Source organism: Corvus cornix, chromosome 4 (genome assembly GCF_000738735.6).
Source record: "Corvus cornix cornix isolate S_Up_H32 chromosome 4, ASM73873v5, whole genome shotgun sequence".
Taxonomy (NCBI): domain Eukaryota; kingdom Metazoa; phylum Chordata; class Aves; order Passeriformes; family Corvidae; genus Corvus; species Corvus cornix.
The window spans coordinates 27,009,861-27,149,427 of NC_046334.1; the positions used below are offsets into that span (position 1 = coordinate 27,009,861).

Genomic DNA, 139,567 nt, shown 5'->3' on the forward strand with positions numbered 1-139,567 from the left:
GATCATGGCTTCTTTTGACAATGGTGGCCACTGCCCTGAGACATCTAGTCCTGCCCACCATTTTCATTGCACCAGCCCTGAAGTCTGCAGGAGGCAGGGAGCAGAATCAGGGAAGTGATATTGCTCTGTGTGTAGGTGTGTGTGTATGTAATCAGCTCCCCAGAGTATGGCTTGGTAAAGAGAGATGAAGGGAAGCAGGAGGACATACTCAGGGGAAAAGGAAGTCTATGACAGTCAGGTAGCAAGACTTGTCAAACTATTTCCTAAGTTAGAAAGTGGCTCCTCAGCTCCACCTGTAGTTAGATGAGGAGAAAAGGATGTATAACAGCTCCCAGGCTGGGCTCTGGCTCACAACCATCCTCCCTGGAGGCAACATATGATAAACATCTTAAAAGAAAGAGGTGGTGTGAACACCATCCCACAGTGGCAAGAAATAATTCCCATTGCTCTGAGTTGTGGCTCTGCATGGGCTGGATTGATCCATCAGACACATTACCATCAGCACAACCATAATCCCCTCTAGTATGTACCAGCCTTAGTGACTACAAATCCCCAGCAGTTCCCGTGGGCAGCTGCGTCATGCACCCCTTGCTGCTCCATGGCATGAAAGAGAGAGTAACCTGAAAAGCAATGACTCGCACAACCACCTGGTGTTCTTGGAAAATGCAAGCTTTGAAACACAAATTGGCTGAGAAACAAACATCCTACAAGGACGTCCAAGAATTGGCATGCTCCTACATGACGTGCTCAGGAAAATGTAACAGTGCGTTATCCCGCTCCACACAGCCCAAAATTCATCCCTAAAAATAAAACATATACTACTCAAATAAAACAAGCTCTGAAATCAGTTTTGCTGGTATAACCTCTAAAACAGTCATCTTCTAACCTCCTGTGTCCATCAGGATCACTTCCTAATGATCAACAGAGCAATGCAGTCAGGTGTGTGTCATGTAGACCTGGCCAAGAGAACTCTGAAACAGGCCTGGTGAAGCTCCATCCACTGTTGTGCCTGCTGCTTGTTCTCCACAAATGTGGCACACCCAAGAAATCACATTTGCACTTATTTCCTAATGAGAGCCATCCTGCAAGCAAACCAGAGCACAATAGAGTATTTACTGTATTCCCTTCTCCTTAAAATAATTTCTCCCTTTGCCCTAAAATCATCAGCAGTCTTCCTCTTATTCTTTGCTTGGTAAAGCCAGTATTTACTGCTCAGAACATGCTCTTGCTAAAAGCCACCCTATACTTCATCACCAGGGAAAAGCATTCCAGTGGAGAGCCCATCATTCACTGCTTTCTAAGGTTCCTCTGTCTTTTGTGAGAAGTCTCTATGGCATGGGAATCCTCTGTAATGGATCGATATACTTCTGTTCTTTTGGCTGATGGATGTGGTGCTGATCACCAGTTCCCCTGCAGCAACTGTCTCCAAAAACTACTAATTTTGGAAGCATGGTGTGCTGGGAGAAAGTAAGGGGTTAATTTTTCTTGAGAACAGCCCAGTAGAAGATAAGGGCCTGTCATAGTTTACTGTCTGCTAATTCACCTCAAATCCATAGGAAGCCCAATTAACAGCCAGCAAAGACTAGCATGAGTAGGGAGTATGCAGAGGGTTTCCAAGCCATGCTACAGAGACAAACAGAGATGCCTAGAGATAAATACAGAGCTGGTCTGAAAATACAAGGCTTTTGCAGTACCTGAGTGAGCAGGTCAAAGCACACTCCATCTGTGCTCCATCTTCTGCAGAGAAGCTTCAAAACAGTGCTACAAGGTCTTAAACCCTCTCCATCTGCTGCCCGCAATGGCTGCCTGGACTGCAACGAATGTGCTGCCACTTCCAGCACCCAGCAGTGATTGATGCTGTGTTAAGAGGACACCAGTGGTTCCGGTCTATTTACATTTCCAAGGAGCTTGGCTGGGTTTTGTGCTGGCGTTTTCTTTTGGTATACCAGCTGTGGGAGACCAAAGGGTACAAAAATTACTGCGATGCTCAAGCGAGGAAATGCTACTGTTGAGAAAACATCCTATTTATGCCACATTTTAAAAGGAGCCCATCTTTAAGAGTTTTAAAGAGCTGCCACTGGCAACAAATGAGGCTGCTAATTTGGCCTGGCAAGCAGCGTTTGCTAAACACCATTTCAGGTTTTAATTCATCACATGTAGATTTGGAATTGGAATTCTACTAGATAAACCATCATCAGTGTGTTTTTGCAATTCCAGCTCCCTTTCTTTTCACATCAAGCCTCCCTCTCTCCCTCTGTCTTCCACAGCTGTCAGCTGTCACCAGCCAGGAAGGCAGATGAGCCAGTCACAGCCCTCAGATCTGATCCAATCTCCTGTGAAACAGATGCCCAGGCCCCAGGTCCTCTTTGCTCACCAGCCCCTTGTTTATCCACAGAAAGTGCACTTGCTGCCTGCCCCCTGCAAAGTGGGCAAGAATAATTGACTTCCTGCGAAGCAGACTAGGCATAAAATGCTTCGCACATCCGCTCCCACTGAGAATTGAGGTCCAAGAGCCTGCTTGTGCCACTCAGATTAGACAACCACTGTATCCTCCCTTTCACCCAAGCTGCCACCAAGCAGCTCCCACAGGAAGCTCTCCTATTTCCTCTCAGTTTCACCGCTGTGAGGTTGCCCAGAGAAGAATGCTACTGATGCTAGCTTGACTCCAGCTGAGTCAAAGTCCTGGCAATTTGTGGGGAAAACCTTGAGGAGTTCACTCATGTCTCCAGCACAGAGCTCTTCTTCAGGATTGAGTGAGCCCTGCCAAGAGCTACGTGAATAAAATTCTACTTTCTCCCCACACAGCCACTACAACCACAGCTTGGGGAAGGGCTGCAATGGCGCCAGCACTAAAAGTTCCTTGTTGAAAGAGTTCTGGTACCAAAGAGAGAACTCTGAGGAAACACGGCCCTGTTTGGGCTGTCCTCCTACGCAGCCATCTTGCTACTCTGATTGACCCAGTAGCTTTCCCTGATCTGCCCACAAGCAAAAAAAAAAAAACTCCTTAGCACCTACAAAACAGACATAGTGATGTCCTCTGGCTAGGAGCTAGATAAAGGATTCCTGATTTGTTCACACAAAAAGGGTCATCCAACATGCCATGCTGTCAGCACCCTGCCTCCCACAGCAGCAGGAGTACATCTGCGTATACAGAGCCTGCAGTGGGACAAGCACAGACCCACCTTTTCCCTGGCATGCCTTGCCAGATACCTTAGAGCTAGCCCAGGACAGAATTTATACATTTAAAGCAGGCAGTTATATTTACCTTGCACCAGGCTCCTGTCTTCTTATATAGAAGAAACCAAATGTTTAACAGGAAAAAAAATGGAACCAGCAATCTCTTTTGTTTCATGTTGTATTTTTTATGTCTATTTATTTACTATTTTTCATGGCTTGCTACCGTAGAGCACAGGAGATGAACATCACAGTGGAGCAACTTCCAAACTCAGATCCCAGCTTTTTATGCAATTGGGCTTTTGAGAATTAAGTGCAGACCAAGGAATGCAGGGTGCCTGTGCCAAGGGACCTGAGCTAGAGGCCAGTCAAGAGCAGGAGGAGGGCAGGTTTCCCACCCTGCCTTTGCTGATTGGGGCAGGTGGGCTGCTATTCCCAGGGAAAAGAGTTGTCTAGATACAAGAGAAGGAATCATGTTTTGAAAACTGCTTTCTGAATGAGTCAGCAGAGCCGTCTCCCAAGGCACTGGAGCCTGCCAGAGGGAAGAACAGATAGTGAATGATCGACCTCAACAGCAGAAGGGAAAAAAACAACAAAACTATCTTGAAGTACGTCACCAGCCTTGGGAAGCCTTTTTCTGAGTAGAATACTTCTTGACTTTTCTATTTCTCAGGAAATTTGCCAGCTTGCCTTGCTTCTGTTTTGTCAAAGCCTGTATGTGACAGCAAGGTCTGGAGGAGAAAACAGAGCAGGCTAACACATTATCACTGCAGGCCTGGCCTAAAGGTGCTTTTCCCTTCCAGGTAGGGAAAGCTGCAGCCACTACAACCCTCTTCATCAGGACACACTGAAATCTCTCTCCTTTCAGAGACATCCCCTTCCACTTTCTCTCTTCCCTCCTCTATTTCACAGGTATCAGACACCTTTTCTTGCAGAGGTGACCTCACTAGTATACACCTAATGCAATACTGAGCAGCTTGAATTTAACCTTCAAGCCTGCTGCTTCTATTTCAGACCTGAAGAAGGACCAAAAACGTGTCCTTTATCGAGTGATACCTATTGCTTTAAGAAGGGTGTGCTCTTTCTTTGCTTGTGTTTTTTCCAGTCAAGGTAACTGACGTAGATAAAATGACTTTCAAGGGACACAGTAAATGCTTCAGCTCTTCAAGTTAAGAACACTTTCGGAAGAGATGCTTGAGCCAAAACAGACTCTCCTCTGTGCTATTCCTTCACCCTGGCTATGCAGATTTATGCCCCTCAAAAGGTTGGCATTTCTCATCTCTGCCGTGGCACAGGGCTACAAGGGCAAACCTCTCAATCTTGGTTACATTTTGGCCTGTCAATCTCCTGATGGTTTTAAACCCGTGGCTGTGCCAGGCACAAATCCATGGGTGAAAGTCAGTTTGCTGGTGCAGAAGACAATGTGCTTGCTCAGGTCAGGGATATGCACAACAGATGATCCAAACCTGATCCAATCCCCTGGCTGTCATGATGACAGATGTGAAATGGTCCTCGGGATGAGCTACAATTTTCTCTGTCAGTGTGGGGAGAGGGCAGGGATCTCCTGTAACACAAATAAACAAGGAACACTGATACTCCATGCATCTGCCAGCACCGGCTTGAAGTGGGCAGCAACCAGGACAAACTGCATCTCCATCACTATACCTACTCTACCACATGGCAAACTGTGAGCTCTGGATAAGCCTAAAATCTAAAAATCATAATCCCTGCAACATCTGAAACCACAGACACAATCAGAGATTTTTGTATCAATCTTCCCTACAACCTCTACTCCCAGACCAAACTCAGCTAATTACTAGCCTCTCTCTTTCCCCAAAAAGGCTAGCTACTTCTTTGTCCCTGCAAGTCAGCATCCTTATCCCTCTAATTGCTTGACTGATTAGCATAATTAAGTTGAACTCACAGTAATTGCTCCTGACCTGCCTCTACTTGGAAGAAGCATCTTCCATGCCTGACCTGGGAATGGACTTGTGTGCTGGCAAGCATGTCTGGCCCCTCCCTGATGTATCTGTCAGTGTGGTAAAAGATAGGAGCTCTTCCTACAGACCATGCTCCAGTGACTTCCTAAGGCAGGATGTTCGGCTGCTTTTTGTAGGCCCTGTGCCATAAATAAATGTACGTCACTAAGAAACAGCTTGATAGTAAAATGGTCAGAACGGCAGTGTACGAAAATTGGTGTCTGGCTGCACTTGGATAGGATCAGCTCCATCAGATGAAGCACAATTAATGCTAATTAGTTGCCGCTGCAGCCAGCTTTCCTACCTCTGATGTTCTGTGGGAGCAGGGATTACCATTGAGCTAACAGGACCATCTAAAGCCAGTTGTGGCTTGCTCCCAGAAACAAGTTTTACACCCAGTTCTTTATAGTCCAGTGCCTCTTTCTGTGATCTTTTTAAAACTAAGCAGAAATACTGTGATCCCTTATTCTGATCTGCATAGCACAAGGCCAGGTAATTTTGGCCATCAATTTCTGCACTGACTTTATTAATTTTATGATTGCTTTGGAAAGCCAGCCAGTACCACATTATTTCCTGCAAATGACTATTTTTTCATACAGATCAGTTACTGAGGTGTCAGATACTCTGCAGTATCACACTCTGACTCTAATCTGTACTCAGACTGCCTTGCTTTGGTATGGAAAAACAGCTGAAGGTGTACTTTCTCCACAATTCCCACTTCCCTGGGCTCAATGCACCTGCAGCAATCAGAAGCCACAGAAACAATAGATATAATACTAATATCCAAATTCCATTATAACAGAAGCCTCCTCTCTGCTTTTTCCAAGTTAGTATGCAACGGAAGTTGAGAAACAACATCATTAAAACCCACAGCTAATGCATCCTGCGGGCCACAGAGGAAGGCTCAGAGTACACTGGTATATCTCTGAGGGTTTTTTGCCGTTTTTGTTTTTTTCTAGTTTCTCCTTCCTGGGATAACCTTTCACCCCAGGCTTTGTGCTCTTTGAGTGTTTATCAGCAAAGCACATCCAGATGCCCTTCAAGGGAGAAATGACTCATACCTGACTCACAATCGCTCAAGCAAAGCTGCAACCTTTAGTTCATTTCCTGGGAGAAGCATCTGTTAGATTCATCTTGGAAGATTAAGCATTTCTCACTGTCATTTTACAGATGGAGGCATTTGTGACTGGCTGGGGAAGGGTCAACTGATTCTCTGCAATGGATGGAAAACAAACTTCTTTGGGCAGTTGAAGCAACGCACCAAGGACTGTGAAGGTGCTCTTTAGCAAGTGCTGTCAGTCCCTTCCTGGTACCTCTCGCCTTGCAGAAAGACCTCCAGTTTCAATGTACACCTTCAAAAAGAATTACCTTTCCCACGACGAGTGTGCAACTGTGTGGAGCCGGCAGCCAGCACACTCCCTGCCCCCATTATCCCCTGCTGTCGTTGTCTCTCTCACTGGCTGATTCTCTGACACTCAGGAAACGCAAATTGCCCTCAGCCTGTGCCCCCGACTGCAGTCCCAGCTCCTAAGCTGCCTACATATCTTAGTTTCCCATTAGGCTAAGTCTTCATATACAAGATTTGCTTCACATAAATTTAGAATTCTAAAAGATATATATGTATGTTTCCCTACCCTTTTTTTTTTTTTTTTTAGAAACAAAGACCTAACAATGTCACTGGCCCATCCTTTGGATGCACAAGTCTTAGGATCAGAAGAAAATCACCTGTTCCTCCCCATGTGGACTTGATCACATGGATGTTTACACACAGACATCCCAATAAGCCCTGCCATAGTATATGGTATTGCATTCCTCCTTATGCTTCCAAATAGTATGGAAATGCCAATAATAATATGTAGCCCTTGGTGTGCACATTCCTCTGCTTACCACCGTCTCCCTTCTTGGCTGAATAATCACAGATAATTCACTTGTCTGGATATGACTCACAGCTACTTTATTTCACACAAAGCAATTTCTAATTGCATGTTGTATGTCTGTGTTATGAAATCCAGAGCTAACTGTTATTACAAAATTAGTGCAGAAAAACTGAAGGGGAAGGAAAACCTCAGTGAGAAACTGAGTAACAACCCACAAAGGGGCAGGCCAGAACCATGTCAGTTTTCCCCTCTCTAGTACGGGAAGTTTTTCCAGACAGAGCCAAGCATTTCCTAGTCGCTCACACAGTAACTTACAGGCAGTGAGACAACTGGGGTCCTTCTTTTACCCTCAGATGGGCTGAAAGCCAATGCAATAGAGATACAAGGCTCTGCTTGTCCTTATATCTGTACTCAATAAGCCTTACAGCAACACCAACACAGCCATGCAGGACAGCTGTGAGATACCAAAGAGGCAGGTCCTGTCCTTTGCCTGGTGTCCCAGTTGTTACGGCACCTTCAGGAAAGTTTTATGCATCTCTGAAAGGACACACAGTCAGACAGAACACACTGTGGCTGGAAAAAACACAGCTGATGGACAGCCCTGGCAATTTTTCACATTTCTGGGTAGGGGCAAGTCAGGAACATGCGGATTTTCAATTTTGCCCAGCCCCTAGCTCCATCTGCTTGAGAAACTTCCTCCAGAGCACTGCCATTGCCAAGAGCTTCAGCCAAAGTTGGGTGAAGCCTGGTAGTAAAGAGACAAGGGATAATCCATCACAGGGGCTAAAGTTTACCCCCACTTCTAATGCCATGTCTACAATTTTATATAAAACAGAGTCAGGGAGAAAGATGAACTCCAGAGTCCCAGTCACCAAACACCCCAACCATTCTTACACTACAGGTGTGATTTTAGCCCATACCAACTGCATCTTTCCCAATGACATGGCTCAAAGGACAGTGACCACTCCCAGCACCCACATGGGCAAGGTCACTTCAGGCTCTGGGACCCTCTATGCTCCTCTGACACTGATCCAACAGGCTGTACTTCCTCACAGTTTTACAAACCACATGCTCTCAATTTTGTGCCATGAAAACATTTCTTTTGGACATTGAATCACATCCTTTTAATTACTTCAAACACTTTGAACTAGAAAAACATTCTCAGAAAATGAATACAGGCATGTCTTGCTATCCACTGAGGATTATTCTCTTTTCTAAATATCTACAGTGAGATGTGGGCAGAATGACGAGCTCAGGGCAAATCATCAACCATCCATCTGCATCCATGGGGACTGGGAAGGATCCAAACTCTGTGTGAAGAAGAGAGCTGCTAGATGCCATAAGAAAGCGCCCACAGGCAATCAAAGACCACGAAAGAGAGAAGTAATGCCAAACAAGACTCACCAAGCATGCAGGGGAGGCAAATTCTTAACAGCAAGGGGTGCTTAAACACCTGGACAGACTACCCCAGCACAAGTGTTCACCATCACTAGCAACATTTATACAAAGATGAGACAGACATCTTCTGACAAGGAAATCACAGCTCCACCAGAAGCTTTCAGGCACAAAGCAGAAGCCATTGGGAGGGAATCCCTGATCTGTACTATGCAGGTGGCCAGTCTTGAAGAGTTAATAGTCCTTTCTGGCTTCAGAGCCAGAGGAAATATTGTGATTTAATCAAGCACAGAAAACCCACATGGGCAAAAGCTCAGCTCTGGAACACTGCCAAGACTCTGCAGTTGGCTGCAAATAAAGTGCCCAGTCCTTCCCTTTCACCACTGAAAATCAGGCAAGCCAGTCCCAGGACTCCAGAATAACACAGGTGCTCAGGATTACCAGGATTTGACCTAAAACCAACAAATGAAAAGAATAGGATGGCTATGAGGTAGCCATCCTACATCCTACATGTACACAAGGAAAACAAAACATGAGCACAGGGCTCAGTGATCATTCATGCCCACAAGGTGACAGGCATGGTGGAAAACAAGGCATCATCTTTCCTCAAGTACCTCTTTGCCTAGCTCCGTGATTCCCTCTGGTTTCATTCATGTAAAACGCAAGGATATGAATGAGAAACCCTGTGAAGCAGAGAGGAGGAGGGGAAAAGGAGGAGAAAGGATTTCATGCTTCCAAGGCAACTGTCACCATGGCAACTATTTAATTAATGAGCTGGTGATGAACCCTAGCAATATGGTTCTAGTGAAGTCATGCTGTAGTAATTACCAGAGTTTCATTCATGCTGGCCTGGCAGGAGCTGCGCAGGCAGCCCCGAGAAGCCTACGAGCTCTGACAGACGGGAGCAAGCAGCCCGCTGAATCAATGGAAGGCGAGCGCGTGCCTGGGAGCGTGCTCCAGGGCTGCTCCGAGCCAGCTCCCCGGGCACTCGAGCACGGAGACCACATGCCATCCAATCCATCTTACAGTCCCTCACTGCCAAAGGGCAGCCCGGCTGGCCTCGTGCCGCCGACACAGGCGGCATTCACAAGCAGTCTGCAGAGCAAGCAGTCTGCACAGCTACTCCCCCTACTATGCCTTCAGCCTCCAAAAGATGATACCGAAAATAAACAAATAAGCTGGTGATTTGCTTTCTCTGGCTGGAGGATTTCTGTTTTCACCCAGAAGACAGCAGCATAACAGCTGCATGGGTATCCCAAGTGAAAAAAAGAGCTCCTGATAAACACAGTGGGGTTTTGACAGGCATATATGTACCAGGGACTCTTAAGAAGATGAGGAATATTTCATACAGAGGGAGGATTAATAAAATACCACAGGTGAGATACTTAAAGCAAAAGATACTACTAAATGTGAGCATGAGGTCAGCTAATTCACCTGTTCTCATGAGACAAGAAGATGTTCCATGATGCTGCAAGTGCTGAAACACATCTCACCACTACCCTGTGGTGTTACCTGCTCGACAAAGATACTCAGGCTTTGTGGGACATGGATATGGTTGACACTGATCATAAAGAGAGGACATCTTACAGTCATATTTGACTGAAAGATGAGGAAGTGTAACTTGTGCTGCAGGACATACCCTATTTTAGCACTTGCTATCAACAAGCCCACTTTGTCTACTTTAGAAAACACAAATTATTCTGTCAAATATTTTCACGGCAACTGAGAGAAATCACAAGGATATGCATCCCAGTCACCTAGATTTCAGCCTTCAGGATTAGCTTTGCACCCTGGAACTGCCACTACATTAAGAATAACCATACATAGTAAAGAAATATACAATTTATGAGTACACAGCAATTATCTGTTGGCTGATACAAAATGGTTGGGACAGTGTGCTCTCCAATGAAGGGGACCCAGTGCTGACTGCCTGGACAGTCAACTCAGCCAGATGAAGAAGGGTTAGTTTTTGCCACTCCTTGGTGTGGGATAAGTCTTTGTCTTGTTAAGATGCATCTTCTAACTGCCTGCTGCTTTTTCTCATGGTTTTCCCAACTCTTCACATCAGTATATGCCCATCTGAACCAGGAAAAGCCAACATAGTTTTTTGCCCAAAGAGCAAAACTCTGCTGTTTCCCTGTGCTTTGGCAGCCATGGAAATTGGTACCAGTGAGTCCCCAGTTTGCATTATTATAGAGAATATCCATTTAAAAAGCCACCTAGAAACACCAGTGCTCACAAGGTAGTTCATGTTGTCTTTCCACCATAAGAACCCGAGCTTCCATTGCTGTAACATCTGTAACTCACGTCTCTGTTCTGAGTCTGAGGACTGGATATGAGAGGGCTTTAGCAGCCCATGTCAGAACCAAAGTGCTCATCTCTCCACAGTCTCTAGGAGGGAATTCAGACCACTAGCTCAGGGATAGAGCACAGTATTGGAGATACCTCGATCTGAACAAATTAATCATAACAATTCATGTAGGCAGGCATTGAAATGCTTAGGTGGAAATGAAGTGCCTAAATCCACACTTAGCACACAAGATCTCTAGCCAGCATCCTTCTCATCCCACTGACATTTAACTTACCTGCCAACACTCAGCCTCACTGGACCACTCCTGCCAAATCTGAGCATGGTCTGTTCAAGACCAGATCTACACCTGAAAACAAGGTGTTCTTCTAGATGATGTCCTGAAAGGTGTGGGCAGAGAAGAGCACTAAAAGTGTCTCTAGCATGGTGCCTCTCTCCTGTTAATACTGCACATTGATGGTGCTTATACAAGAGTCTGGTTGCAACATTGCTCAAATCCCATAAAACATAAATTCAGTTTCTTTAAAACTTAATTTTGGGGCTCTAAATGAAAAAATCTCAGTCCCTCTGATCTTAATCCGGCACCACTGACTCAGTCTTTATTTCTCTGGTGAAAAAAAGAAAATCAGAAGAAACCTTTCATCTAGCTTCCAGGCTCATTCTTTATGACATTTGAAAATGAGGCAATGTGGAGGGCTGGGGACAACAGCCTCAAAAATTTCTCTTGAAGAAAGTAATTCTTTTCTTTTTAAAGAAAATTCTCTCATCCATGCCAATACTAAAACACCCATGGTAAAGCACTGTTTTGAAGCAAAAGCCACCAGGACCCCTCAAAATATACGGGGTCTGCAATGGAGGTCTGCCGTTTTCTTCCCTAAAAGCCCTTCTATTTTTACCCATCTTGGCAAGCTTGAAAGTACCTGCCAGATGGACAGAGAGAACTGACATCCGGAAAAGACACTCCACCAGCTGCTGTTAGCAGGGGTTGGGAAGCGTGGGGGCTGGTTAATAAGAAACCACTTACTTCCTCACGGCTGCTAGCTGCCCGCTGCCTTCCCAGGGCTTAATGGAATTTGGAGAGAGTATTTCAAGTCAGACCATCTGTCAGCACACATATATATCAGCTCAGGCCCAGCACCTTGCCCGCACGTCAAGCACGAGCTTTGTTTCCTCACAGCAATCTTTGCTGGCGCACTCTCCCTCATCCCTCTGACTCTGGCAGGGATTCCCACAGGGCAGGGCTTGACCACGGGTGGTACTTGCTGCTGAGAGCTGCTGAGCTGAGACCACGCCAGCTCAGGCAGAGGGCTCCTGGCATGGCTGCGAGGCAAGGGGCAGCTGTGCCCAGCAGAGAGGTGAGAGGAGGGAACGAGATTTGGCTCCACGCAGAAGCTGTGAGCCCTCAGAGCACAGGCAGTCCTGGGTGGAAAGGCCCTGGGGACAACAGCCGGATACAAAGCTGAGGGAGCTGGCAGAGCACAAAACAGAGCAAGCTGTGCCCTGGCCTACGCTAGATGAGTGGCCACGGGAACAAACAACTCAGTATTTCCTCTTCTGGGCCACGTTAATTCAGAGATCTGCCTTGTACTAATAAGATACGTAAGTGACAAACATTAAAGCTTCTCCGTATCTATGATCCTATTTATAATTGGAATAATCTTCAGTAACTGCTGAAATCAAGGGAGCTGCCTACAATTTAAGGGCTGGTGCTAGGGTCAGAATGCACCTAATGCAGTAGCAGTTACAGAGTCCACTGCTCCTTGTCAGCTGCAAATTCACCCAGGAGTGTAATTTTTATTAAATTAATTTTTAGTAAAGCATCAGATCATAGAGCCTTAATCTGTCCTTTTGTTTTCCTTTTTTTTTTTTTTCCCATTTCAATCCCATTAAGTTAGAAAAAAGTTTGAGACATTCCAAGGGTAAGAGACAATTAACAACAAATTATTTTAGCTAATTTCCCATTTCCCAGGTGATTCCGCCTCTCTGAAGGTGTATTTGAGTTCGGAATTTAGTCAGACTAAACCTCTGAGTTGCTGCAAGTCAATAAATCACCACTGCCGACCTCTTGAGAGTAAGAGTGTCAGAAGCAGGGGCATCAATATCAGGCACCTTGGATGGCCCAGTAATTTAACAAAGCTGATGATCATGCTTCAAAATTCTTTTCTCAGTACACTGGGCCCAAAAAAACCTCAAAGCCATTCTTTGTCTATCACCAGATCCTGCCTTGAAAATCAACAGATTTTAAATTCCTTTAATCTGAGAGAGGTCAGGGTTCCATTAAAAATCACGCACTGGCACTGATTTGAAGCATTAGTTTTGGTAACCTTACTACGCTGACAAAAGGGGATATGTGGGGTTAAAACTCATTATTTCCTTGTGGTTTGTTTCACTCACATATTTGTGTCTTTCCTGCTGTAGCAGCATTACCTTCAAAACACCTTGCTGCACCCATGTGCTTTCAGAAACCCATTGCCCATATACCCCTCTTTCATGCCCAGTAAGATACTCTGGAGGCTAAAAGTAAAGGGCTCCTGACCCACAAGATGGCAAGGGATGTCTGGGATGGCAAAAGCTGCCCTGAACAGTAAGTTGCTGCCTGCCTGTTAGGGGAATCGTAGTAATGTGGGTGATCACCACCACCAAGCGAATGATAGGTAGAAGGTAGAACGAGAAGAATGAAACGGGAGAAGGCAAACCCAGCACCCCAGTGAGCTGTAGGGACGCTCCCAAATAGGGATGGCAGTGCAAGCCTCCCTTGATGCCACAAGCATAAGGGGAGGAACTGCATGATGCAGGCAGAAATAACTCTAGGGGAGGTCAGGGCTTCTTCTGTGACAGCATTTTTGTATCTCAGAAGAAAAGTTCAATAAATAGCTGGTTTTCTACTGGGACAAAAATCACATTTTAAGGTGGATCAGCTGCAAACAGGCCCTGTTGCTGAACAACACTGGCTGAGAAACAAAACTGGGTTTCCAGTTCCTTCCATACAGCACCGGCTACTGTTCAAAATTGGTTTGTTTTTACATTCTGCCTGTGCTTCTCAGCTGTCAGCACCACACACACTCCTGTCCTCTCAGTTCTATTGCCAACACACAAGTCAAAGAGAATCTTCCACTGCAGTGTCAGTCTGGGAATGATGAAGCCAGAGCAGTAGGTAGTCACTAGGAATAGGGCATAACTATTGAAAGTTGCCGGTTCATAAAATTTTCACTCATTTTGGTGTGAAATTTGCCATAAGGGCATAATCTCAAGTGTTCTGAAACAATAATCTACAATACTGCAATTCTTGAAGACTTCTTAATGAAGAGAAACACTTAAAATTAGTACTTGGCTACTAGAGGAATTGGCCAGTTCATCAGGGTTTTATTACTGTTAACATATTATCTTTCCCACATAAAGTTTAATTAATGCAATAAGAGAAGAAAGAGTGGCACAAGCAGAAGCAAATCCAGAAATCTCAAAAGGGAAGTAAGCCCCACTAGTCATCCCAGATTTGTCCTGGACTGGGACTGCTGATAGAAGGTAATGCCATGAGACAGTCAAATACCTTAAGATAAATTTAACCTGTTTCTAAAACAGTTGAAATCTCACAAGCAATGTTCCTTACTTTGAGAGTTTATATTTAAAAACAGCCCAGTAGAAAGACAGTGAAGAAGATATTGAGACATTATATATCAACCCTGGAAGATATGTTCATTTCACCTTAGGGTGTTTTCCATTCCTAAACTTCTGGAATTCGAAGTAGAAGGATGTTCAACATAAAGTCTTGGGGTTTTTTAGCAGTTGTTAATTTATTTATGGTGGAATTGTTTGCATTAGTCTGCCCTTTTTTTCCTGTCAGTTTGGCAATTTTGGAATATGCTGTTGAGTATTTAAAGGACTATTACATCTATATGCATTCAATACACTTAATTTCATCACAGAATACACAAGAGTTTTTAAAATCCTGCTTCTAACTGTGCAGCAAGCAACACTTCCTAAGTTTCCAGAAAAAACTTCATACCTCAAAATGATCTCTTGGTCTCTCAACACTTGAAGCCATCAAGGAATCACTCAATATACCTTACCCTTCCTTTGAAAGAAAAGGTCTCTGGCAGGTCCAATTTCTTCATATTGAGTATGTGCATCTCCCAGTTTGTCAGGAAATATAGGTGATCAAAAAAGACCACTGCTTAAAACCACTGCTCAAATTGATTTTGTCATTGCCTTTGTAGGAAGGTGTGACCTTTTGTATTTGCATAGACTTAGAAGAGAGAAATAAGGAGCAAAACAAAACCATATAAGCACAGAGATATTCAAGGATAGTGTGTGGAATGGAACTGTCACGGATGGAACAGCTCTGGACAGTCATGTTGGTTCCTTCCTTATGGGAGTTTTTTTGGGCAGAGTGCAGCCTGCACTGAGCAGCACCCCCAGGTGAGGGGCTAAGAGCAGATCTGGTGCCCAGCTCCTACAGGCTTCTGCCCACGATGGATCAAGCTCTCAAGGTGTCCCAAGCAAAGTCAGTGCATTAATCCATGAGAGCAAATGAATTGTATGCTTTGGTTCAAATAGAGCTGAGTCTCCTTTACCTACCCCTGAACAGGATTTACACAAAAATTAATTCTTTCTTATGCCAAACTCATAATTCAGTTAAATTACTTGCTGCATTAAATTGCTGAATACAGTGATTTATCGATTCAGTCTTAATTGTGAGCTTATTTTCATCCTTGTCTTGTTCTTCTTTAATTAGTTTCATGAAACTGCAGTAAATTAGCCTAATAATGTGCTTGACAAGCATATACTTGCTCACTTTTTTTCTTTTAGCATAATCCATAAAGAGTATCTGGGGCTGGTCTATCCCTTCAAGTCATATGAACATCCAATTCTGCCTAATATTTAAAGCCCAAATTAACAAAAGAATTGTAGGAGCTAAACCCCACGTTAATAGAACTCACTCTCATTCATTTATTTCATTATTTATCTGAATGCATCGAAGGCTATTGCAGTGCGGAAGTGCAAAGCCTTCCCTCACTGTAGAGCCAGCGAACCTGGAATGAAGAAATTAGTGCTGCCTCATTGCACAGAGAACCTCTGCTTGTATGTTAGTTGTGTTGGCATTGGCTGGTCCCCAGCCATCCTACAGGCCATCACACACAAAGTAACACCAAGGGCTACTGCGTGATCGCCACGGTCACGGGCTGCTCTGGCAGTGAGTGCGAGTTCGGCGGGGAAACAGTCCCAGCACTCATGCCAGAACTATGTCTGAATTTTATAGATAGGCTCACTATCAGAACAAACCAAATGGTCAGTCTGCAAGGTCTCTAATTCCCAATATATAAGAGGCCACCCTTTTTTGTCTATGCTGGACTTTCTGCAGCAAATCAGAGCAAATTCCGCTAAGCAGGGTCCATGACTAGCTTGTCTTCTTTCCACTTCAACACCCATCACCCAAAGGTTCCACTACCTCTTTCCAGATATCTGGAAAGAATTTCTTTGGTTCCACTACCTCTTTCCAGATATCTTACTGCACTGCACAAGTACTACACGCCGCATCCCTGAATTCCAAAGACTGTGGACATTCAAAGGAAGCTTGGAACACCAAAACCCGGAAAACGTCCTGTGCCCCCTTCCACTTCCACCTGAAAAACACACCACCTACTCTGCAGGAAGGGGAGAGTGCAAACATGTCTGTGCAGACATGCAAGCCAGCTCCCAGTGCACAGCATCAGAAAGGAATGTTCAGTGAAGAGTGGGGCTCATAACCATCCTTTATTCTTTGACTGTGTTAGCCACCTCTGATATAGGTTGTTTTCCGTGTCCAGAACAACCAACCTAAATACATTTAAAAAAAAAAAAAAAGAGGGGAGAACAAGGTTCTTAAGGAGTTTCTTTAACGAAAGAGAAATCTATCAAGCTCTGCCAGAAGAGCTGTATTTAAGTTGTAGTTTAAGGAAGGAGGGTGTTTATTAGCTTTTGTTCCAATATTTTGTTCTCTAGTGCCTGAAGGAACCTTATGTCAGATGCCCCTTCCAGAGACAAAAACAGAGGGCCAATGTTCCTTCCCTGCTTTTGCTGTTAGTGTAACTCCACTGGCATGTGCTCCCTAGGTAAATCCCTGTAAGATCTGTCTCTTCCTCCATCCAAAATGAGTCCTTAGCCTCACTCTGTCTGTCTGACTGCCAAGCTGAATAACAATTATTAGCAGAATGATCCCCAAATGAGCACTGAACAGGAAACAGGGCTGATTAACTAAGGGAGAACTCTCCAAACATCATTTGGAGTCTTTTTGCTCTCTTAGAGCTCTGCCTGGCACTGGGACCATCCCCAAGACAGTCACACCACCCTGGTGTAGGCAGGATCTCTGTTTAGCAGAAGGGAGTCAGACAATGGGAAGCTGATCCCCAACACAGCACAAAATGAGAGACACATTTTTAGTAGTCTGAAATTCCCAGGTGGACCTGAACACCCTGGGAACCATCACATGGAGCAGCACACACCCCTTAGGAAAATGCCACAGAGGGAAGTCTCATGATCCAGACCACTGCAGTCCTCTCAGGCCTTCCAATCTCTTTCTGTACTGCCCTCACAAAGCACTGTGGCCATTTTCCTTCTTTCAAAAACTGTAGTTCTCATCTACATCATATTACCTTGTGATGAGAGAACTTCCAAGGTCCCTGGGCAGTAACCACAACCGGCCCTGGGAACTGGACACAAAGGCTCAGCCAGTCAGGAGTTTTGCCTTCCGGGCAAAATTATGCAATGACAATTTAACTGTTTATTGCCATAAGCAAATGGTCATCTCTAGCAACAGAATGATCATGGCAAATAGCACTTCCAATTTGTGAGCATTCCCCACAAATGAAGCAGTTATCACTCCTAGCTGGGATCATTACACAGCCTTGTTCCCTTCTGCATTGTTTGCTCAGTAATATTGCTGTGTGTCTTCATTAACTAGCAGTGATTAGGAAAGAAACAACCATAATTCATATTCCAAAAGTCATCCTCCCATGTACCCATTCACTCACCATTCCTAATTAAGTTCATGAAAGATTAATTCCTTAATGGTTATGATTTGTAATGTTAATTAATTAGCTGCTTTTCCATTAAACATTCAAAGGTTTCCAGCATTACATAGATTCCTTAATTAGCCCACGGCGAATGTGAAAAAAAAAATAATTGAGTAACTTCTCTTTGTCCCTTAGGCAATTTATCAGCTGCTTGGTCTTCCAGTCCATCTCCTTTCCCACTCCACACAGAACCCCTTTCCTTCACTGCTGCAAGTGCAAATGTACCTGCTCAGCTCATTCATCTTTCTCAGAGGATAACACAGCCAAGGAACAGGCACAGCTGACTGACCTCACTCTTAGCCTGGGGAGAAAGTACTTTGATATGAACTTTGCCTCTTGTCAAGTTCCCGAAGGTGTGCAGACCTGCAACTGAAAAGCTGCCTAGGATTGTGCTATGCCAGGATGCGGCTTGGGATGAGCATCCCCAGGATTGTTGAGTTCTGCCTGATGCCAGAAGTGCAACCGGTATTTACATTGCAATTCCAGTTAACCTGGCAGGAGCTCCCTGCAAATTCAGCTTCATCACAGTTTCCAAGGCAATTTCTTTGGCTCCTGGTTGTGATAGGTTTTGAGGGATGCCCACAGGGGGTTTGCAAGCTCAGCCTGTCTTCTCTGCCCTGATGGGAGTGACTGGAATCCCCCACAAAGATTGCTCTGAGAGGCACAGACAAGAGGCCTTTCTTCCCCAAACCATTCGGGAAGTATAGCAGAATGTGGGACTTCTCTCCAGCCCTTCTTAGTTTGTTCCATGTGGCTTTGCAGCCTCTGGTCACCACCTGCTCAGACTCAGAATTGGGAGCAAACCAACAAAAGTCAGAGTTGGGTTGTTAGGATATATCCATGGCCCTTTTCCAAAGCCACTTTCAAATGTACCCCTAAACCATGTTCCACTAACACCACCATTCCCAAAACCTCTCTAGCACAGGGCTCTGGGAGAATGCCCACAACCCTGAGCATCCCAACACGGCAGGCCTGACCCAAAGTAAAATGGCTTTTTAAGAGGTCAGAGCATTATAGCTAAGGAATGGTGTAATCTAGCCTTGGCTTCAGCTCTGCACTTCTCCACACACCTACTCACAGAAGAAAAGGCTTCCCACATGCTGGATGCACCCAGGTAGGCTGCTCCACAGGCCAGGTCGCTCCCTGCCTCTCCTGCTGGCAGTGTAACCACAGTCCTCAGCAGCAACCTCAGCATTAATCACCAGTTTGCTTCCAGAGTCTGGTAGATAAACCTGATAATGTGCAAGGAACTAATGGGAATCACAGTTAAAACAGGAAGCATCCCATCATAGACCAACACCACAGGGCGAGCAGCTTGCACAGTTTCCACTTAGCAGCAGGAAAAGCTCCATGCTAAAGTAATAGCAAATACATGAGTAAGAGGCCACAGCTTCCTTGTCCTTTGCACTAGAAAACTCTGCCATTAGCAATTGTAGCTCATTCCCAAGCTCCCCAGTGGTATTATCCTGTCATTAGTTACTGCACTACACTTGGTTTCTACAACAAACTCATCTCATAGCTCCAAGACCTCCACTTGAAGCCCAGAGCAAAATCAGATCTGCTGCAAAGGGTCCCCTCTGTGTGATAAACCAAAAGGGTAACTCACCAGTAGGTTTTTCTACTGTGGTCATTATCATGGGGTCAGCACCTGCAAGCAAAAGGGTGGAATTTGCAGGATCCCATAGCAATGCCAATGTGCCTACAGGGTACTGGGCCTCAATGTGGCATATACATCAGAACCACAATGTAGAGGGAGCAGAGCTCCCTCATTTAGGCAACCTGGCCAGCAAATATTGCAGAGGGAAAAACACAGCAGTAGTCTTGTATTCCTCAGAACGCAGCCTAGAAAATTTTTCCTAATTACTATCCCATACATTCATCTCTGATCAGAAACAGCAGTGAAAGCCAAAATTAATGAGAAAAAAACAGTATTGCAAATCGCACACCTCCTTTCTGCTGGAGCTCAGTGAAGTGTAACCCAGTTTCAGGAAACTGTCATCTCCATGCAGGTGCTTTTATTACAGCAGTACGTGCTGTTTAAATATGATGTGTTTGGATCATTTCTAGTACAGCCAGCTTACACTGAAGCAAATGTCCCTTAGGACAGCCACATCAGTCTGATGAGATTCTTGGTGGCTAGAGGAGCTGACAGGTAGGAAATTCTCCTGCAAACATCATATGCAACTGCCAGGAACTCTCCACATCATCTGGTGACAGGGACACAATAGGATTCAAGACAGAGACCACAGCTGAGCCACGTCCCCAGATTACCTCAGCTGACCTTTCAGTTTAGATGCTTTCTGCCGCTCCAAGTAAACCTTGCCCCTGTGTTTGGCTCCCAGCAGGAAAAGCTGAACAACTCCTGAAGCATTTCTCTTCTCCGCTTCCTACTGTCATTATTACTTGGTGACTCACTCCTGAGTATGCCCACAACCTGCTCAGCCATTGCTGCTGGAAAGCCCTGCCAAACACAACCCTGCAGCTCAATCAAGATAAATACCACCTGTCCCCTTCCTCCCCTTGAGCACCAGCACAGGCACACTTGTGAGCAGAAGAGATCCCAGCCCTCCCAAATGGGGCTCAGAGTGAGACACAGTACAGACAAGAAAAATCCTGTGTGAATTAGCAGGGGAAAAAGGAAGAGAGTCAGCTAGGAATGGCCCTTGCTACCTGCTACCAGTCCTTGCCCACAGCTCCTGGAAGCCTCTAGGATTGCCAGGCAGGGATCTGAACAGCTGGGTGAGATCTCACATGCCCCAGACATCCTCATGCCCTCATTCCTGCACAGCCCTGTCACTCCTGCAGCGCTGACAATGGATGTTGAAGCACTGAGCCCACCAGAACAGGCAGTTTTACATGGAATTACAGGTGTCCCCAGCACAGCAAGGAAAGGAAGCAGTTGTGCACTGCTGATGCTGTGAGGATGAGACCACTATATTACAGTACAATATTATCCAGCTGACAGCATAAATGGACCATTGAGCTCTTCACCCTAAAAAAATGCTGCAAACAAAACCAGTCACGCAAGCCGGCAAGACAGAGCACTTACCGTGTGCAAGGCTGCCACCACATGGTGCAAAGACAAGCCTGTAGACTCCTTGAGCCAGAGCAGGAGAGGGGAAAACTATCCTCACACCTCCAACAACCCCTTGGCTCACTAACAAGCTATGGCCAAATCCTGATGTCTCACCTGGATCAATTACTTTGATCAGGAACTGTTTCTCTGGCACCCTTCCACCCACTCCAACTCACTAAAATCTCTTGAAAGAAACCACCTGAATCTAGTAAAATAGAGATTCCTAAGACACAGATGAGATCTAGCTGCTCTCACTATGGAAAATTAGAATTGAGTAAATCAGTTTAACAAGTGCCCCACTGATCAGAAAAGTCTGGGCTCAGCAGAGCCTGAGAGCACTGGTAGACAAAAATCTACCAAGCTTTTGCAGTTCCTAAATTCATATTGCTTGTGGCATGGAACTAAATCCAAAAGCACAATACTTCCAGTAATGGCTGGGCAACCTTGGCCTCTCGTGTTGAACTACAGAGCAGTTCAGGTAACTGTGGTTCTGTGGTTCTGCTCTCCAGTAACAGAACCAAAACACAGTAGAAGCAAGAAGGGCAAGAGAAATCACAGCTTTGTGTTGGAAGAGTACAGGCCAGGTCAGGCCATAGAAGGATGACAGAGGAACAAAGCTGACATTTACCTGCCTCCATCATCCTCAAGCCCAGGCCGTGTTTTGGGGATTCCTGACTTTTGAAGGTCTTCCATCCAGCAGAACCACACAGAAATGGTGTCTCCAACAAGGCCCAGGCTTTACCACCCCCTCCTCCATTTGCTGTTCTCCTCCCTTGATCTATGGCAGGTTCCTAATGAAAATCCAGACCCCAAAGTGGTGGCTGTCAGTGGTTCAGGCAGTGAGACACAGCCAGACATTGCAAAGTGGTGCCTCTGTCACTGGCCTTCACAGAGAAGAGACAGTTCAGCAGCACTGAGCCTTCATGGGCATGGTGCCTGCCATCTTTGCAGCAAACTCATCTCCATCTCCAAGCCGTCATCGTCTTCCCTGGTGAATAAAGATCTTTTTATCCTCCATTTTACCAGGCAATCCATCAGGTGGACAGGCATCAAAGCTTGACTGAGATAAACTAGCCAACTGTGAAATCCTTATCTGCAATTCATCCTCACTCCTGGAGAGCATAAAGTACATTGAGGGGGTTCTTCAAGATAAGAATACCTTTCTTTATAGGGTCAGAGAGAGCACACAGTGTCATGAAATATGCTCAGGGCACAGTGCTGCATAAACAGGGCACTGGGAAAATGGAGATGCTGAACAAACTCCCTCTCCTCCACTCCACCTGCCCTCCCTGTTCATAGCTATCTATCCCTTTCCCCCAGCAAGTAAAATGTCCTCATCCTACAAACCCAGCCCAAGGGTACTAGAAGTTGGACAGGAGCTCTGCTGGAATAGAGGTGGGGACCACATTTCTTAAATGATCACACCCTTCACAAAGCTTTTTCCTGGAGGGCGAAGAGGGTGTGAGTCTGTCTCTGAAAGCAGATCTGCATAGGTACTGCCCTGGCTGAAACCACTCACTTTATGAGCAACAGGTGGGCATTAAAGAAGATGCCTTTGACCTTTCAAAGTGTCTTCTCATATGGAAGTAAGACAAGTATTGCTGGATCCATTCACTTTCAAGCACTGCACTGATGCAGTAGCAGCTTTGCTCCCATGGACACCCTCTGCCCTTTCACAGCTGAAAAAAGTTTCTGCTGACCCTCCAGCCAAGCTGTTCCTCTATAGCTGCAGGTCAGCTATGGGGTTTGGGTTCAGCCTTAGCACCCAGAAAAAGGTGAGCAGCCTTCTGGGTAGGTTCCCTTAACCTTGTCTCCTTTAAGCAGTTAGAAGAAGCTTTAAAGCCTGTCCTGAAACTCTCTGCTTTTTGAGAAAACTTTTGACACAAGAAATGCCACTGGGACCAACCACCTCCCTCCAAAGGAGTTATGATCCTGGGCAAATCACTAAGACAAAGTGTGTGTCCCCTCCAGCAGGATGGTGGCCCAGCTCTGCCATGAGTCATTTGAACTAGCACACAGCAGAAGTCAAAGCCAGCACCTGTAAACCTGTCCATGACAGATCAAGTTGACAGATGTGCTTAACTGAGTTGAAAACAACAGCAGGAAAGGCCTTCTGGAGGCTTGAGAAAAAAGAAAACTGTGTTGATTTCTGCCCATCAGGACACCCTTCAGGAGCTTTCTGCAAGCTCCAGGGATTACTAAAGCCCTCATTCAAGCCTGAGCACCGCAGCAATACGCACACATCTCTCTGCCAGGCAGAAGGCTGCTGCTTTGTGCTGTGACGGTGAATGACAGCATGAGCAGATCCAGGAGGGTGTGGGTACCTCCCGGCAGCCCCTTCCCCCTGTCCCACAGCACATGCAGCAGTCCTGTCCCAGAGCACTGCCTACAGGTCAGCAATGCTCCTTAGGGCACAGAACACTGCAGCACCTGTGGCCACCCCCTTTCAGGGAGCACCCCCCCGTGTTATGTACGGGTGGGAAGGAACCAGGGACACAAAGTGGGCAGCTGGCCAGCCAGTAAATTAATTTCAAAGACAGGCAGGTGATAGATGGGATTCATGTGGGAAACAGGAGAGGATGAATTGCCCATCTGTGACTGATACAGCAGAGAACAGCACATGATGAAGCAAAATGAATGGGCACAGAGGGATCAAGGATGGAAAGACTAAGTGGAGTGTACATAATTGAATCCCTGAGGCCTGGATCCTGTCTTTGGGACTACGTGGGATTGCAAACGTAGGAGCACAACTGAAGGGAATGATTCACGGGCTGTGTGTGACAGATAGGACCCCCAGAGCAATATCTTAGTGGTGTGGAGGTGGGAATGCCACTGACAGGATGGTGAGGGAGTGTATGAGATGAGGAGCTTCCTCCACATCTTTCTATGAACCTTTGAACCCAGCCTCTATGGAAACAGCCTGGAGGAGTCTACCAAAATTAGAGATGATGCCACAGCTCAGCACTCAGGACCTGGTCAGGGAGGAAGCTTGTCAACTGGAACTGATTCCCCACTCACAACAAACCCACACTTACACCAAAAGCCTATCATTCTTCTCAGTGCTGCTGACTTCTTTCCTGCAGGAATCTTTGTCAGGGAGACTAAAACGTTAGAAAAATCCTCCCCCTCTGTCCATCTCCGCCCTGCTGCTGTGCAGGTTCAGGTTGGCAGAATCAGCCAGTTAGCAAGTGCCAAATCATTTCTAGGGCATTCCAGTCTGATCAGAGGCAGGAGCCCCCCAGTGCCTTAGGAAAGAGGCTTTCAGCAGTGCCACCCCAGGACAGCGTGCCAAAAAGCAGCTCAGAAGCACTTTTGATTGTCCTGTGCTACGTTGATTGGTTTTACCCCTGCAGTTACTCAGGTGGAAAGACCAACTCCTGTACTTATGGCAAGAGACTCACATGTACATGGCACAAGTGCAGCTGGGACATGCCCAAGCACTGTGCCCAAGCACTGTGCCCTTCCAGACCACCTGCAGCAGCACAGGCCCACCGCCAGCTGCACTGTCCTGCTGCTACAGTGGATTAACTCTCCCCCAAGTGACCGGGAGCTGCAAGAGGACATTAACTGCAGGTTAATGCAAGGATGCAAGGATGTGTCACTGTAGCATCCCTCTCACCAGCCTCTGCTCTCCAAGAGGCCAGCAACAACAGTCTAGAGAAAACGGGAGCAAATGCATACTCAGACTTCCCATGTGTCACCCTCCTGCCTGCAGCAGCCTGCAGGAACCTGTTCAAGTGGGAATTTTCATGCTCTTAAGGCCACCTCTTGGTTTCTTACCTTGCAACTCTGTTTTTCAATTCTAAACCTTTAGAAACCACCACAGCCTGTGGCAAAGAGGGTATTTCATGCCACACTGATGAATCCTAGAGTTTAAGGTAGCAGGCAATCCAGTCCCTTAGTCCCAATCCTCCTGGTACCTGGACTGAGGTACATCTCAGAAACACCTGCCCATCACTCACTGGAGTAGCAGCAAGGCTGTGGAGCACCAGAAGAGTTTGAGTGAAGTTCAAATAAATTCTAGCTTCCAAGCACAGAGGGTTATTCCACTAAGCATAAGGCAGAAACAGACCTTCTCTGTAGGGATGTAACTTCTAATTATGCATTGTTCCCTGCAGCCTAGATGTTCGGATCATTATTATTTTCCATGTTTATTAATCAGCTACCTGACATTAACAAGAAGATAACTTCTAGGAGATATGCAAATAATTCTGCAATTTTCCTTTCCAGTGACTCAGCATTCATATCAGAAATGTGCTAACAGAATACAAAAGCTATTAAGAAGCCCTCTGCATAATTATACTCTTCCTTGCCTCCAGTTCTTAATAATTTACAAAAGAAAATTAGTATCTTGTAATAGACACTCAATCTTGTCAGAAGAAAAATTTTGTAAGTTATCTTTTCTTCTGTTTAAAATCTCATTTCTATAATTTTCCCTTCTCTAAAGACTTGTCTCTAAAATTTTACTCAAATAAGGCAAAATTAAATACTCCCAGTAGAAAAATACAAGTAGTGAAACAAAATGCTTTCAGAACTGAAAAGACTGGCACCAGTTTCAAATATGATTGTCACATTAAGAATTAATAGAGCACCTTCATTTTACTTTTCCCTATTTTCTCTGCAACATCAAGAGGAAACATCCAGGGCAGAACACACGGTTGTCACAGAAAGGCCACTGAAGTGATGTTTAACCAAATGGTCCCATTCACGCCATTTATCTGGGATCAAGTGCAACACATTGATGACCATGGAATTAACATTAAATATGCTGGAAAATACATCAGTGTGAGAACATTTTTTAGGGGGCAGCTATTCTCTTAGGTGACATTATGACAGTACACACCCATTTAGTGCCTGTTGTGCAGGAGTTGTTCAGGACAAAGCTCGTCTGGGCTACCAACAGCTGGAACACTGAGCTCTTACTTGGTTCATGTTGCTCAGGCTTTTTTTCTGTGCAAGAGCTTTGCATTTAACTGTTCAGAGGAACTTACAAACTTCACAATCTAAGAGAGAACTTCTAGCCTTGGTTTTGCTTTCTTCACCTTCCCTGTGGTTGTGCTTTCTTCACCTTCAGCTGGCACCTTTCCCTTTGAAAAATCACACCTTCAAGAAACAAGGAAACCCACACCAGCATAACTCTCCAGTATTTAACCCCCTTCCGATCCTTCCTCCAAGGATGGCAAATGCAGCAACCATCCCACTAATAACAAGATAACAGAAAGACACCCTCATCTCAAATGGCTTAGTAGGCAAAGCTGAGGCAGAAAGTTGGGAAAGCTAGGGAAGGAGATCAAGCAGAGAGAAATAACCCTCTACATGCTTCACCAGCCACAAAACGTTCTGATTAGGCATCTTGCTTAAAATAGCCAAGCCAGAGACTCATTGTGTTGGGTAATCATCACAAAGGTGGGCACTGAATGAAAATCTGAAACTGCTATCAATTTTCAGAGGTTACCTGGAGGAATAAGAACATATTAAGCAGATAATAAAATAACCTCCCTATGATGCCACATAGGCAGGGCACACTGTCAGAAAGAAAAGCCATACTTGAAAGGACTCAGAGGCGGACACACAGACAAGAAAGGTGTGTGTGATGCCTGTGTATGTACCTGTGTGGGGCATATCAAAACACTTGACAGGTCTAACACCAGCTCATACACAGAAGCACAGGCCATTTCACAACAAGTTCATACCCTAGATCTTAAGAAACTGCATAAAAACATTTGCACAGCCAGTCTCTGTGCAAAGCCAACATCTGGGCTCTGCAAAGCTAACCACTCTTAGTGACCGACAGATAAGATACTCTTTGGAAAGCAGTGCTGCCGACACACCCAGCCATGCTGGCAGGACAGCGTGCCAAGGCTTTCCAGCCCCCTGTATTCTCATGTCTTTGGAGGCAGGCAGGTTGCTTTATTGCTGGGACTGTACTAGTTTTTCCGTTCCTCTTGGCAGGAATGCACTCACAGGTCAGCAGAAGCCATCTCATGTCACTTTATGACGAGATGGGGGATATGACCTTAAAAGCCGCATGGCACTGCGTGAGTATTTCCAACCTCGCTGCATTGCCCAAGACACTGCAATCAAAGCACAACCCTAAGGAGCTGAAGGAAAGCAGGGAAGCCCGGGAAACGCTGAGATTACAGCCGGCGCCCCGCCATTAACTGTGCTGCCCACCTGCCCAGCTGCGACGGGAAAGTTTTCCATCCCGTGAGGGTGTTCTGGGGAGGTTCCTGCCGTGCTCAACCCCGCGTTCCCGCCCTGGCATCCCAGTCGCGCGTGTCCCCGCTCCCGCCCCGCCCCGCGCCCCCTCCCCGTTGCTCCCCCGCGCGGCGCGGCCGTTGCGCCCCGAGCCGCCCGTGCCGCCGTCCCCGCCCGCTCAGTTCGCGACATGGCGCGGCTGCCGGCGCTCCTGCTGCTGCTGCTGCCCGTCCTCCTCGCCGGTACCGCGCTGGGGAGAGGAGGAGAGGCGGTGCCGGGGTAGTGGGAAACGGGCTGGTAGCGTGCCCCGCGCAGTCCCGTCTCAGGGAAGGGCAAACCTGAGCCGGTACCGTGCCCCGGCTCGTTCAGCGGCGCGGCGGCGGAATCTAAAGCCGGGGGTGGGCACCACAGCCTTCCGGAGGCAGGGCGGGGAACCGGCACAGGATGGTGCCGGACGACAGCTGGTCGGGGCCGGTACCGGGGCAGCGGCTGGTCGTGGGGGAGCCGGGACCGGGACGGGACAGCGGCTGGTCGGGGATGCCGGGATGGGACGGCGGACAGTCAGGGTGTCCCGGGAGCGGACAGTCAGGGGCTGCGGGCACGGGGCAGCGCCCGGTCGGTAACGGGCAGGGCCGGTCCCACGGAGGTCGGGGGCCCGTGCGGGACCAGGCGCCGTTAACGCCGCTTGCTCTCCACAGGGCTCCTCTCGTGTCCCGGCGCCATGGCTAGCTACTCGGTGAGTGCCGCCCGCCCCGCCGTCCCCCCTGCCTCCTGCTGCCGGCTGCCCCTTCCCCAGGGCCGCGGGCCTCACGCTGGGGGTCTGTGCCTGCCCTGGCTCCGGAGCTCCGGCGCTGAGCAGGGGGCTCTCCCCACAGCTGAGGGGCCCGGGAGGCTGCTGGCTCCGCAGCACACAAGCCCTGGTGATTCCCATCTCTTACCATCTTCGATGCATTGCCCTTCATGGGGACTCGCTGTCCGTGTGTCCCGCTGACGCTCAGAGGTCAGAAGGGCTTCGCAGTGGGGCACACATATGTCCTGACACCACAGCTGAGCCGTGCCAGGTAGCAGGAGCCAAGCCTCAAGTGATAAATTCCCATAAGAGCATAAAAAATAATGTGGCACTTTAAAATGCTATGCCAGCTCCTGTTGGACACGTTTTTTCTGTGCATGTCAGGATTCTTCAGAACATGAGCAGAAACCTGTTTCAAATGGTGTAACTTAAGCTTTTTTTTGTACCTGTCTTCCCTAGCCTGACTGTGACAGCTATGGTTCACATACATGTCCAAGGGACTACCATCCAGTTTGTGGCACGGATGGAGAGACCTATGGAAACGAGTGTGTGCTCTGCCTTGCTAACAGGTAGTCACTTAATTCTGTCCTTCCCTTCCCTATATGCAAGCAGAACATTCACCCTGACATCCCAGGTAACTGACAGATCATTTACTAGCTTTGGATCATTCACACTGTTGCACTACAGTTTCAGCAGTGTCCTCTCAGCCATGAATCCCTTGCAACAGATTTTATTGCGATACCTGTAAATGGCTTAATTTGGATTCAGTCAGCTGGATGTACTGAGTATTTGTATTAGTAATTCCTGAGAAGGAGCATCTTAGAGGAGGTTGCCTGTCATGTTCATACAGTGCCATACTACCAATGAATATAATGCCAGACCCTTCCACACTCTCCATCAGAAAACATGAAAGATCCCACCCAAAATGCAGCTTTAAATATAAAATATTTATGTTCAAGATCCAATCGCCTGTACTTCTTTCACAAAGAAGAGTAAGAATGCTGAATGTTAGGGGAAAATACTATTTTGCCTTCAGGTTGTCTAAAAATCAAGAAAAAGACTGCCTGATATTTGAGAGAGAGTATTTTATTCTTTAATAAGGTAATAATTTTTAAAAACAAATTGAAAACACAGAATCAGTATCTAGTGAGCATTATTACTTCCCATTACAATTGACTGGAAACCTTTATAGAGCAGTCTCTCCATACAAACTGAGAGGAACTGCTGTGAATAGAATTTTGATGGTAAAAGGCAATTTATACAAATTAAATAAAAGATCATTTGTTTCCAGCAGAGGGTAGAAGTGAGAGTAGCAGAATAGCAGTGAGGGGGACTTACAAAACTACGAACAGATAGATCTCAAGAAACGGAAGGCTGAAATGTGTTTCTGACTTTGGGGCAGAGGAAAGATTAATTCTGACCAGATGATTTACAAAATTCAAATGACCAAGACATAGGAAACATAGGCCAGAATAAGGAAGGAGGCAAAGGTGTCAAAGGACACTCAAGGTAATATTGTAAAGAAGGTGCTGAAGTGTGTCATGCAGATCTGCAGAATTTGCTAACACTTTCACCAGAACACAACACAAACTACACAAGCAAACGACAGATTGCAAAGAAAATTGGTAAACCTATAGCATAGAAAAAAAGAAATCAAAATTCACACACAGTAGAATCTCTTAAAAGCGAAGAAAAGAGGTTCTGGAATGTTATGTATTAGGAGCCTACCCATCTTTCCTGCCTAGAGTGCTGTTGGAGTAAGTTATTAAGTGATTGGCTTTGTACATAGCCAAAGGTAAAGAGGAAAGTAAGCAAAGCAGATACAGATTTGTCAGAAATAATCCGGTCAAATCCATGAGATTTAGTTTTTTGGCACGATAACTTGGCCAAACAGAGTAGGAGGAAGTAGAAGCATTGGTGCATGACATTTATAAGGCATTTTACATTATCTCCACTTGACATTCACAGAAGCAGACAAACAATTATTCAGCTGAAATTGTTAAAGGATGAAATCACAGAAGTTTGACATGCTGTGGTTCAAAAGCAGTGATCAGCATTTTACATTGGAAAGTGTTATTATGTTTTATGTAATAAAAATTGCAAGATGGCATGGATATGATGATCTGTGCAGGATATCATAAAAATGCTCAGGGATCTGGAGAAATTGAGTGAAATCAGTACAATAAAAGACAAAGAGAAGTGCTGAGTATCGCCCATAGAGAGTGCAAATCCATATTGTGGAGATACAGACCAGAGAGCATCTCATGACCTAAACAGTATGTTTGATCCTTTCAGAGCAGAAGGATGGGCTTTGAGATCCATCCTTACGTTTCTAGATGCTTTATTTTTTTAGGCATGATCCCTCAGTTCCAGATGGATGCATGGCAGATTCCTGAATACAGCATTACACACAGAACAAAGGGTTCTCCAGTCAAATCTGTTGCTTATTTCAACTCCTTAAGTAATTCCTTAAGTGTAATTAGTGATGGGGCTTATGTCTTTTTAGTATAAGATGTAAAGGACACGTTTTGTGTGATACATGAAATTAAATCCAATTATACATACAAGATAGAATTTTGTTGTAACTATGTTTTTTTTGCTGTCTTCTTACATGCTCAGAAACATGTATTTTGGTCTGAAGGGACACAGGATGGTCAGATACTCTCCTGATGGTTTTTCTTCTATAGTTCAGTAGTTGGCACATTTGGGGGCCTTCTAGTTCAGTCTGGAGTTGTTGTTCTAAAGTGTTTGACTTGGCATGAACACAACACGGATAAAACACATTGCTTTATTGGAGGAATTTCAGCTTTGAAGAACTGTCCATAGTCATAAGCAATGGTCATTCCGCTCCAAGTAATCTAAGGTCCAGTCTGTCACACTTCTTAGGAGGACAGAACAGAGATTTTTCTGCCCTATTTAGCAAGCTGCATGACCAGCTGCTGAAATAGTGTAATGTGGTGATATAGAAACAGATACATGGACACATCCAGTACTAAATTACAAAACAGGCGCTTCTCAATTAACTTGGAGTGATTCTCAGTGGCCAACTTGCAGATGTGTTCTAGCCCATATTTAAGCCCATGAAGGGACTTTTTAAAGGGAGTTGTACTTCCCTGATGGCCAAGACAGTACTGTCCATGAGCTGTTTTAGCCATGCAGGACTGTGTGGGCACCTGCTGAGCCCTGTGTGAATGGAGTGCTGCAGAAGAGGTTGCTGTGGTTGATCCATGATAACATGAGACACGTGGAGCAAAGGTGAAGCACAGACCCTGCCCATCCTGGCTCTGCAGTAAAGCCCCTTAACTGTAAGATCAAAGTTGGTTTTCCTCCCTACTTTTTTTTTTCTTTTAAAGCTTAGATTTAATCCATTCTCAAGTTAGTGCTCAAATCCCAGGTCTCTTCCACACTCAGTGTCCAGTAGCAATGACAACATCTGATCTTAGTTTAAACCTAGTCCGACAGCAACACGTGCTCTTTGGAAATAGATGCAGCAGCTTCAGCTGTCTTTGCAGGGTTTAGTGTAAGGGCTGTCCTTCAGCCAGAACTTCTCCTTACATCTTTACTGGTGTTTTACATCCCCTGGCCTTGATTTTGCCTTTCATACTCCTAATCTGCTCCACTACCTTCTGGTTAAAAAGATCCCTGATAAAACTATTAGTACAGATTAACCCTGCTTTTGGGTAAACGTAAGTCTCTTGAATTTCATGAGGAGTAAACCAGCTTGATTCTATTAAGGAAACAAACTGACCATCTAGGACAATTTGCATTGTATTACTTTCTTTTTCTATCTGCACTTGCCTGGTAAATTCAGATTTGTAAATGGAGCTCCCCAAAATACTATTTATAGGACTTGCAAAAAAACCAAACCAGTGTTCCCAAACTGAGGGGTACTTGGCTAAAATTTCCTTAAATAAGATTCCAGCATTCAGAGAACCACACATTCAAAATTTAGTGAATCCTCAGATGCAGAGGTGCGTCAGGATGCACACCCTTCCCACTGAGTTCCCATGTGAAAGGTGGAAATATTGTAAGCCTTAGAACTGGTTCGCACCTCAGAGACTGCGAAGTTTAACTTGTGTTAGTGCTTTGTAATGGACATGTTAGTCCTCCTGGTGAGATTTGTCCTGTGGTTTGACAGTTCTCAGATTTGCATTGGTTTTATCAGGTTTTTATAGGTAACAAAGCCTGCGGTAAGTTACTCTGTGTATGTGATTCATAAATTTTTGCATCATGGTTACTTTGTGGTAATGCTTACAGTAAGTGATGCAATTAATGCATCACTGCATTTAATTGAACACACAGAAAGACATGAGAGAGTCCGCTTTATAAAACATGTCTGTAAAATTCAAGTAGTGCTCCTCTTCTAATATATTTCTCTTCTGTTTGTAGGGAAGAGCACAAGCATGTAAAAATTGTTCGACGGGGAACTTGCTGATATGACAGATGACCACTTTTCAGGAAAATAAGAGGGTCACAGCCAGTCCAAATGGAAACAATGCCTTAGATGTACCTTTTAAGTAGCCTGTCTTAATAAACAAGCTTGCATATTTCAAGTATGTTTACTGTATTAAAACCAGTGTTCATAAACATATCCATAGTAAAGTTATAACCTGAACCCTGATTTATTTTCTTACAAAAGATGGATCATAAGAAAGAGATGTCCTGACTCTATATCAGTAGGTCAGTTGTCCAGAGAAGGGATTGAGTGTACCAAAGAAGGAAGTGAATGGGTACGAAGTGCCATTCCCACAGCCCTGGCTGGGATCAAGGAGGCTCCAGCATCTCTGTCAAAGGCAGTGCTCTTTGTTTCTGGGATATTCTGAGCCCACAGGTGCCAGCGACCCCTGGAGAGCCACTGGAGGGGTTTCCTGTGGTGGCTACCAAACTGGTGATGGCAACCTGGCATGTGCCAAGCCTCTGCCCCTGGCTCCCAACCTGCAGGTCCTGCTGGTGGAGGGCAGTGACCTGGGCACCATCTGCTCTTGCTGAGGAAGGAAGGACTGGTGTGGAATGCTGGAGTCATGGGCAAGGGGTATGCACTGCCCTCCAGGTCCCCATCCCTCTGGGCTCTGCTCCCTGGGGCAATGATGTCACTGGCCTGGCTGGCACCCAAGAGCCACTTCCTGTGGCAAACACCCAGCAGAATTGGAAAGCTCAAGACTCCTGTGAAGGGGTGAACTCCAGAGTAGCTCTGGGGGGCCTTGCCACAGGGAGGGTGTGCAAGCATTGGGGTTTGGTCCTCTCCTTGTACTTGGCATGGATATGGGCACATATCTTAGGTTTGTTCCTTTCTGTTCCACTGAGCACCTGTTTTTTGCATGTTGCTTGAAAGTAACTGTGCTTGGGTTGCCCTACAGTGCTTGGTAATACACAGGTGGCTTTGATCTAAGCCAAGCAGCACCTGCTCTCCCCCTGGTCCCAGACAATGGCTTTGTCAGGCTTTGCTGGGCAGCAGCAGTGCAGGCAGGTATGTACAGCATACTTCATGCCTCAGGAACGTTCTCAGGTCAGTGACTTCGGGTTTGAAAAACAATGGTTTTGCCTTGCACTTCCTGATGTCACTGGGCAGAGAATGTGCAGCCATCCCCATAGATGAAAGGAAGGTCAGAAGATGTCTTACTGGCTTTTGCTAATGAAATGTGGAGATGAATGGCTTTTTTCCCTGGCTGAGTTACAAGAAGAGCTTTATTTAGCTGATTAAATTCCAGAATTAAATTCTCCCTCCTGTGGAATTTTAATTTTTTTTAAATTTGCCCAGGAAACATGTTTTAAAAAGTTCCCTGAACTCCACGTACTGTTGCTCAGCAGGCAGCGTGTGTGCTTTCTGGGACAACTGGGCTCCAGCTCCCAGCTTAGCTGTGGGTAGTTTGGAAGTGCTCAGCCCCTTGCTTCAGGCACCCTTTGAAGGGTCTCAGCCAGAGGTGTAACTGGTTAATACTGGCTAACACTGGTATCTAGAGGAAGAGAGAAGTCTCTCCTGGGTGACACAGGACCATGAGCAAGAGCAGAAGGGAAAGCCATGCCTGATTCCTGTGGGAGAGAGTCAGAACGAAGAGTTTGGATTTGTGGATTTCCACCTTGTTCTCTAGGCGGCAGCATTTCTTTTCTTTTAAATCTCATTTTGTGTTCTCAGAAGGGCGTTTAGGAAAGGCTTTTTATTCATCCTCATAGTTTGAATGCATAAACGTTCTGTTAGGAGCTGTTTGTTTTCAACTGCATTATTAGTGCCATTGATACACGGTCAATCTCATTTACTTGGCAAAGTTCACTTGCTTTTTCCTGATCATTGAATCTAGGTATATTTGATAAAGGAGACTCCATGGCACACAATTTGGTAGAAATGTTATTCTGTGGGCAGATGACTCACAGATGAAGCTGTGGCATTCATTGCCATGTGTAGGATTGCACTGGCTTCTGTCTTAGCTTTGTGATTCTCGAGGTGGTCACGTAGCAACTGCTTCATTTTCTAAACTCTAAACATCTATAGAAGTAGCGTAGGTTTCTGGGCTGGGAATTCTTAGCTAGATAACCTCAGAAAAAAACCCCAGCTTTTCTCTGTGACAGAGTCTTATCTTTACATTGAGGAAAAATTAACCCTTTTAAGTGCTTTTTCTGTCAACTGGTAAGAAATTGTGCAAGACTATGGTACATGTGTTTTGTTTTATATTTTAAGCAGTTCTGAATACTCCTTCCTGATATTAGGTACAAAAGTGTTTAAATTTGACTTAAAACTCTTCCTACCTAAGCTAGTCTGCTCCAGCTTCCCCAGTGAAAAATCTGACTGTGAAGCACTCTGGAGCAGCAAATAGGGCTGGGACTGGGGTCTTTAACTTGTCTAGTAATATCTGGTGTCACTGAAGGTTCTGTGGGATATTGTAGCAAGCCCCAACCTGCTGCCCTGAAAGGGCCTGGGTTTCCTGGAAGTCCTTTCTTACTTGCCAGTCTCCTTCAAATATTTTGGCTATCCAGCAATATGCAGATGTCTGTAAATGGGCACTTGAAGTGAACCCTCTCTCTTCATTTGAAGAGCATCTGTCAAAGAGAGGAGTGGTTTCTGTAGGAGGCTTTGGGGCTGTTATACAGTAGCTATCAGCAGGCACACTCTTACCTTCTGGTAAGCTTTGGAAAACTCCAAGTAGCTTGCTTCTCTCTGAATTTCTACAAATCAGCTTTGCATTTGCATGGGATTCATAGCTTGCCCCACAATGTTTCTGCCTTCCCTAGGCCTGTGGTAGGAGACATAAATACAGCTGGATGCACAAAGCTGTAGTGAAATGGTTGTGAATGGGAGGTCGCATCAATGATTAAGTTCATCTACTAAGATTCATAGAATCATTTAGGTTGGAAAAGACCTTTAAGGTCATCAACCGTAAACCTAACATGGCCATTTCCACTAAGCTGTGTTATTAAATGTAAATCCTGACAATCAAGCAAAATGCAAATTTTATCCCTGGTGCTGTCTCCACCTATCAGCTTGCCCTCTGCCCAGAGGATGCACTCAGTTCCCTTGGCCAGATCATTGATAAAGACATTAAACAGGGCTGGCCCCAACACCGAGCCCTGGGGAATCCCACTGGTGACCGTCCACATACTGGATGTAATGCCATTCACCAACACTTCCCGGGTCCTGCCACACAGCCAGTTTTTTACATGGCAAACAGTGCACCTATCCATGCCATGACCAGCCAAATTCTCCAGGAGAGTTTAGGGATCTGCAGCCATAATCAAAGTTTAAAACTTGAGCATATGTGTTGTTGTCAGTTGAGAGATAGATAGTATTCATGTCAGAACCAAATAGGACAAAGCAATATGCAAGTCATCTCCATGGATCAGCCGAAGTAAAGATTTTCTAAACTCTGGGCATAAGGGTCTGTAAACTCCTAGTACCACCTGTTGCTATGTAACTGAGTCCAAAAAGAGGAAAAACCTGCATATTTTAAGGAGTTCTTCCACTCCCACAGAGAAAGAAGATCCTTTTAAAAAGTCGTCAGAAGAGGAAAAGGAGATCTTTAACTCTGAAAAGAAAACTGTTTGGGCTCATGAGGAGGGAAAAAACCATTTGTTGTGCCTTGACAAAAAGTGCCTTTAGACTCTGTCATGCACCAGTAAGGCAAAAAACCACATATAAGTAATAATGGGCTAGGATAGGGATCTTGTATACCTGCAAAAATTTTATTAAATACCAGCAAAAATTTATTTCCCATGAGTAATACTAGAACAGGAGCACATGGAGGCTTTAGGAACAACATTCTTCAAGATGTTCACAATTCTGCTGCTCACAATCCTAAGCTACCTGATCTAGAGGGCCCTGCTTGGAGCAGGAGGTTGGACTAGAGACCTGGAGAGGTCATTTCCACCTCACTTATTCTGTAGTTTGCAATAGCAACAGGCTGCCAGTGCATTTGCAACCAGCACCTCTGCTGTCCAAAGTCGGGTGTTACCAGAACCACCAGAACCACCCTGACAGGTCTGACTACTTATGAGAAAGCACCTCAGTCATCTGGAGTTCTGTGTGTAGGTGCACAGCAGAAAAATGCCTCTGAGCCTTCTGCTTAACTCCCCATCTCTTGCATTCAATCTCCTTGGGTGAAAACATCATGAAATGAGTGTCTAGGGTCAACAGCCTGCCATTAGGGAGTGATAAGATTACTTTATTCAGAACAGATAAAACACTCTCAGAGACTCAAGAAAGCCTCCAGGTCTTCAGAAATGGCAGTAGTGAAAAACATCTGGCAGAGACCAGCAGGCTGTGAGCAGTTACAGACCAGGTCTCTCCCGTGTGTCCCTACTCCCAGGTCACCAGCATTTCCAATGCAACAGCAGGCTGGGCACAGAGAGCAGAGCTGGCCCCTTGTGTATTTTATTTTTCCCATGGCTCATGTTTGCCATGATTGGGCACACTGGCATTTCTACTGACCCAGCTGAGCTGTGGGAACGCCACTGAGCCCATGACAGCCTTTAGATGTACTGGGAACCCTGATCCATTCTGGCAGTCAGGAAAGCAGGACATGGTCAGGGGGTTGGGTGGCCAGGCTGCAAGCATCATGTTCATACAAAACAGGCTGCGAAGAGTAGATCACCCGCCCAAGCTGACACCCCACTGCAGAGCCAGTGATGTAACTGAGCAATTACACATCACACAGAGAAAGGATAACACTCTCAGCTCAGTAATGAGCAGACACACATGACCTCCTTGTACCCATCCTGTTTCTTTAACTTACTGAATTATTGTAGCTCCCAGTCCCTATAAAGTAGTTGTGTCTGTACAAGTGGAGTCACTCTGGAACTGTGCTTCTTCATCCAAAGTTTTCTGTTCTTATCTCAATCCACAAGCGTCGTACTTTTTCCCAATTCTCCTCCCCATCCCAGCAGGAGTGGAGGGAGTGAGCAAGCAGCTGATGGTACTTAGTTGCAGACTGGGGTTAAACCATGGCACAGAAAAAGATCAGCAGTACTCAACTGAAGAAGTTCCCTTGGGAGGACCCTGGTCATCACAGGGAATAATGATGTGTCACAGCTCTTCCTGAGGCACACAGGCTTGCTCTGTAGCTGTGCAATTAATCTCTGAGTCTGAAGAGGGTTGAGAAGGGTGTTGCTGTGAACAACAGGATGAATGTGGCCAAGCTCCAGAGCCCTGCACCAGGGTGAGATGTACAAGCTGCAGTGACCTTTGCTGGAACCAAGGGAGGGAGAATGAATTTCAAGTTAAGGACAAGCAGAAAGCAATCCAGGATGGCTGATATGCGGACATGTTAGCCTCTTCTTGCCACCTGCTTCTTCTCTTCCAGACTTCATGGTCCTCCCACCCTGCTAACCGAGGGTCAGCAAAGTGGCATTTTTAGCCAGAGAGAACTCCTTTGGCCATGCTTTCTCCTAGGCCAGAGAAGGTCCAGAGCAGATGAAAGTGCTCTACAGCACTGCCATGAACCGTTTCTTTTGAAGCTGTGCAGACATCTAGCACAGAGAAGATGCTGCAGCACAGAATGAATATGCCCTGGAGAAATCCTTTCACCCTGGATGGTGCAAGTTTGTTCCTTCTTTGCTGCTGGCAGAAGTTTCCCAGTGGCACAACACAACAATGGAGGGTGAGGGGGAAGAGAAATCAAGTTGGGAACAATCAAGTCACAAGAACTCAAGGCTACCTTTACAGCCAGATACTTTCAAGCCAGCTCAGCCCCACAAGTCAGCAAACCCATTTCTATGCACAGAACAGGTGAATGGGCAGCAGAGGCTAGAATCAGTATCTTGCTAAAATAGTATCTGCTAAGTGAAGTGTATTTCAAGGGAAGCAGGCTCTGGAAACCCCTGACAGTCTGTTCCAGTGCTCCCTTGCCATGCAGATAGGCCTGTGCTGGACAGCAGGAGTAGCACAGGGGTCACAGCTCTGCAGTGGGCTCCCTCGGCTCAGCCCTGCTGTGCCCACCCCACTGAGCAGGGCTTTCTGCGGCCAGACCAGAGACCTAAGAAACAGGAGGCATGGCCCTACATACATGGACCCTGGAGAAGATCTTACTAGCCAGGACTAGGCCTAGGGTGGGAAACAGCCTTTGAAGAAGGGAGAAAAACCCACCCAGAGAAGCCAGACAGACTGGCTGTATGTAGCACCAGCCAGCCAAGAGACACTTGGAGCAACACGAGAGCAATCCCACACCGGTGCCAAGAAGCCTTCCTTCTGCTTCAAACAGGCTCAGATTGGCAGTGAGCCTCCAGAGCCTTCCCTCACCGCTGATGGGAACTGGTCCCCCAGCCTTGGGTGTCCCCCAAACCACTTCCTTTCAGCAGGACAAGGTGCTAAAAGACGTGCTGTGACAAGAGTGTGACTTCCCTAAGCAGTGGTATGGCTTCGTTAGCTCAGGTTCCTTAGGCTGTTTGTGCTTGTTTGAGCCTGCTGGGCTCTTCTGTGTGTTGAGCACTCTCCAGCTGCTTGCCTGCAGCACTGCTCCCTGCTCCCATACTCCTCCCTGGAAAGCACCCCCATCCACCAACCCAGTCACCATACCCTGAGACAGATGGCAAGGAGCACCCTCCTCCATCCTGGAGCCTCTCTGCCAGACACACTAGACACAGCCAACCCTCTGACAGTGCACTGCCTGAGCCCCCAGAGTTGGAGCAGGGGGTTGCTCCCAGGAGCAGGGGGTGTCCCACTGAGGGTGACTTGCTCCCTGGGGTGATGAGGCTGTCAGAGCAATGAGGAAGGCATCTGTGAGTGCCTCTGTTATGCTCACTCAACTGTCCTCATAGAGACGGCTGTGGGCAGCTAGCATCCTTTGTCACTGCCAGCTTTCCAGAAGCCCTCTTTATCAACCAGGTCGCTAAAGGGAACAACATTTTTAAAGTTAATTGCTTAGTGCGCTTGAAGCCACTCCCTGACACCCAGCAGGTGGAGCAGAGGGCCAGTCTCCATCACAGTATTTCCCTGTTCATTGTCACTCTGCAAGTGTTTCTAGTTGTCTGCCAGTGCCACAGGACACCACAGGTGCCACAGGGACCGTGGTGTGTGTCACACAGAGATGACCCATCCTGGCCATCGCCTGTGGCAATGCCCCAGCAGCTGGCAGCACCAGAATCACCTCTCTGCAGGTGCCCACCCAAACTGGTCTGACAGAAACCACAGACTGCTGGCTGCATGACACCACTGCCATGAGGTGGGCACAAGGGCCAGGCACGCGTGGGCTCCCTGGCATGGGACAGCACAGGGGAAAATGTGGTTCTTGTCCTTCGTGGTGAAGGCTGCGTAAAGTCACAGGATGGTCAGCACCTGTGCTCACCCTGCTAAGACCCTCCAAGTAGGTCTTCAGGATAGCATTCCTGCTGCAACTGAGAGGGCCATGTTGGTGGCAGGCAAGTGTTTGGACAGAGCTCATCCCTGCTCTGGAGATGGATAAGGTCCCTTCACTGAGCTTGAAGTATTTGATCACTGAAGTGTCTCAGTCAGAACCTCCAAAACCAGGCAGCTTCAGGCTAGAGATTCAAAACAGAACAGATTTCAGCAGACATTCTCCAGCCTCCCGCCTCCCTAGAAAATGCACAGCCATCCGAGTCTGTGGAAGGGCACTCACTCCCCTGCACTTAGCCCTGGCACTGCCAGGGCAGAGATGGATCTGCAAGTCTACTCTGTCCTCCTCCCTGCCTGCCTCTCACCAGTGCCGGAGCCCGTGTTTTCCTGGGCTGGGCACGGCAGCAGCTCCCATCCCACGTGTGTGCCCTGCCGGCTGTCTCTGCATGCTGCTGCACGTTCTGCCTACAAGCTACGGCAGCGCTGCTGGAAATCCTCCCGGCAAAGAACTGCACGTATCAACTCCCAGTTTAGTCACTTCAAAACAATCCGGTTAGTAAGAGTGAGAGTAGGGAGGAAGACTGTACCCCAGGCAGAGATTGCACATGGAAATACCAATGAGATGACACTGCTCTCTGAGAAGTATTGGAACAACTGGAGGAATAATAAAACACTGCAGTTTCCATCCACAGAACTGTATCCCACGGACAAAGTAAAGGCAGGGATCTTATTGGAAGTCACATCTGATTAGTATCTGTCTGGCCTGGATCTGTTCTACTGCTGAGGAGAGACAGGCTGAACCCTGCCCACTTAAAACAGAGGAAAATGCATGAAGCAGAGTGCAGAAAAGGCAACTGCTGAGCCCAGGCGCACACCCCTGCTCCAGCAGCAAGGACCCACCTCCTCTTGGCCCTGCCCAGGGCATGGTCTGGGTAAGCACTGTGTGCTGCTGGCTCTTGGGCTGCAACCAGTGTTGCTGCTCTCCTAGGGAAAAAACTGATCAAAAGAACAATGACTCAGTCAAGTTCCTGTGTGTTGGGATGTCCAACAAAGGCAATTGTTAGCTGTACCCTGAAGAACAACCAATCTCTTATGCTGTTATGGGGCAAGTGGGATATGGAGGTAGAATCTCATCTGGTTAGCTGCAAGAGTTTTCCTGTGAGTCAGTACTGGCTGGTTAGAAAACTCTTCTCTAACTGAATCGGAGCCAAAATATTCTGTAAAGCCTTCTTTCCAGCCACACGTTTTTTTGCATTAGCAGCCAGAAAACCCCAGCACACTAGGAAAAATAACCCAACAAACTGGAAAACTAAACAGAAGATGGCTTTTGAGGTTTTCCTTTGCATTGGGGTGTTCAGAGGGAGAAAGGAAGCTTTTGCTCTCTCTCTGACACTTGGGTTGGGGTGGAGTCTGGAAAGCACGTATTTTTTAATTCACATACTCAGGAAAAAAAAAAAATCTCTGCTTAATCCCCAGACAAGGGGTGCTGGTGCTAAGCCTTATTTTCAGGAAAGAAAACATGGCAAAATTTAAGACACACATACATGAAAAGGAGGAAATATGAACAAGTCAGAAAAGTTAAATTATATCCCATTCTATCCTGATGGCTTGACAAGTTGCTTCCCCCCTCTCCTTTCCATGTTTTTCTTCCATGCTGTCTCCATGCAGTGTTAAAAGGACAACATTTGGGCCAGGATGAGCATGAGCTGTGTGTCCAATGCCCACCCCACCTCCCCCCCAAGAGTGACTTCAGCCAATATCTTGCCATGGAGCAATATGGATGATATTCAAGCCTCTGCAGGAGGGGTCCAGAGGAGTGGGGTGCTGAATGCAGGCTGCAGCCGCCAACTCCTCCCTGCAATGCTTCAGTATTATGCAAAATTGTCAAATTCACATCACAACATCTGTACTTCTTCTCAACAGGAAAAAAGTCTCTGTGATGGGCCTGGATGCACCCCGCATTTTGTTTCTATTTAATCTAATTCTGCTGACAACGGACATCCTCTGGGAACAGGATCTCATCATATCAGGTGATACAGGTGATCAGCAGTACTTCGACCCTCTCCCAGGAAGAGAAATGGGGCCTAAAAGATTTTTAAAAAGGTCAGAAAAGCATTAACACATGCCAGCCAGATGTGAACAGATTTGTGACATGACTTTCACACTGTCACTGCACGACTCCTAGCACCTCTGAAACCATTTCAGTGGGGTGTCTCAGCCTGAATCACGTCACTGCCAGTGCTCCCAGTGCAAGTCTGGGCTGGGTTCACAGGCTAAGAGAAAAGGGTTTTTCCACATTAAAGGCTTTCTCTCTGTTGACAGTAACAAACAAGGGAAGAGAGGAGCCCATCCTGTTCCTGAGGGCCAGGTTACTCACATTTTGCAATGCTTGGGGCACATGCATGGAAGAAAAAAAAAAAAAGACAGCATACAAACATAGGAAAATCTTTCTGGGCCAGAATATTTTCCCATCTGTCCTGTCACCAAGGCTGGCCAAGAGCAGATGCCAGAGCAGAGCATAGAGCAAGGGGCAGATAAGCAGCAATACCCCTGAGAGCTCCCCTAAGAAAATGTCAGTATGCAGTTCAGGACCTCTGCCTGGACTTTCCCAAAATGGGGTTGAAATCCACGGCTGAGTCTGGGGTCTGCTCCAGCCTCCTTGAATACACTCTGATGCCCCCAGCCACAGCTACTGGAGCCATCCCACTGGACACATTGTCCAATCTGCACCAATTGCCACCCATGCTCCTGTTGCTTAGCACCAGTGATAAACAGGGCATATTCCTTTGGCCAGGTGCCTGCCCAAGGCATGCAGGATCAAGTCTTCCCCCAAAAACCTCCTCTGGCAGCCACTGAACAGCACCATTTGGTTTATCAGGCAGTAAAGCCATCCCCGGATCTTGCTTGATCAATGTCATCCTGCCAGGAAGATTGACACAGGTCTGCCTGTCCTTCGGCACAGATCTCTTTGCAATCCCGTTGCCTTGGCCCATGTTTTCCCCAACATTACAAAACCTCTTCAGGGCAGTTTTGGCTCACTGCTAAACATATGGCAGGTTCCCTGCCTGGGTTTGTGCAGCCACTTCTCTCCAGGGTCAGGGCTCCCTGCCTCTGGCTCCAGTCAGCTCCACAGCTTTTTGCATTCTGTGCCAATTTGAGTTTTGCTCTGGCAGATAATCTCAGCCACTGCAAGCCATAGTCAATTTTTCATGAGCCCTTTCTTCAGCCTCTCTGATTTTCCAGCATCCCCTTCCAGCTGTCTATGAACTGAGAGAAAAATCAGCCCCTCCCACTGCACCCCACCCCACAAGATGCCTCTTTTTAAGCTGCTACCTAATGCTTCCAGAGCACCCCACTGGGAACTGCAGGCTCCTGGGCACTTTAATCGAGGAGAGGTCTTTGGCAGAAAGGATGCCCTTCTTGCCTCCCCATCCCCAGCCAGGTTGTGCCTCTGAGGGCACTTAGACTGCAGCAGCAGGACAGATCCAGGACCTAGTCCTGCCCTTACACGCGGCCTGGCGGGACCACATGGCTGACTAAAGTGACAGCAGGCTCAGAATGTTAAACCTGGACACATCATTTGCAGGATACTACAGCGCGATGAGAAGCCAGCCGTGCGCAGCAGCGAGCGCTGCCGGGCTCCACCAGCGAAGGCGGCAGCGGGGCTCCTTACGGCGGGGGCGCGGGATGCAGCGCGGCCGGGAGGGACAGGCGGGCTCGGCTGGAGCTCCGCTGGCAGAAGCGCGCTTTCCGCCGCACCCCGCTGCACCCTTCCGTAGCCCCGCAGGAAGCGGCCCCGGGCCCCGAGCGCGGCGGGGCGCGCCCCCGACGGCTGCCGGGCCACCGGGAGCCCGCCGCGCACAGCCACGCGCGGAGCCCTGCCAAGGGGAGCGGGTGCCAAACCTGAATTACCAGCCCCGAGAGTGGCTGTGGATCCCGGCAGCTCCTGTGATTTGCGGCAGGTTTTTCAGGTCCCCGCCTGTCACACACACACGCAGATACTTAAGCAGTCACCCAAGGACCTGCGGGGTTCTTGTTTTACACACTTCTGGGCCCTGCCAGCTCCAGGTAAGGACAGGCTTTGAGCTGGGGGTGCTGGGGTGGGTTTGCAGTTGGGCATGAGGGGATGGAGGGAGGAGCTGCCCTGTTAATGCTGATGCTGAGGAGGTCGGAGCTGGACCCAGCAGGGCAGGAAGGCTCATGCCCGGGGCAGACAGAAGGGCACGCAGGCAGGAGAGACCCCAGGCAGGGGCCACCACGGGGTCCTGCCTCTGCTACAGCAGCTGCTGCGCTCCTGTTTGCTTTGTTCCCATCCGATATTATCTTCTAAAAGACTGGACGGGTAGTTTACAGGATGCGTGACAGGTGTTTTTTCCTTATTTATGGCAGGGCCCGGTTTATTTTTAAAGCCTCTGTCCCACCTTATCCTGTGCACCATGCTGGCTGATGTTATCCACAGCACCACACAGCAGGCGGCCGAGCAAAGCTCAGGACAGGACATGGCTCTGCAGCAGAGCAAGGGAGGATAAGAGGGCTCGTTTGCATTGAGAACTGCTATTTTGATCCCTGCAGTGGCAGGAAATAGCTGCAAGCTAAAACCAGATGCAGATGCCTCCAGTCACATCCCAGCCCTGACAGTGGGAGCACTGGGAAAGGGGTCAAGAAGCCCAGCAGAGGCTATGGGGCACCATCAGCTTGGCAGGAGCTACCGCTCAGAGAGATTTCTAGGGGCTTCGGGTGCAGTAAATCGTTAGAAAGCTGCGCAGCCAGCCAGCTATTGTGACTACTGTTCAGAAAAGCAGAGCTGAGCAAACAGAGATCATGTCTTTTCTGGAAAAGTGGCAGACTTCTGCCAGGATAGTAAATGCTGACTGCACTAGCAGTGCTGGGCAAGCATGCTGGGAGACAGAGTGATGTCCTCTCCCATTTCAGGCCGGAGCTAGGTGTCCTGCTAGTAACCCCCAGGATGTCTCTGGGGAGCTGAGTGCAGCCACAGGACATGGGCACAGTACTATATATTTATAATAAGACTTTCTCTTGTTGCAATTTGTGTCCATCAGCCATTACCTTTTGTCTGCTCCCTCCAAAATGGCCCTGAGGTGCATTTTAATGCCCTATCAGGCACACTAAGAGCACCAGGTGCTGTCACATAGACAGCAATGCTGGTTGGAGCTGCCCACAGCCCAGGCAACCGCTGAACCACTTGCAAGCTTCTGCTCTCACACTGCTCCACCTAAAACCAAAATAGTCAGAGCCAAGCGTGAGTTCCCCAGGGGTCTTTAGCTTGACACATAGGACAGAGCAGGTGTGGTAGTTTCACTGTGACAGTGCATCTGGCATTGTCATTTCTGCCTAGCTGAGTAAACCCCAGCTGAATGACAACTGCAGCCCCACAGCCTTTCTGAATGGCTAGCATTCCTTGCACGGCAAAAGCAATTTTTTTTCAACACTGTCAAAAATTTAAGAGGAAAAAAGCAGTGAGAAGTGGTGATTTTCAGCAGCTAAGCCAAACAGCTGTGAGTCTCCATATTTCTACCAGGCTTAAAGAAATGTGAGACAGTCACCTTTCCTGTACAGGGGAGAGATCCTGGACAGTCTGAAGGCCAGGCTGCAGGCCTAGGCTGAAATGAGGCTCCATTTAAGTAGTGGGCGGGTGACTAGTGGTCTCCGTAGGGCCAGTCAGGGCATTTAGGCATTCCTGGTGCCCTCAAGTCATGTCATATTCCCCCAATTTTTAGCACCTAGGATGTGCCAAGTGCTAGAGGCCATATGCTGCACAGGGGCCACATGGCTCCTGAAAGCCTCTAGGACCTAGTGGAGTGATGTGGGGAGACCTGCAAAGCCCTCCAGGCGCCCCAGGGTTTTTGCCTTTTCCTGAAACCCATCTCGCAACCTTGAGAGGTAAAAACTGTTCTCCTTCCAGAGCAGGGGTAGAGGGGACACAAAGAAAAGCCATCGGGTATCACATCCCACATGTTGGGGCACCCTGAGCTGCCAGCAGGTAGAAGATACTGTGTCCTGCGGGGAAATGCCTCAGGAACCTAGAGATAATCAGAAGCAGAAATAGCTGTGCGGGCGAAACATGAAAGCTGAAGCCTGTGTTCCCTATGCAAATCCATGCACACACATCAAGGTACATTAATGCAGCAGGCTGCAAACAATGATTTATGAACTGCCAAGTCATGTTCCTGCTGGTGGCCTGGGCTAGATGCATGATCTGGAGGTGATGAGGAGCCCTTTTTTGGCTGGGCTTTCTATGAGAAGGGCAGGTGGCTCAGTGGTGTGCTGATAGAGGAGGACAGGCATGACCTGTGGCCTGAGCTTGGCCTCATTTGCATTGTGACCTCGTGGAGAGCCTGGCAGCCACAGTGCTGGAGAGCAGCACCTCAGTTGCAGGGGTCCTCCTTGTACCCCTGCATCTTTTCCAGAGGTCTCCAAACACCTAAGGTAGGTGAGCAGCATTCAGCAGACTTCTACTACCTCACGTGCACGAGGAACTGAATTATGTCTGCCCCGTTCCTATATCGATGCTTCTGAAATGAGCTGACCCCAGGAAAACCAGGCAGCTGCAACGCTCTGCAGACAAGGCCAGCTTGGCTTGCAGTACCTGGGGTTAAAGATGGTCTTTCCCCAGTCCATCCCGGGTTGGTGGATGATAGTGTCTACCAGCACTTCATCACGCTCAGAGGTGCTCCAGAGTTACACAACCACTGAGTTACAATGAGTATTTACCAAGCGACTCAAGCAGAGTGGGCTGTTTCACAACCAGCCCTGGTCTATTTATAAGCCCCTACTCAAATGCCAGAGGACTCTTTTATTAGTCAAAGCACTTTCTGCAGAGGAGACTCAGGGGGATCTTTGCTTTATGAGGTAAAGTTCAAAGAGGAGGATCTCTCCAGCCTCTCGCTAAGCCTGGCTCTTTGCAAGCTGCAAGACAGTTTTGAAGCTTACCTCCATCCTGGCAATTCTGTCAGCAAGTGAAAGTCCTGAGGCACTCAATACCCCAGCGTACCTTAAGGTGGGTTATCAGTCAACCAAGAAAGCAGTTGGGTTTAAACCTATGCAGTAGGAGTGCAGCATTATGGATGTTCCGGGGTTATATCCCAGAGCCAAAGGGAAGGAGAAGCTGGACTGCAATGTGGAGGCAGGCCAGGTCTGCAGCAGATGGCCCACAGAAGTCCCGAGGTGGGCAAAGGGCTCCTGGCAGCACTGGAGAGCCAGCAACACCAACCAGCCAACCTGACAGAGACGGGCCGGGCAACTGGGACAGCAGGAGAGCAGATCAAGAAAGGCCACATTTTTGCAACCAGCTCCTCCCCTGCCAATACCCCACAGCCTGGTTTCGGAAACACCACAGTGATTCAGCATCAAGGGACGTGTGCATGCTGTGTGGGGACAGTGCCTCGTGTTTTAGTTGACTGAATTGGCAAGCTTGACCCTCTGTCACGTGGAAACAAACTTGGAACCCAGCAGAGGAGAGGTGTGGGACATACCCAAGATGCACCTGTTTTGCTTGTGCTTTTGGGCCAAATCTTCCAGAGATTGTGCAAAGCACAAGTGGGACAAATGTTACTCTGGAGCAAAACATGGGCTTCTTGCTGCTGCCATTGCTGGGAGCACCTAGCACTGACCACAGGCAGAGGCAGCAAGTGCCTGAGCAACTAACATACACTGGGTACAGTCGTCGAGGACTGACCCCTCACTTATACACCAAAACCCAACCAACCAGTGATGCTCAGGAACAACAGGACTAACTGTTTATGCCCATGTGTGGTAACGTTAAATATTACTTAAAACAATGCAGCTTACCGTCTCATGGCCAGCCACACTGCTAAAGAGAAGGACCAGGACACTGACCAGGAGGGGAAATAGAGTGGTTGCTGGGTCAAAGACCATGCTCCCAGAAGATCTTGTATCCTCTGTTTTGTGATTCCTTTGCACAAACTTGCCTGATCACTGGGAAATAGGGACAAAAAAACCAAAAACCCACTAGGCTAGATGCCAGATATTGTCCCTTCACCGAGAGGACAAATAATTTTTTAAACTAATATCTTTAAATTAACCCCCTGAACATGCCCATTTCTGTGACATCACTCCTAAGTGACGCCCAGGCCTAAATACGGCTGTAAACAGGAATCGTTCCCATGGGAGTCACACTGGCTATAAATACAGCAACAGGGGAGCGCTGAGCAGCCTGCAGCTTCCTGCCAGCTGAGGATGGTGAGGCAGCTCAGCGCTGGGCACTGCTGGCGTGCGGTCTCTGCACTGAGGAAACTGAGACAGGAGTTGCTGGGGGGCTGGCGCTCCCAGCTGAGTTCCCTGGCATGTCTTTGGGAAGGGAGTTGAGCCCTGCTGCAGCCAGAGGCCACGGCAGGGGGGGGAGGGAGGCTGGTGGGGACACGGATTGCAAATCTGGGGCTCAGCAACTGTGGCCCCACTGGTGGCCACTCCCAGCTTGAGCAATGACACCGGCCCCTCTCTGCAGTGCCTGGCCCCATAGCCCTGCCCCAGGAGGAGATGGCCATGGAAAAGCCAGTGATTCCCACTGAGGAGCAGCTGGAGATCCTGGAGTACCACTTCTGCAAGGTGAACAAGCATCCTGACCCCACCACGCTGTGCCTCATCGCGGCGGAGACCGGGCTCTCTGAGGAGCAGACTCTGGTGAGTGTATGTCCCTCATCCCTCCCCTGGCACCAGCCCCACTCCCCCTGCATGCCTCTGTGCCCCACATCTCCTGCCTCTCCTGTCCTGGTCTCTCTATCATACACCTGCACCCGTCTGTCCCCTGCACAGGCTTCCTACAGCAGTCCCTGCCCCTCTCATGATGCCCCCACACTGCCTGCACTCCTCTGTGCCCCGTGTGCTCCCTGCCTGCACTCCCTGGATCACTGTGCATCCTGCGTACTCCTCACTGCGCCTACAAGTCTCTTCTGCACCTCTGCAAACCCCAGCACACCCCTAACTCCACACTGCACCCATAGAGCTCTAATGCAACGCAGCACCTCCCTGTACCCCACATCCTTCCTGCAACCCACGTGTTTCTGCTCCTGAATGTACAGCCCGTGCATGCTGCTCTTCCAAACCATTTCTGATAGTCCTGGATGCACAAACTACTGCTGGCTTTAAGGTCTGAAGAAACTACTGTCATTTTAAAACAGACAGAGGATAGATGCAACTCCTGCAGGATGTGATGTGGGACATGCTCAGGCTCTGCACCCTCCGCCTCAGCGTCCCTAAGCCCAGATGTCAGGCAAGTCTGTCAGCCTCTCCAGGAGACATAGAAGCCTCCAAATACCCCTCCACAGGGACAGGCTGCCCCTGTCTGGGAATTCCACCAAGCCCTGTGCTCCACCTGGCTACCTGCAGGCTACCATGGGCTTTAGAAGCAAACGGCTTCTTCCCAGTTCCTTCAGGTGGCAGTGCAGCTCACTGTGACGCAGGTGTCTACTAGACCCATAGCATTTATGGGTATAGAAAAGAAATCCAACCCACTGGAAAAGTTAACAGCAGTTTGCAGAGAGCTGCCAAGCCTGGCTCTCCCTCAGCAAAGCCAAAGGGATATAGAAGCCGAGCAGGCAATGTCAGCATTTAGCCTGTCCCAGGGAAAGATGCTGGGACAGCATCCATTGCACTGATAGTCCTCGGCTGGCGTGGATTGTGCTTTAGTGACAGGCAGGTATCAATCACTGCTTGTTTGAGGCAGCAAGGAGGCAGTACCCCTAAAATACCTTCTTCTCCATAGAAATGGCACTGTTCCTTTTTTTTTTCCTACAGCAAGTTGTAAACACAGGCCATATACACCCAAGGCACCTCTTTAGATGTCTTAAAATCTTCCCTGATAGCCATCTTTTTCCACTAGTCTAGAGTGCTCCGAGAGATCTGAAGATGAAGGTCATGTTAGGGACAGGATCAAGACTGGGGTGGTGAGCTGCAAAGTGCCTGCATTGCATAGAACACAAGGAGTCATTGCTCCTGACATCTGGAGAGCTTTATCGTCTAGAAATAGTAGCCATTTTAATAAAAAATTAAGTAACAATGAGATGCAAAGAGGAGATGGTGGTTTAGGACAGAAAGTGAAATTTTTGGGAGGAGGCTAGGCTGTCAGTCTTCTGACTGGATGTGGTCAAAGGCAGCGTGAGTGCGAGAGACACTTGTAGAGAGCACCGAGCTTGTATCATTACGGACCATAATAGCTTCAAAAATAGCCATGAACAAATATAGCAACAAAATGAGCTGCAACAAAAGGAATCACAGGCACATTGCCAAACAAAAGGCTAAGCTGTGCTTCCGGCACATGACTTATATCTCTTTTCTTACTTTTCTTCTTAGGTAGATACATTTTAACTATTTTTAATTTTGTCTGTGTTGAAGTGGAATCAGCAGCTCTTGGAATGGGCTTGCAGATGCTAAGTTACTACAGACATAGTGCTAAGTTACTCCTAACATAGACATGCATATTGCCTGAAGACCAAGACAATTTTTAAACAATTTAAAAAATATATTTGTTCTTAAATTTGTTGAGTGCCACCTCTCATGCTTTCTGAAACAGGTGAGCTTTTGATTCCTGTCAGTTTTGGACCTGCAAGTGATTGTTTCACTGCTCCAGTCATTTAAACAGACACCATCCAGCTCCTTAGCCAGTCTGTTACTCTGTTTGCAAGAAAAACCTGGACTCACGGCAGTAAGGACTTACCCATGCTTGTCAAGGTCTGAAGTGAGCAAAAGAAATGAATTGGAAAGAGGTGCAGACGTAGGTTAAAAGACCGTTCGGTCAGGAGCGACTGTCCTGCTGCCTGTACTGCCCGGGAACAGCACCTTGCTACAAGGCAGCAGCACCAGGAGTTCCCCTCACGTGGTCCCACGTGCTGACCACATCTGCACCTTGAGCAAAGTTATTCGGAGGCTTCACTCAGCCCAGTGCACTCAACCTCTGTTTTGTTCTTTCTCTCCAGAAATGGTTCAAGCAGCGCCTGGCAGAGTGGAGGAAGTCTGAAGGGCTGCCCTCAGAAAGCGGGTCTGTCAGGGACTAGAGGATGCTGCTCCAATCCCCTTGCCTCTTATAAATGATGGTGAAGCTCTTCAGAGTGGGTTTCCTTGGGGTTCTTCTGTTGCAATAGGTTTTGCGATACAAATACTCTGCTATTTAACATAAGTTTTATTTAACATGTACATAACCAGAAAAAATCCCATTTTATATATATGTATATACATGTGTGTATACAACTTTTGATGGCTGATAACCTGTCTAGTGATTCCAACCCATTAACAGCAGCTGCACAGGAAAATGCAATTTCATGCCCTTGTCCCAGGCTTGCAGGAAATTTGCCATGATGTATGTTCAAATATAGAAGGAAGAAATAAAGATTCCTTTTCCTTACAATCCTCAGAAGCAAAGTATGTGTGCTAGCTTTAAGGTACAGATCATCCAGAGAGTAGGACATCTGGAAAACCAGGTATGTTGTTCAGGTGACCTGGTTTGGCTCAACATGCCTGAATCAGCTCTGGATACTGGCAAACCAAGTGCCTAGACCATAATCAGACCAAGCGAAGCACCCCTTGAATGCCTTTTTTTACCTTTCTGTTAAAGGTCACTAAAGAGAAAGAACGCGTGGCTTGTTTTGGGATTTTTCCCAGTGCAATAATAAGTTTTTTGATGAGAGGAGCTGTGTTGTCCCTGCTCGTGCTCCCTGCCCCCATGACAGGAGGCGGACTCCTTCCTCTGGAAGGGCAGCATTTCTCCCAGGCAGCCTCAGTGGGCACTGTGGGTTTCCCCTCTTGCCACAGGGACAGCCATGGGCAGCCTCGTCTCCTAAGGCACCTGTGGGTCCATGCATGGCAGCCCACACAGCCCCACACATACCCTAACTGCCAGGGTGGCAGAGGCTGGTGGTGCTGGGGTTCCCCCACAGGGTAGGGGCTTTAGGGGAAGACCCCAGTCTCCTCCTGGCCATTCTCAAGCCTGAGGAATGCAGTTGCACTGGGCCTCTTGCACAAAGTCCAAACTCTCATCCATCCTGGCATAGGGCAATGTCTGCTCTAAAAATAACCAGCACCATTGCCCAGTGACCCTACCTTGTTCAAAAGCCTTCAAAAGTCCTCTGCTTAGTGGATTATTGAATCAATTAATGGATCCTCTGATTAATCCCCTTCTGGTTTGTGGTCACCTGCCCTCTACTCCTTTGGAAGGAGAACCATCTTAACACAGGGAAGATTAAAATACATTGGCTCTGAAACTGCCATATGCTTTCATTTGTGGCTTTTTTCTCTTCCTGGTGAGCATCTCTCTTGCCTCAGTATCTCCAGCCTGTCGCCAGTGGTTCGGCAGCCAGTGCAAAACACACCGACCTTGTAGGAAACAGATAAAAGCATTCTCCCTTATGCCATGCCCCAAACAGGCTGTGTTGTTCCCCTGCAATCCAGCTGCCAAAGTGACTCACCCACAGACCCAGCTGGAGCTCAGAATTTGTTCTGCAGACTCTGGCATCAATACCTGTTTTCTGCTTAGCCCTTGCAATGTGCCTTCTCTCTTACTCTGAGGGGAAATCTGCTTTTTTGAGTTAGGCTCCAAAAATCCCAATGCAGAACTCTCTTATTTTGTCTGGGGTCACACAACTGAGTATCTGAACCACACAGATTTAACCCAGCTATGTAACTGGGTCTGCTTGTTCTCCAGGCATTTGAGAAAACAGGCCCCAAATCCAAGCCAATTCAACATACATTGTAGCCTTTTGTATATCTACTTCTGTCACAAGCACAAAACTTCTGGGTGTCAGGAGATGTTTAAACTTCAGCAAAAATTTTTGAACCCAAATTCAGGAGTTGTGTTGCATCAGCTTACTGCATGCTCTTGGGTTTGGTTTGCCACACTTCCCTGCATGAAAGGACAGTTCCTTCCCCCAGCAGTTGTTTTGTTACATCTTAAACTATTACAGCAAAACAATCAAGAGAGAAACTTCAGACATAACCCATCCTAGGGAGAGAATCTTCCCACATTTGGTCAAATTCTGTTAATTTTCCCTGAAGACTAATCTTAAGGAATGATGATTTTATTTGAATTCCCAGAAAGTGTTACTGCTGAGTGCTGCCTCTGTGCTCTGTTCAAGTAGATTTTCCAGCCATTGCACAGAGAGAGTGATGTTCAAGGGGTGATGTGGGCAGCTGGCAGGAGCATTTCTGAGGGAGCTTAGCGCAGAATTGGTTGAGCTAGTTCTTGGAGCCGCTGAGAACAAGCTGCCTTCAAAGCAGCCTCCTTCACTCTGAATGCATCTGGGTTGTATGCAGTCAAGCCCACACGAGGTCTGGAGGAGAGAGGGTAGGGATGGTCAATCCTGACTGGAGCAAGGCCAGCTGTCAGCTGCCTGCCAGCTCCCACACCTTCACCTATGCCTGCCCTTCCCTGTCAAGGGAGGACAAAAGGCATCACACCTCCACTGTTGTTGTCAGGAGAGGGACATCTCTCACAGCTGCTACAGCCAGGCATTCCCTCACCCTCTGTGAATCCTCCCCAGCACATCCTGCAGACTGGGCTGAGGTCAGCTGCAACGTGCTGGGCAACATGAATGTTATACACTCTGCCCTTTGTCAGCTGGTTGATTTTTATAACTGCAATTAATAAGAAGTCCCAAACAGTAATTCCTGCTGGAATTAGAAAGTTCCTGCTTCTTCTCTTTTGACTCTCCTTCCACCTCAAAAGGGCTTTTTAAACTGCAATCCATGTAGCATTAACACATCCAGACATGTAAAATCCATGCATGTTGGCAGAGCGCTTCCTAATCTTGGCCTAATCTCTCTGGCCAAACACAAATGAACTAGGTGCCACGAGCCACACAAAATGGGCTGGCAGCTGATCATTTCCCCGTGACAGGGAAGCAGTACCTACCTTGCGCTAGGCTGGGCCAGCTCCAGAACCCTTGGTGTAGCCACTGCGCGCTTGGCAGCCTCTGTCACGGGCCACTCAGGATCCCGCGGGTGTGCATAGTCTGCGTGGAGTTGTTTTGGCCTCGACAGCTCAATGGTCCGAGGGCTCACAATTACCTTCTGAGACCTGGAAACCTGTGAAAGAATGGGGAAGAAGGTCCTTAGAGGTGCTTCTGGCATTTAGGGGTGCTCAGCCTGCAACTAACTCAGTGTAACCAGGTTCACAGCCACTGACCACATGCAGATGGGACACGATCCTGTCCTCAGCTGTGTTTGGCACCAGACAAACCGTAGAAGGAGAAATCACTGCCTGGCCAGTCCCAAAACCTGCCCTCCAGCCTCCTATTACTCACAGCCCTTTGCCCAACCCACGCCCAGCACCAGAGATCCCAGTTAGGCACTTGTCCACCTCTCCCCATCCCCACAAATGCAGGCTAGGCACAGCTCCACCATTCTCTGGGGATTTGTGCTGGGAGTCAGTTCATGCACTGAATGGAGCACAAGCCCTGCTTTCCAGCTCAGGAAGCAGCTGTGCCAGCCTCATGGAGAGAAGCATGAGGGCTGGATGAAGAGAGCCACGAGTGACTGAGCTCCCGTGCCCTCTCCTCTGCCAAGAGTCCCATCCATGTAGGGTCCTGGGTGATGCTGCCTTACCGCAGAGATGGCAGGACCAGGATGGGTGTGCCTAGAGCAGCACGTCATCTCCCTGATCAAGGGCTCTGCCAGTTGCTGGATCCGCGCCGATGCACTGGCCGAGGTCGCAAACTTGGAAACCTCTGTTGGCACCTGCATGGGTCCAGAATGGGGGAGGGATGTGCAGACACAGAGCTTGTACAGCAGCCCATAGGGACATGCTCCCTCTCCACAAGGATGAGCAGCCCAGCACCCTTCCTCTGCAGACATGGTCACTTACTTTTTCAGAAGCTATTATTTTTCTTTCACCTGAACTATTCGGTAATTTTGGTGCTACAGGGATTCCCCAGCTGTTGCCCACTCAGAGCCAGGAGGGGAGTGCCTGTAATGAGACCCTGTGTAGCCAGGTAAAAGTGCAGAGGAATTTCTTCCATGTTTTTAATATTCATCTTCCTGTCTGAATCAAGTGACTTCCCTGCTAAGGAGAGACACTCAGATTTCAGGGTAAATTTGCTGGTACAGTTAACTGCATTCCTACAGAAAAAAAATGATTACTTCTCCAGCAGGGGACTTCTTCCCCTATTTTTCACAGGGTTACTGTTGCCCAGTCCTGCTCCAGCCCAGCCTCCCATTTCCCAGCCCCAGAGGTTGCATGCAGAAAACCTAGCCTTTGCCATGGAAATGAGTGTAATCTGAGATTGCTCCAATCCCTTTCACCCCTGCCAAAGCAATGACCCGCCTAAAAGGAACAAGCTCAGAAATATGTCTCTAAATTAGGCTTCTAGTAAATTGTAGTTAAAATATACACAGGGATTGCAATCTCATGCCCCCTGTGTACTCAGACAGGAGCACAGCTGCCCAGCTACAAACATGACTACTCCCTAAGAGCTAAACACGCCATTTCCAACAGGTCTCTCCACTTTCCCAGGCTGCTTTATCAGACGATGCAGCCCAGATGCCTCCCTTGGCTCTCCTGCTATACTAGGCTGCTCCAACCTGCCTGTTTTTTGTCTCCCAGCAGGAGATTTGCAAAGACAACATTCTTCTCTGAAAACGCACTTTCTCTCAGTGTCATAAACCCCAGCAGAACCAGACAGCTTCTCCCCTCCAGAGCACACACTGGGCACATCCAGAGGTGGCATATCCAGGGGTGGCATACTGCATCTAAAATCTCAGGAGTTTGCTGCATCCCTGCACCCTCCAAATCTCACTCAACCTCCTCCTCACCTCTCTGGCCGGCAGGAAGTCTGGGTGCAGCGGCTTTGGCCGGGCAAGCTCCAGGATCCGCTGGGAGGCATTATAGTTCCGTGCAGCCGGGGACACGGGCCACTCGGGGGACTCACGGGCTCTGGAAGCAGAGAGTCACGGCATGCCACTCCCAGATATTCCCCACTCTGCCTGCAGCTGGTGTGTCTAAGCCTCACATTTGCTGCAGTAGAAGGCAGCTTTGTCTTGTGGCCATTTCAGTGCAAAACTCATCCCATGAGAGAATCCAGAAGTTCTAATCCCAGCAGAGACTCTGCTCTGCATTTTGCCCTCTGTTTACCCATCCTCTGTTCCTGCATTTATTACTTTGAAGACGCACTGATGCTACAAGGCCCAAGGCCCTACCTATAGCACCCTATAGGCTTTCTAGCCTCTCACCTTTGTTCCAGGTAAGCAGGGAGGTATTTTTTAGGTTCAGCCAACCTCAGCAGCCGTTCAGAAGGGTAGCCAAACTTCGCTAGCGGGGGACGCCCACCGATCACTGGTCTGCATCTGTACACAAGGAAGGATTTTGAGGAACAGAACGAAAGAGTCAGCAAAAGGCAACTGACAGAGAACACGATCCTAGCAGATGGTAACCTAAGTCTGGTTAAACATTTATGCCTGCTGCATGTACAAAAGCTGGCCCTGGTGCACATGGAAAAGCCATGAACAAATAGGCATTTATAACTGAGATTTCCTCACTTTAAATGCTGTTTGCATCTGAAGAGTCCTCTTTTAAGCACCCTCAGTGCATTTAAAGTCTAGGCTTTTCCTGGACCATTTAAAGAAGCTGCCCCACAACAGCCAGCAGCATTTATGTTGGTCAGCTCTGCCAATTCAGAAACCTCTTTGTTACAATGGCTTGACAGCACCTTGTGCCCTTGTAGCTCCTTTCATCATGGTATCTCCCCTAGTGCCTTGTTCATCCAGCTTTCAATCAAGCTTAACTGCTGGACTATGCCTGTCATCACCAGGGAAGAAGCAAGCAGAGGTAAGCAGAAAGGCAGGAAGGGCTGTCATATAGACACCTTTAGCAAGAGGAAGAAGCTCTCAGAGGGATGAGAGCCCATCACTGATGACATTGGCAGAGGGGATAAAACTACAGACATGCATGTCTTGACATCCTTCCAGGCAGAGGAGAGCCAGGAGTGCAACACAGTTCCATCTCCATCCTCATTGCTAGGACTTCTTACAGACGAGCAACCACCATCCTGACTCCACAAGAGCTTCATCTCCTCCAACAGAGCTACAGATGACTTGCTTCAAGTAATGCAGCATCATCTAGCACCACTGTGATTTATACTTTTTACATAATTTTTCATTCCAATTACAAAGCATGGTCTAGTTTTTCACCATGCAGTGACAGCAGAGGTTTAACTCAAGGCAAGAGACCTGGATTCCTTCCAGCAGCAGAACACTGCAAGACTTCTCTGTTCTTAACCTTATCTTAAAGATTTAGGTCAGACTCCAAGAGGATGCAGGGGATCATTAACTGTGTCCAGATGCCTGTCTGAGCTGCATCAGCCCCAATAGGACAGGGAACATTCTAGGGACAGTTCCTCTCTACTCGCAGGTGCAACACACACATTCCATCGAGGAATGCATGCATGCACATGATGTCTACTTCAAACCAAAGCAGAGCTGTTGGATGGGTATTTTTGTTACAGCAGAGGAACATGCTCCCTTGTGCTTGGAGACTGAGATCAAGACAAGCTCCTATGGCAGCTGATGGGAACCCAGAGCTCTAATCAGACCAGCAACTATGTGTTGCAGAAGTCCTTCTCACAGCTGGGAAGTGGGTATGAGGAAATAAAAGGGCACCAAAATTTAGCACTCGCCAGTTCCTCCCCATTTTGGAAGTCAAGTACTCAGGGTGACTATGCTCCCATAGCACTTTCTTCCCTGCTTCAGCCAGCCCCTGTTCCAAGCACAAAACAGCCTGGTGAGTTTCAGTGCCATGGAGCTACCTGTGGGGCAGCCTTTTCAGGAGAGGACATTGCATCTCCCCTTTCCCTGGGAGCCAGTATGCCCCCCTAGAGAACATGCTCTGAGCTGCCTCCTTCCCCAGGATGTGCTACCACGTCACTGACCTGCACTGGTACTCGCTATAATCTTTCTTGGGCTTGGACAGTGACAATATTCTTGCAGATGGTCGAGCTGTCATAGCACCCCATGAGGGGGTCCATATCATCTGTTGGGTTCCCCACACAAGCCTAGCAAGAACAGCAAGATTGTGAAATTTTAGTAACATGCACAAGTTATGAAACATGAAATGTGTTTGCTGGGGCTATCCTTCCCTGCCTAGGATGGAACACACACACATACACACGCCCTATGGCTCCCCACACCTGCAAAATGCCACTACCACCCCCTGCGCATTCACCTTCTGTGGCACTGAATTTCCCAACACTCTCCTGGTGGTTGTTGTCAACTAAAAAACAAAAGAGTTTTAAAGTGATAGGTCTGGTTTTAGTTACCAGTGGATGTGCAGAAAGGGTCATTTCATTACTTCTCTGAAATCCCTGGGGGAGTTTCATCATTGCATTTCTTTTGCCTCACTATTACCACCTAACTATACCACAGGTATGACAGTAAAAATAGTAATAATGTTACAGTCAGGGTGTGTCGTGGAAAGTGGCAGGTTAATGCCAGTTAGAGTGGTTACTCTCCTGTGCCCAGGGCAAATATGGAGTTGCTCATCCCTCAGTGAGAGGCCATGGTGGGAGAGGGTACCAGGGTAGTCAGGACAGGGAACAGCAGGGCAATGGGTTTGTGGAGCCTTTTTTGAGACCCACACAGGTAACGGAGAAGAGATGTTATCAAGATACTGTTGCCCTGGCTTGTCAAGCTGTAGTTTGATCACATCATGCAGACAGCAGCTCTGTTCCTAAAGCTGGACTGTATCCTCCAGGACAGAGCAGCCTGTGGCTCCCGTGAGTCTGGTCACCTTGCACCACACACACCATCCTACCCCACAATATCTCAGTTGGGCAGCTCAGATCAGATGGGGCAACAAAGGCAAGGCTTGAGTCAAGCCCAGTTTTTTGATTGAAAACTTGAAAGAGAAAATTGGAGGGAGCCCTTAAAGCATGGAACATCTCAGTCTGCTTTTCTGGAGACAGCGGGGAAAGCAGTAGCAAGACAATGGCCAAGGGTCTGCTCTGGTTGAGCCCTGTCAGTCCCCAGCCCTCGAGCAAGCACTGTTTGAGCACCGACTTACCTGGGACTGCTGTCACAAAATCGTTGCTTGGGTTCTGCAAGTACATGTATCCTGTCAAAATTGCAGAAAAGGACAAACATGCCATCATCATAACTTAAACCAACAAAGCGTGAAGAAGCTACTGCTGTACTCAAAGCCATATAAACACTCTCAAGCCCCTGTGCTTTTGCCTCCATTCCCTTGAGAGAGTGTGTTTAAGGACCTCTCTCTTCAAGTACTTTCCATCCATTTCATCTGGCAAACTCACCAGCCCATGATTTTTTGTGTTTTCTCTTGGACTGCAGAGACACAAATTTGCAATTCTGCCTCCACTGAAAGGTCCCTCTGGGAAATGGCTAGGGGAGCAGGAAGGAACTTTTCTGGTCAATAACATACCATGAAACCTCTGCAGGTATGAGAGGGATGCTCTCCCAGCCTATGGGAGCCCAGATGAAGAAACACCTGTTAGCACCACCTTTGTGGTTTACTAAAAGGCACCATGGAGACAGCACTGTGTTCCCACATGGCTTTAGGAGCACATTTTATTTCACTCCATTTAGCACAGAGGTCCTAGATGCTACAGAGACACAGGAACATACACGGTCTGTGCCCTAGGAGCAGCTCTGGAAATGTTTTTCCTGAATATACAACAGACCAAAACCTTTCAGGAAGATCAGCTATCACTGCTGAGGCCTGAAATCCTAGTGACTGGGAAGTGCTTGAAATTTAAGAGCCTCGGTACAGAAAGAAGAACAAGATGATCCAGTGCCACAAGTGTATTACACAACTCCTCAATGTCACAGACCAAGCCCATACCCACCCACTGCGGCAACAGGTGCCTACCCACAGCCAGCTGGTGAACAACCACACTGTGCAGGCACCTATGGAAGTGCCCCACCATGGAAAAAGCAGAGAAGGTGGAAGCCTGGGGCATTGCTTCCCGCTCTGTATCACCTGGCAAAGATGCCTAGCATAGCCCTAGAGAAGAGCAAGGACACCAGCAGAGAGTGATACTTGCCAACAGAAAACAATCTGTGCTTTGGGGACACACCTGTGGTTTCTCTGATGGGGCTAATACTGCTAGTAAGATGCCAAGCCCTGGCAAATGCTTGTCAGAGTACCCAGCACCACAGAGATCCCTGAAATGGCAGGCTGCTGTTACAGCACCTTCACTGCACGCTCCCTGTGAGATGCCTGTCCTGCCTCACTTGGGCCACAGTGCTGCAAACACGGCTCCTGCTGAGATCCCAGAGAGGCAACTGCCTGTAGGACTTTGGCCCCCTGCCACTAGTTCAAGACAGGACACGGTCAGGAAGGCAGATGTCATTTCAGGAGCCAAAACCCAGTTTCAGTTCTTCATTCCCAAGCGGCTCCCCAGAGGGTTTTCCTTGCAAAGGTGCAAGGGGGTGAAGGATTAGCACACAGAGGTCCCCCCCAGCCTAGCTGTATTGCAGAGCTGGCTCTATCTCTGCAAGCAGGCCCATTGCTTTTCCTCAACCGCTGGCACAGGCCCAGCGCACAGCCACAGCCAAATCTAGCACAACGTGCACATGGCCCTAGTGCCCCACACTGCTGTGCAAAGCTTGCACCATGATCCGGCCAAGGAAAGAGTCCCACGTACACTCAGATCACGTCTCTCAACTCACTTGACAATCTTTGGGTTTTTTTGCCAATTACAAAAAATTAGTTTTATCACAGCAAAAAGATAGATAGATAGATAGATAGATGATAGATAGACAGATATCCTCACACAGGATGCACCCACAGCAGCTCTGCAACTTGAAGGAGTTAAACCACCTCACTGACAAGACAGCCCTGGTGGAGCCTTTGTTGTTTGGACCTGCTCATGCTTCCCAGCAAGGAAAATGAGGCCTTGCTTCAGCCAGACATAGAAACACCTCCCCTCCACTGTCTGAGCATTCACAGACTCATGGCTTAAGGGGGATCAACTCCTTTTGAGATCAGTTCCTTGTAAAGCAGTCACAGCTTCCGTTTTGAAGAGGCAGGATGTTTGTTAGAAGCTGAGGTAAGGGCAAAACTGGGCATCATTTCCTCTCAAGTATTTATCACAGTATCATCCAATATACGGACTCACTGCTTGGTGTAAATCCCTGACTGAGCCCTCTCAAGAGACATGGGGCATGGCCTGAACACCCAGCCAGGAGGCTGAGAGGGCTTCTTACCTGCTGCGTGGGCGGTGTACACATGTGTAAGAAGATGTATAAGATGAAACTGCAAAAACAAGAACAGGTGAATTTAAAAGCTTGGTAGCACCCAGAGCCTGGGCTGCCTGCTCTTTAGTGTGCAATAATCATATGGCAGATGAAGTTTGTGCATCTCCTTAGGATAGTTGCTCAGCAGATGTTTGCATTCTTTTTCCCTGCTACCTTCCTCTCCAGTGGTTGCTCCTCACGGGGGGATGCTGGCAGCCCCCAAGGCTGCAGGATAGAGCAGCCCCAGCACTACATCCTCCTCCTGGCACAGTGGTCACCAGCCTGCGGGCTCCCACCCGACTCAGTGTAGCCACCCCATACGACCGCCTTCAGCAGCTTCCAGGGAGGTTTTCAGAGCCTCGGGGAATAGCAACCGTGTTAAACTGGGACTCGGCGCCAGCACAAAACAACCTGCCGTGTTTTAAGGCGGGGGTGGGAGACACGGGATGACAGGAAAACCAGCGACACGTGCAGCCAGGTGCCATGGCAGCGATGGCCACGAAAACGGGGCCGGCATCCCGCACTCCCCGCCGCGGTGCCCGAGGCCTGCCGGCGCCAGCCAGCCCACCGTGCCCGGGAGCCCTCCGTGCCAGAGCCCACCGCGGCCGGGTGCGGGGCCGGGGCTCGGCGGAGGAGCCACTCCCCCCCGTGGGCCCCGGCGCCGCTGGGCCCCGGCCGCCCCGGCCCCACGCACCGTAGATGTCCCCGGCCGCCGCCATGGCCCGGCCCGGCCCCGCCCAACGGCTCCGCCCGCCCCGCCGGGCCCGGCACACACACGGCGCTGCCGGCGGCAGCCCGAGCCGGGCCCCGGCCGCAGCCCACGGGTGACGCGGCCCCCGTCATGGTGGCTGTCCCAGAGAGGCCTCGGGAGCCTCCCGCATCCCAACATCTTGTTCCCCAACTGGAAGAGAGCAGCCCGGACCAGTGGTTAGGGTGGAATTTTCTGCTTTATGCATCTGTTACAAAGGACAAAACTATAAAAGCCTCGTACAATAGATGCGGGTGCAAAACAGGTCCTTTACAGGACTGCTCCGGGGTCATGTCCTTCGAGTATGATTAGGAGGACACTGGGAGAGTGACACTCCTCAGCAGGTTGTCACCTTCCTCACCTGCTGTGCTAACAGAAACCACTGGCAAGAAACAACAGGGTTTTCACAAGGAAGACTGATTGCTCGAGGACATCTTGGACTAAGCTTAAATAAGCTGCTCAACCCGATGGACGAGTCTCCCGCCTTTGCTGCCAATTTAACTTAAATGCATCCAGTTGCTACCTCAAATTACACCATTTTGGCTTTTTGCCTGTAGGCAAAGAAACACTTAATATATTACTGCTTTCATTTTCTTGTCCTTACCCACTAAAGAAACAGTAACCAACCCAATTTCCAGAGATTACTAGTTTGCCACTCCCTTAACAACTGGGTCCAACACAGCAACAAGAACTGTCACTGTCAAAAATACTAGTTGCAGCACTTTAAATTTCTGACACTGTCAAGAAGTGAGGTCTCATTTTTAACAGAACACCACTGTTAAAAGGGTTCTGTAAAATCTGTGAAGTAAACATATTTCTCTTTAACCTGAGACATCAAGCCATGTTGAATTCACTGGATGCAACTTTCTTCCACGGAAATCAGTGCTTGATTCCCACCTGACATGAAGCTATCTTGCCCATCTGAGCTATATTTCCCCTTAAATCTGCTGCCTGAGAGACAGACTATTTTTCTCCTACAAATATGCTAAAAATAGACTACTTCTCAAATGTATTTTCAAACTACTATAAATTAGATTTTCTTACCAACTAGATACCACTTTCAGAGGAATTCCACGCCCACCAGGAAAGCATATCTGTACATTTCAGCTGCCACACAGTAAACTGACCATATACTAACACCTGGTCTCCCTCAGCTGCAAACTCCATGTTGTAAGAAAAGAGCTGTCACTGTGTTTCCAAAACCAGCGTCCCTATCAGCTCCTTGGCATCCTTCATGCTGGAGGAGATCTCAGAGCCATCTTCTGCCACATGGGTACCAATCAAGAACATCTTCCTCTCATCCCCAATATCAGACAGAGCCAGAGCATCGTGAATATCAGTGATGCAATATGCACCTTCGAGGTCCTGTTACACAAAGATAAAACAACCCTGTTAGTTGCAAGAGGTGGTGGCACCATTCCTACTTTGAGCCACGGCTTTTGTCCAGGCAGGGAAAGAGTCTCAAAAGCTCTGGGGTGCCATTCTTACGTACCTTCTATGAGGTCAACTTCCCATGTCCTAAAATGCGTTGGGGAAAAATCTAACCTGATTTCTTCCCAAAGAAATATGGGTACAGTTCTGTTCCTATTTCTACACCACTTCCAGTGTTTCTGATAACTATGGAAGACCACCTGTACAAGGCAGACAAAAGCACTGCTGGACCAAGACCCTACGCGCTCAGCAAAGGGTTATAATAATAGGACAAATATACAACAGTCATGCCCTGCCTACCTTCTTAGCCACCAGTGTTTCTGATGCATTTGAGTCTGATGAAGCCCAAGCCTGCACTTGAGTTCAAGAGTTACATAAATGACTACTAGTAACAGGCCTCAGTTACTAGAAATTTAGGAGGTAACAACTTAGAGCAAACTGAGCACACAACCTTGATAAAAGAGAATCTGTTATTAAAACCCTTGGGCTCTTCTGTCATCTGATTGTACCAGAGGCCCAATTCTATTTCAGATACAGCACCAATCATTGAGACTTTCACAAAGATCTTAGGAGGAAGCACTGCCTTGTAAGGAAAACTGCTCTTTCTCTCAGGTTTCAGCAGCAGCCTTTGGAACAACCAACTGGACAGTCTGAAGGCAAACAACAGTGCTTCACTTTTTAGCCGCTGCTAGGTAAAGTGGTACTTCTAGGCAGATACTCAGAACAGAAACCTAACTTCATATCTAACTGTGGTCTCCCTTGAAGCTCCCAAACCTTGCAACTGTACAGCAGTTTTCACCCACAGCTCTGATTGCATCTTCACCAGGCACAGGACCTGCATCTTGCAGATCCAAAACAACCTCAGATTATTTTGTTTTGTGGTCAACAGGTGTGTCAGAAAGACTCCCAGCCATGTGCCTTCCTTAAAGGCATGAAGCCTCTTTTGAAAGGCTTTGTTGCTGTTTCCAAAGCTGCTGCCAAACCTAGCTGTGCTAGCAGCAGGGAACTCTTACCTGCTTGTTGGCCAGAACCACCACAGGCAGGGTGGAGTTGTTCTGGATTAGCTGATGAAGCAGCTGTTTCGCCATAGGCAGTCGGGCATGATCAGCCGAGTCCACGACATAGACCAGCAACAGCACTTTGGGCAAGTACATCTTCCAGTATGAACGCAGAGATTCACTGCCCCCGACTGGAAGAGAAGACAGCAACACAGAATTCACCAAGTAGTTCAAGCAGCACTGCTCCCAGAGGTGCAGACAGCATTTCCCTGAACTGAAAACCCAAGGTATTTGGGTTACCAGAGACTCAGAGTATTTGAGCTACTGCACATGAGACTGAAAACAGCTTTATTTTCCCCAGTCAAGGCCCATGAAGGCATATCTGTATGCTCTGGGAGGAAACAAAGAATCTGTCCATTTTAAGCTCTTATTTTGAGAGGATTTTGGGTTCAGTATCTTTGTGGTTGCTTTCTGCCTTGTTGGTTCTTGCTCTCAAGCAAGTAAAGAGAGTAGAAAATGGTTCAGTGTCCATAAACACCAAATGTTCCCTTATAACCTATCTCCATGTGCCCACCTCATTGTAAGACAAAGCAGGTCTACAATTTCCAGGGGAGAAATTTAGCTCTGAGGTGTGGAGGGCTCTCATCATATTTGTATGACACTAAGAACTAGCTCAAAACTCACAGAGTTTTGTCAATAACCAGAGGTGCTTAAGGAAGAGAGAAAAATCAAGTCCCAGCAGACTCTTCAGGCAATGCTTAGGAGTCATCTTTTCACAGCATACATTTCTACATGAGCTCTTCTCTGCTGGATACAGAGGAAAGCTGTCCACCTTCAAAACTAGTTCTTACAACAATTCTCTGGTGAAACCACAGACAGCAAGTTGTTTGAGATTGTTGTTCCCATCTGGGGACAAAGAATTCAGTAGTTTGTTGAGTTCAATAGCAGAAGGAATAACTATCAGTATACTAAGTAGTTCAGATGTGTTTTCAGGTCTCTAGGTCTTCTCCAGGCACATTGCAGGAACACTCGCTCAAAGAGTACTGAGGTGCTCAAAAGGCATGTGCGAGTCTCTCAAAAGTAGCATGTTCTCAAAGCAATGTATCTGGGGTTCCCTATAACTCCCCTGCCTTACAGAGGAGCTCTTCTCAAAATTGTCTTACTAGACAGCCATCTTTTATTGCCCTATTTGACTGTTCTGTTTCAAAGCAATTTTGCTTTCACTTAAGTCAAAAGGATTCAGTAGTTTCAAGAACACAGAAAGGGAAGTAACATTTCCCACTAGAGCATGCCTGCCTCTTCAAGTGGCCCAGTGTACCTGGAGGCAGAACTGCAAGTCTGCCACTGTGGAAAGGAGACAAAGGGCTGTGACTGACATGTAATTTTTGGGACAGAAACCCGATTCTGTACTGCGATACCACAGGGGCTCAGTACTGCTCCCTTTGTTAAGTGTATTCATGCATAGCATAACCCAGGGGTCAGCAACCTCACAGAGAACACTTTTTTCCCAGCCTGTAGGAACTCAGCAGAAGCCAGGAGCTCCTACTCTTTGCAGAGGGCGAGGTACCACCCAGTTATCTGTATGCTGGTACAAAGAAAAGAACAGTTTTCCACATGTCTAAGCCAGCACAACAAAACCCCTGCTGTTCGCTGATCACCTTGTGCCATGTGATCACAGCACAGGCTGCTAACCCCTGGACTAGGCGATGGTACAGACTGGATAAGTAACCAGATTAGAGCCATGCACGGATTTACCTGGCTGAAACTGGCCTGAGACATTGCATTTCCCATGAGTCAGATCGCAGCCATCACATCTCAGTCACTACCAACCTGGACCAGAGAGGGAAGGACGACTCAGAAACAACAGGTTCTGCTGTGGTGTGTGTGGTGCTGGGCCCAGACTGTCCCCAGGCAGGAGCAGAGACACTGTGGGTTTCTCTGGGCTCAGATAGGCAAAGCACATCCCAGTAGGAAATACCCTCTTATCTACCAGGCATGGGGCACAGACTAGAAGCATCTCTCTAAAGATGATTTCCCCAAGCCACTGCAGAGACTCCTGTGGTAATAAGACTGGGAATGAAACTCTGCCTAAGCAACCTCATCCTCACACCCCAAAAACTTACCTGGGAACAGCACAACTCCTCTAGGCCTGCTAAAGGTACAGAGACATCTACTAGCTAGCTGCCAACTGAGCCAGTCAGCACTGGTACACCAGAGGGCAGAAACAGCAGGAAGCAATGGGCAGCTTCTGCCTCCACAGAAGGCAGGTCAGCCTCTCTGTACCAGGGACTGACCTGACCCCAGGGCCTCCACCTTTCCCATCAGCTAGCTGCACCTCAAACAGCTGTGATGGCCCAAAGGCATCACAGGAGATGCCATCTGCAGGCACGGACGATACCCAAAAATAAGAGCTAAGGACAGTACAAAAGTTTTAACAAAATGCTATGGACATTCAAAAGCTGTTTAAGACTAGAAAACACCACTTATGAGGCTTTTAAATAGAAAGGGTTTTCTCTTCCCCCTCTCTTCTTTCACTTATTATTTATTCCTCTGTAGCTCTTGCCCTTTACCAGGCATGAGCACCAAGGAGAAGCAGCACAAAAGCTATGAACCACAACACAGGCCTTATTGGGGAAACGTCTGCTGGTTTCACCCAGTCAGGCTTATTACTCTTCTCTCTCTGGGAGCAGAATTCCCAGGACGTCAGGGCTGAATGAAAACTGATCTCGAACATCATTGTGTCTTCTCCTTCAAAGAGGCTGGGTAGGAAAGCAGAATCCCCAGGGGGAAAATAATCCCAACTTCATGTTATTGAGCTGGCATGTGGGGATACCGAGCTTTTAAAATATGTGCCTGATCCCTAGGGCACAAGACAGGAACTTATTTTATATTCAATACTAAAATAGGTTCACTCACTCTCCAGAAACTCCATCTGGGACTCTTCGGTGTTGATGCAGATGGCATTGAAGCCCTCGGTGGGAGCCACGCTGCGCTTGACGTGGTTAGTTGCCAGGGAGTGAAGAATGCTAGTCTTCCCAGCCCCATCCAGGCCCAGCACCAGGATCTGCTTACCGTGTCCTTTACCCTGCAAAGCGAGGGGCAGCATACTTACCCGGGCAGCCGGGGCAAGAGCAAAGCTTAGCAGGGCTGGGGGAAAGAAGGAGGCTGAACAAAGGGCCTGGAGGGCACAGCAAAAGCCACTTGGCGGTGAAGAGGCCGAAGATGCCCGCTGGGCTCCCGCGGCACAAGCGCACGGCCGCAGCGATGGGGGATCCCCGGGACATCAGCCGGCCCCGGGCACTGCGGGGCAGGAAAGCGGGGAGAGCGGCCCCGGCCCGGCCACCCGCCCCGCCGCGGCCCAGGGCACCGCCGAGGCTGCCGGCGAGCGCCGGGGCCGAGGTCGCGGCGGCCCGAGAGGCCCCGGGAGGCGCCGCGGGCGTTCCCCGACCCCGCGGCCTCGCCCGCCGCCCCGACCAAGCCCGGTACCTGATCGGCGGCGGCAGCGGCGGCTGCAGAGCGGGCGGGCAGCGCGACGCGGCTCCGCAGGCGGGCCCAGGCCCGGAGCGCCACGACCGTGCCGCCCGCCAGGACCAGCGCCGCCCCCCAGAGCGCGGCGGCCCGCAGGCGGGAGCCCATCGCCGCTCCGGCCGCGGGCACCGGACACCGCGCACCCGCACCGCGCACGGAGAGCGCCCCCCGCAGCCCCGAACGCGGCTCCCGCCGCCGGCCGGGCTCCCAGGGCCAGGCTGGGAACACGCGAGTGGCAGTGAAAGAGAGAGCAAGCCGTGCCACGGGCGGCTTTTCGCTGGTGCAGGGAGGCAGGCCACGGTTTCCGCACACCAGCTACTGCCCTCCCCTGCTCCCAGCCCCGCGGGATTTGTTCCCAGCTTGCCTGTTCCTGCGCGCCCAGCTCCGGCGCAGCAGTCAGGACACCGTCCAGGTACCCGGCACAGGGCTCCAGCAGTGCCACAAGTCAGCGTTTCCATCAGGCCAGAGATTATGATAGGTTTGACCAGAAAAGACGACTGAAGAACAGAGCTGCGTTCTCCTCCAGCATCTCTCGTCCTAACACTGGACTGCTGCAGGGCAGTGCTCTCTCTCCTGTAATCACCAGCTGCTGCCTAAACGGAGGCACAGCACCCAGGGAAGTAATTTAAAACAACACTCTTTGTTCAGCACTCGGCAGCAAGTGCCTGCCAGCCATTCATACAACTGTTTTCTTTCTCTATGCTCTGTTCCTTTCTCTCTCTCTCAGACAACACACTTTCAGCCCCCTTCCCAGATACTTCCGCTGTACAGTCAAGGTAAAAAAAAATTGATTCTGCTTAGATTTTTACTCCCTGGTGACTCAGGAGTTGTTTTTTCCTTAAGCCACAGTGACACGTCCCTTGCTCCCTGCCTTTTCAGGCCTTTGCTTTAAATTCTTTCAGAGACAGAAGCCTTTGCATTTTGGGCTGACATCTGACAACCCTCTTTTCAAGGTGCCATTTCTACCCCCTGACAGTCCATGTCTGGAAAAATGTGTTGGCTACATTCAGATCAAACCAGAAGTTTCAAGACGTGTTGAGAAATAGTAGTTGTTTAGCATGAGTAAGTTTTCAGCAGAATGAGTTACAATTCTGTATGATTTAGTATGCTGTTTGCTTAGCTTTACTTGCTCAGGATGAGTACCTGGATTTGCTGAAGCCTCAGGCTGCAAACCATGAACTTACACCTCCGTATCTGAAATTAGTTTGCTTCGTGATTTTCCTAGTAGTTAGTGCATTGCTGTGTTTTGTCTTTAGTACAGGAAGAATATTGATAACATACTGCTATTTTCATTATTGGTAAGTATGTTTATCCTAACTCGGGCTCTTTTCGTTTCCCATGCTCTGCCAGTGAGCAGGTGCACCAGAAGGTAAGGAAGCAACCGTCAGCAAAGCAGCAACTTCCCAAGAACCATTAACAGCCTTCCTGCACAGACACAGCGAAACACCTCAATAAGGTGTTAAAAGATCCAGACCAAAATAACCATTGGGCCAAGAGGCACGTGCAAGGCACATGTAGGGTGGGCACTTACAGTCTCAAAGGTATCATTTCTTGGGGATTTCTTTTGTTCCGAGTCCCTCTCCAGAGTCACCGAGCTTAAGCCGACCTCCTGCTGTACCACTCTTAATTTATTTTTATAAGCCCAACACCTACGACTTAAGAAACACAGGGTCAAGGCGAAAGGAGGAGGAAGGGCACTTGAGACAACCACACACATTCTACTCACCTTTGTTTTGCCAAGCCCTTTAGAATATGGCAGCTGGCTTGCAGAAATGGGACACTGAATCCGCTGCTATATATTTCACCATGCTTTCTCCTACCAGTCTTTGTTATCCCCCTTCAGATTATCTTATCCTGTTATAGTAAAGCCCTGATGTTGTTTTCTAAGATGCTTTGTGCCTTGGCTCTTTGGTGGTCAAGGACTGACATAAAGACCAGTTCTTGCATCATGCATAGATAAATCTGCTAAAGGCCTAAACTGGCATATGCAGGAGGAGCATGAAACTGTATTTCAAGAAATTCTTGTTTATCCCATATCTCTTAAATGTCTGGCAACACAGAAAGAGATTTCTTCTTAGGGGCTACATTTGACTTTGATGGCAACCAACCCAAGTCACAGTGGGGGCAAATGTGAGGAAGGGAACTTGGAAAGCAGACACATGACACCTATACCAGCCCATCTCCCCCCAGACCACTGACAGGCAGGACAGAGATCCAGATGCCAAGAGTCTTTCGGCAGCACTTGCTTTTGACCTTTATTCTGCAACCAGCATCACCTGTTGAAGGAGGGAGGTTACACATCCTGCTTTTTACCACCCTCCTTTAGCCCCTTTCTTCTTTTTCTGCTGCTGTTTCTTCTTGGTGGCTGGAGCACCCGCGGGTTTTTGGTGCCTGGGAGGGATGACGTTACTTGTAGCCGATACAGCTGCCCCGCTGCCGGGCCGAGGGGAGGTAGGTGGGCTGCTGGCAGTTCTACTGGCATCCCTGCAGGAAGGCAAGAGAAGAAGACACCGTGTGGGTTCACAACCACCTGCAAGATGTGGTACTAATGCAGGGAGCTGGCAGTGAAAAACAGCAGCTGCCCCATTAGGTAGCATTATGTATGGGAGGGCACTCATGCAAGATCTTAAACAGCTCCAACATACAGAAGGAGCTGATGGAGGATAGGAACATGTCTCAAAGGGCAGCAATCACCTCCCAATTGATGTTCACTAGACAGCGTAAGTCCCTGACAGTGAAAGCAAGGCTAACTTTCTTCTTGAATAGACATGTGACAGCTCATGCAACACACAAGAAGCCTTTCAGGTCCCACTCTTAGGCAGTGCAAACCCAGCATTCTTCCTCTCAGATGCTAATAAGACACCATCTTGCTGTCAGGCTTCTTACTAATGGTAATTCTTGATTCCAGCTCAAATAATCAGTGTCAGCTTAGAAGGAAGTATAGTGTTTTCTCAAATCATGGCTAACGTTCTGCAGCTGCCAAAAGACTTGAAAGCAAATTGCTCAAGAGAAAGCATGCAAAATCATCTCATTACCAAAGCTAGGAAAAGCACATTAAAGACTATGGGAATTTTACTTGCACACTGGCAACTTCAAGTATGGCTATCTTATCACACTGGTTTTCAGGAACCTATAGGGATCTCCAGGGAGAGCAGAGGGTAGCAGGTTCAAGCAGCAAAGTACAATGTCACTTGTGCTACCTGCAGGTGGTGTGGTAACAGAGCTGCAGCAGAGCAACACAAACACAGCCCTCCCAGCTGCCCAGGAGTGAATCTCCATATCAATCCTTGCAAAATGGGTACTTACAGTTCAGAGGAGCCAGTTGTGGTTGAACCCTGAGTCCCCTTGCCAACCTGATCCTTCTTCTTGCCCTTCTTCCGTCCACGATAGTAGGACCGCTCTCGCATTGGAAGCCACCGCTCAGGGTCAGGAGTCACCTTGGGGTCATAGTTCTTCGGCAGCTTTCCTGAAGAACATCCAGTGCCAGGAAATGAGACTGGGGTCAACACACTAGAGGCATCACCAAGGGACATGCATGGGATGTCAATAAACAGGCAGTGCAAAGAGACCAGCAACTACATCATCCTATCAGGGTGTTCCTCTCACTTCTGCAGTAAAATGCCCCAACCAAACAAGCTATCATGAAGATCCAGGTTCCCAGCGACCCAGTCCTAGCAAAGGGCTCTAGCTCCTAGGGACCTGGAGGCTGGCTATTTGAAGAAACAACCTGGCGAGCTCTCTGGAGCTGTGCCATGTCAACAGCTAGGAAATACAACTTACCCTTCTTTTTTTTCTTCTTTTTCTTCACTTCGCCTTGTCTGAAAGGGAAACAAGACACTGTGACACAGCAGAGACAGAGCAGACAAGTCAACTAAAAACCAGCTCTGGCAGAAGCTAAAACATCTAAGAACTCGGTATGCTGCTACATAAAGCTCCTTGCAGTTAAGTAACAGGCTCCCTTTGCACCAGCCTGCCTTCTGCAGCAATTACCACACCAGGTGTGGTTCTTGAACCACCCCAAAGAAGGATGCACCAGAGCTATAGCAAGAAAACAAAATAAACAATATAGCAGCCTGCTTTACCCTTGCTCCTTCTGCTGGTTGTCTCCAGTGAGCTTCCCAGCTTTCTTCCGAACATAGGTTGCTCCATGGGAGTTCTCCAGCGCATCAACATCTACTTTCAGTGACATGGTGTCTGAGGAAGGCAAGTGTTTGCTAAGACTGCAAGGGAAGAGTTCAGGGATGCAAACCAGCAAGGATAAACACCCATGTTCTTCCAGACACCAAGAAACAACTTCAGCTTGAATAAATTCTGTCTGTTAGCAATGCAGACACCAGACAGGCCTATTTCCGTCTCTCTCACTAGCTTTTTACACAAGTTGGGATGAGCTGCTTAATCACCATCTGCCTCATTTTTCCCTCTTTAATGTGGGGACAGAGGGAGCAACTTCCTGTGAAAGTGGCTCAGCTGACAAAAGCAGAATGTCAACCATATTTTGGGTGAGCAAGAGCTTAGCCACATTTTATCAGTCCTGCCTTACTACCATAGATTTAAGATTCCGACAGAAAAGATGGAGGTGCTCTTATTTTTGGTTCTACCTTGTCTTATTAATTCTCAAAGAGAAGGAGGCCAAAGATAAAAGGGTCCTGAGATATCACAGTAATGAAGCCAATTGGAGAAATAATGTAGCTCCAGACAAGTTGACCTGGATATGTAGCTGTTCTGGAGAGGTTCCTTGCTGTTCTTTGGGTAAGAATGGGTCTGAAGTCCCCACACAGCTGAAAGTCCAAGGAAGCAATGCCCAAACACCTCTTTCACCACCATTAAAAGGATACACTTTAGCTTTTTCAGGGTCAACCAGGGAATAGGCAGAGATGAGCTGTGCCAGGGTATGCACATCTTTTGGGTTTTGCCTTTGTAGAGAAAAGAAAAAACCAAAACAAAACAGAAAAGGACCAAGTTACCAATGTTGCTCATCCCAAAGACTGGTAACACCAGGCAGTGCTTGCTGCTGCAGCACAGTTGCTATCTGTGGGGACAGGCTTATTAGTATGTGGTCTCCTCCAGCGCAGCAAACATCGCTGGTGTGGACAAAGGGAGGTGTAGACAACGTCACAGTATCATGAAGCAAGCAATGAAAGATGAGAAACTCAGTAGCAAAGGCAAGCTAACACTCCCCTCCAATAAAAGATCCCATTAAGTGCACAAAAGAAACTAAAACCTAGACATCCGTGTTTATGTAGCACTAGAAAAAACTGCATTCCAGTCCCCAAAGCAATGTTCACTGCACACAAGAGGCTTCTGGGACAAGTCTACCACGTTTTCAAGCGAACATCAACTATAGATCAAGTTAATTATCTCCCCTTCTTCCAAAATAGGGCCTTGCATTGAAGCCCCTGTGCAAAAGCAACTCTAAAGGACAGCTACAATTGTCAGACACTGCCTGCCATCAGACAGCTTGCAGAGGACTCTGGGTGGAGACCTGCTGCTCAGCAATCACCCAACTCACTTCCAGAGCTCTTCCAAGTCGCTGATTGCTTCCTTCTTCCTGCCATGCTTTAGTTTGAAGTTGGCAGCTTCCCTTATCAGTGACAAATGGACAGGAGACTTTGGCTGAAAGACACAGCAGCCATGATTAGATCCTTATCATCACAGCATGGAGCCCAGCTCTAGCTGGCTTTAATGCCCCTGAGGACTGGCCAAGGAGAACTGAGTGAACATCCTGTCATGCAGAAAGCAGACCACCTTTGCAGTCTGGGAAGTGAGGCAGAACTGCATGCGACAAGGCAGTTTGCTGCTCCACCATGTTTTCCCATCAGGGAGAAGTCCTGATTGCTACATTTGGGTATCCATTGTTGCCACTCTCCTAATCTGACAGCAGCTGCTTCTCCCTATTTGCAACACATCTAAAATAACGTATTATTGATAAATGCTCACAAAACAGGAGCTCACCCGTCTCCAAACCCCCAACTGGATAACTGCTGGGGCTACACATCAACAGGAAAAGCTGAATTGGACTAGCTAGGTAATACCAAGACAGATTCTTGCACATTAGCTCCTCTGGTCTGACTTGCCTGGTATTGCTGATACCACTGGATAGCCTGTGTGAAGACCTCAATTGCACTGTCAATATCCTCTTCGTGACTGTACATTGTCACCAGCGCAGACACCTGCAAACATTCAAGAGCAGTATATAGCAGATCTTCATGCAAATTGTCTGTAGCCAGAGTTTCAGCAGTTAAATGATGGGATTTCCCAAAAGTAAAGTCAGTGTGAGCTTTCTGCTCTGTTCCTAAAAAACAGCTGTGGTAAGGGGCAGGATACCCAGGCCAGATCTTCCTACCCGAGTCCCTCCCAAAGGAACATCTCCACCATCTTTCTCCTGTGGTACAAGCCTAAGATTGCATTCACAGAAGGATTCTTGTCTTGGCACTTTATTTGCTTATCACAGGACTCAGTTTCATTAGAAAATCTTTTTCATCCCCCATTCTCTGTTGTAAGAGCTATGAAAAAAGAAATCAACACTGAAGAGATGATAAGGATACCATCCATTTGCCAACCTCCCAGTCACAAGTAGAGGTGATCCAGGAAAAGGAGCTGTTACTGTTAACTGCCCCTATAAATTACTTTGATCATCACACTTAAAATTGGAACAGATCCACAACTATCAGCCCCTGTTCAAGATGCTTATGCTGAACATGCGAGCATTTACAAGGTCATCAAGGTTTTCTGAATACCAGGTGTGGATAAGCATGCAGACCAGGGTGATGCTGCAGGGATGGAACACAGTACTTTCCCCCTAAGGCCTCTTGTCCTAAAGATGCCTCTAAAATGTCCCAACAGTACATACCAGCAACCAGCAGTTTGCTCCAGTCATGTTATGCAAGTAAATCCAGGCAACATGCAAGACTAAGAGATTACCAGGGAGCGGGAACATTGGCAGAGAGCATTCTCTGACAGACAGAGTACTTCTGTGGCTACGTTCAGGCTACCTGAAGCAAGTTACAATACCACCTTTGTCCAAGACAAGGAAGATGGGCTCAGAATCCCTGTAGACACTTCAGGTCAAGTGGAAACCACGGGGAAGAGGCAAAAAGGAGCAGGCAGTGCAAAGCTCTCCTACAAGGGAGACTTGTGAAAACACAGTTCAGACTGAGTTTTGCTTACCATACCAGGCTTGTGCTGCAGTTCTTCTATGCTCCTCAGGATCATGCAGGCTTTGGTAACACTACCTAGAAGAGAGACAAGGAAGAACACACTCTGAATGGCATCACAACACCTGATCCCACCAGTGAACTTCGAGCCAAAGGTAAACAACGGGGACAGAACAATTCCCCTTCTCACAACATCTCCCCCGTTCCAGGAATTAAGGATAAGCCTCCACACAATGGACCTTTCTGCCCTTGCCACATCCTGCAAGGGTTCAGGAGCAAGCTTTGGCTACCAGGGAGTTCTCTTGAGGCTCAAGTCTGTGCTGCCCAACTGCATACAGGAATGGTACCATTGTGGAGCCCCACACTGCTCCCAAAATTATCCTGCCCCAGAACAGATTCAGCCATATCATTCACAGAGACTGAGGGCATTTCTGCCAGCAATCTGTGGAGCCTGTGTATCCAGACATCAACCTATAAGCATTAAGCTATATAGCTACAGCATTAAGCTATAAGCATCCTACCATAGCTAAATATCTGAAAGTATCTCTGCTCTGCACCCCTGTCACAACAGTGACTGCAGCAAAGATTGCCCTGAAGTCTGATTTTCTTACCCCTTCTACCATTATCATGTGCAGACACTTCCCAACAAAAGAGGACACTAGATACCTTGAGCAATTTTTAGCTGGGCCATCGTCAGCTTGATCTCAACTGCATTGGCAGGGTGCTGGTCTGCGAAGTCCTGAGAGTCAGAAGAAACAACAATTCAACTTGTGCGTGGGCAGCAGGCTGCTGCTTTGGTGAATCATATGTCATGCTCAGTCACAGCAAGCTGGCAAGAGCCAAAAGAAGCTTTCCAGCACAGGCAGGCTTCAGCACACAGCAGAGGAGGACCCCCAAGTCTGCCCTTTCAGATTTCTGTCCCAGGCCACTCATTCCCTCCAAAAAAAAGGGTGTAAGCAGAGCAACAAAGCCTGCTGCTTACCCTAGAAGTCTACTACAGCTTCCTAAGCATAAAAATCAGAGGTGTAAGGGAACTATTTCCCTTTAAAAGCAGAATTGTTCAATTGGTGCGAAGGTTTTCCAGTAGCATTAGACCAAACCAAAATAAGGAGTCAGATACCCCTGGAAATTGAAACCAAACAAAACATACTAAGGCAAAACAGCACAGGAGAACACAAAGCACAAGTTTAAATGGAGCTTGGCCAACTTTCTCTTAACCTACCTGCAGAAGCCCTACGGCCTTTGCATGCTGCTTCTCACGACACAGCTGGGCTGCCTGGATAAGCACAGGGAGCAGGTGCTCAGGGCTCTGGGACTGCAGGCTTGCTGACAGCTTGCGGCACTGATCTGCCTGAGGAGTGGGAAGAGAGAATACACTTTTCTCAACCTCAGCGAGCACCTTACACAGGGCTAAGAAACCAACAGTATCTAAGAAGAGATACTAGTGATGACTCCCCTGAAATGACTACACAGAACCAAGATGAAGTCCTCTTAGCGGCACTTCAGACACATCTAAGAACCCCCATATCCCTTCCCTATAGCAATACCCAAGTCACTAAACAGAGAGTTGTGTTTGCAGGGGTGATTTTGTTTTTCTGCTCACTTATGTGCCTAAACCAAATGGCCTTATCTTCTGACACAGAACAGCTGCATCTCCATTTTTGCGCAGTCAAAGTCCCGTGGATTTAATCTGTAGGTACTAACTGCAGATCAGTCTCCCCTACCTGGTTAGTGTACATTGCAAGCAAAGCTTTGTTGAATTCAATCGCCTGGAGCTGCTTCTTGGAGAGTTTATGCTCAACACCTTCTGCATTGGTCAGCTTCACCTTTTTCTTTGAATCAAAGACATTTTGGTCCTGGGGAAATTGCACATCATGAGAAGATTTCACTACATTCCTCGAAGAAGAAAAGGTCCCTGGGTTTGCAATTTAACTACTGTTTAAGAAAATGTCTTTACTGATTATCTCCCTTCCCTCTACAGAAGCAGAGAAGCAAGTTGAGTAACTGCAATGAAATTCTTTACCTTGTTAATTGTGATGATATTATTTGCAATGACAGCAAGGAGTCCTACATCTGTTGGCCTGCAAATAAGAAAAGCAGAAAGCATACTGTTACTGAACAGCGGTCTCTCACAGATGGAAGGCTGAGCATTTGTTGAAAAAAAAACCTCCTTACTTCAACTTGATTATTTGATTGTAGAGCTGTAGAGCATCCTCTGTACGCCCCTGCAGTTGCATGATATAAGCCATCTGACCATGAATAATAGCCAGTTCAGCCTCAATGTCTTCCTCTGTCACATCCTGAAGGAAAATCAAAGCAAAAAGTAAAAAGCTGCTATCTCACCTCTCTGCCCCTGGCTTCAGCATTCTGCTGGCAAACGTCTGTGAGCATTTCTGGGCAGTATTAGCAGCAAAGTACCCCAGCTGCCACAGGTGAAGGTTGTAGCCACAGCACAAACAGAAGCATATCTGAGCTAAACTGGGAGAAAAGAAAGCTTCACCTACTCCAGTGAGAATCTGAAGATTACCTTAACTTGTACACTGAATCTGCCCCTCTGCAACGATCAGTTACAAATTCCCTGTTTGTCACCACCCACTCAAAGTGTTCATCCCTAGCAGGGGTAGGTCACAGGGAGGTTTCACACAACCTGTACCCTTCTACCTGCCCCAGAACAGGCAACTATGCAAGGAGCACAGCAGCAAACAGCTTGCAGCGTCAGCTGCCCTCCTGCAACAGCCATGACGGCTGCCCCAGCCTCACAGGCTGGTACCAGCAGAGCAGCACTGGCTCTCCTCTGGCTCTCTGCACTTTGTGACTGCACCCTCGCTCCTGCTGCTGCAAAGCAAACACTTTCGAGAACATCAAGAACTTACGGAGTCTTCTGACAGTGACTGGCGGCACAGCTCTGCAAGGAAAAAGAAATTGAAAAAACACACAATTTAGAAGGCTTTAGGGAGAAAAAAACAGGAAAGAAGCATGGGGGAACATAGAACTTTTTCATGTATCCCTGAAACTTCTGCAGCACTACAAGGGCACAACAGACTACAAGTCTGATGATGGATGGGACTGAGTATGAGGGAGCAAACTAAATGATGTGGAAGAAATATCAAGGGCACAGAAGATACTGTCCCTCCCAGACACTCAATATCTCTCCTAAGCAAATTTCCTTAGATATAGTTCCCGATTTTTCCCATAGGGATCACTCAGCTGCAACTGTCTTGTGAGTTAGGTGCTGCAAACCTGCAATATTCAGTTTACATCACCCTTTATGTGGCATCAATTCTGTTAGTTTTCAATATCCATACTAGTCAGTTCTTAACTTTCTCATACTTCACCAGAATATCACTTGTTTGCTCTCCAAAAGATTACTATCAAAGGACATAGGCTCAAATTACACACGCTTATCAGTTGTATGGGACAGCTGTTATTCTTCATCAAAACTGACACAGAACTGACCTATTTATCTGCAAGACCAATTAGATCAAACAGAACTAGTCCTTCCTAGTTCTCTTCCCAACCTGCTTTTTAAACAGACAGAATCCCCCTTTCATCCCAGAGAAAAAAAAAATCTTCTTTGCTAAATGCTCATTTACTGGCTTATACTAATTTCATACCATGAAGTATTTTGAACTTTTATAGCATGTATTTAAATACATACTCATACTAACAAAATCAGGAGTTAGAACAGATGAGACATCTCATGCTTATGAGAAGAGATTACACCCACCTCTATATCCTGCTTCAAAAAACTGCTCAAAGTTATTGAACACAAATCAGGGGGCTATAGGAGAGCCAGGAGATGGTACATGCTGCATGGCTCTGGAAAAGAGCTGCAGAGGAACACTTCTACAAAAACACCAGCTTTGCAACAAATCCTGCTGCTGGTCAGTTTTTAAATTCTCAAAACCTCTTTTCCTCTGATTTGCGTCTACAGAGAGCAAATAACTACTTCTATCACACAAAGTTTCCCTCTCACCTCACCAGGCTTTTACCTTCTGCTTTTTGTAGTTTTTTCATTGCTTCATTCAGCTTTCCTTGCCCAATCAACGCACATGCACTGTTATAACACAGCTCGTAGGTAGCTTCTCGAAGGCCTAAATCCTCCTAGCATGAAAAACAAATATAACACTGCATAAACACCAACTGATCGGTACAGATTTGACAGGCAATGGACACAAACTAGAGATTTCCTGTACATTCAAACTAATCCTTGCAAAATAAATTTAAGAGGCAATTTGAACAGGGCACACACCTGGCAAGTAAGCTGCAGCACAAAGGATCTTCTTCCCTCACACTGCATGAAGTTGGAGGCAACTGACAAGGCAGCAAGGGAACTCCAGCCTGAACATGAGGACTACTTAGGCTGGTGCAAGAGGGCAGGTAAGAACTGCTGCTCTAGAGAACTAGAAAGTGGATCCACAGCACTGAGCAGAAAGCTGAGCACGCTGTGCACACATCCAAGGACAAGGATTTCTAAGCAAAACATTACAATCTGCACTGTTCTTAACAAAAATGTTCCCAAGCACGGCTGGGTGATCAGAGCAATTAGCTTTAACCCTGGGCAAGAGGGTAATGAGAGAGGAAAGAACTAGTCACCACAGGTGTTCTGCTAATGCAGGTTCAGGAAAATCTACTTCCTGTTCTGCTGTAACATCTAATAGTACAAGCTTTCTAGAGATCAAAGGTGAAGTGTAATTCATGAACAATAACATTTATTCCTCCATACAGGGAAAACCACTAGGTGATCTTCAACACACTCAGAAATCTTTGAGACAGGAACACATTTCTGTCCTGTTCAATATCTACAGTTCAATACAATCTGTATCCCTTATTCCTTGGCTCTCACTCTTACACCCATAGACACACATACTCACTTACTGGCACCACCTTCTCCCATGTGCTTTGTGCTGCCACAACAGCAGAGAGGTTGGTTTTTCTCTCCTCCTCATACTCATCCTGGGAGTTGCGGATGAGATCCCTGTATGCAGCCAGACAATCATCATAACGCTCCAGTCTGTACAACTGAGAAAGGAACGGGGTTAGCCTTCAGAACAGTATTTTTCTGGGCATGCTGGTAACTACAGCCTCCCTCCTCCCTCCCCATGGACTGGGGGCAGCAGAGCATCATATGTTTTAAGCTGAACACTACTAACATTTGCATCTACCTTTTAGGGGCAAACTATACAGACTGTATTTGCAAAGACTCAAGCAGTGACACCAGATACCTGCACAAAAATGACACAGCTCTTACTCCTAAAACAGCTTCTTTAAAAGCAGCAGTTTACTCAGTTTTGTCCTCAAATAGCCTTCTTCCAAATTAGATCGCCTCTCTAAGAAAGAAATTAAATGAATGGTCTTTCATGCAGCTGAGAGAAGATAGCCAATTCTTCACAAAACTGTTCTGATCAACCAGGAAAAAATGAGAGGAAAAAGCAAAACTTCTTTTCTGCATCACTTTTAATGCCTGAGATGTCAGGTCCCACAAACCATTCCTGAAGACATATCTAATGCAAACAGATGGCTGAAACACTAACAAATCCCACCAGATCTCTTTCTTCCTCAACCAGATGGCTAATACCAAGCCAGACCCAGGAAGGGAGTGGAAGTCACAGATGTATTGTTTTGGTTCAGTGGGAATAAGATGATGACTCTATCTCCAGAAACAGGCAACTGAAGCTCCACAGAAGTTTGAGCAGTTGGAACCGTACCTGTCCTTACCTTCAAGCCAGAGAAGGAAATTCTGTCCCCATACTTGCCCCCCACTAAAGGAGGGACAAGGCATCCAGCATATGAAACTCCCACCAGGAAGAAAAGCTTGTAATTACCACTTGTCCATAAAGCTCCTTCAGTTTGTCTGTCTGCTGACTGGCACTCTGAATGGTCTTGAGAGCACTTTCAATACGGTTCAACCTGTATTCACAGTAGGCCTTCTCAAAGGCAATAACATCACTGCAAGGACAAGACAAAGGCTGACAGCATGCACTAGTTTGCATTCAACAGCATTCACCCACATATAAGCAGCCCTAATTAGTCACAGACTGCTACATAACCAAAAATCCAAAGACACGATCCCAGATTACTGAATTATGTATCTGTTGTGCACTGAAAGTATCTTCTATCTACTTTGTGTTCAACAGAGAAAGCGTATCAAAACTTCATCCAAAAAAAAGGGTTCCTTTTTAATGGCATTTCCACACACATAGCATTCCAAATCCTCTCTGCTCCAGGCTGCCTATTGATTACGCTAATCAAATGCTTAAAAGGTAAAACAATAGCAAACTTCATTCTGTGACATTTTCTTAAGGAGAAGGCATCACATTGCAATGAACTATTGTCACAGAACACTTTTAAAGATAATTGACTCACAGAAAGAAAGGAAAAGGTCTAAAACACAGTCCCACTTACAGGCCGATACCAAGACAAAAGTAACATTAACCTATTTTGAAATATCATCACAGCAGAACTGCAGCAAAAGGGTTTGCTTTTACCAACATAAAACTGGCTTCAAAGGAAGCTCACACCAGCAGGGAAGCATTCGCAAAGAAGCAGAGCCTTGAATGCTATGTTCCACCTACTCCCTGAGTTACCAGTTAAGCCAAAGGAAAATTAATCAGCAATTCCTTTAGTTCATGCCCACGGCCACTTATAATCAGCTTTTCTTTGCCTATTTAAAATTATCTCGATTCAACTGAGTATTGAGGAAGTTTGAAAATTAATGGCATTTAGAATCAAAGCAAAGCAGCCTCAGTGCAGGACAGGAAAACTTCCAAGACAGACCAAGAACCGCCACTTTCCTTGCTCTGCAGGACATAGAAACAGACACACAGTAGAGTGAACCTAAAGAAGTTATAGGAAGAACTCTGAAACCAGTTGAATATAAAACAAAATATTCCTCCTCCTTACCAAATAATAAAATAATAAGCTGAAAAACTTGAATTAAACCCTTCTGTCCCAGGTAAGAAGGAATTGGTGAACAGGGTAATTACGTGTTACTCAGATGTGAACAAAAACAAGGGTATGTTTCATCACACTGATAACTTCAACACACCTTTCTGGGAAGTTCCTTAATAAGAACAGTAACTGAAATACAAAAATTTTGCTGCCAGCCAGTTCTTGGGTAGCACTTTTCATCCTTGTCACTGCACAAAGAGCATCCTTATGAGGAATAAAATTAGAATCTTAATGACACAAATGAGAAGCTTGACTTGTTCTTAAACACAGTTTGTCTCTGAGGTCCTGATTTTGAGAGGATGCACAAAGGGCTTGCACCACCCCAGAAGCTGAGGCAGTTTCTTCAGGCTGGCAGAGAAAAGGACCCCAAAGAGCTGTATGGTGAGACAGGCAAGCAGAGCCAACAGCTCACTGCCACCAACAAGGCTTCTCCCTTCTCACTTCTCTCCCTGAGAGATCTGTCCCCTTCCCTTGTACCAGCTGTGCTACCCAGCCATACCTACAAGCAGAATCAGCACATGAAAGAGGCTGAAAACTAGGTTAGGGACAATCCCTTCAACAGTAACAGCAAGATGTTTAAGACTGCCTCAAACTCAACCAGACCCCATCTCATCTCCTCCCAAATATCAGTGTGTCACTGAGAAGACCAACCCCAATGCCTCTGAGCGTATCCTACTCTTTATTTTGCTGCTTTATTAGTCCCCTCCACTGAAGCTGCAGCAGCTTCTCAAGGACTTAGGAGTTTCATATTTTGTAGAGCACAGCAAACCATAACTCACCTGGTTAACACTTTAGTGTGGGTATTGATTACACCAAGGGCTTCCTTGAAGTTCCCATTCTGGATAAGACACACTACTTTACACTGAAGTGCAGTCACATCATCTTTGTTGATCTGCAGTACTGGAGAAGAAACCAGTTTCAACACAACAATCCAACTCACTATCAAACACACTCAAGCTTTTTAAGAGCCTCATATTGTTACAGCTGCAAAAACCCATCCTAGACAGTGGTCACGTCAACTTAAAGCATCCCGGCATGGCTTGCTTTGGCTCAGATCATGAAACAAACCCCATCAAGATAAAAGAATCCAGCATAAATCCTGAACTTACCTGAAGCATCCGCTGTGCTAACATGTCTGGAAGAGGGATGCACCAAAGGGGCTGGACACACCTGGGCAAACCTTTCAATGGCATTTCACTTCCAGGCAGAGAACACAGTGCCAAGGCCCCAGCGCCACGTAAAGGATACACAGGAAGGAAAACAGCAGGTACACAAGAACAGTGTGGCTCTCATCGGGGAATCACTTTACATGCTAAAACTTTCTGCCAGTGGATGACAGTGAGGGAGAACTAGAAGAGAGCCATGGGTTCTGCTATTTGATTTTTTTTCACGGATGCCAGCTTTTCTAGGAGAGGAGATGAATCCCTACTGCCTAGCAGCAAAGACAGAACTTTTAACCACAACGTGCCTTATACTGCAATCCCCTTTTGGATGCCAAGCTACAAAAACAACACACCTCAACGCAGACTCTCCGTTCCGAGCAAGTTATTGCTCCCAAGTCAGTTGGTCCATATGCACAACACCACTCCTCCAGTTCCCGGGGGAAAAGCCCTCCTTCCTCTCATGATCAAAACGGAAGGAAAACCCACGAGTTTTCCTTGAAGGCTTGACCCACAGCAAGGGATGCGCGATGCAACACAAGCACCCGATGAGTGTGATACAGCAGCGGAGCCTGGGCCCCGGCTGCCCCTCTTCCCTCTACCCCAACACAGTAAGACCCCCGGAGCCTTTGCCCGCAGCCCTGCTCCCGGCACGAAGCCTACGGACGGACACCACCCACTCCCCGCCACACGGCAGCGCTCCTCCACAAGGCCAACGCGCCCGGGCAGAGACCACAGCCCCGCGGGGCGGGGGCCGGCGCTGCCGCCGCACTCACTCTTATTGACGGACTTGAGCGCGCGAGCGAAGTCGCCGTTCTGGCCGCAGCGGTTCACCTCACTCCACAGCCCCGCCGCTGCCGCCGCCCCCGCGGCTGCCGCCATCTTGGCACCGGGACCAGACACACGTCGCGGGGGCGGTGCTGCGCCGGAAGCGGAAGTGCCGAGCGGGGCCCCGCCCCCCACCGGCGCCGGTGCCCTTCCGGCAGCCCCGCCCCTCCCGGCACCTCCTCTCGCCCTGCCCCGAGCCGGTGATGTGTGATTGTGTCAGTGCGCTACAAGGTCTTACTCCTGCGGGCAACGCTGCGAGTATGAAGTGTAACAAGGGCAAGTGCGGGTTCTGCACCTGGGCAGTCCTGGTTGTGTGTACAGACGGGAGAACGAGAGGCTGGAGAGCAGCGCTGCAGAAAGGGCCCTGCGGGTCCTGGTCCATGGCAAGCTGAACATGAGCCAGCAGTGCCCTGGCAGCCAGGAGGGCCAAGCGTGCCCTGGGGGGCATCAGGCACAGCATCGCCAGCCGGGCAGGGGAGGGGATTGTCCCACTCTGCTCTCCTCTGCTCTGGGGCAGCTCCCCTCCAGTGCTGGGGGCAGGTCTGGGTGCCACAGTATAAAAATACATTAAGTTGTTAGAGAGTGTCCAGAGGAGGGCCATAAGAATGGTGAAGGGCCCTGAGGGGAAGCTGTGTGAGGAGCAGCTGAGGTCACTTGGTCTGTTCAGCCTGGAGAGAGGGGAGACCTCCTTGTGGTCTTCAACATCTTCATGAGAGGAAAAGGAAGGGCAAGTACGACCTCTTCACTCTGGTGCCGTGACAGGACTCAAGGAAACAGAAAGGAGCTCAGTCAGGGAAGGTCTAGGCTACATATGAGGAAAAAGTTCTTCACTCAGAGGGTGGCTGGGCACTGGAACAGGCTCCCCAGGGAAGTGGGCACAGCACCAAGCCTGACAATTCAAGAAGCTTTGTGACAATGCTCTCAGGCATGTGGTGTGACTCAGGGTAAAGGTGGCCATCACTTTGTATAACATCACCAATATATCAGGATTTGGCTTTCAAGCAGAAACTGCAGAAAAAACTGGCATGTGAGATATGACCAAAAAAGTCAGCTCAGTGCAACTTGGGACACTGGAGCCCCTCTTTATAGAGTAGTCCCAGGTAAACAACACAAATACTCACTCTGAAGGACTAGTGAGCAATCCAGTGTCATCTCTTCCACAGGAATGACAACCACATTGGAGAAAGAACAATTAATACTTTAAACAAAATACTCTTTTTATTAGAGTATTTTTGATTAAACATACAGAACTCAAGATTGCTATTTAAAATTTGTATCGCTCGAAGTTTTTCCCTCTAGAAGGATGGTAACACAATCTCAGTGCATATTATATGGAAGGATCATACCTCTCAAGTGTCTCGCTCATAAATCAGAGCAATACTGCATGTACTTGGTGTGCAAGCAAGGAGGGAGTGCTGTAATGCAATTAACAAACAAAAAATGCACCATTGATACATACACAGTCAGCTCCATGACCAGTGATCCGGAAAATAGCATCACGTGGCTTCAGGAATGAAGGAGAAAACAGTTCCTCACCATGAAAAAGAAATAGGTAACAGATTCATATTTGTACAAGTCCTAGGCATTCTTCCTTTGTAAGGACTGTAGAGGACTGCAACTTTAGCCACTGGTTTTCAAGATTTTCTGAAGCCTCCATTGTACTGGGGGCCTGGGTGCAGAAATCTTGCTGAAAAAGGGGAAGAAACACATGATCCTACAGCCCTCGTGCAGCTCCAAACACCACCATCACAGGCAGCCTGGTGAAGCACTTGTCTATGCTTGAAATACTGTCTCCTTTGGACTGGCTTCTGCACTGGAGCCTTGGTACCTGCTTGTTCCTCTGTTTCACACACAGGACATTAACAAAGCAGCGTGTGTAGGTACCTACACCCCTGCTGGTCCCACCTGCCAGTACCGGTTCCTGGAGCACACCCCATTACTACCAGACTTTGTATATATCCATATATATTTATGAACATATATATATACACATATATATATATATATATGCAAGCTTTATACTTTGTTTGCATCCACACACAACTACGACAGCTAAGACCTGCAGTTCTGTGCCTTTTCATACTGTTAAGCAAAACCTAAGCAACTGTCAGCTTTTAATTCTACATGGTTAAGTTTCATAGACTTATTTTTAAAGAACTGAAAAATAAAAAGTTTAGAAGTAAGTTTGGTCAAGGTCATCACTGCACATGGTACAGGAAAACCTGGTTAAGTGGTACTCATTAACTGTGTTGTGATGGAATGTCTAATGGCAGATTTATTCAAACAAAAAATCCGGACAATTGAGAGGTATGCAGAAAACTTGTCTTAAATACTTGAAGCTACATGTGCAATCTTACAGAACACAAGCTACAGTTACAGACATAACAGTAAATCTTATTAACCAATAGTGCATAAGAACTTAAAAACAGTCAGTGACATCAGTTCAGCCAGTGACTTCCGAAAAAGTCGTGCCTCAGCTGCATTGAGGGGGGGAAAAAAAAAACCAAAAAAAAAGGGGGGGAAAAACTCAGGCAAGTTTAACACAAAGTTTTAATCTACATTTTAAAAGCTGTTTTATTATATATTTATATATATATATGCTATGTATAAAATAAATTAAAAAGGGGGAGGAGGAAATAGCTTTGTATATGCTTCAAATTAACACAGACCAGTAGTTCCATAAATGAACATTTTACCATCTTTGTGGTAAAAAGTTGACATAAAACTTCAAAACCCTACAATACTTATAAATAGAAAGAGTTCAAAAGATACTTCTTTTAAAAAATGGAATTTAAACATCATTTTCTCTTCCCCTACAATACACTTGTTTTGTATGTCAGCATCAATACATTTACAGAGTATTTGAATGTCACATCCACAGAATCGGTAACAAAGCAGGTAAAAGAGCTAGTGGTGTTAAAATTTAGGACTCTTCTCCCAGATAACTCTACCTGCTCCTCAGCCTTCTCTTGAAATGAAGGCTATCAACATTCATCACCCAGTCTGAGGTATGGGCAGAAGAAAATCTGCAACCGGTACTCTCCAACCCACCTTGCCTCTGCTAAAATATAACAACAATCTATTGATCTGGTAATTGGCAATGGTGGTGGACAATCTTTTACCTCCATTCAGCTTGTATATAATTTAATCCTGGTATTAAAAAAAAAAATTGAAACATAGTATTAATGCTTAACTTAAAAAACAAAAAGAAAACCAAAAAAAACCCACCAAAACCCCCCAACTTTAAATCTTTGAAACTATGTTTAAATGTTGTTCCTGGTTTAAAGCTTCACATAAAACATTGGACAGAAGGATAACAATTTTAAACCAAGAGAGCACCTAAAAACATACCATAGGTAAAAATGAAATCAATCATCTCTCCACTTCATAAAAACGTAGAAACCCTGTCAGCAACAGTAGTACACTCAGAACGAACAATGTCAAAAGGAGCATCTAGAATACTCAAGAGGCTTGCTACGCTACTTCTCTTTATTGCCCATTCTCTCATTTGTATGGATGGCCACTGCATGACAAGATGCCTGTGGATAGTTCTCTTATCTTCCTTTCACCACTGCTGCCAGCTGAAGTCGTCATTGCTGCCAAAGACCAAGAAAAATCCTAGGATCGTGGCAAAGATGACTGTATTCCCGGTAAGAACGAGTGCACACGCGCCCCAGTAAATCTGTGAACAGGGGGAATTCAGTTAGACACGTTTGGAGTTGAACCCTAACAAGACAAAAGGTAACATCTTATTGTCCCATTCTCAACAAAGTTCAGTAACATGTCCATGATGCAAGAGGCAATGTCTCATTACTTGTGCTTACACCGAGCAGGCTGGGTTTACCCAAAATTACTTGACAAATTCACAGCCAGCCAAGCAGCACTGCAAGTTTCTCCCAGCTGTACTCAAAGCACAGGCTAGCAGGCTCAACTGGTTTGGTATGTAGAGTAAGGCTAGACAACAGCATCAAACACATCTGCAGCCCAGCTATGCTGTAAGACTGTTTAAAACAGATATTTAAGGTCTTCAAAACCCCAGCAACAAAAAAGGAGGTGGATGTTTTCACAGGAGAGTAAGTGGATTATGCAAAGAATGTGAGGCATTCAAACTGCCCATTTGAACTCTTCTTGCCTAAAGACATTTATGAAAGTGCACCCCATGTTTTTTGACTTGGTAGTGCCTTCTGACATCCACTTTAAAAGTGAACTTTTAAAGTATTTTAGTGAAAAGCTGTATACCAGGAAGTACGTAATGAGAACCTGGAAGTTTTTAAAAATTACACCAATATCATTTACAGTCAGTACAAAAATGCATTTTTTTTGTTTGTTTGTTTATTCATGCTGCTTTAGCCCAACTATTCCACAAACTGTCTTCAAAGTACTCTTTACACTTCTATATTTGGTTACTTCCCTGTTAAGTTTTCACAGTATTTTCTGTCTCATTTTCTCTGCATTGCTTTGTTAGGCTTTATTCCATGACCACGTGAAGCAATTGGCAATCACAATGGTCTGCCATGCTCCTGTTTCTGTATTGATTTTTCTTGCCAAAAGAACTCTTATTCTGGTTCCAAAAGTATGGAATTATAAGAATTATTTAGTGCATGAAAGCTTTACCTTCAATTAAAAAACAAACAAACAAACACGAAGAACGAAGTTTTCTAGAAAAAAAAAATGAAAAAGCGATCACAGCTTGAAATATTACTAACCAGTTCTGCTCTTGCAAACACTATGGGCAGCCCAAACGCTGAGACCACAATGCCTGTTGTAAGGAATATTGCTAACTCCTTGCAGGCATTACTTGTAGCATCTGTGTCATCTACCAATCTTCTTGCTATGCAGTATGGGATAGGGGAAAGGATGTAAAAAAACAGAACAAACAGTGGCCAGTACTGGCTGAAAAAGAAAGGAGAAGAAAAGTTTTAGTTAACTGGATTTACTTCCTGCTCCTCCTAAAATCAATGCACTTTTCCCCATCCAGCATCCCCATTTAAGAAAGACAGACAAACCCAGAGAAGGCAAATCCTTTGCCTTGAAATGAGCTGACATTTATCCAACAGACTGTTTGTGAGTGGCTTCGGCTGACCTCAACGGCAGCAGAGCTCACTAACAGGATATTCATAAAGCAAGCCTAAATCTAATGCCACCTCACAAGGTGAGCTTAACTCCAAGTTTATCCTATCAGCTGTACTTAAGAATTGCAGAGATACCATCACAGGGCCCTTACATCATTTTGTCAATAAGCTTTCAGTGCACAGATGGAGCAGAGTATTGTTCCCAGCCCATACTCAGTCACTGCAGGGAACCAAGACTTTCTTTTTTTTTTTTAAATCTGAGTGCAACCGGCAGAAACCTACAAGAAGTACACCACCATATTTGGCAACACTTTGCTTTGTTGCTTGCAGCGCCCCAGACTAGATTTCTCAGGCACACAAACACAAGTGCACATTGTTTCAGTAAAACTTTACTGCATTGTTTGAAGGGAAACCGCATAAGGGTCTCCTTCCTAAGCGTTTGTGCCACTAGCAATGGTTTTGTAACAAGAGAAAGCTGGCATAAGAATTCTAGTCATATATGTAGAGAACTGCAATTCACAACCAATAACAGGATATCTAGTATTTATTCAACACTGAATAAGTAAATTTAAAATATTTTCTGTAAAATCAGCATTCACTTGCAAAGAGTCAAAGCCATAGGCCTTACTACCTTAACACCTGGTCTGCTACTGGGTATCTCCGGAAAGCTAAGAGATAGGAATCAATGTAGGGAAAGTACAGATAGCAGCTGCAATTACTCGAGATGCTACATTACCAGTGTGGGACACAGCCAAGGATCCACCTGATGGTCACTGACAGCCCAGCTATCACTAGGCAGCCACAGAAAAGGCACGTGCTTCCCTGGATAACACACACTTGCCGCCCACCTCAGGAGATGCTGCTGTCTGCCTGTCAGCCACAGCGGGACACCAGTCGAGACACTCAGGGCAGCACATCCTTTCACAGTTTGCAGCCAGGCCTGGTAGTTTAACTTCTGCTGCCATTACTTTTTAGGGTTAATTAAATCCTGAATGGTGCTTTTTTTTCCCACCCCAGTCTTTTGAAGTAAAAGCCAAGAAAGCCCAACCAACCAAAACAAAATCCCCCAAAACCCCACCCAAAAAACCTAAGGCGTCTCCTACAGAGAGAGGACTTATCAATCCACCATTATGGAAGCCGGATTACTGTGAAGCTACAGACACACAAAAAAGAAATGCAGAACAGAAAGAGAGTGCACGGTACTTGTACTGGGGAAGGGCACATCCGAGCATCAAGAACATCAGTCCGACCGCTCCCCCAAAGGACAGGCTGATCAGAGCTACAACGAGAACAGATCGAACCAACATGAAGGGTACAGCGCACCGTGTCACACACCGACCGCAGCCCGCAAACAAACGCGGGGCTCAGCGCAGCCCCGCCCGCCCGGCGGAGCGGGGACACTCGGGCTCCCGCGGCGGCTCCCGGCCCCTCCCGCCCGGGGGCCCGCCCGGCCCCTCCCCGCGCGGGCCGCGTGCTCCCGCCGTTACCGGGCGGCCGCCGCGCCCCGCCGCGCGCACCTTTGATCCCGGCCATGGCGCCGCCCGTCCCGCCAACCGCGCGGCACCCCAGAGGCGCGCGCCGGGAAGCGGAAGTGCCGCGCGGAAGCGGAAGCCGCTTCCGCCGGGGGGGAGGGCCGTGCCCCGCCCCTCCCGGTCCTGCCCCGTGACGCTCACACGTGGCGCGCGCAGGGCCGCCGGCGGCGGCCCCGCCCCCTGCGCGGAGCGCGGGAAGCGCCGCGCCCTGGCCGCCCATTGGCCCCGCGGCGCATTGGGGGCGGGGCTTCTCCCCGGGCCCCGCCCGTTCCGGCGCGGGCGGCCGCGCCCTGGGTGGAGGCTGATGGGCATCGGTGCTGCCATGGCGGGCCCTGCGCCGCTCCTTCTGCTGCTGCTCTGCGCCGCCGCGGGACCCGTGCTGGGCTGGGACCGACCGGGTGAGACCCGCGGGATGAGGGGGCCTCATGCGGCCTCAGCCGCCCCTGCCGCCTCTCCCAGAGCGTCGGCGGCTTCTCGCGGCCCGGCGCTGCGCAGTGCTGCCGGTTTAGCGGCGGGCGGCACGGGGGAAGAAGGGCTTGTGCCGCAGTCCGCGCTAGGAAGGCGTTTGGGTTTGGGCTCCCTCTGTATCGGCTTGTGTCGCAGCAGTAATCCCGCACTGCGGTCAGTGGTGGCTGTCTGTATGCGAGGAGTAGCCCAGAGCCGCCTCGGAAGGAAATGGGGAGCTCTGCCATGTTTCCCTCTGGATGTCTGATGCTTCCTAGAGCTTTCTCTCGTAAAGATGCAGGCTTACTGCGTCGGTCTCTGTATCTGCAGCTTTTTCCTGAGAGGAGGCCCTTGTAGGCAAGAGGAGTGCACCTGCACAAGCGCTGACAAGCACTAGGAAGAATTTTTTCACAGGAAGGGTGATTAAATATTGGAATGGGCTGCCCAGGATGGTGCTAGAGTCCCTGGAGTGTTTAGGGAAAGGCTGGACGTGGTACTCCGTGCCATGGTCCGGTTGACGTGGTAGGGCTTGTTTATTGAGGTTAAACTCTATGATCGCAGAGGTCTTTTCCAGCCTAATGGCTTCTGTGATTCTTTGTGCTGCCTGTTTCAGGGAAGGTTCTGCTGCGGGATGTTCAGGTGCTCACTTTCCACAGAGGGCAATACACGACATCCAGGCGGACAGCCGCACTCCCTCAGCTCCAGTGCACAGGAGGCTCTGCGGGGTGTTCCCGTGTCCCTGAGGTTGTTCAGTGTTACAACAAAGGATGGGATGGCTATGATGTACAGGTAACTGTTTAAAACTTGTTAAACTGTTTATGAAATCACCTTCCCCCAAGCTGGTAAGTTCTGAAGGAAAAAAGAGTAATGAGCTAGGTTGTCAGTTCAGGTGCTTTTTGTTACATGAACTCTTGCAGCTAAAACTTAATCTAAATACTTTTAGATTTGGATTTTCCATAACTGCTGTAGGTGTATGTTTGAAATATCTTTGAAGGAGCTAATGTAAAAGCATGGCATAGAAAACCTTTGTTGGTTTTAAATAAAATGATGCTTGAGTTTATAAAATCAAACTCTTGCAAACCCCAGAGGATGCTCTTGAATTGTTATTGCTTTGTGGATTTCCATTTTTTATTAGCATGGAAAGGGCTTCTGAATATTTGCTCTACCTTTTAAAAACTAAATTTCAGACTTGCCTGACTTTTTCTTGCTCCTTAGGATGTGAGTGCTAGTCAGTAAATTGTCATGACCCTCTGTTTTGTTAGCTGTTACCAAGGATCCTGTCAATGGATAACCAGGAAACAAGGCTGAAAGTAATTGTTAAAACTGATACAGTATTGTGAAAGAACAGTCAAATCTGAATTGACAGTTGGTGCTGCTGTCCTGAATTATTAAGTTAGAAATGACTACTTTTTTATTTCCTCTCCAAAATACATGCCATGTGCCATTAGAGATCCCTGTGTTTGGGTACCTCAAGGAAACATGAGGTTGAGGATCCACCTACATTCAACCAGAGAATCCCCAGTATAATTGTTAAGTGTTGCACATGGATGCCTAATGATGTCTGTCCCAGTTTCTCTTGATTTCTGCACAGACAGAAATGGAATAGGGTGCACTGGATTTCAGGCTCACGCATTACATTTTTGGAGCTGCCATCGAGTTTGCACAGGACAGGCATTTATTAAGTAGCTGTTGCACAGGGTACAGCATGTTTTTAGAAGTACTGCTGTATCTAAAGAAAGGATATTTGAAAAACCTGTTCAGTGAAGAACTGAAATCTTCTAGAGTTGTAACTCTTCAGTGTTCTGAAAGATAAGATTTTTTTTTTTTAATTTAAGTTTTAGGATTTAAAATTCATTTGAACATCAAATTCCTACTCCTTTCAAAATAGGAGTGCACAGAAATGTCTTACTCTATGCCTCTTAGATGATTTGTTATTTCAGGGCGTATTTGGAGAAGCAGACAGGTGTTTTCATCTCTGGGGCAGTACGTTTTACTTTGTATTGTGTTTATTTTTCAGTGGCAGTGCAAAGCAGATTTGGAAAATGCATACCGTTTTGGACAACTAGAAGTGAGCTGTGAAGGCTACGATTACCCGGATGATCCTTACATCCTAAGAGGCTCCTGTAGTTTGCTGTTCAGGCTGGAGCTGACTGAGGAAGGTGAAAGGAAAGTGAAGAACTCCGGAAGCTTTGGCTCTAGCTATTACCAGTCAAGGAAAGATTATTCTGATTCTGGTTCTGGAGCAATTGTTGTAATTGTTCTTCTCATTCTTGCTTTTGGAGTATACAAGTTCTTCCTCAGCAACAACCAGCAGTCTCAGCAGAATTCTGGGGACAGTGATGGGTTCTCTCGGCCCTTCTGGCAGAGTCAGCAGGCACCTCCTCCTCCTGGTTTTAAGTCCACCTTCACAGGTAGGGCTCTGAGCCATTTACAGCATTCAAAAGAGCAAGCAGGATTGTCCTGTTTTATGTGTGGTAAGGGAAGGTGGGATAGAGTTAAAACCACAGCATTTGCAGGTGACTGCCGAATTGGCCTGCAGAGCCTATGGCCAGCTTTGCATTCTGCTCTTTGTTCAAAAGAGGAAATAAGGGCTTGGTGTTCCACAGGCTTTCAGGGCTGGCTGCCCTTTGAACCTTTGAAAAGCCATCTCCCCATGCTCTGCAAGCATTCTTTTCATCACCTGTGAAATAGCAGGATTGTGACAGGGGGAATGATTGTCATAGGTAATCTGGAAAAGAGAATGGTCTTACACAGCCGGAAACAAAACCATGCCAAAGGAGCACTTTGAAACTTTACAGAAGGGTCTTTCAGCCCTGATTTCATTCACAAAGCAGTTGATGGAGTTGAGTATCATGTGCCAGTCCTCTGTTTAGCAGTGCTTCAGTGTAGTCCCAGCAGCTGAAAGATCTGGTTCCCAGAGCAAAGAACAGTGTCTGTGGACAGTCATTAGCGGGTACAGCATCTGAATCTCATGTGGGGCCTTTCCTCTGAAGTTGAAAATTACAAAAGCAGTGACAAGGCTGCTGCTGGGAAAAGAGGCAGTTTTTCTTTTCCCAGAAAACTGGTGAGTTCTGTCACATAACAAATGGTCTTCCTCATAGTGTCTCAGGGAAATAAACATTGCTCATCTGGTGTCTGACTAACTCATTTAACTGGCTGTAAACATGCCAGCTACTCACAGCGCTGGAACTTAAATTACATTCTCACAACTTACATAATTTTTTTTTTTTTTTTTTTTTTTTGTAAAATAGAGAAGAGGTTTTGGCAAGAAAATACATAGCAAGGATTAAGTTTACTTAGTCAAAAGTTTATATTTTAATAATGGTTATTAATGCTTTTTCCAAGTTTTACTTAAGCAGCTTGGCCAACAGAGGGTGCAGTGTAATTCTTTTGGATACCCTAGTGCAGGGCGTGCTCAGCAGAAACTTTCAGCTGTACCTGCACCAGAAGATTAAAGGGAATCTGCTTCTGTTGGCATAGCAAATTTTGGGGGGTTTTTTTGCATGTTTGCATGTAGTTATGTCAGTCTGTCTGTCTGTGTGTGCATCAGTGGCCGTGTGTAGGCATGGCACTGGCTGTATGTGGTGGTCAATAAGAGCCCTGGTCATGACACACAGCTCTGTCACACTGGGCTCAGGTGAAACAGTGAAGAGTTATTTTCATTTTTTTCTGTTCAGTTCCTTGTCAATTAATTGCCCCCAGTGCATTTTTTCTTTGCAGGAGTGTCAAGTCGGGCAAGGGCAGGGCCTTGAAAGAATGTTTTCTTGACTGGTGAAAACTGAGACACTTAAAATACACATTGGGAGCCATATAATGTTTAACTTGTGATGTTTTTAGTAAAATGTGATGTCAGTGATGTCTCTTTAGATTTCAGACAAGGTAAGGAGGAAAACTCTGAAATGTGGAGCCAGATTAAAAATACTAAGTGTTAGGATACTTCGTGCATTTAGTGTCTGCCTTACACTGCAGGAGCAGAGCAAAAGCATATCTCTGAGTATGTATGTCCATGTGTTCCAGGAATGTATCAGGCTTTTGGAGCCTGGACAGTAATGAAAAGCAATGTTGTTTACATATTGCTGTTAATATTTAATTTGCCTCATTTTAAATCCCCTTAACATGCAGAATGTGTCCTGTGAAACTTGTTTAGCTAGACTATCTTAATTAAATTCTGCTTTCTCTCTGTTAGTGGTTTAACATGATTCTTAATGTTTACTCTAGATATTTCAACAAAAAATTACTGGGTTTTGAGTCAGTGTTTGGTCATGGTGCTTTTAAACAAATGAGTTGGTTCATCTCTGATTAGCATTGTTTTTGCAGCAAATTAAGTCATTTTTTTGGTTGTTGCTCCAAATCAGCATAATTTAATGGTACATCATCCCAATGAGAGTTTATCTTTCTCCCCACACAATTCAAAATGAAATTCAACATCAAATCCGGTGTAGACTGAAACCGATTATTTTATTATTGTTTTGTCTTCTATGACTTCAGACAACCCATACCAGTTTGAAGACAAACCAGGCCCTGTGTAATTTTTACCTATGTCATCTTTGGCCCACTTGTTCAGGTGGGCATGGTTCAGGGACACCCTAATATTATCTTCAGTCCTTTTTATATATTTCCTTATGTATTAAGCCTGGGGCTGAGCTTATTCTTGCATCCATGATTTTTGCTAGATGAGAAAATTATTTTAGTTTGGGTTTGTATTTTCTCTCTTCATTTTTAATGGAAGACATTTGTTCTGACTCAGAACCTCATGTTACGCAGGTCGCATGTAAAAAGATTTGCGACTCCTTCCCCCACGACCTGCAGTTGCATCAAGGTATTTGTCAAGCTTGGTGACTCATGCATAATAAAAACTTTGCAATGTGATTGCAGTTAGCTTGGCTTTTTGATAACAAGTGCCAGACTCGGATTACCAGGAACAATACCAGTAATGTTAGCGTTACACTGAGCCACTGTGACTCAGATTGTGCAGCTGTGCTCAGTGAGATTAGGAGCCCTGTGTCTTTGTGGTTTGCTCGCCGCACAGCGTTACCTACTTGATTTGTGTTCCTGCATCTGCTTCTGGCCTGCTCTGTGACCTTCAGCAGATTATTCTTTCTTCATTTCCTTTTCTATTTTTAATCTAGCTTGTCTGTTTATAGATCAGAAGGCAGGGACTCTTTCTATGTTTTGCAAACATCAGGGCTGTGAGATGAAGTGGAAGCAGATTTTTAACATAAAACTCTTTACAGTAGTGTTCATTTATGTGGGTTTTCCTGCTTTCTGAAATATGAGGCCTTTCAAGTTAAGCTTGATCAAGAATCTGCTGAAATCAGGACAGTTTGTTTTCTAATTTTCCGTTATCTCTAACAGGAGAGAACCTTGTTGCAACAGCTGGCCTGAGGATTAGGCTATTACTAACTGATGCTTCCTATCTTCATTTTGTTTAAGATGACAGCAGCTTCGGAACGCATTCCCATCATGGAACCAGTTCAGGACCAGGATTTTGGACTGGATTAGGAACAGGAGGCTTGCTAGGCTACTTGGCAGGCAGTTACAGGTAAAATATGTATACTATCAGATTTTAAGCATTTAAGCTTTCAGGGGATATGCCATATACTATGTTGACATTGTTTCTAAGCTTTCAGGCCTGTGTCATTCAAGCTATAAAATCCTACTGCTAGAAGAATTTTGAGCAGCTCTTTGTAGCACCAGGACCAGAGACATTTCAAACATGTTTCTGAGGAAGAATTGGAAAGACTGAGGTACTTAATTCTGCTTCCTCTGACCTGGCATGATGTCCTGCAAATTTAAATTGAGCATTTAAACGATTTATCTGCAGAATGCCTTAAAACACACATAGTCATATTAAGCATATAATCATCTGTAGATGGGTCTCTTGTATCAGTGTCGTATGTCCTCAAATAAGTCTGGATGGCCATATTTGCTATAGACTTTTAGACATGTAGAATGCATCATTTTTAGATTAACAGTTTAAAGAGAGCAATTGCTGCCATTCTAGGTTTCACTGGAGAAAATACGAGATTCCTGCAGGAAATCTTCAGAGCCTAAGCAGTTTTCTCTATTTATCAAATAACTTGCATATGTATCAAGTCTATTCCTGTAGTAATGTAACAGATTAGAGAGTAAGATTTATGGACAGGAGTGTGCTAAGCATCTTCATTGTAAAGTTATGGGCTATTTTTAATAACAGAAGCCTTATATTCATTCTGCTAAGAAGTTTTCTAAGGTATAATGTGTTGAAATTTTTATTGGCCTGTTATTTCTTAAGTCTTAAATACATGACTCTTGTGTTGAGGCACTATATTTATGTAGTATCTACATACAGGTTAGTTCCCTGATTTCTACACAAACCTCCATTTCAGGAGCCACAAATTGTTGTTCAAGATTAGAGATGTAACTGAGTAAGTTCAAATACATGAACAAGCTTCCTAACTTGGGCTTCTTTTTGTTTAAAACAGTCTTTGGTCCACTGTTGTTTAATTTGGTATTTTAGGCTTTTGAAATTATGTGTCTCAAAATGCTGGTGCCAGGAAGTGTGAGAGAGCTATTTGTAAATTTCAACAGCAGGAAATTCCATATCCATGGAAGCAAGTAATTTTAAGTCAATGAGTCAAAGACCATGATATGTTAGTGTTATTGATATGACCTTTTCAAAATAGTTAACAGAAGGATGTTTTCTCTTGCCAAACATGGCTGGCATGTAGGTGATACCAAAATGCATTTAAACTTCAGATTTCAAACTTCTTTCTTGTCTGACAGAATCTAAGGTCAAAATTTCAGAGATAAAAATTTCCTCATTTGCAGTTGTTAGAATTGCTTATTCTGAAGAACTAAGCTAATTTCCTTTTGAAAGTCTACAGATCATGATATCACAGCACTGGGTATCCTTGCTCTCAACGTGTTAAATACATTAAATAGAAACATTTCCAGCTTTGAAATAACTGCTTACAGTTTTCCCTTGGAGGTGCAGTCAGTTCTCTTGTTTGGAATGGTATCTTCTTAATTTTTCCTAAGGCCACTAATGAAGCCTTTCTTCTGCTTTGTTTCGTGCCAGAGCACAGCCACGTTCCCCGTATCACAGTATGTGGACAGATCCCACAGCTGCACCTCCTATGAACGGGTACTCAAGGAATTCCACAGAAGGCAGCAGTTCAGGAACAAGAACTGCTTCTGGTAAGGCAAAACACCTTTTAATTTCCTGAAGCTCAAGAGACTTTGACCTATCAAAAACATGCAGATGTTAGTTGAGGTTCAACAAGCCTCTTGTTTTATTTTACCAGTTGGTGTAGGTGGCATGTAATGATGTCCCTTCCTTCCATTCCCTATGGAAGTAGGGAACCATTGTGAGGCATGAAATTCCCCACAGGCCTGCGGTGGGCATGGCACCACCAGCATTTGGCTTGTCTTCACTGGCAAGGTGCATTAATTTAAGGCTTTCCCTTCTCTAGCAAACATGCACAGACATGTTCTCTGTAGAATGCAGGTTGTCTAATCTGCAAGAGCAGAATAGTTTCCAGGCCAGTCAGCCCACAGTTGCTTGCTGTTCCATTTCACGTGAATATGTTTATCTTGTCTCCCTTGCCACCTTTAGCCTTTTTAGAACTAGAGAGTTCAGTGGAAAGGCCATGGGGGAGCTGACTTTTTTTTTTTTTTTCTTTGCAGGCTTTGGGGGCACAAAACGAAGATGAAATCCTTGACATTATTACATCAGAGTGATTGAACTAAATCTTGTTGTGTACTTGTACTTCTTTTAGTAGTAGTATACTTCAGAAGTGAATATGAGGTATGAAGGACTAGGCAAAGAATTCCTCACTTTCTCTGTGGACTCTGACTGCTGTTTAGGGTATCACAGGTGCTGGAACATCCAGTGTTTCAAATCAGCAGCATGTCATGCAGAAAAAGCTCATCCAAGTTAAGAAGAATGATGTTACAGTGACTGTACTTGAGGGATTATGGCAATGACAGCCTTACCAGATTTTCAAAGCATGTATCTTACTACTCATGTTCTGGGTTTAATTTCATTTGATCCAGGATTTCTGATATTCTTTTCCTCTTTCCTGGTAGTCCAGCATCTACCTGATACGTAAGAAGGGCTGTTCTTTGAAGCTACTTTTGTTCACCTTTGCAGAATTCATGTGAACTTTACTGTAAGTGCAGTCAGCTACTCAGATAAGTGTTGCAGTTCTTCCTCAGTGGACAAGAGCAAAACTGTATATGAAGAGACTAACATTAATATTTGTATCTGTGCTGTGTGACTGTTGGAGCCAAATTGTGCAGATTCATGGATTCTCAACATTTTAGAGCTTATCCAAGGTGACTGTGCAAATCTATGGGATTTTGTCTCTAATTTACGGGGGTAAATAAATAAGTAGCCTGGAAATTTGGACCTGTTTCTGGAAGACCGAGGTAATTTAAATTCAGGTGATTACAGATATTTTGCCTCCATCAAGGCCACAGACTTTCCTTTTAATGGTGGATGTTTGCAGTGCTGTGAAAACTTGTGATGTGAATGGTCTGTCCTGCTAGATGACCTGTCCAGAGCACAGTAAAGCATTGAGAAAGGGAAGGGAATGCTCTTAATGCAAAGATGGTGGAATCTCTGGGACACAGCAGGCCTTGATACTAAGCAAAGAAAGGAACGTGAATATCTAACAGGATGTAAACTTCCCCAACTGTGGTTATTAAAACAAAGTGCTGTCAAAAAGTGGGAAGCAGAGAGGCCTTGCTTTGTTCTGTGATGGTATTTTGGGGCCTGTGAAGTGTCATACAGTAGTTCTTGGGTGATTTACTCTCTCCTGGGAGAGGCATTGCTGGATAAAAAGCAGAGAAATTTCTCAGGGTTGTGGGGAGAGAGGAAGAGTGAAAAACGGGCTGCTTGATTACCAGCTCTTCTCCCGAGCCATGCTAACAGAGTGTAGAAGTGTTTGTGTGTGCACAGCTCGCGTATGCTGGCAGCAGCCAGAGAAGCACTATCTTCCAGCCTTGTGAAAATACTGTGTCTGGGAGCTGATACCTGCTATTACAGCAAAAGCAAAGCACTGCTGAGCTGATACAAGGTGCATCTGCACAAGGAGATTCAGTAGGTCTGGTTAGTCTAAGAAACTGACTCCAACATAACTCACCAGAGAGCAGCCATGTCCATTCGTGAGTACAGAAGCTCATATGGTAACACCCAAGTTCGTTGTGTGGCTTAAGCAACCAAAAGAGAGAAAACAAGAAAAGAAAACAAACAAAAAAATACATAAGCAAGCAAAACCAGCAAAACCCAGACATCTTTATGAAGCAGACAGACAGAAAAGGTGGTTCATGAAAAAGTGCTTGTACTTCGTGTTATTTTGAAAGTATCAAATGAAATTGATAATTTGAGGGTAAAGTGATGGTTTGCTTCTCAGAGCTCCCTGAGGGTTGGGGGAAAATAACTGCATTAATAGCCTGCACTATGAACCTAAAAAGGGAAAGCTCTACCTTTTATGAGAAGAAAGTCCATGGTAAATCTTACCTTTATGACATAGTGTAGCAAAAAAATGTATTTTAAATATGGAGTCTCTACTTATTTTTAAGTGTATTCAGGTTAAGCTGGTCACAGTCAATAATTATGCCAACTAATCGCATAACAATGAAACCGGATTTTTTCTAACTGGGTAGCTTGAAGCCAAAGTTTGCTCTCAAATTACAGTATGTTATGAAATGTTTTAGACAATGTTTACATTTTTATTTATGTATTTATAGTTTCTGCATGAAATGTGATTTGATACCTAAATCTGATGAATTACATAGATTCTGAATCTGTAGGATATTTTTGCCCTTCCCTTTGATAAAGGAATGAAATAAGTGAATAAGGAGTATTTTTGTTTTTAAATCAGTGTCTTGAGGCCTGCAGGGATGGAATTGTGTGTTTTCTCAGAGTCTGTCTCATCATCCACTTCCTGGGTTGTGTAATACCATCCTTTACCCTCAGATGCAGAGTGGGTAAGCTGTATGTTGTTTCAATAAAATAAAACAATACTGGGAATAGAGTTATTGCATTGATTAAGTTTTCAATAATAAAACACTGAACCCTATAAGGAATTGAAGGCTGTCTTGTAAATCAAGGTTTGGCATCTGAGTCTGCAGAAAAACTCTGTTATGTGAGCAAGTTCCTGCTCTTACAAGGTGGTGAGCTGAACCCTTCAAAAGAATTTATAATCACTGCTGCTGTTCCTGGTTGTGGACAGAGCAGAATTCAGCACAGGGATAGCCCAAGCTGATGTACTGGCTTCTTACACAGAGGTTGTGTCACTGCTGAACAGAGACGTGGTCTACACACAGAGTTAAACATCTTGGCAGTTGTAAACTGGTGTTAAACAAAGGCCTGCAAATCCTGCTGTCAGTGTTTCCTTTGTCAAATGTTGCTGATGCTCCTGAGTGAAAAGAACTTGTGGAAGGCAGCTTAAAGCTGATATTTGTGAGAGACCTTGAACTTCCTTCCTGAGCATCAGATCTGGAAGCTCCTAGTCTCCCTTCTGCTCTTGGGTGGGGTTTTGGAAGCATTTTCACAGCAACTTCATTGCTGCAAGGCATATGTAAATGCTTAAACTGTTAAATGCTGTTGTAGATAGTTGCAATTCTAGTTGGCACTTGGGACCAGAACTGCTGGTACTGTGACAAGGCTTACATCCGCACACAAAGCTAAAACTCATTACAGAAACGAAACTCCTGGTTTTACAGCTGACTTCCCATGAAGCATGTGACAAAAGGAAAAAAAAAGATAGAGATAAGCTTTCTCAGTGCTGCTGTGTCTTGTGACTCAGCTGCCAGGTCAGATCTTGGCTGGTTCTGCGGACTCTCATGCTGTGCACCTTGCTCTTTTCCCTGGATGCCATGTGTGTGTTTGACTTAGCACCAAAGCAAGATGGTAGGTGGTTGGTTTTAAAAATAAAATTCCTCCGTGGTCATCACTTTACATCACTGAGTTCCAAAAGGGGAATTAAGCCAGGTGGCACAGTTTCCAGCACTAGAAGCTGTTGCAGAGAGAAATTACTGAAGTAACAAGCAATACCTACCTGCCTGCACAGCTGTCTAAAAGCTGAAAACGCAGCACTTGCACATAGCACCAATTACAAGTGCTGTATTTTTTCTTCCTTACTAAAGCAAAGTAGTATTAATATTTTCAGAAATAGCCCAGCTGCCTGTGAACTAAGGTATATGAGCAAACCCACAAAAGTATTAAAATCTCACAGCAACGCAGTGTGAACCAGCAATCAGTGCTGTTGTCGCATGTTGTGTCTAACGAAACATAACATCAGTTCCCTTGTTTTCCTTCTGTACCTGTTGGGGTAGCTCAGGGTTGAGTGCTGTGTGGGAGAGGCTGCTTATCACCTGGCATATTTTGCTGAAACCTTCCTTTGCAGCCAGTTCTTTTGCTTTCCAAATATTGTGTGTAGCTGCAGTAGTCTTCACTTTCTGACACCCCTTTTTCTATTGCAGCTGTGATTTGCCAATGCTAATGGAAATAATCAGCAGACTCCCTTTATGTGGCCTGTATATCTTATCTCCCACTGTGTTCCATCTTATAGTTCCCTCTGTTCCTGCTGGGGGTCAATGTTTCTTTAACAAGGAAAGGACGAGCAGTTGTAAAAAGTGCATTCAGCTGGGAATGGATGGAGTAGATAGCGATGAAGTCACGGGAGCCAATTGTCAGGCTGTGAATTGACCTTTGTGGGCAGTATGTCTGTGGAAGGACTTTTTTAGCTTTCTGTCAGAGAAGCATTTTTGTCAAAGGTACACTGTGGCAGCTGGGGATTGGAGCAGATTAAGGGCTGGTGAACTGGCAGCAAGGAGACCTAAAAACATCCTTTCCATCCTAATTTAGGAATGACTAAGACTTGTATCACCAGGAAGCTGGCCTAGGATGTGCTAGCTCAGCCACTCCACAATCATGCCATTGCAAATCCTGTAAGCAGATGTATGTTCAAAGATACCAGGTGCTTCTGAAAATGCCAAGCAGAAGAAAAGTGACTTGGCCGTGCATCTGTGTTTCTTTCCTGCTGCAGTGTGACTTGGAGTGAACAGAGAAGGCCAAACATGGAAAGAGCAGCAAGCAACTATGACAAAGGGTAGCAAGTTTACATCTACAGTAGGCCAAAGCCAGGCTTGCAGGTGCAGTCTGTGTCCTAGTATGTCCTGCCTGCTCCCTCTTCTCACACAACAGCAGTTGTATCAGGATTATTTTACTGGATTTAAAAGTTTATCTTGCATCCCTGAAGTTCAGTCCTACAGACAATTAGCAGTAATATGGATTGACACCTTTTGCTCTGAGGGCCATCTAAGACATACCATAATGCAGACTTCAAACTACCCACTGTGAAATTTGGAGGAGACGAATCATTGCCTGCTTAAAGACCAGATTCTCTGAAGTACTGCAAAGGGAGCTTTTCCTCATTTACTGCATTTGCCTTGACTTCCCTGGCACCAAGACTTGTGCAGTCTTTGCTGTGCAACTTTATTTAGATGTCATTGTGCAGGATCCTATGAGACTTGGCCTTGAGATCACAGCCCTGACATCATTGTTCCTGTAAGCCGCCTTCTGTATGCCTCCTGTGTCCTTGTAATCAGCGTGTGGGGGGGATGTCTTTATTGAGGCAGCACTGGAATTACCAGCAATCCAAAACACCTTTTGCTGCTGCTGCCTAATGGGAGTGAGTTGTTCATCTCCCAGTCAGCTCCTGTAGTCATTTTCATGTCCTTTAGCAGCTGTAAACATATCACATCTGCTTTAACGGACAGACAGCAATTGCAGCTGGGGGAAAGGGAAAAAAAGTACAATGAATGTAGATAAAACGTTGAGTTGGAACAATTTTGCAGAGCTAACCTTCATGCTGGGATTACTTTATCAACATTCTTCTCCAGGAGTTGGATGAGTACTTTATTGATGTGGATTTAAATAATGCCATCAGTGTCTTCTGCACTGCGAGAGTGGAAGACTTAGAACTGTACCAGGTTTGGTGTTCAACAAAATCAGACCTGTTTGGGGCTCTTTGTAGTTTGATACACAGCTTGCAAAGAATTGGTACCAGTAAAAAGTGAGGTTAGATCAGTGCAGAAGTTCACATGGTTGCAGCATAGACATAAACAAACTGATCTGTGCTGTTTCTGAAACCGAGGTGAAAACAAGCTCCAATCAGGCTGAAACAGCTCAAAGTTGTTCCTGTCTTTGCTTTGAGCTAAGGAGATCCTGTTCGGCACAAAGTGTCATCTGCTGCTGACAACTACTGTCAGCGCTGAAGTTCTCTTTGCCTTAGGTAGGCAAACCCTGTGTCCTCATCCAGACTGTCAGAAAATCAGCCAGGCCCCCTGGGTCATAGTCCAGTGTGATTCTGAATTGGCAGGCTTAGGTGGTTAATTCTACATTAACGGGTGGAACAATTTATTTCCTTTTTAACAAGGAGCTGGGGATTAGGCTGTAACTAAGTGAGTGTGTAAAGAGCTGAAACAGTGCAAACATAAGTGAGGAGAGGAAGACCATACTTGACTCAGGTAATCCAGTTTTACATAAGATACTAATACATTCCCTTTTGCCTAGCTGATGCAGCTGCTAAAGAGGAGATAGGGTTTGGGCAGATACTGACTTTTAAATTGTGAAACTGCTTTGGACATAACTGAGAAACAGAACTTTCTGCAGCAGCTGAGAGAGAAGCACAGCGTGAACCATCCTCCAAGGGCATTCAGCCTGAGAAGAGGAGGGGAGAACAGGAAGTCCCACACAGAAACCAGTGAGTGTTTCTAGCCTGAACCTGCTACCGAGGCATCTGTTCCTCTCCAGTCTTTGTGTGCTTAAGCGCCTGAGAGGCCTCATGGAGCCACGAGTGCTACCACTTAGCCTCAGCTTGGCAGACCTCCAAGCCAAGAGGCTGTGGGTGAGGGAATATTGTATTTAATGACCTTTGGACAGTATGTCAGGAGAGGCCCAGGAAGACAGCTGAGCTACAGGAATGTTTCATGCCCTGGAATGACAAATAAATCAATGGTATGGAACAGTCAGCAGCAGAGACCTTTAAGAAGAGATGTAGAATGCTCTGGTGGAGCCAGCCGGCACACTGGAGGGTGTTCTTGTACACTGTGGCTGCAGCAAGCTGGAGGAGCTGCATCCCATGGTCTGCATGTGGCTTATGAAGACTCTGTATTGGTTCAGTTGCTGGGTCAGTGCTGGCCGTTCTCTTGCTCTCCTCCCAAACGCTCGGCCTAACCATACATTTTCACAATCTTGCCAGCTCAGAAATCACGTGCACCTTGAAACACAGGCAATCTGGTTTATCAAACTTTGTACCACAACATATTCTAAAGGCCAAAACTGAAGATGAAAAGGAAAGGATTGGGTGATTTTGCTTAAAAGCAATACATCAGTGACTGAGCCATTACACGACTTCTGGCTGAAAAAGCCCTAGAACTTGAACTCCAGAAACAGAAGGTGTTAATGGCCTCCATCAGAGTCGGGGTACTGGAGTAGGCAGAGCTTTCCTCCAGGGCAGTATGATAGCTCTTACACCATTGTCTATGAGGATAAGGATCTACTTATCCTAGGCACAGCCCCCGAGCACAGAAAGGTAATGACGACTGAAAAACGCTTTGCACAGACTGGAAAAAGAAAAGGATGGATCATACTGGGCAGTGTTTTACCCCCAGTAAGACACAATCCCCTTCCTTCAGGTCCCCCAGACAAAAGACTGGGGGCAAGGATCACCCTGCAAAGATGAAGGGGAGGTGGGTTTTCTAGTTCCTTTCTTACCTTGTGGGCAGTGGTTTATTGGCTCAAGATGAGCTGCAGAGATACTTGGGAAAAGAGTGAAAAGGGAGACATTAATAATGGGGGTTTGAGACTTACCTGTGTGTCAAAGGTGAATGGCAGCTGTTAATGACAGCTTTTGTTTTGTTTTTTTCTGGCTTCCCATTAAGAAAAAAATGAGGACAATAGAAAAGTAATTTTCTCTGCGTAGAGTACTGCATTTTCCGTATGTAAAGGAAATGTTAGGCCTTGCTTAAACCTGGGCTTTAGCCAGTGTTGTACTGAGTGATGTGACTGCACCAGTGAAACCTTTCTTGAAATTGTGCTACAACCCCACAACTTATCCCGAGAACAGAAGGGCAAGAAACACCCCTGGGTGCTTTGTTCATGATGGGAAAGATGTGTGCTAATGTCTTTACAAACAGTTTGATGGGTGAAGGTATGGGTGTTAACATCTTTGAAATGGGTCTTCACGTCTCCACTAACTTTGGGCACCAGGTTTGTTGCAGAGCCCAGACAGTTTGGCTCCTGAAACAGACAAGTGGGTCTGCATAAGCCCGAGTTTCTGAACTTTGGGGTAAAATAGTAGGTTCAAGGGGGGATATGTGGGAGGCAGTTCAGGAAGGCTGTACCTTCCTGCTACCTCAGCCAATGGGGGAAGGAAGAGGGCAACGTGCGGCCGGGAGTTTGGGATAAAAGGAGGCTGCGCCCTCCAAAACCTCAAGAGAGGAAACCCTGTGGGCGTGTGCCCCAGTGGAGTTTCTTCCTTCATTCGAATAAAGTTACAGGACTCTTCTGTCTCCTCTTTGGACGTAAACCTCTGGTGTTTGTGGGTTTTCCTGACATTCAGACAGTAAGTGGGTGTCCTGTGTGGTGCAGCTTTCCTAGCGTGGAAAGCCACGGCATGGCCCAGTGTTGAGCATTTGAAAAAGCCCGTACAATTCCAGGGGAGTGAACAGAGAGCATGCTCAGGAAAATGCTCATACACTTCACTGATTCTTAGGGATTATTTCAGGCTAGTGAAACGATGTTTCTGTTGACTGAACAATTACTAGAGGCAAAGTGGAAAAGTTTATATGTTTATTTAGACAATGTTTTCAACTTTTCCCCTCAGAACAGTTGCGCTGCTGAAAACAGCAAAGGTTGGAGAGCTGGGCTGGAGTGAACGCTGGAAGTTTTTTTGTCTCTTTTTAATCTTATCACATGATTTAAAGTATCCTTCCCTTGCTACTGTACAATCTTTAACCCCTCCTCCAGTCCCTGGTACTGCAAAGGTACAGCTCTTCCAGAGAGTCAGACTTGGGTTAAATATTGCCTGGTTGTCAGAGGGCAAGCTGGTGCTTGCAGCAGGTGGGAGAACAGGCAGTGGTTGCTGTTCTGGGAAAGATAGGGCAAAGACTCAGTGAAGGAGGAAACAGAGGAAGGAAGGGCTTCATTAAAGGGTGAACATCCCACATGGGTTTGACTGAGTGACACTTCCAAGCCAGTGGGCATAGGAAGCCTGGTGAGAAGCAAGAGCAAGAGGATTGTGACTTAAATGCAGAGGTGTTTAGCAAAGTTAGGTGGAATTTCTGAACCTGAAGTAAGACAGACTCTTGCCAGCAGGACTTACTGAGAGCAGACATGCAGCATGGAGTTTGACTTGCTGGGAACAAAGGGGAAACCAAGGGACAGGACTGTGGTCAGAACAGCTGAGCCCCACCACATAACCACGTGTTCCATCTAAAGGGGGCCTTCCTCCTCCCTTGCTCTTCCTCTCACCCAGCAATTGTACATTACATCTTCTCTCCTCCCCACATAATCCCTGTTGTTTTCGATTAGCCAGTGGCAAAGAGCAGAGGGCTGTTGCTTAAGCAACAGTTGCTCATCCAGGGAACTGTTGTCAAACACCAGGCACACTATTCCCAACCCTATCGTCGTCCAATACAAAAGATGTACAGCTCCAAATCCAGTTACACCAGTACTCCCATACGAGAAGGGCCTTTAAAAACAGTTTTACAAGTTGTTGCAGCTGCACGTCTGTTTAGGCTGTGGCACTGTAATTTCAGGCACAACATTACCCTCCCCTTCCAAATAGTTACTCAGGCAACTTTAGTTTTAGAAGCCAGGAATTGCTGCAGAGGATTAGGTGCTGTGTGCCTAGCCCTGACACCCAGCTGCACAGCTTTCAGCTGCAAACTTGAGAGCACATTTTCCACATCTCTTGGTACCTACTGCCTCTCCTTTCCATGGACTGAAATCATGTGGAACCAACCACATAAATGGGAACTGTGTAAAGTCTGATGGCACAAAATTAACCATTCAGAGCATCTTGAAACAAACAGGACTTGACAGGATGTGTTCTGTGCCAGGTTTGTGCTTTGAGTCAGATGGCTGTGGTGGATTAGGTCTGGCAGTGGCAACCTGAACACTGGGTTTACTGCTTGGTAAAATCACAGCAACAGCAGTTGGAAACAGTCTTATGTTAGAAGCTGAAAGATGTTTTGAAAAGGCTATGTTAAAATAGGTACAAATATTAAGCCTGATTGCTTGTAGAGAAATATCCTCTGAATAAAAAAGGTAACTTTCAGTAAGTACCTTTTTGAAGAGTCTTAGTCTTATTTGTGCATGATATTTTGTAGTGTATGAAATGATGCCTTTGCCAAAGTTTGTCCCTTCACAGTATCAACTGCTATCCAAGAAGGCAGCGAAACCATAACAAATGCAATCTGTTCTGTGTGCTTTTCTGAAAGAGCAAAGAGCAAGTAGCTAAGTGTGGATAACCTTCTGGAAACTCATATTCCCTCAAACTGACCCCTGTTACACCCACTTCTAGGCAGAAGTGAGAACATGGCGCTTCCACTGATCTTGTAAGGTAGGAAAAACCAGTGCTACTCACAGATGAGGAGCTTTTTGGAGAGGTAGTTTTAATATGTGTTGTTCTACTGATCCTGTTCACCACACAGGTGTGGAAACCTTCATGCTGGAAGGAGGGAGGAGGTGCCACAGTGGAATGGCTATGAGTCAGAGAATTTTACTGACTTTTAAAAAAAATAATTTATTAGATTGCTCTCATCATGAGATCTGTGTCTACTGAAAGCTGTAGAACAAGCTTGTTCAAAAGGATTAAGGCCAGGATTTCTGAGATGTAAGTGATGCTGCATAGAGCTTGAAATTTTGGCCCAATCTGTCTTTCAAACATGACATGTCTTGTAAGTAGCAAAGGAGGCAAAACAAAACAGATGGAGACCATTTTTAACCCAGACAGCAATGCTTTTTCTCCACCAGCACTAAAAGAGATTCCTCCCAGAGCACAATACTACAAAGTGTATATATGGTGTGAGGCTCTGAATAGTGTTTGCATTGTTAAAGCAAGTGCTTGTAGGCTCTATTCCTGGCAGTGAAGCAATTAATATTTAATTTTTTTAGAACACTGGAACCATAAACACATTTTTACCACATTAACACAGACAGTTACGGCACATTGGTGTACTTGCAGAGTACAAAAGTTGAGAAATCTGGTCAGACTGGTTTCTGAAAGGTGAAAGAGATCTCTGTTGAAGTGATAAACATTAAAATACTATTAAGATAACATTAATAGTGGTGCTTTCAGAGAAGCCTAAGCAATTTGGTCACTAGAAAAAAAAATGAGGAAAACCAGATGGTGCAAAAAACCTTCTTCCAGGCAATGAACCTAAAAGGGCGCTTATGTCAAATTCAGTTGTGAAATTATACACAAAGGAAAGAACCAAAGTTCCCTCAGGAATCTCAAGTCATCTAAAATACTTTAACAATTCCAAATGCAGTGCCTTTATTTTTATAACAGATGGATGTTAATATTGAAATATGCTTTCTATTAGAAACGCAGTTGCAGATCCCTGCTCTCCAGCTGATGCAGGATGGAAACAATCCATCTGAGTGTTAATGTCAGGTTTCTTGTTTTGGCAGAAGTTTTTATTTATGATTGCATTTTTTGCAGACATTACAGGCTTTGATGTGGAACATTTCTTTCACGATACATATTCACTGCAGGACTGTCTATATTCAAGCTGCTCGAGAGCATCCTGACCACGGAATAATTGGTGTAGCCACTTCCGCGTGCTGCTAAGATTTCTTGGAGTGCACATGTGGGATTTTTTTGGAAAGCACTGGAGAGCTAACTGCACTTGACTGCTGTCATAGCTTAGGAGTGGTGCAACTTGGGTTTTAACCTATAAATCTGATGGGGCAGCCCTAGAGTTAAGGGGGTTTGTGAATGGCTCAGACTTGACATAGAGCTCAAAGGAGTTTTTCACCGGGGAGCACATCTTTTGTGTTTGCCTGGCATAAGGAGAGCGTTGAGCAAAGAAGGAGCTGTCTGCGAATAAGGTAAGTTCTGCAGGAAGAGGGGTAGGCAATGGCAATGTCAAAACTGCTTACAGAAGCTGGACTGAAGTTGGGTTAGATTTTTTGGAGCCAAGTGGTCTGAGCCGGTAGCATCCATGTATTTTGTAAAGGCAAAGCTTTGATGTGAGTCTGTCCCCCTGTGTGTTCAAGTTTCTTTGCCAGAGTAGCTGCTCAGAGCTGTAACCTTTATTAGTACCAGAGCACAGCTGTGCTCTAAGCACCCTGCTCCAAACTATGAGTATCCTGAGAGCAGTGAAGAAGGAAGAAAGACACATGGAGTTTGCAAGGATGTGGTGCTTAGGCAAGGGACCTCAGGTTAAGGTTTTAGGGCAACCTCTCCCAAATAAATCCATAACATAATACATAAAAATATGTATAAATTTGTAATACAACATACACGTATTACAGAGTTTCTCTTCTGGATGATGAAAATGACAGGCAGGCATATATGGAGGTTGGAGAAAGGAGCTTGCCCTTGAGAAACAGAAATAGCTAAGTAGAAGTAGGGCCAGTTGGCAAGACTGGCCAGCACGCACAAAACATCTCTGCTGTTCAGGCTAGGAAGGCTGTTACTCACAGGAGTAGATCAGGGATACTTTTTACATGCTCAGTTTAAATATCTAACAAAGTATCTTTTTGCTCCTTCAACAACTCCTGATGTAGTTTGTATTCTCCAGTTGTTTTTGTAGCTAGGGAAAAACCCCATTTACTTTCTCCAGTTTCAGAGACATTTCTGCTTTGCTAGCTGGGGTGGCTGGCCCTGCCTGCACCCACTGCCAGGCGGTGCAGCACAGCTCGCTTTGAAGTTGGCCAGATGACACAGAGAGAGGGGTTTTTGCAGTCTCCCAGTGGTGTCAGCTCAATAGGTACTCAGGTCCTGCTGAAAGTTTTGAGGTTCATAAATCAGCTCAGCCTGAGGAATGTCAGGGCCAAGGAAATTTTTCAGATATTCATGGTGAAGAGTCACGTGAGTGCCCAAGAGACGAAAGAACCACTAAGAAATTTGGGTTCCTCATTTAGGACTGGGATTGTTGCCTAAGCAGGACTGGGTGCTGCTCTTGACCTCTCTGTTGCAGCCAGTGAGTGCATGGCTGGGCTCTGAAAGAGCAACTTTTTTGGGTTTTCTCCAGTTTTGGAGCAATGAGGACAAACTATGGAGGTTTTGAGTCCCATGATTGCTTAAGGCATTTTATGTTTCAAGGGCAATTTGAGTAGTTTAGTGGCCTGGACCATGCGATGGTGGAGCAGGGTGAATCACAGAATCAGTTAGGTTGGAAAAGACCTCTGGGGCTACTGAATCCAACCTTTGACCGGACACTACCATGTCAGCCTAGACCGTGGAAAGAAGGGCCTCAGCCAGTCTTTCCTTAAACACCTCCAGAGACGATGACCACCTTCCCGGGCCGCCCATTCCAATGTCTAACCATCCCTTCCGTGGCTAATATCTAGCCTAAACCTCCCTTGGTGCAGCTGAAGACTGTCCTCCTGTCACTAGTTACCTGGGGGAAAAGACCGACCCCCACCTGGCTACAACCTCCTTTCAGGTGCTTGTAGAGCGATAAGGTCACCCCGAGCCTTCTTTTCACCAGGCTAAACACACCCAGTTCTCTCAGATGCTCCTCATTAGACTTGCGCTCCAAACCCTTCACCAGCTTCGCTGCCCTTCTCTGGACTCGCCTCGTGAAGGCGATGCCGTGGGCACCGCCTCGAAGCTGGGCAGATCAGCGTTACCATCCCTGAACGGGACAAAGGAGCTCACAGCAGCGGGGCCAGGCACGGACAATCCCCGCGGCCACCAACTCTACCCCTGGGTACGAACCCTCCCCTCGGGCGGGTGCCCCTTCCCCCTCGCACGCCGCCCGCCCGGTGCCCCCGCCGCTGCCGGGTGACCCCGCTGGGCCCGGCCCCTCCTGCCGGGGGCGGGCGGGGCGGTGCCGCCGCTGCGCGCTGTGTGCTGGAATGCGGGGGCGCCTCCGCCCGCCGCCGCCGCCAGCAGCGCCTCCCGCCCGCCCCGCCCCGCCCCGCAGCAGCCGCGCGGCCGGGCGGCCCCGCGCCGCCGGTGGGTGAGTGAGTGCGGCGGGGCCCGGCGGGGCCGGGGAGGGGGGGCCGGGAGCCGGGCGAGAGGCGCTGTCCAGGGCTGATCTGCGGCCGGCGGGCGGGCGGGGGCGGCCGGGCGGGCCGGGCCGCGGGGCGATCAGCACCACGGCTAAGGAGCCGCGCTGGCCGCGGGGGCGCTCGCCGGGCCGCGCCGCCGCCGGAAGGCGAAGCCGTCGCTGGCCGGGCCGGGCCGGGCCGGGCGCAGCCGCAGGCCCTGGGCCCGGGCGCAGGCCCGGGGCGCCGCTCGCTCCCCCTCCCGCAGCCGGGCATCGGGTGGGCGCGGCCGCCGTGACCTTGCCGGTACCGAGGCGCTTCCTTCGCCCCGCGCCCCCGCGCCGGCGCCGCTGCCCTGCCCTGGCCGCCGCGGGGGGAGGAGGAAGCCGGACGTCCCGACCGGCCGGCGGCAGCGGGCGGGCCGGGGGCGGCGCGGGGAGGGCGCTTTGTGTGGGCAGGCAGAAAATGGCCGCATGCCTGTCAGGCAGGGAGGGAGGGAGGGAGGGAGGGTGGCGGGGGCACGGCCCGGCCCGGCCCGTCTCCCCCGGCGGATGTGCGCCGGGCCGCGGGGAGGTCGCCGCAGGGCCGGGCCGCCCCCCTTTGTTGGCGGCCTTGAGCCCGGCGGGGCCCTTGGGGCGGGCGGCGGCCGGACAGGGGCACTCGGTGGAGCCTGGCCGCAGCACCCACCGGCGGGCCCCCGGTGTCTGGCGTGGCGGGAGCCGCGGGGCCCGGCCCGGGGTCGCTCGCCTGCCCGGAGCCCCGCCTGGGCCCTGGGACACCGTTGTCAGCGCCTCCCACCCGTCCTCCACACGGTGGGATCCTGCACCACACGTAGGCAAGAGCTCAACAGCCCCTTCGGGCGAGGACCGAGGTCCCCCAGCTCCGGGTTCTGCTTCCCGCTGCCCCAGCACGTCAGCAAAGAGCTTTAGTTCGCTGGTGTTCCCTGGAGGGCTGCTTCGACAGTACACAGCAGAGGAGGGTTTTCCACACTCGGGTGCTTACAGGTGTTCCTTTTCTCTTCCAACAGAATTACTGCCATGGCAACTCAAGTGCTGGGACAGTCTGGTGGGAACAGCCTCTTTCCTGGCAGTTCTAATATTGGCATGGCATTGTCCAATGACATGTATGACTTACAGGACCTTTCTAAAGCTGAGCTGGCAGCTCCTCAGCTTATTATGTTGGCAAATGTGGCCTTGACAGGAGAAGTTAGTGGCAACTGCTGTGATTACCTGGTTGGAGAAGAGAGACAAATGGCAGAACTGACAACGGTGGGGGACAGCAACTTCTCAGATAGTGATGGAGAGGGTATGGAAGATACCCAGGCTGCGGAGAGTGACCGTGAAGCACCTGAAAATATGGAATTAAGCTCCCTTGAGGTTCCTAGTGTGGAAACTCAAGGTCCAGCTGCTTGTTCCCCTCCTAAGACTCCCAGTGTGGACAAAGATGTCTCATTGGAAGCACTGGGTACTCCAGAAAGCACAGAGGACAAGTGTAAGAGCTTGAAGAGCAAACCATTTCGTTGTAAGCCTTGCCAGTACGAGGCAGAGTCTGAAGAGGAGTTTGTGCATCATATCAGGGTTCACAGTGCTAAGAAATTTTTCGTGGAAGAAAATGCAGAAAAGCAAGCACAGGTGAAGGAGTCTGATTCCTGCAGTGCAGAAGAGGTGGATTTCTCTAAGGGCCCAATCCGTTGTGATCGCTGTGGCTATAACACTAACAGATATGATCACTATCTGGCTCACTTGAAGCACCACAACAAAGCAGGCGAAAACGAGAGAGTCTACAAGTGTACCATATGCACTTACACTACTGTCAGTGAATATCACTGGAAAAAACACCTAAGAAATCATTTTCCCAGGAAAGTGTATACCTGCTCAGAGTGCTCCTATTTTTCAGACAGGAAGAACAATTATATTCAACATATTCGAACTCACACAGGTAAGTTTTTCATCTTTTTTTGACTGAAATGCAGTAAGACTTCTGAGAATCTGTGATGAATGAAGCAAGCAGAGTCCTCTTTTTGCAAAGTTTGTTCTACCCTGATAAAGCTTTGTGCTCTTTTCTCTTGGTTCTACCAGGTTATAGCCTCATGGAATTTGGTCTGAGCTCCAGTCTACAGTCCTAAAGGACTGAGGAAATTTCAGATGCCCAAGAGAAGATGAAGGGCATCCTGTTTAGTAATTTTAAGCCAGTTTTTTGAAGAGGGCAGGACAAAGTGTGCCAGTGGTAATTGTCAGGGTCTACAACGCCAAAACCTGATGTACTCTAAAACCAAAACAAACAGGTTGACAAAAGGTGCCTGAATCCCATAGGTAGTTTTGAAAATGGTACCTTCAGACTGAGCTGAAACTTGACTAAGATGTAATTACAGAGAAGAAAGAGCTGATATATACATGCAAAGGAGTCCTCCAGCATCCACAAAGTCAGAATAAGAGTTGAACAGTGAATTAATTCCTTTTAATGCTCAGAGGCTTCGTTTTTTCTAGGGCCTGCATCACTGCAGCAGCCAGAAGTAGACACATACTTTTGTTGCCATATAGGAAGCCTTCGAGGGAGTCTGGCCTGACTTCCTGACTTCTCCTAGCCTCGGTTTGTAATTGGAAGGGACAGTGTGAGGCCCCTTTTTCCCTGGTGTATACCAAGTGGAATCAGAGGACCTGCAGTGTTGCTGCCATCCTGTGAGCTGGGACCACAGGTGACTTAGGAAATACCTTGCTTTTCATCAGAGAGCCTCACCAGCCTCTCGCATGGGGAGTTCTGACGAACCAAAACTCCTTTCAACGAGGGGTTATCATATCCATGTCACCTCTCTGGGCCATGGGGTACACTTACTATGCCTCCTAATCCCTTTTGTGGAAGTGAGAGGGCAATTCAGAGCTTCCTTGCTGCTTCTTAGAAGCTTTTATTTCCACCGTGTCAGGGCTTTTCTGTGGAGAGGGTTGGCTTGTTAACCATCTCCTAGTGTGCTCACCTGACTTGGTTCCCCTTTATTTTAGACTGTGCTGGCTGAGCAAAGCACTGGGGAATTTCTCCTTTAAAGTCGTGTTTTGTCACAGCAGAGGCATGAATGGTTTGGAGGTTTCAGTTCAGTTGGCTGCAGCTGTCTGGAAGGGTTGGGCACTCCGGAGGCCTCGGGGCTGGGCTTGAGCTTAAGTGTGCAGGAGTTTGTGTTCGTCTGCTCGTTTCAGTATCTGCTTTGTTGAGGCTGGGAGGGTCTGCTGGGAATTTCAGTACTTTAAGACATACTATTCTCCTAAGAATAGCTGTGTGCTGTTGTTCAGAGGATACCATCAGTTTCAAAATCAGTCCTGTCTCAGTATTTTTTTTCTAAACAAGTAAATAAAGTTTATTGTGAGAGGTATTAGGAAAATGGTGTGGTTTATCCTCCAGATCATTTTCTTTGTGTGTTTTGTAGGAGATAACAGGAAAGAGACCAGGTAAAAATGTCAAAATAGTAAGAAAAAACCTAAATGAATCATGTGGGGAACTCATGGTGAAATGTGAGCCAGTGCTGTAGTTCCTGTCTAGTTTACATTTGTCTCAACTTTAAATTAATCTCTGCTTGTGTTTGTGGATGACATTAGGTCCCCCTTTCTGATTTCTGAAAGCACTTGTTGAGTTTTACAGAAACTAACCGTGAAAGCATGTTTGCTGAAGAAGCGCTCTCTTATCACTGCATTTGACCAATTTACCAATGAACTGTGTTAAACTTTAAAAAAATCAAGCATATCCAGATCCTCTTTTGCTCCTTTGAAGACAGTGGTGCAGTCAAGGTTTCTGGTTCTTTTCATTACTGTAATTAAGCTGGAATGAGTGATTATGATTTCGGCATGTTTTAGTCTACCCTTGTAGGTGTTTCTTTGCTACTTCATAACTACATAGTTAAAGTGTTTCAGGCAGTTCTTGCTTGATAAAAAACTTCCAAGTATGTTAGTAGAATGATTTAGGAATGTGCCTTGTTTCCAGTAACATTGATTTTGTGGCGGAGACTGTTAAAGCTAGAGTATTAGAAGAATGAATAAGCTTCTGGCAGGTATATTTTATATACCAGGCTAAAAGTCTCTGCCAATGTTAGTGTGTAATAAGTTGCCTTAAAAAACACAAAACCAGAATGCACAAAAAAACTTCCCAAACAACCCCTACCCCAAAAAATCCTGAAAAAACACCCGCAGATATTTTATAGTCAAAAGTATTTGCAGACTGTTTACATAACGGTATTGAATTTAGTAAAAACTGTCTAAATGATACCAAAATAGCTTTGGATTGTAGTTTTCATTTGAAACTAAAGAAACATATTTGTTGGGAAAAATGAATGGGATACATCCATCCATCATTTTCTTCCTGTTTTATGGGTTCAGAATATTAAAGAAGAAAGTTGGAATTGTTTGTTTCTTTGGTTTCCTGATTGCTAATAGGTGAAATAATTTTGGATAGATACTTTTCTTTCTCCTGTTTTTTGTTCTTCACCAGACTTTTTAAAAAAAATTTTTTTGTGGGGGAAAATGCCTCTTTGCAGTTAATTTGATTCTGCTGTGTTAGAGCTGTACCGTTTTCTGAAACACTGACTGTACAGAGTGGGGTTTCACTCCACTGTGAATGTGCTGCTGCTGCTGGAGAAAGGCAGTCTCAGTTTTCTACCTGTATCCTGGGACTAGCTGATTCAGCTCGCTAAAATGGAGTAAAGGAGTTCCTCTTGTCCAGGTTGGTTCTCTGCTGGTCAGTGAACTTAGTTGCCTTACTAAGGGCTCATGCAAACACCAGAGCACGTGGCCAGGAGCAGGGAAGGGGGCTGCATGCATGATTGGGAAACATACCTATCCTCTGCATGCTTGGGGACCACGGGAAGGCAGGCTGAGGTTGTCTGCCTGCCTGTTGCTTGCATCCATGTTGAAAAGCAGGTGTCCCAGAGCCCACCCTGTACTGAAGATACCTTGCAGCTTGTGACAGTGCTTGTGCGACAGGCTGCTGACAAATGTGGGGGACCTTGGGCAGACGGGTGTTTCAAGGACCCTACAGATGGTCATAGACTTGCCACCTGGGAAAGCTGCATCTGGAAGAGCCTGTCTGCTGCCCAGTGGGTGGCTGGAGATGTTCAGGGCAATCCCTCCCTCTGCTGCTGGAGCAGAAAGGACTCTTTGTGTCAGGGACAGATCTACCTGAGCTCGTTAGTGCTCATTAGACCTTCTAGACCAAGTTTTGACTTGATTTACCTGCTGATCCTGAAGCTGTACTATGTGCAAGACAGTGCAGCATTGTTCTCTTTCTTTTTTCCGTATTTTGCTTGTTAGAAGAAATTTCTAGAAAACTTCGTTGAAAATAATCTGAAGGACTATATAACTAAGACATCTGCTTCAGGCAGTTACAATGTTCTGTGTCTAGTTTTGGCATTATTAAAAAAGGCTTTATCAAGACATTGTTGAGGAATACCTTTGGTGCAGGTAGCTCAGTGTGCAAGCTGCAGTTCGAGATGCAGGTTTTGCTCAGGGTGAGAGCGCAGAGAGGCCATGAATTGCCAACCCTGTACTGGTGGTGCCAGCCAGGTGAATGGACACTTGAGAGACACGGCAGGAGCCGGGAATTGCTGACATTTTGATAACAAAGGAGAGGAAGAGGGGTGATGCCAGCGAGGTAGATGGACATGGAGAGGCTCAGCAGCAGGAGCAAAGGCTGGGGAGGAAGAGCGAGACTTGCGTGCGGGTAGATTGTGAGGGTATAAGAGCCCAGGGGTTCCATCGTTGGGGGTCCTCTTTGGAGGCACCAGCTCCGGGTGTTTCTGTGTTACTGTGCCATGGGTAAGTGGCTTTATGGAATGAGACATCTGAGACTCTGCTCTGGGAAACCTGGGGTCAAACTAGTGAGGAAACCTGGTCTGACACTGTGTGAGTGGGGTGTGCAGGGAGTCAAGTGGGGCATGTGTTGGGTCACTGGAGCTCCTGCCGTGAAGGGGCTTCAGACCCAGCAGTCTGGCCTTGGGAGTGTGGCTGCCAGAGTCTCTTGAATGGTGGGAACTTTCCTTAACAAGATGATCTTAAATTTGTATGCCGATATCAGTCTGCCTGTTCATTTGCATAGAGTTAAGTGCCTGCTTAAGCTTTTGCTAGATTGCAGCTTATTCTGTAAGTGTCTTCTGGAGAGGTTTTTTTGATGGCTCGTTTGCATATAATGAACGAGCTTATAAAATTACAATACATATCCTTTGGGGGATTGTATTTGACAGAACAGCCTGTACAATGCATTTAATTCTCAAGTGGCAACAACACATTTTAAATTTGTTGTGTTCATTATGCTTAAATCCAGTATGTTTTGTGGCTGTGCCCTATGTAAAAAAGGGCATGAAAGAAAGCCTGTTTCACATTCCTAACGTTGTAGGTAACTTTACAGATATGAAATTTCAGGTAATGGGAAGAAGATATGACTGAATATTCCAGGACCTTCGGCCACATATTTTTTAATTGTAAGGAGTCATTTAAAACCAAAACCATTTCTTTGTAACAAAAGGAGTACCCCTCCCTTGTACATGACTTAATCTTACTGTGTGTATTGCACCAATCTCCTACTTTGTTTTAATTGGAAAGGGAGAGGAGTTGTGGTTGTTAGGGTGAATTTACCTTTAAACTGCTGATCTAATCAAGAACGATAGTCTAAATGTTGGATGGAAGGAAGAAATGTGGAATTAATCTGCATTACAAAGGCTGCTTCTACTGCTGTTTTGGCACAGGCCAGCAGCGGAGCCTCACATCACATACTGGCAGATGCAGGTCTTTGCTGCTGCAGATACAGGTGTGCTTCTGAGAGTGAACACATAGCCCGTGTGGAGGGCTTTTGCTGATGTCCAGGTCTGTGATTTGGAGAGCACCTTGGTTGTATGCTTCATATGTAGCAAATTTATCAAAATGCTGTAGTGTAATTCTGGGTATGATTTGAATAAATACTATGACTGAGTAACTTCTTTTTCCCTTTTCAGCTTCCCTTCTCTCTTCTCTTGTGGGCGTCCACCCAAGACTAAAAAGTCTTTGTAGTGGAGACAGTGTGCTAGCAGTTTGGGGCAAAACCTCCTGGTGCTTATCTGGACCTGCCTAACATGTTAATTATAAAACTGTCTGCCTTTGTTTGGAGCTTGTCTTCACTTGAAAAAGATTTTCAAGTATCATTGTACTGATACAATTTTTAGCTACAATTACAAGCTGACTGTCCTCAGTGGAGATATAATTTATGACAGCTTAGTTTCCATTAGTTCTCCAGAACCAAGAACTCTTCAGGCATGGGGTTTTGAGTCTTCAAAAGAAATGTTTATGCTACATTTAAGCTTTTGCTAGCAGCATAATTTCACTGAGCAGGACATCATGCTTTTCCATGCTGCAAGCTATTTTCACTCTGCCAGTAAAACTTTGGAAGTAAAGACTTGGTCTATCTGCAGTTGTGTTCTGGTGGTTGTACCACATCTTAATCCAAATTAAACATGGAGGTTTTGGGTAAGATGTTATGCAAAGCAAAAACATAGCTAGTTTCTTACAGGATCTTTTGTGCATCTTCTGAGTGTTGGGAGAAAATGCTGTAGGGAAGTCAGGTCTGGTGGCTTAAGGCTTTTTAAAGTTGTCTGTCCTCATCACCTTTTTGCTGAGGTTACTCTTGACCCCAGGTGGACATTAGAATGTGCCTCTGTCATATCCTGCCCTTTCACTGCCCTCATTCATAAGGCATGACATGTTGCAGTGGTCCAGCTTGGGCATATACTTCTCACTGTCCCTTGCTGCGAGATAACGTGCTCTACAGTGTGAGGATCTGTGACAGCCTCCCCTGTGTGGCTTTGTAACCAAGTTTGGGAATCTGCTGTGTTTCAGTAACTACTTTGCTGTTTGTTTTTGCAGGGGAGCGACCGTATCAATGTGCGATGTGTCCTTATTCCAGCTCTCAGAAGACCCATTTAACCAGGCACATGCGCACCCACTCAGGTTGGTACGGAGTGGCAGCAGCGTGACTGAGGAAAAGGGGGTGGGTCACAGTATCACAGCATGGTTGCAGTTGGAAGGGACCTCTGGAGGTCATCTGGGCCAGATCCTGGGTCCAGAAGGGCCACCTAAAGCAGCCTGCCCAGTTCTGTGTGAGATGCCATCTTAGTGAGTATGGCCTGAGCTTTTAGCTCCTTTTATAATGGGGAAGGTTGTCTTGCTAAGGAATGCTAAGTGCCATGAATATAACTGATAATGGGAATATATCCTTTTACTTTTCAAGATCTATTCTGATATTCATAGGACTGCTCTAGTAGTCCTAGTAATCTAGGAATAAATACAACATTGTGATGATATAGGAACAAATCTTTGTACTCTGCTGTCATAGCTGAGTTCAAATCAGTGAAGCTGGGAAAATTTTGAGTAGCTGAGAGTCTCCTCTGTGATGTCTGGGATTGGATCTCATCTAGGGGTTCTGAGCTTTTGTTTAGTATGACACAGTGATGTAAATTAGTGTCTGCTTGTGGCAGGGAGACACAGGAGAAAAAGCAAACTCAAGAGGATGTTCACAAGTAACTCAGTCTCATTGCACTAAAAGCCAAATTAACAATTTTCACTAGCCTTTATTTCCAGTTACTGGTCATGAGCTGTGTGGTGTTACAAATATCTGCTCTTGCGCTCGTGAATCTCTTTTTGAATGAATTAACAGCATTTTTGGGAGCTGTAACACCATAGACACAAGCATAGTTGTCCTTTATGACTCTTGTAGGGGAGTTCAGGTAGACCTGAGCCTGTGCTTTTGATTTGTTTTTGTAAAATCTGAATTGACCAGCCCTAGGTGAATTCCTAATGCTGGCAAACAGGAGTTGAAGTCTCCTGAGCAGTAATTGTCTCAATTTCAATTGATGAGGCTTTTAATTGAAACCAGGAGTCAGTCAGTTTTAACTGTAGTGGAGTGAGGCTTGGGCCCATTAAAAATAGCCAGCTTTAAAATGTCATGTCAGTATTTTGGTGTGAGAATTTTGTGAATGTAGTATTCTGCTTTCAGAAACAAAAATAATAGTTGGTTGAACCTCTGGTTTGCAAATGAACCACCAAATTTGCAAATGGTTTCATCAATACCGAGCCTGGAAACCATGTCACTAGCATATTACTCCGCCCTTGTTCTGTTCAAGGAAGTCTCAAATCTGAGGGAGGTAAGGAGTGTGATCTGCCTGTGGCCCTTGCCTCAAAGGTCTCTGAGGGAAGGCATGATTTTGCTGTCAGGGGTGCTGTATTACTAGCTCTCCTAAATTCTACTGTATGTTTTATTGCATTGCCCAGACATCTGCACCTTTTCTATGGCAGTTTCTGGAGTCCTGCAGTTCACAGGCTCGCAGGTGCTGTAGCTTTCTTCCCATGCCGGATGGCAAATAACAGTGGTTTAGAGCCTAATTCAGAGCTGGTTTTTTAGCCATATTGGTACATATCCTTTTCACTTGCGCAGTAAAACCCCTGGATTTAGTAGAGACGATGGACACAAACTCTTCACATGCTATCTTTGAGTTACGCTGTTGCAGCTGCCTCTGAGCACTCTGTGCGCTTAGAACAGCTTGTTCATGTGTATATAAGAGAGGCTGTTCTTGTCCTCCCCCAGTGTAACACAGAACTATTCTTTGAAATTTAGGTGATAAAGGCTCTATACTTGGAGGAAGGATGAGCAATAAACACATCAAGCTTAAACTTGTGGAAAATGTCACCAGGAAGTGGGAGAAAAAAAGAAGGAAGTAAAGTGGAGAGGGAGGGAATCAAAGTAGCTCTTCTTTAAATAATAATTAGATGCTGCAGACAGACATGAAATGATCTGGACTCTTAAACAAGTGTCCCGCTCCTTCCTGCCAGGGAGGCAGCACAGCTTTTCTAGAGTTTGTGAGGGTGTTGCAGATACGTGGTTAACACACACAGGCACCACATCTTCACTGCAGGCTGGCTGGTCTCCTGAGTCATGCTACAGAGCATGCTTGAGTATGGGCAGTGGGTTGCAGGGAAGGGAGAAGCCCTGTTGTATGGGAGCAGAAGGGACTAGAATGGATTTTCAACATACTGAAGAAGTAGCATGCATTAGTTCTGCAGATCAGTTTTGAGATGCTGGTTCAGAGCTCAGGAGCATCCCAAATTCCTCAGCTAAATTGGCACATGCACAGATGCTCCCGAAGTATTTCTGGACTTGAGTTGTTGCACTAGAAGTGTTTTTCCTATTTGCTTTGATGTGTAAGGGAAAGCTGCTTCTGCTGCAGTGGCATGCGCTAAACAGAACATTTCAGGACCACTTCTGCAAGAGTCATTGCACTAACATAAATGCAGATTTTAATAGTAACGTGATGGCTTTGGAGTATGTTTGTTTAACTTGCCAAGAGTAGCCTGCAGGCAATGTACCACGTGTTGGAGGCACCAAAACACTGAACTGAATTTTTTCAGAGGTAAAGATCATCTGGGCACCCCTTTCATGTTCTTAGGTTTTTGCCAGCTTCTTTTCCCTCATTTCCTTTTCAATGCAAACATGAAGTATGCTAAATCTGTGTAAAGTTGGACTTTTTTTGAAACGCTTGTGTGAAACTGCTATTCATCAAATGTTACATTTCCGTTTTTCTACAATGCATTCAATGGACCAGTTGGGTATGGATTCCATTTGCTAATATTACTGTAGAGAGATCTCTGCCGGTATGTATGCCTAGCCAGAACCTGTGACGTTGTTACTGCTTGTTTGGTTTTGGATCCCCTTCCTCCCAACCCTCACCCCTTCTCTCTTTTTTTTTTTTTTGTATTTTTTTCTTAGTGTCTCGTGAATGTGTTTGTGACTTGTGGATTTCTTATGTTGACTTTGCTTAATTTTAAAGGCGCATGGATAATTTTTTTTTTATCCTTTTCAAGTTTCATATTTCTGTATCTGTGTTAGTGGGACGTGATTGCTCCGAAACCACCATGCTTAATAATCACCATCATTCTGTTCCGTCCTCCTTTCCTTAGGTGAGAAGCCATTCAAATGTGACCAGTGCAGCTACGTGGCCTCAAACCAGCACGAGGTGACTCGTCATGCGAGGCAAGTGCACAATGGGCCCAAGCCTCTGATCTGCCCGCACTGTAACTACAAAACCGCTGACCGCAGCAATTTCAAAAAGCACGTTGAGCTCCACGTCAACCCGCGGCAGTTTCTCTGCCCTGTCTGTGATTATGCAGCGTCTAAAAAATGTAACCTGCAGTATCACATCAAGTCCAGGCATCCTGATTGTTCTGACATCACCATGGATGTCTCAAAGGTGAAGCTACGGACTAAAAAGAGCGAAGCTGACTTTTCTGAGAGCAGTAATGACAAAGTGGAGAAGGAACCAACGAAAGGGGATTCAGCTGCAAAGAAAACGGAGAAAATTGTGAAGGTGGAGAAAAAAGATAATTCGGCAAAGGAAAAGAAGTCAACAAACAATGTTTCTGCGGGCCAGGTGACAACCAGAAGTCGGAAATCGGCTTCAGAAAACAAGGAGGTGGATATTAAAACTGAGAAAAGTACTGAGAAAACATGTAAAACAAAGAAGGTCAAAAGAAAGGCAGAAACTGAGGCAACTTCGTCAAAGCAAGAGCCTGCAAATGATACCTCAGTAGTAACAAAAAAGAAAAAGAAAGTGGAAGCTAAACCCAGAGACTGCTCGGAAGCTCAAAAAAGTGATGTTGTACCAGAGGAAGAGCCTAAAAAGCAAAATTACTGCCTCAAGAAAAACAGAAAAAAGAAAGCTCTGAAAATTAAGCATAGTAAAAAAAGCAGTAAACTCAATCAGGAGAAGATTGAGGAAGAGGAGATGCCAGATGAGTATCCTATCACAGAAGAAGAAGATGGATGTGTGAAGCTGGACACTGAGGGTAGTGACCAGAAGGAGCAAGATCCCACTGACACAGTGGCATTAAACAACAATGGTGGTCATGCTCTCAGCGGGGAGAGCACTGATCCCAAGGGAAACTGCATCCAAGGCCCAGGGCAGCTTTATCTGCCAGCTCAGGATGCAAACACAGAAGCTGAGGTAAAGGACCAAGAAATGCCTGCAGCAGCAGGTGAGGGTGAAGACACTGGTGGTGCAAAGGAGGAGGAGAAACAGGTGGACAGAGGGGAAGACACTTGCTCTGAGAAACCTTCCCATGCAGTGTCTTCTGAAAAAAGCTTGGATGTGCTTATGGATGTGATACCAGATCTGGCACCTGAGAAGGAGCCAGAGGAAACTGTGGCAGAAACTGAGAGTAACTCAGACCTGATGGACCTGAGCAAGACATGCCTGCCAGCGACAGAGCCGACAGGAGATGCTGCGCCAGCACCTGTGCCTGGAGAAGGGTGTACACAAAGCCCTAAAGTGGCTCTGTCCTTATCTCGGGATAACACAGCCGTGAATGAGTCTCAGGAAATGGATGAGGATGAGGGCATCCACAGCCATGAAGGCAGCGACATCAGCGACAACATATCAGAAGGAAGCGATGACTCGGGGTTAAATGGTGCTCGCTCTGTACAAGAGGAAACAAGTCCAAAGATGTCACAAGGAGCTCCGGACACCACGGTGGCCAGGGAGAACTATGTGTGCATTTTTTGTGACCGCTCATTTAAAAAGGAAGGTGAATACAGCAAGCACCTCAACAGGCACTTAGTTAATGTGTATTATCTTGAGAAGGCAGCAAAAGGGCAGGAGTAGAAGTAGCTGTGGTTTGGGGAATCTTCTTTTGTAAGATCTTACACAGCTTATGTAAAAATACTGTAGATTTTTTTTTTTAAGCATGGTTTGCTTTAGTGTCTGCATTGGTTTCTTTTTTGGTTTAGTTTTTTTTTTTTTAAGTTGAAAATATTTTTGACAACTTTATGTGTCATGGTGAACTCATTAACTATTGGATCTCTTAATTAGAGAAAGCAGGTAGGGTGTATAAGGTTTTGTCCTATAAAGTCACTGTAAGCTTCTAGTCTATTAGCTTATGCAGCTCTTTTATAAACTGAGTTTTAGGAACAAGACTGGAGCTAACAATATACAAGTTGGATGTTTATAGAGCCACTGGCATAAGTTGCTTTTTGTTCTAGCAGCCAACTCTTTCTCTCCCTTTTTCCCTTTCCCACTTTTTTTTTTTAAGTTCTTTTCAATGTATCTTGATGTTCAGTGTTAAACTACTTGATGGTTTTTCTACCAGGAAGATAGCTTCTATTACATAAAGAGCACTTTGTAAAAGAAATCAAAGTTGGCTAGTGATGAACATAAATGTTTAAGCTAATTACAATTATGAACATACATTTCAGATCCCCTAAGTGTGAATGATGAGCCAAAATTTGAGAGTAGTCCTTCTGATGCCTGGGGTGGCCACCTAAAAACAGAGGCTAGACAAGAATAAGGGAATAAAGGTAGGTATTTATTTGAAGGGCTTTCAGGGTACACCTTGGGCAGTCAAAAGGCTACACCCAAGATGGATGCAGGTCACGGGTTCTTCTTCACACTTTTGTAAGTTTGGTTCATTTGCATATCAGGGTTAATTCTCCAATTAAAACTTCAGTTAATGGTGTAATTTCCCCAGGTTTACCCCCCTTCTTAAGATTTTCATTTACACATTTTGGACCTAGGACAATCTGGGTGTCCTTGGAGAGCAAACCTAGAGAGGTTTGTTATGTCTAAGCAGCATGAGAGAACAGCAGCTAACAGGCCACACGAAACTTCAGAGTTACACACTAGGCAGTACAAGATTTGAAAAATATAAAAGTTAAACCCTAAGGCATCACTTCCAACTTTTGATTGGAAAGTCTTTGTCTTGATTAATATCTTAATCACTGATATGTAATTGGCTTTGTTGTGGGGGAGCAAGTTTGTTATTTTTAATTTCTGCTTTTTGTTTTTTGATTGTGCTTTAAGGGCTTAAAATGTTGCACTTGTTTTTGATTTTTACCTATGCAGTTTAATCTTCTAGGAATAGCGCTTGTGCAGTATATGTACACTTTATATATGCATGTTTGGTTTTGTATATGTAAGTTTTTTTTATTTGAAAACATTCAGACTTGTTGCTTACCATGGGACAGTTTTCTGTGGCAGCTTTCTGTGATGCTCCTTACTGCAGATTTTTCTTGTTTTCCTGGGATGTGATTAGCTGTGCATGAAGTTGCTGAAATTATGAACTGCTTGGCTATGCATTTTTAAGTGGCTTTAGAATTGTACAGTCCTTGAGCAAAAGGATACACATGCAGCTCCAAAACGCTCTTTTACAAGATTTATTCTGTCATGGAAATGCCACTTCTGATTCTTTGAATACACATGCAGAGTGATAAATTCTGATTTATAATTTGGGATCACCAGGCAGGAAAAAATTGCTTTCAGTGGAAACAGTCTGCAGATTCTGCAAGTCTGGATGATTATTTTTTTTCCCCTTCCATTTTCATTTTTGTGGTGGACAGCAGTCAAACTTCAAGAGCTTTAAAACAATAAAATAGCAGCAGTGATATAATCTAACATCTCATACACAAGAAACCACAACAAACAAATAAGGATAAATCAACTGGTAAGCAACAAACCTGGCATTAAAAATCTGCAGAAATTTCTGCTCCGTATTAATTCAAGTTGCATTTAATAAAACCATCCAGCTTCCATGCAGAGAGAAACATATAAGTGATCAGATTGTCATCTCAGGTCTACATGTCATACCAGGAGTTTTTAATTCTAAACAGATTTCATTTCTAGCACACACAAATGCAAGAGAGATGGCATACCTAAATGCTGGTTGCCAACCAGTGGCAAAATGTAAACAAAATCCAAACCAGCAGGGAAGAAAGAAAACCTTCCAGGTCCCATCTGTGCACTCTTCCGACTGTCATTAGCTGCCTTTCCAGTGGGAGCAGTTGGGGACAGCTCCAAAGAAACAAATTTGGAGGCAGGTGTTATTTGGAGAGTGGAGTTGAAGAGCTCAGACAGCATTTGTCAGAGCACTTTATTGCAAGTAACTCTCTGTGTAAGCTCTGGAATAAACCCCATTCTTCACTGTCCCCACAGCATCTTCCCCTCCAAACAAACCCACTGCTGTGAATGAATAGAGAGCAACAATGCTACATTGCTTCTGCTTTTGGGAGAGATTAGTAATAGGAGGCCAAAGATTTGAGAGGGAAGGCATCCCTCATGGCAGAAATAAGTTGTATAATGTATAGTGAGTTTTTGTTTGCATAGATGGTGTTCAATCCTTACCTTGGCTGCGACAATCATTGTCAACTCAAGATCAAGTTGCAACTATATTTATGTTAAACATTAAGAAAACAAACGTAGTTGAATTGCTTTCCTAAAGTACCAGTTGTAATAGTTTTAGATGTATTTTTTTTTCCTCTTAATAGTGTTTCTTTTATATATAAATGTTGCCACCATTTGTGAGTGATATGAGCAGATGCTGGGAATTCCAGTACTGTGTAGAGGTTTAAAACTCCCTTCCTATCCTTGCTATTTTATGAGAGACTTCAAGGACTTTAGCTATGTTCAAGTAAACTCATGGACTGGCCTGATAATTTTTTCCTGTTTGTTTTTAAATGAAAATGATGCTGTTGACTGACTTTAAATTTCTCTCTGTGAGATAAAAGCAAAGGTGGTTCCCTGAAATACTGTGCTGCACATTTCTGTGAAGTGGTCAAGGTTTCAATGCTTGATCTGACAAGAACTCGTCGAAGACAACAGTCGGCTCCTCTTTGGCGGAGTTTTCTACCACAAGATGAGAAACTGAAAATAAATTATTAATGTATTAAAAAGAAGAAAAGTTGATTTTTTTCTATCTAAGACCCGTTGACAATGTCCTGAAATAGCTAATCTTGGTGCAGAACTGTGTTGAAATTGTCTGCAAGGTTTGGGATTATGTTACAGTAAAAAGGCAAGGATGTATTGTGTTTATGCATTATGTTTATCTCAAATGTTAGGCACTGCTAATATGAGTATTTGAGGGGGAGTGCGGGTCACATAGCCTACCATATATGGTGGTCTTACATTGCTGTATCTCCCTATAAACAATGCCTTTATTTTTTTTTTTTTTGGTCTCTTTCAATATTGTTAAATTATTTTGTGTTGGTTTTGCCAATGCTAGCATGTTTGTGTTTTTTGGCAATAATACCTGTATTTGTGTTCAACCTCCAATATGTGGTTGGAAGGATTAGCACGCTTATACACCCCTACACTGCCAGCCCTCAGTTGAGTCATGTGTTTTGGGCCTTTTCTGTATGAATCTATACACTCAAACTAACTGCCTGGAGAAATGGTCAAGAAATGGGTAGCTAGGCACTTAAAATCCATGGTATTGCAATTGCTGCTTCTGGATTTTGATGATCTAGGCTGGAACTTTAGTCATGTAAAGAAGAATGTTTAACAGCTGACAGGCCAGTTAAGATACAGTAATGTCATTGATTTCAACACATTTAATGTAGCTGAAAGGTATTAAATCAAATTCAAGAGTTTTCTTGAATGTCAGTTGTGTAGATATGTGGCGTGCATATGATATTAACAGAATCCAAATAGCTAATTAAATTGTTTTATGTGTACATATATTTTCCCCCCTCTAAAATTACACTAGCTAACAAACTTTTGTAAGCTGGCATGGAAACATGTTTATGATGTTTAGTTGCACCATGTTTGATGCTTTTACAGTGCAATACTTGTATTCTCTGAATTAAACCAAAGGTAATTTTTTTCATGCTCTCTACTGTAGTGCATGACAGTCTTTTCTACATTTGTAATAGATGTAAAACGAGCCAGATCATACTTCCTGTTTTTACCTAAATCATGTATAAGAAGTCTTTTGTTCAAAATGTAGTATAAAGTTAAACTAAATTTCATTATATTAACCTTTACAAGTGTATTTTCCTAAGCATAGTTATGATTAAATAAACTTTATTAAGGAACCTGCAGCTTCTATCTTCCATTTATTAATGGCTGTGGAAGCCATTTGTAATGAGAGGCAGGAGCAGTGCCAGTGTTAGACAGAGCTCCTGAAGACCTCAAGCCAGGCAGGTGGGACTGAGGGAGTCAGTACAGAGATGCCAGACTTGACTGCAGACAGGGGCAGTGGCTCCAGAAGAACGTTCTTTTTCCTCTTCAATGTTTTGTTTTCATTTCCCTGTCCACTTCAGTAAGGACAGGGTGCAAGGTGGGGGCTGCATGCACATGGATGAGGTTCAAACACAATGCTGAACCTGTTTGTGATTTGGAAGGGTGGGCCCAATGGGCACGAAAGGCAACATTCTCTGCCACAGGAGAAGAAAGGCAGCTTGATGGAAGCTGTGGGATTTAAATTTGAGTTTCAGAGGTAATGCAGGTGACCATTCTGCATTCCAGAAGGATCTCTGGTGCAGTCTCACTCAGGGAATTAGCAATAGATGTATAAAAATTTGTGTCATCCATCATCCCTATGGCTATTGTACTGTCTTGTAGAGCTATTGAAAATGTCTTTAGAGCTGTGGAGCCTGGGATGGCCTGCAAAGGTGACATTTCACCTCTGCCAGCCTGGCCACTTTAGAAAACCTGGGCTGATTAGCCCATGATGCTGACTTACCTTCTGGGGCTTGGTCATTCTTGCCTCCTACTAGCACAGAACAACTCCTACTTGCCAAGGGATAAAGGCAAACCGTTTAATAAGGGGATAGCTCTATGTGCAGCTTTGAACAGTCCTAGAGCTTTTGTCGTCTCTGATTAAATGTTTTCTAATAAGCAGTGCCCCCCTGCCCTCTGTCATCTTAGTCTGTCATGGAAATGTGGGTTTCTGAGCTGTGCAGTTGTTACTCAAGCAGCAAAGAGCAGGGTGCAGTGCTACCACAGGACATAGCCTGGGGGGCTGCAGTGTGGCAGGGGCTGTCAGTGCCAAGGGGCAGGCTTGGGTTGCTGCTCCTGAAGTTTTGTAGGCAGCATGTGAGCAGTTTATGGTACAGACAGGGAACAGGAGTGGTGCCTGGGCCTGCCCACGGACTGCAAGGGAGATCTAAGAGCATGGCATAGAGATGGTGGGGGCTGGGTACGTGAGCGCCTCTGCCTGTGCTGTGCGAGTTAATGATTTCAAACTGCATCAATACAGGAGGCCCTGCCTTTTGTACCACCAGCTAGTGCTGCCCCCCACCCCCAGGAAGGCATTTTCAGGACAAGGTGGTTGATCTAGAGAGCCCAAGTAGGTTGGCAACCTGAGAAATCATTTTCCCTTAAACCTGCAGTCAGGTCATCCTTATCTTTGACTAGTTCCTCGCACCCTGGCAGAAAACCTGCTGGTTTTTTCCTGGTAGAAAACCAGGGTAAAACCTACTAGGCTGAAAAGATGCTAAGAATCTGCTTTGTGCTAAATTGTTTTTTAACAGAACCAGGTAGCCAAGCACAAGCGCATGGCTCTGCAGTACCGTGCAGGCCAGTGGGAGATCCTGCCCACAAACTGAGCTGCCTGAAAGGTGCATTGGCTTGTGTGGGGGATGGCTTAGCTTCCTGATGGCATGTATAGGGACAGAGCAAGCTCTTAATTCAGCTGCCTTACTCAGGCTTTGCTAACGCTCTGAAGGAGCTGAAATGCTAGGTTCCTGATTTCGGTTTGGTGGTTGTCTTTTGTTTGTTTTTAAAGCTTAGCCATGCTGTCATAAGTGGCTTTACCGCTGTTCTTGTATGTAATGTAAGTGTATATATGTATAACATAGGCTATATGTAGGAAAAGGTAAATCTAAAAGGATAGATCCTTCCCTTGCCCAGGCTGTATTTTTAACCTTGGTAAATTGAGTTCTCTGCATCTCGCCCTTGTCTGGAAGCACCAGACCTGCAGCAACGCACCCTGGCTCACGCCAGACAGCTGAACCTGTCCCTTGCCCATGGGCTGGTCAAAGGAGCCTTCTTGGTCTCCTTTAGCCCTGTAAAGGTCAGAGTGCTCAAGCTGCTGTCATCTGCAGCAGAGGCTGTGCTGCATGTGAGGGACAGATGAGGTTTATTGATGGGATTGTTTCCATCAAAACCAGCCAAAGGAGAGTTATGGCAAAAAGTTGAGTGGAAAGATAGTGATGGGTCCCTCAGAGGGGATGCCAGGAACAGGGATGTTGACAGTGCCCTGAGTGGTTGCAGAGTGCATCTATCAGCTCATATATAGACAGCACTCAGCAACTTAACTCTTCAGGTGAGACCTCTTTGGATAATTTTAGTAGAAGATTGGACTGTGAGTAGGTACTCAGTCTCTGGGAGCACAATGCCAACCTCAGTTTTAGCACAGTGGCAGGAAAAATGGAGAGCACCTAATTTCTGCTCTCATCCCTTCCCATATTCTCTGCCCTTAAACTCAAAAGATCCCCATGAAGTCACCAATAGCCTTTAAGTTCATTTTTAGGTGAATAGCTCCCCATGGCAGAACTAGAGACATGTTTGTGGGGTGTTTTTTTACACAAATCTGCTCTTTCTCTTGCTCTGTTTTAATTCTAGTCTCCTGAATTGTGTCACAGAATTTTCATTCAAAGGTTTCTATGCCTTCTTTCAAGCATTAGCCAGCAAACCCTGGAAATGCTCTGACAATTCAGACAAGAACTGCCCCTACTTTTACACAAGGGTCTCTGGAGACAGGCAATAAACTGAGAGCTTCGTAACTTACAGCACAGATCCTGAGACTTGTAACTCCTTGTTTCCCACTTCTAATTAAAAAAACATCCACCAAACCCTATCTTTTCTAAATAGTGCTGGTCCTTACAAAGAGTATGAATTCCTGGGCTGGTCCTCCAAGCACCACTCCAGGGGATGGGGGTCTCCTGTTGGTCCCCTGACATAACCCTTAGCCCCAGGCAAGGTCTCTTGCCTCAGCATGAACTTGCAGCCCTGGCAAGGGCTGAAATCCAGTGAAATGCTCGTCGGCCAGCTGGAGCTAAGCAAACCTCTTTCTAGGGGTCACTTTGCTCTGCACTCCATGGGTGTGACTCACGTCCTGCCTGGGAGCTGAGGGCACGAGCTGACCTCATTTGGAAATGGATGCCTCTCTCTCCAGCCAGCTCTGTTCAGGCAAAGACCCCTGCTTTGTCCTTGGCCCTCTCCAACCTGATGATCTCTCTGTGATCTTCTGCCTTTCCTGTGGTCTTTAGTGTGTCTCTCACTGCTATTATTGCAGCGATGTGGCACTAAATATATCACCAAAACTCAGATCACTGGTTAAGAAGAAGGAGGACAGAGGAAAGGAAACGTTTTCCTTTCAAAGTAATCTGGTTTTGACCTCCTATATCCGCCAGTGGATGAAAACAATGGGGAAAAAATTTCTGGTCAGCCTCAACCCTTGTTTTTGACTCTGACCCTGTCATTCAGTGGCAGTTCTGGAATGTCTTACAAAAAAAGAAGATTTTTAAACTAAAAATTGCTTCCAACTCCCCTAGAATTTTTTTTTTTTTTGCCTCATTTTGATTCCATAGAGCCTAAAATAGCCTTAGATACCTTGATTAATTTTCCTCTAAGGGAAAAAAATGCAACAACAGACCAAAAAAAAGGGGACATAGTCACAAAAGCCTTTGGTTGACCAAAACCATCTGCTCCTGAAGACGGGAAGCAGGAAAGAAAAGATGTGTCCAGCTTTACAGGTGATGTCAGTCCTCGGAGAGCTGAGCACTGCGCTGTTTCCCTTCTGGTTTGTGCAGAAGAGCAGGCAGGAAAGGCAAGGGACCACTAAGGGACCTGACTGGGATGAGAGGAGGAACCTACAGTCAAATTCACAATGGAGCATGGACTTCTTGTTACTAAGGTGGGAAATCAACACAGGCCTCCTCTCCGCTGCAGCCCACCTTCATGGTAGGTGACAGGTGGCAGCACCTTCCACCTTGGTTTCTGCAACAGGAACCCAAGTCCAGTCTCACACCTGATGAGGAGACCGAGAGAAAGGCCAGTGTCCCCAGTGCCTTGAGGTGAAGGCCTTTCAAAAGTTTCCAAAAGAGGACCAGTGGAAGTTCTCCTTGTTGCCATATGAGCAGAGCCTGAGAGAGCTGTCAGCTTCAGCAGGGAGGAGAGAAAACCTGGGGGTTGGTCTAGATTTTTTTTTTTTTTGACTGAAAACTTTGGATTTACAGAGAAATGCATTTGGAAATGTGTTTGAACCTTCCCACTGCATCTTGCTTTCTCCAGTAAGTACCACTTTGTTGTGCCCTGTAAACCCTCTGTAGTTCATTTGATATCCATACAAATGTGATGCAAACGTACTTAGTGTTACATGGTGTGTCACGGGAAAAGCCAGTTAAAAATGGTGATGCCAAGGATAGAACTCTAGTCCTTGTAACAGTGTTTGTGGTTTAAGAGTTGTTTTTCCTTCCAGGGATCTCTGGCACCCTGAGCCAGCATTCCCTCGTGCTTCAGGCAGGAGGGAGCTGTGCAAGCCCGCAGGCATCACTAGATGGTGCCAGCAGCCCGCCAGCTCCAGCACTGCTCTTCCAGGCGGAAGGAACACCAGCTTCCAGCTGCTATGTCCCTGCTGTGGGCTGGACACTCGGCTGAGGACGACAAGCCCGGTTTATTTTTCCGAAGCTGAAAAAAAGAATCAACCGCATTTTTCACAAAGTTCCAAGTTAGCGAATCGCTTCTAGGCAAAAATAGTGCCAGAAACACGAGCACGTTTTCAAGCAGCTGTAAAATTTTACACAGGAAGAGAACGAGCAGTTCTTAGGAAAGGAGTAACAGTTGCAGCAGAACAGGTGTATCACAGGTTTATGTGATACTGAACCGATACTAACCTTCTCTGTAACCCCATTGTGAGAAGTCAGAACATGGTGCTGAACATTGATGGAGCTGGTTTCTGTGCGCCCCAGATACTCTGAAAAGGAAATGCACCTGGCACCAGAAGCAAACACGTTCCCTGAACAGCATTCTTCCAAGAGCATCCAGGAAAAAAGAGGCTGTCAGAGCTGTGAGCCAAATGACAACTCAGTGGGTTCTGAACCATTGGGTTTGCTTCCACCTGATGAGAATTTGTTTGTCAAAAGAGTATCTTACTCAGGAAGATCAAAGTGAAGCAGCAAGTCTGGACAACTTTTTTTTTTCCCTCCTAAGGGATATTTCAACCTTTGAGCATTTGTCTATGACCCGAAGTAGGATTTGAAAATGTTGAAAACTGTTGAAATAACTTCATTGCAATTTCTCCCACTGTGGAGTTGAAATAATTACTGCAAAAAATGCAATTTGCAGTTTTGTTGAAGTTGTTTTCAATTAGGGAACCCTCTGATGGATAATTTCCAGCTGGTTCTTGAGGTTAGATTTGTATGCCATGCTTTCTTTCACCTCTTCCCTTCTGGTCTTTGTTCTCTTCCTTGTGCCTAGTCATTAATGGGTTATAATGCTGCAGATCGTGAGCTTGCATTTGCATTGTAGTTTTTATAGCCTTCAAAACTGCAATGTGTTCTTATTTCAGAAAGCAAATAGATAAAAGCCTTGGTCAATAAGTAATTTCTTTACCCCATTATGTACTTATACCCACATTTGTAACGGTAAGACAAAAGAAGAAGTTTTCTAGGAGTCTGTTGGGGCTGGCCAAATGTTTTCACTGGAACACTTTCACACACACAATGTTCTTCAGTTATTCTAAAACCCCTACAACTTTAGCAGGAGCAGAATTGGGATTTTTAGTGGAAATCCAGCAATAATTTTTCATATTTTAAACGATCATTTAGTTGAGCATTTTTAGAAAAAAAATAGAGTAAAAGAGTGTTAACAATTATTTTACAGATTAGTTAACTTCATCTTCTTTTGCTTACCAGCTGTCCTCAAAACTGATGAGCTTATAAACCTTTTCACTAAGTTTTTAGCTAAGTGCAGTTCAAAGTGAGAAAGAGAGGCAGTGACCATGTTGAGGATTCTGTGGTAGCTCACTGAGCCAACCAGACCCCAAATTTTGAAGGTCATCAAGTACCTATATTACATGAACACTTTAACCATCTGAATTATGTGACTCCATATAGATTAAACTTCAACAGATTTTTCCCTTAGTAGAGGATTTGCCAATAGCAATAATTCCAATAGGAATTTCAACTGTATGTGTCCTACTTAGTCATAGTGGAAATAAGTGAGTGGAGGAACACAAGGAGAAAGGCAGAAGAAGCTCTAGAAATGCTGCACAAATTCCAGACTTTCTCTGTGTGGGTGAATTTCCCAGACTTTGGAATGGGATGACCCTGCTTTGGTCAGTTTAGCTTAGGTATCTTATGTTAGAGATCTGTTCCTGGAAGACTGGACTAAAGGTCACTGAAAAGCAATTTCTGGACAGCTGCTGGATAAAAAAAAAAAGGAAGACAGGCCTTCCATGAACAGGATGTCCCTGTCACCCTCTGCCCTGGATTGATTAAATTTTATTTACATACATATGTGCCAGCTGTGGCAACATCAGTGCCTTGACAAGCATGAACTGTGTTCTGTTCACAAGAACTTTCCCAGGGCACAGACCAAAATACCCCACCTCAAATGTAAAGCTGGAGAGGGGCTGGATGTTCCAATTAGCAGCTGTACATGAGAAGCAAAGCATTTTTGAATTCCTATGCCCATACTCTTTTCCTCCTGAGATATGAAAGTATTCTTCTGAGACTAAAAATGGAGGTGAGGTACCTGAGAAATCATTTCTGGGTCAGAAAGAGGATATGGTGCTGACACTCATTTTTACCCTAAGGAACAAAGCAAAGAGTGGCGATTTGTTTCAAATCTCAGCCCTTTAGAATGCAGACAGAAACTGCTCACATATAAAAACCTGCTTCTTGATTGAGATGTTTCATTAACTGTATGAAATGGGACAAGGAAGAAGCACTTGGGAAACCAGTGAATTCAAAGAGATTATTTGAAGGTTATGTGGTAAAACACTTAGTTTCTTCAACTAATTAGGGCTGCTGGGGAATGTGCAGTTTCTAGGTCATATTAAGTTTAAGAAGCTTCTTCTTTAACCAGTTGAAAAGTAAAGCTTGGCTAAACTGTGTTTGCAATGTGGGGTTTTTTTCCCCCTGGGTTCTCTCTCTTCATTTATTCATACCATATACTCAGCAACCAAATAGTGGCAGCAACCAAAACCGCACCAGTTAATTAAAATCTACAGTTCATATTTGTGTCCCATCTTGAAGATGCCCCCAGTAATTCTGAAGTGTAAAACTTCATATATGGTACTTAAAATGTTCTTCTTCAGCTGCACCTGGTGGTTGTTGCTGCATTTCCCGTGCTCTGAAAACATGAACTCAAAGTGCAGATGGCCCAGTCCTGGGCTCTGTTCATCTTGAGAAGCTGATTGTCTTGGCAGAGGATGTTAGTCAATATTTCTAAAAGGAAAGTTTTTGTTTATGGGTTTTTTTCCTTCTGCTGCAGTCATACAGCTGATTGTTCCAGTCTCAGGACAGACTCTAATTGCAGCTGATCTTGCCATCCCCATCTTACACAACCATCTAGTGCCTCTCTGAGCAACAAATAGTCTTCTGAGCTCCAGTCAAGGCTGGCTCAACCATTCACACCTCTCTGCTCCAGTGAGTTCCTCTTTACTTATGTATCAGCATCATTATCTGGTTTTTGCAGGCATGGGGAATAGCCTGCAGACAGAGAAAAGTCTGAGATGAAAAGTGAGAAAATCCATTCCATTGTATAAAATGCAGTCAGGAAACAGTATTTCAGTTGGTTTAGGTTTTTTTTTTTAAGTCTTTGAAAAATATCACTGTTCTTACTTTTGTTCCTTAATCAGGAAATGACCAGGGTTTTTTTTTTTTTTTTCTGACAGTGGAGTCTTTATCATCAACTGCTTCTGCAGTTTGACTATTAATTTTTTTTTCTTGAAGAAATCCAAAGTAAAGCTGGCATTTTCACCTTCTGTTTGTGTTTCATGCTGGATTTTAATAAGCAAATGAAAAGAAATTGCTATTTTGTAATGAAATGGAAATGTAAATTCAACTTGTAAGCAGGCTTTTTTGCTTCACCTGAAAACTTTATCAAAGATCGTCAAAAATGTTACTTTGTATTATGTAAAACAAAAGTCTTTGGGCTTCCAACCATGTTCCAGATTACTTAAGTGGAATCACAACTCTCTGAGCCACTGATTTCAGTCTCATTCATGAAATTATTGACACCATTTTTAATTGCAAGCCTTTTATTTACAATTGAGGCTTTCTACTTCTTCGAAGTACGCAGTGCTGATTTTTCACGACACCTGATTTTGCAGGAGCAGTACCCCTACCTCAAATATGTCAGCAGTGAAGGATCCATTTGCTGTCTATTTCCATTGTTTCCACAGCGCTGGCTCCTGTGGCCTTGTGGCAGCAGGGAAATTCTCCTTAGGTACAGCCTGGAATATGATACAGGTTTTCACACTGTCTTCACACACTCTTCAGAACCCAATCCCTCTTTTTCTCTGTGCTGTTTCTTGTGTTGTCAGTGCAAGACAAGGCCTGTGCTTACAAGGGCTGCCCACGTTCAGGATCCCTGAGAGCCAACTAACTGGTCAGTGCCACAGAGATCTGGCTAAGATTTAGCTCTGGTTTTGTCTCCAGGAAAAAACTACACATTGGAAGAAAGGGACAGCCCCTACTATTCTCCAGCCTTTTTCTTATGTGCCACAATGCATGAAAGACAGTTATTCCTTTCAGACCTTTTCCTTTTTCTAATAAAAAGCCTCATTTCCAAGAAGACTGCAGTGCAAATTACCTTCTCTATTCAATTACAAAATCTGATCACTGCCTTTTCTTTTTTCACCACTAATAAAAGCTATTGAAGTAAAGCACCCATCTCTTGTTACAGAAAAACAGGCAGTAAGTCACCTTGAGACTAAAATACATACTGCTGCACATTTTTCTGGGGAATATGGAGCAGTAATTGCTTAAGACAATGGCAACAGAGACTAGAGGCAACATTGTATTTTGGTGGAACCTTTCCAGGGACAATGGGGGAAATCCTTCACTGATTTAAATGAGCAAATTTCCACAAAGCTGCTACTCTGGCTGATGTAAATTATCATGTCTTCATTGAGGTCAATGGCCCAGCTCCTCCAGCTCTCATAACTTGGGATATTTCCCTAAATATAAACTGTGATCCAGTCAGTTTAGATGAGTGTGACAAGGCAGGTGCATTAGATCAGTAACTGATGTTCCAGGCTGCCTGCTGGGATGTGCCCTTAGGACAACACAGGAATTTGGCACAGCCTTTGCTACCCATGCAACAGGTTGTGAAACAGCCAAGCAAAGGTGTGCCATGTCTTCAGATTGTCCTGCTGCCTGTTGTGGCTGAAGTGGCAAATATCAGCTAATTACACCTCCACCTTCTGGAAAAAGAAATAAAGAGGAGTATGGGGAAGAGTTTAAGAGCAGTAGGGACTTGAATTAACAAAGCTTTTCTGCTCTTTATGGTTTTGCTGCAGTTCTGTTGTGATCAAAGAATTGGTGAAGCAAAAGCCGGTCCCAGTGCCGTGCTACTAAAGTTTGAAGAAAAAACCCTAAGACCTTGCCCCTACAGGTACAAACTAGAGATTCATGGTAATACAAAGCAGAAGCCAAGAATAGGTTAGGGGTAAAGTGTTACAATCAGATAATACCTGAAAACTCAATAGAGCATCCTTCAAAGGTCAGGTTGTCTTATATTTTAAGTATCTATGGAAACACTTCAGGGGCAGGAAAGCTCAAAATAGAGGTTGAATGTTTAACCCCAGCTTTAAAATGTTCTATAGGCACCTTACAAAAGCAGACAGAAAGTACACACTGGTACTTCTCATGTGATATATGAAGGGAATTTTTTCTTGGTTTTTGATCCATATTCACACATTTTTTGCAGGTGTCTCTAAATATGAGATGCTGCTCTGTTTCAGCAATGTCTGATCTTCATTGTATTTTTATGTGCAGAGAACTGTTGGCTTTCAGACCTTACAGATCAAAAATGGGAACAACTTGGATAATTCTAGCAGTGTTAGCATAGACAAACCTCTAAAAAGTTCAGCTTGAAGTCTGAAATCAGCCCTACAGATTCATATCCAGCCCTCAAACCTTACCATGCACTAACCTTGTCACATAATGAATGCTAGAAGAGTGCTGATGGTTTTACCTTTCTTACTTCACAATAAATTCAGGCTCCCCAGGGAAGAGCCACAGCACCAAGCCTGACAGAGTTCCAAAAGTGTTTGGACAACGCTCTCAGGAACGTGGTGTGATTCTTGGGGTTCCTGTGCAAGGCCAGGAGTTGGACTCAATGATCCCTGTGTGTCCCTTGCAACTCAAAATATTCCATGATTCTGATTCATGACAAGCCTTCCATAGCTCTTCAAAAACTGAGGAGGTCAAGCACAAGATCTAAAGCAGCAATCCACATTGAATTTCTGTGCAGAAACACATGTAGTCAGAGTGAAACCATGAAAATATTTATGAATATTTAGGCTTACATTTGTTTCCTTGGGCTCTGGGGGCAATGGTGGGACATGTAGAGAGACAGAAGAGAATTCTTTACAATGATTGAGGAGGCAGCACTAAAAGAGAGAATTCTGATAGGGACTCAGCTGCTTTTGATATCTGCCCAGCATGATAGTAGAAGCCAGTGTCCTGGTTCTGAACACTGGCCCTGAACACCCCCAGAAGGACAAGATCCATTTGCAGGCCTTCATTTTTAGTTTTTCTGGGTTTAGGCTTTAGTGTAGAGTGAAAGGCAGCTTAGGCCAGTCTGAGCTGCCACACAGTGCTCCCATGTTGTGGGCCCTCATTCTGAGAGGGCCGGCTTCTTACCAGCAATGTCTTCTGAAAGTCACA

The 139,567-nt window shown here is 46.1% G+C and overlaps 8 protein-coding genes across 17 annotated transcripts; 4 read left to right on the plus strand and 4 right to left on the minus strand.

Annotated features, from left to right (window-relative positions):
- The first annotated feature begins 27,187 nt into the window (after positions 1-27,187).
- Positions 27,188-32,435, plus strand: SPINK2 (serine peptidase inhibitor Kazal type 2). Of its 2 annotated transcripts, none has more exons than XM_039551643.1 (4): positions 27,188-27,298; positions 27,755-27,792; positions 28,306-28,415; positions 32,236-32,435. In XM_039551643.1, exons 1-4 carry the CDS (start codon positions 27,247-27,249, stop codon positions 32,279-32,281), a joined length of 246 nt encoding a protein of 81 aa, XP_039407577.1. In that variant the 5' UTR covers positions 27,188-27,246; the 3' UTR covers positions 32,282-32,435. The 2 variants fall into 2 exon arrangements, with proteins under 2 accessions (XP_039407577.1, XP_039407576.1); XM_039551642.1 differs by lacking the exon at positions 27,188-27,298 and adding an exon at positions 27,577-27,671.
- Positions 32,436-43,482: 11,047 nt separating this feature from the next.
- On the plus strand, positions 43,483-51,004 carry HOPX (HOP homeobox). 3 transcript variants are annotated; one of them, XM_010411778.2, is made up of 3 exons: positions 43,483-43,690; positions 48,108-48,283; positions 50,575-51,004. In XM_010411778.2, the coding sequence occupies exons 2-3, from the start codon at positions 48,140-48,142 to the stop codon at positions 50,650-50,652; spliced, it is 222 nt and encodes a 73-aa protein (XP_010410080.1). In that variant the 5' UTR covers positions 43,483-43,690; positions 48,108-48,139; the 3' UTR covers positions 50,653-51,004. The 3 variants fall into 3 exon arrangements, with proteins under 3 accessions (XP_010410080.1, XP_010410077.1, XP_010410078.1); XM_010411775.2 differs by lacking the exon at positions 43,483-43,690 and adding an exon at positions 47,741-47,842; XM_010411776.3 differs by lacking the exon at positions 43,483-43,690 and adding an exon at positions 47,854-47,944.
- On the minus strand, positions 50,760-61,563 carry THEGL (theg spermatid protein like). 4 transcript variants are annotated; one of them, XM_039551211.1, is made up of 9 exons: positions 61,527-61,563; positions 60,803-60,851; positions 58,641-58,691; positions 57,511-57,633; positions 55,817-55,930; positions 55,400-55,520; positions 54,194-54,325; positions 53,502-53,674; positions 50,760-52,920 (listed from the first exon to the last, which is right to left on the minus strand). In XM_039551211.1, exons 1-9 carry the CDS (start codon positions 61,549-61,551, stop codon positions 52,806-52,808), a joined length of 903 nt encoding a protein of 300 aa, XP_039407145.1. In that variant the 5' UTR covers positions 61,552-61,563; the 3' UTR covers positions 50,760-52,805. The 4 variants fall into 4 exon arrangements, with proteins under 4 accessions (XP_039407145.1, XP_039407147.1, XP_019148988.2 ...); XM_039551213.1 differs by lacking the exon at positions 57,511-57,633; XM_019293443.2 differs by lacking the exons at positions 60,803-60,851; positions 61,527-61,563 and having other exon boundaries at positions 58,641-60,796.
- Positions 61,564-61,760: 197 nt separating this feature from the next.
- Positions 61,761-67,851, minus strand: ARL9 (ADP ribosylation factor like GTPase 9). Of its 2 annotated transcripts, none has more exons than XM_039551020.1 (4): positions 67,496-67,662; positions 66,926-67,094; positions 64,025-64,200; positions 61,761-62,945 (listed from the first exon to the last, which is right to left on the minus strand). In XM_039551020.1, the coding sequence occupies exons 1-4, from the start codon at positions 67,643-67,645 to the stop codon at positions 62,766-62,768; spliced, it is 675 nt and encodes a 224-aa protein (XP_039406954.1). In that variant the 5' UTR covers positions 67,646-67,662; the 3' UTR covers positions 61,761-62,765. The 2 variants fall into 2 exon arrangements, with proteins under 2 accessions (XP_039406954.1, XP_039406955.1); XM_039551021.1 differs by lacking the exon at positions 61,761-62,945 and adding an exon at positions 62,953-63,211 and having other exon boundaries at positions 67,496-67,851.
- Positions 67,852-69,764: 1,913 nt separating this feature from the next.
- SRP72 (signal recognition particle 72) lies at positions 69,765-83,740 on the minus strand. The gene is made up of 19 exons (XM_039551019.1): positions 83,579-83,740; positions 82,422-82,542; positions 80,517-80,640; positions 79,570-79,713; positions 78,684-78,795; positions 77,565-77,596; positions 76,867-76,991; positions 76,715-76,772; positions 76,416-76,547; positions 75,914-76,042; positions 75,358-75,430; positions 74,705-74,769; positions 73,612-73,707; positions 73,047-73,150; positions 72,373-72,450; positions 71,620-71,757; positions 71,318-71,355; positions 70,844-71,003; positions 69,765-70,021 (listed from the first exon to the last, which is right to left on the minus strand). Exons 1-19 carry the CDS (start codon positions 83,682-83,684, stop codon positions 69,847-69,849), a joined length of 2,010 nt encoding a protein of 669 aa, XP_039406953.1. The 5' UTR covers positions 83,685-83,740; the 3' UTR covers positions 69,765-69,846.
- A 1,086-nt stretch (positions 83,741-84,826) lies between these two features.
- Positions 84,827-90,329, minus strand: LEPROTL1 (leptin receptor overlapping transcript like 1). Its single transcript, XM_039551309.1, has 4 exons — positions 90,220-90,329; positions 89,906-89,981; positions 88,337-88,523; positions 84,827-87,312 (listed from the first exon to the last, which is right to left on the minus strand). Exons 1-4 carry the CDS (start codon positions 90,233-90,235, stop codon positions 87,196-87,198), a joined length of 396 nt encoding a protein of 131 aa, XP_039407243.1. The 5' UTR covers positions 90,236-90,329; the 3' UTR covers positions 84,827-87,195.
- A 148-nt stretch (positions 90,330-90,477) lies between these two features.
- SARAF (store-operated calcium entry associated regulatory factor) lies at positions 90,478-100,745 on the plus strand. The gene is made up of 6 exons (XM_039551117.1): positions 90,478-90,632; positions 91,292-91,467; positions 92,696-93,089; positions 96,112-96,220; positions 97,739-97,857; positions 98,347-100,745. Exons 1-6 carry the CDS (start codon positions 90,539-90,541, stop codon positions 98,370-98,372), a joined length of 918 nt encoding a protein of 305 aa, XP_039407051.1. The 5' UTR covers positions 90,478-90,538; the 3' UTR covers positions 98,373-100,745.
- An 11,093-nt stretch (positions 100,746-111,838) lies between these two features.
- On the plus strand, positions 111,839-125,279 carry REST (RE1 silencing transcription factor). 3 transcript variants are annotated; one of them, XM_039551266.1, is made up of 5 exons: positions 111,839-111,873; positions 112,929-113,839; positions 119,770-119,853; positions 122,857-124,479; positions 125,147-125,279. In XM_039551266.1, exons 2-5 carry the CDS (start codon positions 112,939-112,941, stop codon positions 125,236-125,238), a joined length of 2,700 nt encoding a protein of 899 aa, XP_039407200.1. In that variant the 5' UTR covers positions 111,839-111,873; positions 112,929-112,938; the 3' UTR covers positions 125,239-125,279. The 3 variants fall into 3 exon arrangements, with proteins under 3 accessions (XP_039407200.1, XP_039407202.1, XP_039407201.1); XM_039551267.1 differs by having other exon boundaries at positions 111,846-111,869; XM_039551268.1 differs by lacking the exon at positions 125,147-125,279 and having other exon boundaries at positions 122,857-124,599.
- Positions 125,280-139,567: the final 14,288 nt, after the last annotated feature.

Excerpts from the sequence above, each read along its gene's own strand:
- SPINK2 (XM_039551642.1), top strand. The coding sequence starts at position 27,602 with ATGGGACGGCGGACAGTCAGGGTGTCCCGGGAGCGGACAGTCAGGGGC. Across the intron at positions 27,793-28,305 it reads GCGCCATGGCTAGCTACTCG|CCTGACTGTGACAGCTATGG; the intron begins GTGAGTGCCGCC and ends TGTCTTCCCTAG. Across the intron at positions 28,416-32,235 it reads GTGCTCTGCCTTGCTAACAG|GGAAGAGCACAAGCATGTAA; the intron begins GTAGTCACTTAA and ends TTCTGTTTGTAG.
- HOPX (XM_010411778.2), top strand. The coding sequence starts at position 48,140 with ATGGCCATGGAAAAGCCAGTGATTCCCACTGAGGAGCAGCTGGAGATC. Across the intron at positions 48,284-50,574 it reads TCTCTGAGGAGCAGACTCTG|AAATGGTTCAAGCAGCGCCT; the intron begins GTGAGTGTATGT and ends CTTTCTCTCCAG.
- THEGL (XM_019293443.2), bottom strand. The coding sequence starts at position 58,816 with ATGGAGGCAAAAGCACAGGGGCTTGAGAGTGTTTATATGGCTTTGAGT. Across the intron at positions 57,634-58,640 it reads TTTTGTGACAGCAGTCCCAG|GCTTGTGTGGGGAACCCAAC; the intron begins GTAAGTCGGTGC and ends TGTTCTTGCTAG. Across the intron at positions 55,521-55,816 it reads CCTGCTTACCTGGAACAAAG|AGCCCGTGAGTCCCCCGAGT; the intron begins GTGAGAGGCTAG and ends CTCTGCTTCCAG.
- ARL9 (XM_039551020.1), bottom strand. The coding sequence starts at position 67,645 with ATGGGCTCCCGCCTGCGGGCCGCCGCGCTCTGGGGGGCGGCGCTGGTC. Across the intron at positions 67,095-67,495 it reads CCGCTGCCGCCGCCGATCAG|GGTAAAGGACACGGTAAGCA; the intron begins GTACCGGGCTTG and ends CTCGCTTTGCAG. Across the intron at positions 64,201-66,925 it reads CCAGATGGAGTTTCTGGAGA|TCGGGGGCAGTGAATCTCTG; the intron begins GTGAGTGAACCT and ends CTTCTCTTCCAG.
- SRP72 (XM_039551019.1), bottom strand. The coding sequence starts at position 83,684 with ATGGCGGCAGCCGCGGGGGCGGCGGCAGCGGCGGGGCTGTGGAGTGAG. Across the intron at positions 79,714-80,516 it reads AGGAGCTTTATGGACAAGTG|TTGTACAGACTGGAGCGTTA; the intron begins GTAATTACAAGC and ends TTCCTTTCTCAG. Across the intron at positions 76,773-76,866 it reads AATCAAATAATCAAGTTGAA|GCCAACAGATGTAGGACTCC; the intron begins GTAAGGAGGTTT and ends TCTTATTTGCAG.
- LEPROTL1 (XM_039551309.1), bottom strand. Across the intron at positions 88,524-89,905 it reads TGTGCCCTTCCCCAGTACAA|CCAGTACTGGCCACTGTTTG; the intron begins GTACCGTGCACT and ends TTTCTTTTTCAG. Across the intron at positions 87,313-88,336 it reads TGTTTGCAAGAGCAGAACTG|ATTTACTGGGGCGCGTGTGC; the intron begins GTTAGTAATATT and ends CCCTGTTCACAG.
- SARAF (XM_039551117.1), top strand. The coding sequence starts at position 90,539 with ATGGGCATCGGTGCTGCCATGGCGGGCCCTGCGCCGCTCCTTCTGCTG. Across the intron at positions 90,633-91,291 it reads GCTGGGCTGGGACCGACCGG|GGAAGGTTCTGCTGCGGGAT; the intron begins GTGAGACCCGCG and ends TGCCTGTTTCAG. Across the intron at positions 93,090-96,111 it reads TTTTAAGTCCACCTTCACAG|ATGACAGCAGCTTCGGAACG; the intron begins GTAGGGCTCTGA and ends ATTTTGTTTAAG.
- REST (XM_039551266.1), top strand. The coding sequence starts at position 112,939 with ATGGCAACTCAAGTGCTGGGACAGTCTGGTGGGAACAGCCTCTTTCCT. Across the intron at positions 119,854-122,856 it reads GCACATGCGCACCCACTCAG|GTGAGAAGCCATTCAAATGT; the intron begins GTTGGTACGGAG and ends TCCTTTCCTTAG. Across the intron at positions 124,480-125,146 it reads CCGCTCATTTAAAAAGGAAG|ATCCCCTAAGTGTGAATGAT; the intron begins GTGAATACAGCA and ends CATACATTTCAG.